The following is a 144,179-nucleotide window of genomic DNA, read 5'->3' as shown; positions in this document are numbered from 1 at the left end:
GGCATGGGGATGGAACCAATATAGAGAACTAAAAAAGGTGGCTAAAGTAGTGAGTTTTGGATAGTACTAGAGAAGGAAGTAGTGCTATATTAGATAGGAACAGACTGAGAAAGACTACAAGGAATACAAAGACAGGTTTAAAATGCATGTACGTAAATGTACAAAGTGTGGTGATTAAGATTGTTGGGCTATCAGGACAAATGTGGGAAGATGATGTATTGGCAATAAAGGAAACATGGTTTTAAAATGGTGAGGGCCGGACACTTAATATTCAAGGATACAAAGTGTTCAGAGAAGATAAGGAAGAAAAAAGGGGAGGTTGGGTGGTAGTGCAGATAAGGGAAGATATTCTAGTGTTGGAAAGAGAGGATGTCCTGCAGAGGGCAAAGACAGAATTCATTTGGTTAGAATTGAGGAGCCAAAAGGGGATGATCACACTACCCGGAGTATTCTATAGACCTCCAAAATATTGAAAGCGAGATAGAGGAGCAAATCTGCAGGGAAATCAGAGGTGTGTAACTATAGAGTGGTGATACTGGAGGATCTGCATTACCCAAAAATCGACTGGGATATTTTTCAAGAAAAGGGCAAGGAGGAGGAATTTCTGAAATGTGTTCAGGAGAACTTCCTTAACCAGTATGTTCTCAGTCCAAATAGGAGGGAGGCATTGCTGAATCTGTTATTGGGGAATGAATTGAGTCAAGTGGACCAAATGTCTGTGGGAGAACTCTTGGGTAAGAGTGATCATTGTATCATTGGAAAATAACAAGGGCCAATCTAAATATGACTTCCAAATTGGAAGAAGGTTAGCTTCAATGCAATAAGTGTGTGAGATGTGTTGCAGCTGTAGTATGTGGGTGCTGGGGGACACCTGTGCCATCCACGGTGACCACATCTGCAGCAAGTGTTGGTTGCTCGAGGAACTTCAGCTTAAGAGTTGGTGAGCTGGAGTCCGAGCTATGGACACTGTGGCACATTAGGGAGGGGGAGAGTTACCTGGACACTGTGTTTCAGGAGATAGTCACACCCCTTAGATTAATTACTTCAAATTTGGACTGTGTTCAGGAACAGGAGGGTGTGACTGTGTGTGAGGCAGGTATAGGTATCCAGAACTTATCTTTGGTGGCACCTCAGCCAGTGCCCTTGTCCAATAGGTATAGGCTCTTGCTCCCAGTGTGGACAAGGACACAGATTGCAGGGAGGATGACCAAACTGACCACAGCATCATTTAAAGGGGGGGGTGAAAAGAAATCTAGAAGTAATAGGGGATAGCATAGTTAGGGAAATAGATACTGTTCTCTGCAGCAAAGACAGAGTCCCGAAGGCAGTGTTGCCTACCTGGTGTCAAGGTTAAGGACATCTCTTCTGGGCTGGAAGGGAACTTGGAGCGGGAGGGGTTGGATCCAGTTGTCATGGTCCATATAGGTACCAACGACATAGGTAGGACTAGGAAAGAGGTTCTGCTGAGGGACCACGAGCAACTCCGGGCAAAATTAAAAAGCAGAACCACAAAGGTAATAATCTCCAGATTACTACCTGAGCCAAGTGCAAATTAGCGTAGGGTAAATAACATGAGAGAGGTAAATGCGTGGCTCAAAAATTGGTGTGAGAGAAATGGGTTCCAACTCATGGGGCACTGGCACCAATACTGGGGAAGGAGAGCGCTGTTCCAATTGGACGGGCTTCATTTGAACTCCTGGTGAAACGTATAACTAAGGTTATACATAGAACTTTAAACTAATTAGCGAGGGGGAGGGTTCAACTGAAGGGAAATTTTAAAAATCAAAAAGACACGAGAGAGCAGAGGTGCAGCATAGTGAAGAGGCGAACGATAATCAAAGCGTGACAGGAAGGGGCAGAAAATATAAGCAGAATAGTGCAGCAGGAATAGCACCAGAATGAGTAATAATGGTAAAAAGTCAAAGTTTAAGGCTCATTATCTGAACGTACGCAGCATTTGTAACAAGATAAATAAATTGACAGCACAAATAGAAATAAATGAATATGACTTGACAGCATTACAGAGATGTGGTTGCAAGGTGACCAAGACAGGGAACTCAATATTCAAGGGTATTCGACGTTCCGAAAAAGTAGGCAAAAAGGAAAAGGAGGTGGGGTAGACTTGATAATAAAGGAAGCTATCAGTGTGGTGGTGAGTAGTGATATAGGTGCAATAGGTCGTGATGTGGAATCAATTTGGGTGGAAATAAGGAATAGCAAGGGAAAGAAGTCATGGGTGGTAGTTGTCTATAAGCCCCTGAAGAGCTGCCTCACTATAGGACAAATCAGGAAATTATGGAGGCCTATAAGAAGGGTGCCACAATTGTCATGGGTGATTTTAATCTGCATTATTGACTGGACAAATCAAATTGGCAGGGGTAACATGGAAGATGAATTTGTAGAGTACTTCAGGGATTGTTCTCAGAGCAATACGTTGCAGAACCTACCTGGAAACAGGCTATTTTAGATCTAGTAATGTGTAAGGAGATAGGATTAATAAGGAGTCTCGTAGTTAAGGATCCTCAAAGGGGTAGTGATCACAATATGGTAGAATTTCAAATTGAGGGCGAGCAACTCGGGTCTCAAACCAGTGTCCTCAACTTAAATAAGGGCAATACAGAGGTATGAAGAAAGAGTTGTCTAAAGCGGACTGGGAAAATAGACTAAGAGGAAGGTCAGTGAATGAGCAGTGGCAGACATTTAAGCAGATATTTCATAAAACTCAGCAAAAATTTATCCCGGTCAAAAAGAAGGACTCGATGAGAAGGATGAACCACCCGTGGTTAATGAAGGTGGTCAAGGAGAGTATCCAATCAAAAACTAAGGCATACAAAGTGGCAAAAACTAATGGTAGGCCAGAAGATTAGGAATTTTTTTTTTAGGAATCAGCAGCGAATGACTAAAAAGCAAAAAAGAGGGAGAAAATTGATTATGAAAGTAAATTGGCAAGGAATGTAAAAAGAAACAGGAAGAGCTTCTATGGGTAGGTAAAACAAGAGTGGCTAAAATGAGCATGAGACCCTTGGAGGATGCAACTGGAGAACTGATAAAGGGGAACAGGGAAATGGCAATTAACTTAAACCAATATTTTGCATCAGACTTCACTGTGGAGGACACTACAAACATCCCAAAGATATCAGATAAGCAAGGAGCTAATGGGAGGAAAGATCTTGTGACAGTCTCCATCACAAGGGACAAAGTATTTGACAAACTAATGAGACTAAAAGCAGACAAGTCACCAGGGCCTGATGGCCTGCATCCAAGGGTTCTAAAGGAAGTGGCTACAGAGATAGTGGAGGCATTGGTTGAAATATTCCAGAACTCACTGGATTCCGGGCGGGGGTGTCCCAGCGGATTGGAAAACCATTAATGTGACGCCCCTGTTCAAGAAGGGAGGGAGACAACAAGAATCTATAGGCCAGTCAGCTTAACATCTGTTATTGGGAAAATGCTAGAGTCCATTATTAAGGAAGAAATAGCAGGACATTAGAAAAGTTTAACGCAATCAAACAGAGTCAACATAGTTTTGTGAAAGGGAAATCATGTTTGACAAATTTGCTAGAGCTCTTTGAGGATATAACAAGCAGAGTTGATAAAGGGGAACCGGTAGATGTAGTGCATTTGGATTTCCATAAGTACTTTGATAAGGTGCCACATAAAAAGTTAATGCACAAAACAGGAGCTCACAGTATTGGAGGTAATGTATTAGCATGGACTGAGGATTGGGTAACACACACAAGATAGATTAATGGGTCTTTTTCAGGTTGGAAAAACATAACTAGTAGAGTGCCACAAGGATCAGTCCTAGGGCCTCAATTATTTACTATCTATATTAATGACTTAGAGGAAGGGGTAGAGTGTGATATATCCAAATTTGCTGACAATACAAAAATAGGCAGGAAGGCATGTTGTGATAAGGACATGAGGAATCTGCTAGGAGATATAGACAGGTTGAGTGAGTGGGCAAAAACTTGACTGATGGAGTTTAATGTAGCAAAGTGTGAGGTCATGCACTTTGGTAGGAAAATTCAAAAGGCAGGCGATTATTTAAACGGAAGAGACTCCAAAAAAGTGCAGCACAGAGGGATCTGGGTGCTCTTGTACATGAAACACAAAAAGTTAGCATGCAGGTGCAGCAAATAATTAAGAAAGCAAATGGAATTTTGGCCTGTATTGCTAGGGGGTTGGAGTTTAAAAATAGGGAAGGCTTGTTACAACTGTACAGGGTGTTGTTGAGGCCACACCTGGAGTACTGTGTACATTTTTGGTCCCTGTTTTAAGAAAGGATATACCGGCATCAGAGGCACTTCTAAAGAGATTCACTGGGCTGATTCCTGGGATGAGAGGGTTGACAACTAAACAGGTTAGGCACTTATTTATTAGAGTTTAGAATAATGAGAGGTAATCTTATTGAAACGTACAAGATTCTGAGGGGGCTTAACAGGGTAGATGTTGAGAAGACGTTTCCACTAGAGGGGGAATCTCGAACTAGGGGACATAGTTACAGAATAAGGGGACACTCATTTAAAACTGAGATGCAAAGTAATTTCTTGTCTCAGAAGGTAGTGAATGTCTGGAATTCTCTACCCCAGAGAGTTGTGGAAGCTAGATCACTGAAAGTATTTGAAGAGCAGATAGATAGATTTTTGAAATATCGGAGAGTTTTGAGGACTATGAGGAGCTGGCACGAAAGGGGAGTTGAAGCCTGGAGCAGATCAGCCATGATCTTATTGAATGGCAGGGCAGGCTTGAGGGGCCGAATGGCCTACTACTGCTCCTATTTCTTATGTTATGTTCTTTAAAAAAATGGCAACATTAGGATCTACCAAGTCAAGTTTCACTCCGGAACCTGACTTGTCCAGTACTAACATCAGCTGGAATCAGAACAATAAGTTGGGCAGTAAAGAGGAAAGCTTGACTGGCAAAAAGAGAATATGAGAACAGAATGGCAGTTAACATAAAAGGATACCAAAAAATCTTCTAATAGTGTATAAATAGTAAACAGATAGTAAGAGGTGAGCTGGGTCTATTAGGGCCAAAGAGGATGATATATGTTTAAAGACGCAGTGCAAGGCTAGGATACTTAATGAGTATTCTATATCAGTGGTTACTAAGAAAGAAAACGATAACATAATATCGGTAGAAATGGAGATGGTAAAGGTAATGGATGAGATGAAAATTGATAGGAAGGATGTATTGGAAAGGTTTGCTATGCTGAGATAAGTCACCTGGGTCCAGACTTACATCTCTGGTTGTGAAAGAAAGCGGGGATAGAGATAACGGGAGGGCTGCCGTAATCTTCCAATCTTCCCTGGACTGGGGTAGGTGCCAGAGGATTGGAGAGTGGCAAATATGACATCCTTATTGAAGAAAGTATAAACAAGGATAAAAATGATTACTTAGTTCTGCTATATCTAAGGTTGCAAGTTTCAAATCATACAGGATTTATGTCCAATTCTGGAAACAATATATTATGAATAAGAAATGAGCAGATAAAGAAAAATCTTGAATTTTTTTTATTCATTCATGCAATAAGGGTATCACTGACAAGGCCAGTATTTATTGTTCATTCTTAATTGCCCTCGAGAAGGTGGTGTTGAACCTTCTGAACCACTAATGTAAGTACTACCTGGTCTCCTCTACATTGGAGAGACCAAACGTAAACCGGGCGACCGCTTTGCAGAACACCTGCAGTCTGTCCGCAAGAATGACCCAAACCTCCCTGTCGCTTGCCATTTTAACACTCCACCCTGCTCTCTTGCCCACACGTCTGTCCTTGGCTTGCTGTATTGTTCCAGTGAAGCCCAACGCAAACTGGAGGAACAGCACCTCATCTTCCGACTAGGCACTTTATAGCCTTCCGGACTGAATATTGAATTCAACAACTTTGGGTCTTGAACTCCCTCCTCCATCCCCACCCCCTTTCTGTTTCTTCCCTCTTCCTTTTGTTTTTTCCAATAATTTATATAGATTTTTCTTTTCCCACCTATTTCCATTATTTTTAAATCTTTTATGCTCCCCCCACCCCCACTAGAGCTATACCTTGAGTGCCCTACCATCATTCTTAATTAGCACATTTGTTTAGATAATATCACCAACTTCAACACCTCTGTGTTCTTTTGTTCTTTTGTCTGTGACATATTTTGATGATCTGCTCCTATCACTGCTTGCTTGTCCCTACAACCACACCACCCCCCTCCACTTCTCTCTCTCTCTCTCTCTCTTCACCCCCTCCCCCCCACCAACACCTTAAACCAGCTTATATTTCACCCCTCTCCTTGGATTCACATAGTTCTGTTGAAAGGTCATGAGGACTCGAAACGTCAACTCTTTTCTTCTCCGCCGATGCTGCCAGACCTGCTGAGTTTTTCCAGGTAATTCTGTTTTTGTCACTATGTCAGTGTTGTGTAGGTTCACCTAGGATGCTGTTGGAGGAGTTCCAGGATTTGACCTAGTGACAGTGGCAGGAATGGCAATATATTTCCAAGTCAGGATTGTGTGTGACTTGGAGAGGAACTAGCAAGTGATGCTGATAGCATTGCCTGCAGCCCATTAGGGTTTTAGGATTAGAAGGTGTTGTAGAAAAAGTCTTGGCAAGTTGCTGCAACTGTGCTACTACACTGTTGCCTCTGTGCACTAGTGGCAGAGGGAGTGAATGTTTAAGGTGGTGGATGGGTGTCAATGCAGCAAGCTGTTCTGCCCTGGATGTTGTCAAGCTGCTCAAGTGTTGTTAGAGCTGCAATAGAGAGTAATCCATCACGCTCCTAACTTGTGCCTTGTAGATTGTGGCAAGCTTTGTGGAGTCAAGAGGTTCAATGGTCTGCCACATCTTTAGTGATTGACAAGGTATCAGGATTGCTAGCATTTGAAAAACAGATCAGGCAAAAAATATGTACCACAAATTTTAACAGCATTGGAAGCTCTTATTTCTTCCTTTTCAGCAAGCAGCTTTCCTGAAGACTTCCTGCATTCCTGTTGTGAAGGTACAATGGATTACATTTTGAATTTGTAGCTCAAGATAAAAAAGCCTCTCATAGGAACTTGAATCCCCTCTTTTATACATTTTAAATTCCATCCAGTAAGAATCATAAACTGATACTGAATAAAAGGTGATTGTGCGGTCCATCATAATGGCACAGAAAGATGCCGATTGACCCATCGATCCATGCATGCTCTTTGTAGAGTAATCCAATCAGTCTCATTCTCCCGCTTTAAACTTGTAGCGCTGCAAGTTAATTTCAAGTGCCAATCCAATTAGCTTTTGAAATCAATCATCATCTCCACTTCCAATTGCTTTGTAGGTAGCAAGTAGTAGGTCATTCCCACTTGCTGTGTATAAAGGTTCTTCCTCACATCACCCCTGCATCTCTTCCCCAAAACCTTAAACCTGTGTCCCCTAGTCCCTGTACCATCAGCTGATGGGAAGTTTTTTTTTTCCTCTGTGTTATTACCTTAGTCTTGTACATCGTTATCAAATCTCCTTTGCTCCATGGAGAACAACCCAAGCTTCTCCAACCTAACCCTGAAGCTAAAATCCCTCATACCTGGAACCATTCTGGTAAATCTCCTCTGTCCTTCTCATCTTTCCTAAAGTGTGATTACCAAGACTGGGCTTAATGCTCTAGTTGTGGCATAACCCAGAGCTTTATAAAAAGGCTCAACATGACTTTCCTGCTTTTGTACTTAATACCTTATCAAGCCTACAATCCCAAATGATTTGCTAACTATTCTATCAATATGTCCTTTCCATTCTGGAAAGACTGATCCAATTATTCCCACTCCCCAACTCTTGCCCCATAGCCCAGTAATTTTTCCCCTTTAAATATTTATTTTGAAAGTTGTTATTGAATATGTTCTCACCATCCTTTCAGGCTACGCATTCCAGAAATTTGCTGCGTAAAAGAATTCTTCACGTCACCACTGGTTCTTATGTCTGTTACTTTAAATCTGTGTCCTCTGGTTAACAACACTTTAACTGGAAATAATCTCTTATTTATTCTATGAAAACCCATCAAGACTGTAAATACCTCTATCAAATCTTCCTGTAAACTTCTCTGCTGTAAGCAGAATAATTACAGCTTCTCAAATCTCTACAAATAACCATTCTAGTAAGTCTCCTCTGCACCATTTCCAAGGGCATGATATCCTTTCATAAAGTGTACTGCCCAGAAATGAACACAAACAAGTACTTGACTTGTGTTTTATAAAGGTTTAGCATGTTCTATTTCCCTACATATAAAACCAAGGATTCCATACGCCCCTTTAAACAACTGGTTCTGCCACTTTAAATACAAAAAGTATGGCGAGAACAGGAAAAGGAAATGAGGGGCAAAGACAATGTATGGCGATGTATTGGCAAGTAACATAAAAAGGGAACCCACAAGTCTTTCACTGTAACTCCTGCCACCAACCAGAAAAGATGCACAAGAACAGTTGCGCATGTGCACTCAGCCCACACCGCAGCTGCCGGTGCATGCGCAACTGATCCTGTCACCTTTCCAGTCAGCAAAGAGGCGTCATTGTTAAGCAAGTCCAAATTACAGCCCAGCTCATTTTATAGATAATGGGGCTCTTAATCCCAGTGTGTTTGATTTGAGCACCACATTGGGCGATGATTTTTAAATTTATTTTTTTATGTATTTTTATTCAAAACACTGAACAATTGTGATGAATAAAGGTCTTTGTCGCAGGTATAATAATCATAAAGAGTAAACAGGGGTTTCTCAGGAGAGCCCAGCTACCAAAGGATACATTGTAGAAAATAGTAAACATTAGTAAATAAAGCAACATGAAGTAAGCCCATATCTGTTGAATGCTTCTCAAAGCCTTTTTGATAGCATCTGCAAAAAGTTCAATTAAAAAAACAATATTTCTGATGAGAATTCTAATGATGACTGACAAATGAACAGATATGATTCTGGTTTAATTTACTCCCTAATAACATGCTTCTGTTTGCATCTCAAAACTTAATTCAGGTTGTCTGATTATTTGCAACTGATAAAAAAATGGGTTACAAGACACCAGTTGCGATGTATTGGCAAGTAACATAAAAAGGGAACCCACAAGTCTTTCACTGTAACTCCTGCCACCGACCAGAAAAGATGCACAAGAACAGTTGCGCATGTGCACTCAGCCCACACCGCAGCTGCCACTGACATCTCTGCACATGTGCAAGAAGTGCTCCCCCTTGTGTTGCAGCACAAAGAAGCACAGCTGAAGTCTTTTATGGGCAAATATATAGTAAAAGGGTAGCCAAAGGAGGGATGAGGCTGATTAGGGACCAAAGAGGAGATCCTTTTGTGGAGGATGAGGGCATGGCTGAGGTATTTAATAAGTACCTTGCAGCCATTTTCACTAAAGAGGATGCTACTGGTGTCACAGTAAAGGAATTGGATAAAGTATAGAAATTGGATTGGATAAAAAAAGGAGGTACTTTGTTCTCCTTCCCCATCTTTCGAAATACATTCAAATACCCGTTCAGCCCTTTTTTTGAGCCAGGTCTCTGAGTTTGCACCCATTTCATTATCTCATGTGACTACCTACTTGTGCTGGCAGCTCACTAACCTTATTTACCATACTCTAAGCATTACACACATGCAGTCTAAATCCACCTTTGTCTGCCTTGCATTACCATGTCTGATCTCCCTATTTCTGAACTCTCTTTATCCCATTGCAGCTTGTCTCCCAGTCCTCTTGTGCACCTTGTATCTCTTCTCCAATGTTTCATCCTAATTTCCCACTCCTGTCAAACTAGTTTATACTCTCCACTACAGTCTTGTTGAGGTCTCACTCATCCATCTTATACAGGTCTCTCCTGCCTCTATGGTTCTAATGCCCCAGGAATCTGAAATAAAAACAGAAAATGCAGGGAAAACTCAGCAGGTCTGACAGCATCTGTGAGAGTGTATGACCCTTCTTCAGTGCTAAAGAGTAGAAATGTGATGAAATTTGTACGGTTTGGCGGCGGTGGCGGTGGTGGTGGTGGTGGTGGTGGTGGTGGTGGTGGGGGGGGGGGGGGGAGAATGGTGGTGGTGGTGGAGCAGGAGATGCTGGATAAAAGGCCAGCGAAAGGTGGAGGCTAAAGAAAGATTGACAAAGATGTCATGGACAAAAAGACAAAGGGAATGTTAATGGTAGTGGTAAGGGCTAAAGGAGGTGCTGATAGCAGCATAAAGGTAAGAAAGAATGTGTTAATAGTAGAACAAGGGTGAGCACTCTGCAAAAGAACAACCTGGAATAAGTAACAGGTGGCCGTTTTGGGGGTGGGGTGGGGGTAGGTGCAGTGATTAGGGAGAAAGGATGGAAAAAGGGATCAAAAAGGAGATAAAACTGAATAGGTATGAAAATAAGTGGATAAAAACAAAAATAAATTTTTCAAAAAGGGGTGAAGATAGGAGAGTTCATGGTCTGAAGTTGTTGAACTCAGTGTTAAGTCTGGAAGGCTGTAGAGTATCTAATCGGAAGATCTGAAACCTTCCTGCTGTACCATTTCTGCATCTCACTGCTTCCATACTTACTAGCACATGGCACTGGGAGTACTTTCCTGCAACCCCTCCTTTCCACTACATAATTCAATTGTTCCTCTAACTTCAACTACTTGTGCATCCCCACCACCCTTACATCACTCATCATTGGTGGCTGTGCCTTCAGCCAGCTAAGTCTATTATCCTGAAATTCTCTTCCTAAATTACAGAACTATAGAGTAGTGATAATGGCAGACTTTAATTATCCTCATGCAGGCTGGGATAGTAATAGCGTAAAAAGGAGAGACAGAGAAGAGTTTAAGTGTGTTCAGGAGAATTTTCTTGATCAATATGTTTCCAGCCCAACAAGGAAGGAGGCATTGCTGGATCTGGTTCTAGGGAAGGGGATGGGTCAAATGGATCAAGTGTTAGTTGGAGAACATTTCTGGAACAGTGATCATAATGTTATATGGGTTAGATTAACCATGGAAAAGGACAAGAAGCAATATAGAGTAAAAATCATTAATTGGAGGAGGGTCACAGGGCACAATTTCAAAATTTACATAAATGAAATTAAACTTGGAAGCCTTGTGAATTGTGAGAAGGATAGTGTAGAACTTCAAAAGGACATTGACAAGTTGGTGGAATAGATGGATAGGCAGCAGATGAAGTTCAATGCAAAGACGTGGGATGATTCATTTTGGTGGGAAGAACATGGAGAGACAATATAAAATAAATGGTACTAGTCTAAAGGGGGTGCAGGAGCACAGGGACCTGGGTGTATATGGGCATAAGTCATTAAAGGTGGCAGGACAGGTTGAGAGCGCAGTTAATAAAACATACAGTATCTTAGGCTTTATTAATAGGGGCATAAAGTACAAGAGCAAGGAAATTATGTTGAACTTGAATAAGACACTAGTCCAGTTCTTGGCATCACACTAGGCACTAGGTAAATTGCTGATTTAGGAAGCCAGTACAAACACAACAGGCCGAATGGCCTTCCTCTGTGCTGTAACAATTCTGTGAATTTGTGGGTCAATTCATGAAGTTCAGAATAGAACTGTCAAGTAAATTGAAATCAAAGGTGGGCAAGAAATGCTGCAATCGAACAGAAAAGGTTGCTCAGGTATAGTTGAGGAACGTTCCCACAACTATACCTTTACAGATGTGTACAGCTTAATAAGGATAACACAAGTTACAAAAGCTATCTTATACACTAATGTTCACAATAAGTACACAGTCCATGTAAACCAATAAGCACCCCATGGTCAGAACACAACACTCTGAAACCAAGTGACAGATTCCACCTCAACCAGATGCTGTGGATTACTCAACTCCCCCCAGACGCTTGTCACACCGTGAGCCAATTAGTCTCACTGAACTCCGTCTTTCACACAAGGGTTTCCAATCTCAACTCTCCAAGAATTGGCCTCGGAATCTTCTCCCAAACCGACGCTTTCTCTCAGATGCCTTCCGCAAGGGCTTACCTCCAGGGTTTCGAACTCTCCTTCTGATGTTCCTCTCCCCTGGGTCACCACATGCATTCAAACTGTCTTGCACATGCTCTCCCTCTCTCTCCATGACTCTGCCGTCAACAGTATACCACTGCTCCACATGCCCATAGCAAAGAGTAACAGACCTTAAGCCATCTCTTTGGAACTTCTGGCCTCTCACTTCCTTTAAGCTCGGAGCCTTCCTTTCTGCTCCTTTCACTTCCACAAAACAGGACCTCTTCCCTGTTCCTGTCCTTTATTTGACTAGAACGTCTGCTTGGGATTTTCTCCTGCTCCACTCCCCTGGATTTTGGGGCTTTTCTTTAACTTGGGGCTTGCTATCTATCCTGTTTGCTCCAGTCACTCCAGTCAGTTACTTTCAAAACCAACTGAACTCAAACAACTTCCAAATCAAACTGTTTCTGGTTTATTCTGTGTCTATGGGAGGGACCTGCCTCTCTGGACCCCTGCTGCTCAGGAACAGCCCAGTTTCTCCTTTCTTACTTGTTTAGCTTAGCTGCAACAGCCGTAAAAATGCAGGCACCTTTTAAAGTGAAACTAAAACGCAATTTGACCTTTTCCTAACACAGAAACAGAAATACAAATCAAACGTAAACATTAAAGCTAAAACTCATTCCTAACACATACAAATGCAAAAGTAACTTAAACTATTTCCCAACACAGGCAATGACCATCTTCAACAAGAGAATCTCACCATCGCCCCTTAACATTCAATGGCATTACCATCAATGAATCCCCCCCTATCAAAATCCTGGGGGTTACCACTGACCAGAAACTGGACTAGCCATATAAATACTATGGCTACATGGGCAGGTCAGAGGCTAGGAATCCTGTGGTGAGTAGCTCACTTCCTGACTCCCCAAAGCTTGTCCACCATCGACAAGGCACAAGTCAGGAGTATGTTGGAATACTCCCCACTTCCCTGGATGAGTGCAACTCCAACAACACTTAAGAAGCTTGACACCATCCAGGACAAAGCAGCCCGCTTGATTGGAACCCTTTCCACAAACATTCACTCCCTCCACCACCGACGCACAGTAGCAGCAGTGTGTATCAGCTACAAGATGCACTGCAGGAACTCACCAAGATTCCTTAGGCAGCACCTTCCAAAGCCACGACTACTACCATCTAGAAGGACAAGGGCAGCAAAGACAATGGGAACACTACCACCTGTAAGCAATCCACTCACCTGCCTGGAAATATATTACCATTCCTTCAGTGCCACTGGGTCAAAATCCTGGAACTCGCTCCCTAACAGCACTGTGGGTGTAGTTGTGCCACATGGACTGCGGCGTTTCACGAAGGCAGCTCACCACCACCTTCTCAAGGGCAGTTAGAGATGCGCATTAAATGCTGGCCTAGCCAGCGATGCCCACATCCCATGAATGAATGTAAAACAAAAATCAGATCGTCTGTTTTTTGTGATATTGATTGAAGGATAAATATTGGCCAGGGCAGCAGAGATAACTCCCCTGCTCTTCTTCAAAATAGCGCCATGAGATCTTTGAAATCTACCCAGCAGGCAGTAGGTGGCCTCAGTTAAATGTTTCATCCCAAAGATGAAACCTCTAACAGTGCAGTGCTCCCTCAGTACTGCACCAGAGTGTCAGCGTTGATTTTTGTGCTCAAGCCCTGGAACCTGGGTTTTATAAGAGAGGCATAAAATACAAAAAAGTAAGTTATGATGACTTTCATAAAACATATGTTTCACCTCAACAGGAGTAGTGTATCCAAATCAGGTCACCATATTTTAGGAAGGATGTAAAGGCTTTAGAGAGGGTGCAGAAAATATGTTTGAGAATAATTTCAGGAATGAAGGACTTCAGTTAACTGGACAGATTGTTGAGAATTTTCTCCTTTGATGAGGTTCAGAGGAGATTTGATAAAGGTTTTCAAAATCATGAGAGGTCTAGACAGACTAAAGAGAAACTAGGACACAGATGTCAAGTGATTGGTAAAAGGACCTAAAGCAACATGAGGATAAACTTTTTTTTACATTGTGAGCTGTTGGGATCTGAATCATAATCATTGGTTAATGTACTGCCTGAAAGGGTAACAAAGGCAGATTCAATCATGGCTTTCCAAAAGAAATTGGATAAGCAATTTAAGGGGAAAAATTTGAAGGGCCACAGGGAAAGGGCAGAGAGTGGGGCTGGCTAAATTGCTCTTTCAGAGTACTGGCGTGGGATCAATGGGCTGTACTGTAGCCAATGTTCTACTCTGTGATTGAGGTTTCCATTCCTGTTCTCCATTTGAATAACCAATTACATTTATATAGCATCTTTCGCAGTTAAGTACCAAAAGACATTTCACTTGTGGAGTCAGATCATGCAGGAACTGGAGGAGGAGAGGGGGTGGAATCATCAGGGGTGGAGCAGGTAGTTTGAAATAAGATTTTTGAAGATAGGTTAAGAGACATAGCAAAGTAAAGGGGTTTAATGGAAGGAATTTCACAGTGTGAGGTCAAAATTGGAGAAAACATTGCCATGAATGGGGCAGTGTGGAATAGATAGAAACAGAACAGAATTGACTAGAGTACAAAGAGCAGAGGATGTGGAAAGAGACGTTGGGCTAAAGTGGTACAAAGATAGGGCAAGGAAAGTTTAGGCCATGGAGGGGTTTGAAGTTAATTTGTGGACAGATGGAAAGTCAATGGGGGTTAGGAATGATCAGAATGATAGGTGGGCAGAATAGGATGTAGATGATAAAGTTCTGAACAAGTTTGGAGTTTATGTAGGGTGCAACTCAGTGCTAGGGAAAAGGAAGAAAGGCGTTGGGAAAGTTGAGTCTGGAGATGACAGTTGTGAATTAGGGCATCAGTTACAATAGCAAAAGTTAGATGCAAATGCAGCAAATGTTTTGGTGAATTCAACTGTGACATCAAAATAAAAAAAGAGTTGCTATATGTTCCAGGTTGTATTTGCCTGAATTTTTTTTCATACAAATAATGTACTACTTTTGTTCTGATATGCTGGATTATTTGAGTTGTCACTTCTATCTTTGAAAATTTTTACAAATACATTCAATAGTCTGGATAATAATCTCTATGCACACCAGTTACAAGAACTTTCCACTCAGGAACTGCCTCCATACTGTAATCAATAAACAAAGCTAGAAAGCTATAAATGCAGCTTCTAATGTTACAACATTAATTTAGATCCCAGTGAACTGAAGCAACATTACACCCACACCATTTTTGACAGAATTTTAAACTGGTCTTCAACTAACTATATTGGTTCTTACGAAAGATGATTCATGTTATTCAAAAGGTAAATAAAGAAGTCTAAACAGTCTGGGTAACTTCAAATCACAAAAGTGGTAATCATGATTTTTGGTGAATAGTGGTAGTTATGAATGATATGCAGAGACAAGTACGGTCTTCTTATAACTAGTTCTGCCTCTAGAACAAGTGCTGTTATTCCACAGCAGAATAAAAAAAGGAAACTCAATCGTGAACGTCAACTCAAATATGACTTTGGTGAAAATGGTAATGTGCATCTAACACTTGAGTTGCAATGGGGTTAGTGGAATTTTTACAGCAATAAATTATTCAATTAACTATACTCTAGGGGCCCATGTTGTTTTCTACAACAGTTCAACCCTTATCAGTCCTCAATGACATTTGGCCTTACCGCTTTTTCTATTAAAAAAATTCACAGAAACTATTCAACTTAGTTCACTAATTTATTAACCAGATTTCCCAGCACAACATTTTATGTTTTTCAGCAGAACTGTACTCCTATGCCTCCCAAAGGGACCCTTACAAAAGAGGGCTAGATGTACAGTAAAGGCAATTTTCAGTTTGGCTCGTTTGCAAACCTTAAATATACAAATCCTTATTAAGCTCATGCAGGAAACGACTGTGGTGTAAGTGTGCAGTGAAAGCCAACATCTCAATGCTTAAAATTAAGCCGCAAATTCTGCAAATCCCAGGAGTTCCACCAGAGACGAGTAAATTTGTTAACCTAATAGCTCAATCTGTGTCATCATTTTGGCTTCCTTTAAAAGGAAGAAGAAACCTGAGCTTTTAGAACATTAAAATAAATGAAAGCCAAGCATGAATACAAACCAACACGTCACATCATGGTTAAAGCATGTGCATCTACAAAGACAGGTAATATTAAAGCACTTCGATAATTCCACACATGTAAGGAGCAAAGTCCATTTACATGACTACTGGAACAAAAAAAATTCAAGAGATGCTATCCTGATGAATTCCAGTTGGAGTTCCAAGAGAGGAAAAGAGCTTTATTACAGAAAAGGATATCATTACAAATTTATGTATAAAGCTTTCCTAAAACAAATCCAGTAATGTAGCACAATAAGTTCTTCATGCTTTTGTCAGTGTTCAGTGTATCACTACCAGGATCCACAAAACAAAATTATTCACTAAACAGTAGCTTTAATCTACTTTGAACACTAACTTTCACAATGATAAATCATTAAAACCTCATGTGTGACACTGTAACAGAAATCCACTCAGGCTTACTTATTATTTTCAGCTACTGTTGGCATCAGCAAGCTCTGCAGCACTCAGCCAAAATCTCGAATGAATTTCGAACTCCGAACAGAACAGATTTCTCAAACTGGCACTCATGTCCCAAAGACATGTCTGCCCACTTACCGAGAAGAGAGTGAACTATTAAAAAAAACTATAAGTGGAAGGAAACACCAAATACTCTACATATTAATTTTAGCTGAGATAATTTTCTCAGACAACTTTGTAGTTTGTAATGATAAAGCCTAATTAGAAAAATGTTTGGAAACAGAAATCATGTGCAATGGGGGGAAAAAAGACAGTGGGATGTAACTAAGTGGATAGGAGGCAGACAGCAGTGATGAATGAATGTTTTTTCTGACTAAAAAGTGTGCCTCGAGGTTTCCCTTAGGGTCTGTGTTAGGATCAGTGCTTTACTTTTATATAAATGACCTGGGCTTAACTATAAGTAGTATAATTTCAAAGTTTTTCAAATAACACACAACCTGGTAATGTGGTAAATATTGGGCAGGATAGTAGCAGATTACAGGAGGAGAGAGAGAGTGGGGAATGGGCAGACCAATGGCAGATGCGCTTGAGAAGCAACAAGAAGAGCAGCAATATAATTTAAACGGAGCTATTTTGAAGGGGGATCCAAAAGTAAAGTGTAATTCACAAATCCTTGAAAGTGGTAGGGCAAGTTGATAACTCAGATAAAAATGCAATTGGGATATGTCTTTTGTGAATACCTTTAGAGGCACTGAATACAAAAACAAGGGACTCATGCAAAACCCATACAAATCACAGGTTTATCCTCAGCTTTTTTTTTCCAATCTGTTCCGGGGGGGTGTGAGCATCTCAGGGAACATGAGGATTTATTACCCATCCCAAAGTCCCTTCAGCAAGTTATCAGTAATCAATTGCTGTAGTCCATGTAATGTAGGTGCACCCACAGTGTTGTTAGGGAGGGATTGCTAGGATTTTGGCCCACCAAGGGAGCAGCAACTTAGCTCTACATCAGGATGGTGTGACATAGGGGGTCACATGAAGATGGTGGTGTCCCCATTTGCTTGCTACCCTCATCCTTCTAGGTGGTAGAGGTCACAGGTCTAGAAAGTTCTGTCAAAGGAGCCTTGGCGAGTTGCTGCAGTGCTTGTAGATGGTACACACTGATGCCACTATGCGTTGGTGGTGAAGGAGTGAATGTTTAAGGCAGCTGAAGGGGTGCTGATCAAAAGGCTGCCTTGTCTTGGATGTTAAGCTTTTTGAGGTGTTAAAAAGTAGGTATCCAAATTTTAACACCAATCAGAAACCACTTACATTTCATTCTCGAGATTAAGGTCAGCGAAATTCTTTGGCTAGACTACAGGAGTCCATTTGGTAAAAGCCATACATTTTCATTTGTGGCAACAGAGTCCAAATATGCTTAAGAGTTGCACAATATGAACACAAATATAAGCACATGTAAATTATAAAATATTTCAACTGATCAGTAATACTGCCACATGCAAAATCTGCTCACTACAAGCCATAAAGGGCACACTAACTGAGCTGTTGAATTTTCTGCAGCTAGTATCAACAACATACCATTGCCTGGGACATGGCACAAATCAAGCATCAAAAATTGGCTATGGCACCAAGGTACGAAGTCACAGTGTTCAGAGAGGACTTGTTGCTCCCACCTCAGCTGGGTCAGGCTCTTGACCAGAAATGACAAGGGGAAATGAGACCATGAGAATGACTCAATCCAGTTCACTTCATCAAGCTAACAGACTGTTGAAACAAATTCTCTAAGCAGGTTTCCTATCTGCGCCCTTGTTGGAAATTGCTGCACTAATAATAAATATGTATAGAAATAAAAATCACAAAAAAGTCAAAACTAAGGTAGCAGGACCATTCACTCAAGTCCCCATTTTAAGTTGCCTCTCCTTGCACTTGAAGTAACAACAATTTTTTCTTGAACCTCTACAATACAGTTTTGTGAGAATATCTAAGCCAGCAGCATTCACCATGTGGTCTGCACTTGTCTTTCCTGCAGCCCATTAGATGACCCCCTTCTCTCCCAAGCCCTCGCTCAGTGAGGGTTCGGGGGAAGGGAGCAGCAGGTTTCAGGGAGAGGGAGGGTCCTATTTCAACTTACAGAGTATAATGTATAGTGTCTTCTGAGAAAAATCCTACAGAACCTAACCCACTCCCCAAACTCTCCTGCTCCCCAAACCCTCTGACAGAATCTAACTACAGCTTTTACAGTGGTTTTAATGGGAAAATCTGATTCTCTAGCATTGTTGCACTTTTCAGGAATGCAACTACAATAGTGAGGAATTACTGCACCTGTTTTTTTTAAACTGCTGTACTCCATCTAGTGGCCTGCCTGGCTCGGAACTAATCAAACTCACTCAAATGAGGCAAGCTACTATACGTCAGCCATGATAATAAATTTATGACCTTCTGAAAATCAAGCATTCAAATGTTTAAACCACCACAGCTGTCATAAAATTTCTACACATTTTTAACCGTTGTTTTTGAATAGTAAATGCAATATAAACACTGATCATATTACTCAAATTTGTTCAAATTGGTGTTAACTAGTTTCAGGTAGATGCTGCAGATAGTAAAGAACGCTCAACATTACATGCAATGTCAATGCTTAATGAAATACTTTATAAAATTGCACTTAACACATTTATACCAGAGATTACATTTATACTATATTTTCTGTAGATACCTGTGAGATCAATTTCTGATTTTAGAGTGATACAACTGGCCCACTGTCAATTCTGACTGGTGGAAAGCAAACAAAAAAGCCCTTTTAACTCTTAACGAATAGCTCAAGTTCCCTTTCTAAATAATATCAGTTTTTAAAACCATTACAAATAACATGTAAATAAGAGCTATATTTGCAACAAATCCATAATACATTGCATAGTTTGGACACAAAGGGTAAGGATATATCATTTTTTTTCCCATATGTTATAATTTCATGGAGAAAGGATGCTCAAAATCCTCTCTTCATACTAAGAAAATAAAGCCATCACACATTGAAGAATTTTAGGAATTCCAATTATGAAGAACACAATTTCCAAATGGAATACTGCATCTGCCAAAATAAGCAGACCCAGGCTAGCCTACGACAACACAGCCTAATATCATACTGAAATCATACAATGTTAGCTAGCACACTCTAGAAAATGCAAGTTTCACTTGGCTGGACAAAATGAAACTCCCATTACAAACAATGACTGGGATCAAATTAAATATTAATGTTTGCTCGCAGCACTTTTGGACTAACAGCTATGGCGAGTAAAGTTTTTTTTAAAAATCAACTTATTCCTATATTGCTGTGCTACTCCAACCGCCATTCCAGAATTTCACAAAGTAGCTGAAATTGTTTATAAACCAGTCAGGAAACAAATAGTTGAACTACAAAACAGATGTTGCAAAATAGCAATTACTACAACAGAATAAAGTAGAGGTGCTGTTCTGTGGCCCATTTTTGAAGCAGCTTTAAAGAAAATAACATACAGCACAAAAAGAATTTATTTTAATAAGCTGCATAAGTAAAATTCCTGGTGTACAATGACCATCATATAATACACTTGAATTGTACATTACCTGTAATTTTATACCCATAAACAGCCAGTTGGCCTGCCATGTATTCTCCATCTGAATTGTTATGTGAACAGCCCCAGGTCTTCACCCAGATCTTCTGTGTACCAGGGATAACACTACAATGAATAAATACAAACAAACAACAATTAAAAAATCAGTGGAAACAAGACCAAAATTTCAAACCATTTCACTAAGTCAGAGGGGAAGACAATCTCCAAGAATTTGCTAAGGTTTCAATATTTGGTCACATTACTACAATGCAAAATACAGTAGCAACAGTAAACCAATAGTTCATTACAAACATATTCTGTATGTTATGACTTACAGACGTAAGATTGGGACCAGCACTTTCTAAGTCAGATGATATCGCCAAATGCAATTTACAGTTCTGATACCGAAAAGTCAATCTACTTGCATTAAGTCATTTACAAATCTCCACCACCCCCCACCTCCCACCCCCGTTTTATACCCAGTGTCAGTGGTTTCAGAAACACTTATCTCCATGGACCACGGAGCTTATTTTTAGCTCAATGTCAAATTCAGAATGGTCAGAGATGAATCTACTTAAATATGAGTAACAGTTTACATTGTAGTCTGTGTTCATCTCACTATGTTTTCCTCTCTCCTACACTGTTATTTTACCTTTTCACTTCTTACTGATTTTTATTAAATCCATCCCAATCCTGCTCCCAGTGCCCTTAAGAGTTGGGAGTAACTCTATAAGCGTTGTTTGACAGGCTAAAAAGATGCCAGATGTCTATTTTCAGCCAATCAAATAAGACCCGACTGACAATATCATCTTGTCCACCAGTCTTTGAAGCATTTAAGTATAAAAAACCCAGAAAAGGGATTGATGAGTAAACTTCTATGCAGTGTGTTTCTCATTATTATATGGCAAAGAGATAGTCAATAGTCTCTCCAAATATTTATTTCTGAACCAAGTCATAGGATCAAAGACAAAATTTTACCTCAATGTTTATAATTAATAATTAATTGCATGATTTGTTTACTTTTCTTCTTGATTATTTTTTAATCCTCACCCCATCACAACCTACCAATGCACGATGCTAATTATTCCATGACTATGAGGAAAGGAAGGCTTCCTGACTTCAGCCAATGTCACTTGAGCAAACTAACATGAGGTTTTTGGAAAGAATATCAAGGTGAAATGATATCATTTTTCCTTAACTGGGGATTCCCCTTCAGACTGGTTGGCAAAGCTGTCGACTGTCCCATTTCCAGCACTCCAGCTCTCATCCCTTCCCCTCTCTCCCAGAATCACACGTGGGTTCCCTGTGCCATCAATCGTCACCCCACCAGTCTCCACATTCAACATTCTTTGCCATTTCTACCATCTCCAGCACAATGCCATCTTTAGACACATCGTCCCCTCCCCTTTCAGCATTCCAAAGGGACCATTCCCTTCATGATACCCTGGTCCACTCCTCAATAACTCCCAACACCCACTTCCCTTCCCAAAGCACCACTCCATGCAAGCACAGGAGATACAACACCTGTCCCTTTGTCTTCTCCCTTCCCGTTGTCCAAGGCTTCAAATTATTCTTCCAGGTGAAACAGCAATTTACTTCTACTTTCAATTTAGAACAATATTTTCACTGTACATGAAGTGGTCTCTGCTATAATGGGGAGACGAAATGCACATTGAGCAATCTCTTTGTGTGACACCTCTTGAAGACCACGACAAAACCTACTACTGCGCAACTTTTGGCATACAATGGTTCACTTATTCCAGGTGCAGGATCTATAGTTCTGGACTGCAAGCACAGTCAATCCTCCTGGGTGCCACAGATGTTCTATATCATGGAGTCTAAAGGCCCGGTGGTGATCACAGGTCGACTGGCATGCCAGTCTAATGTCACATGGCAGATACTGCTACCACCTCAGTTCATGACCTAACATCAAAATATCCTGAATGTTTTGACAAAATTGGTGGTTTCAAGGGAGCTGAAGCGTTACACTTGCAGGAAAATGCAAGTCCCTCAATTGATCCACCATGCAAATGCAACATCCAATTACAAGATAAATTAAAATTCAAACTAGACAAAATGGAGAAAGATGGAATCATTAGAATAGTGCAAGAACAAACCAATTGTGCAGTTCAATTATGTGTGTCATAAAGAAGGTCGGATCATTAAATATATGCCTCGATCTACGATGTTTTAAATGCAGCTCAGAAATGCTGTCCTTAGAAAATTCCCATTTAAAAAGAGTTAAATCCAAGATTTGCAGGTACAAAATTCTTCTCCAAGCTTGATACTGAGCATAACTACGTGTCAGTATAGGTTGCAGTGAAGTCCCAAGAGCTTATTACATTTCATACTCCATTTAGACGATGCAGTTTTCAATTCCTTCCTTTCAGGCTATAAGCCAGGACCTCTTTCAAGCTCACATGGACCACATTATATGTGCTGTGCCACAATGCACCTGTATTGCCATTGATATTGCTGTTGTGGGAAGAACTAAGCAAGAACAATCTGCACTTATTGATGCAAAAGGCACGTAATGATGGATTGTCGTTCAGTGATAGTCAAACAGGGTGGCAGCATGATTAAATACAGGTACATGATGAACAGTCTTTGATCATGCTACATGGCATAAGACAACCTTCAACGTTTTGGTCAGGCCACAACAAGTTTACAGGGTGGGATGGTGTTGAAATTGCAGTGTGGTGACTCCACAGAAAAGCTTTGAAGACACAGTGCTGGGATAGTGCTCAAATAAAGTGCTGGTAAGCTGACAGATCCCTCAAGGTGAGATTGCAGCGCATGGCCTGTTATTTCCATGAGTGGGACAGCGTGTCAAGAGGACCAGCACCATGTTAGCTCAGTCGGAAAGGCATGACCAGGGTGGGAGTGAATGTTTGTGGATGTGGTGCCAATCAAGCGGGCTGCTTTGTCCTGGACAGTGTCAAGCTTTTTGAGTGTTACACTCATCCAGGCAAGTGGAGAGTATTCCATCACATGCCTGACTTGTGCCTTGTAGTTGGTGGATAAGCTTTAGGGAGTCAGTGGGGTGAGTTACTCATCGCAGGATTCCTAGCATCTGACCTGCTCTTGTAGCCACAGTACTTATATGGCTAGTCCAGCTCAGTTTCTGGTAAATGGTAACCTCCAGGATGTTGATAGCGGGGTATGTTGACAGTGATGATAATGCCATTGAACGTCAAGGGGTGATGGTTAGATTCTCTCTTGTTGGAGATGGTTAATACCTGGCACTTGTGTGGCACGAATGTTATTTGCCACTTGTCAGCCTAAGCCTGGATATTGCCCAGGTCTTGCTGCATTTGGACATGGACTGCTTCTGCTCCAATGGGCCTCTGATGAGGAACAAGAAAAGCAGCTAAACCAACACCAGCAGGAGCAGCAACACCATTGCAGCTGCCTTCTCTACAACCACATGCCACTCCCCAGAAGAGTGGGGATGGACACAGATCCAGCTTCAGGGATGCAACACACCTCAGCACAGGGTATAGATAGAGGGTTAGCTTCCACAACATGATGGAGCAACAGCGCCTCAGGAGGTATGTCACTGCTGACATCTGCAGCCTCCAAGACATCTTTCCAAGAGGGCCATGATGGACACACATCCCCAATGAATAGCACAACTTTGATGTGCTGCCCATAAGGGTATCCCCCAGGAAACTGATGCCATGTATGCCAAGTCCACTTTGACACCAATGAGGCCAATCAGACATAGAGGGCCCATGGATATCTTGCAGCGGTATGATTCCCACAGGTACAGGGAGTCACTGACGGCATACAGCCAAAATCAAGACAGAGCTATTCTTTATTGAGGGGGCGTATTGACTTGTTCAGTCTCACAGCTTCCCTCCCATACATACTTTAAGTCAATGGCTAGTTCCACCCCACATTGTCAGTTAGGAATTTAGCTCTCAGTCCAGTTCCTATTCATTTTTCAATTATCTTGTCCACAATTACCTTTTTGTTTATACTATATATTGCTGTTGCCAGACTGAAGCTAGTTGCCATCTCTATGAAGTGTAACAGAAAAATGTTTTTGTCCTTATCCTATACCTTCAAGTCCATTGTTACAAGTTGATTAAAGTCTCTTGCTAATGTGCTCACTACGTGCCATGTTGGTGTCCTTCGTTTTTCACATATATCGTATTTCTCACTGATCTCTTCTATAAGTTTAACCTTGCGTCCTTTAGTAGGATTTTTAACCTATGACAAGGTGGACGGGCAAACTGCTAATGTAGTTTTAAAACAAATTGCCTTTTTTCCTTTAAACTTCTATCCCCTGATGCCATTAACAGTTCTTGAACATTTTTATTAGAGACGTGAGGTCTTGTTAAAGGGATATAATAATGACCTAATTGTGTAAACTGTAAATCTACAGATTTCCCAAATGCCTTATGATGTGCCATATCTAATTTCATTCGAGCTTTTCTCATATATGGCTTACAGTAAGGGCATGTCACTGATATTACATCCATACTAATAGTGATTTACCTCAGCTATTTTACATAGAATCACCACTCTTTTTTTGTGACTTTAATGTGCTGTTATCCCTGAACCCAAGTAGAACTTGCATATTTCTTAATCTTACTTCGGTCTTTACTATTTAGAGAATTCAGGTAACATTTTAATCAATCCACAGTGTCTAACAGCTCAAATGAAGATTCTGCAACGAGAACAACTATTAGAGGACTAAAGCTTCTTGTGACCAGTACAATTCCCTCTGACTGATCAGTATTGTTCTCTTCCCTTTGCGAACCTTCGAAGTCATGTGTCATTTCAAAAACCCTGTTGTTCTGTTTCAGACAATTCATCAAAATGACATTTTGAGTCACATCCAAAACACCTTCTGACCAATCCTCAGTTATTCCTGGGGATCATTCTTCTGCTATAGTTACCCAATTCTTGTCATCTGTTAGAGCTGCCAAAAGGATCTCTATTTTCATTCCTTTTGCTGTAGCTCTTCTTTCATATTGACGCTTGTGCTCCATATCTGAACAGTCTCAAAATTCCACTAAAATTGAATCCTCCATCTTTTGCACTACCACTGCAGGTCCCATTTGTGCCATGGAAGTGGCTGGAAATAAATGTCTCCCCAGGAATGTTTTTAAAGCTTCAGGGATCTGTTCTAAAAGTGTATTTCTTTCTGAGAACCTAGTTAAGACCAGGAGCTATCCATGTTTGATATTTTAGCACAATCCAACAATTCGAAAGTAAGCACTGAATTCGGAATCTCCAAATAGAATTTCTGCAACCTCACATGTAATCTGTCTAATTCCATGATATATTCTATGGAATAATTGTCCAGCTTTCCACATTTATCAAAGTCTGACAATGCCTCAGATGGATTTAATCAATGATCTTTCTTATAAATTTTGCCCATAAATTTTAAGAGATTATCCAAACTTTCCTCAATGCCCAATTTATGAGCCTCTATCTCAGAAAATGCTTCACACCTGATCCCGCTTCCGGTGGGAAGTGAAAGTGCCAAGGCCATACCTTGCTATTTCTTCGGTAAGGATTTAACCCATGCCCATATATCCACTTCATTCTTCCATTGGTTATAAGGTTCAGCTTCATAGAACAATAGTGGAAAATCATACCCTAATACTTTACACTTGGTTTCACCCATTCAGCTCCAAAGTAACTCCAATTATAATCTTCTGTCTGAAAAATCTTAGTTTCCAATCTTCACCTTTAGACAACCATCCTCTGTTACCAATGTCGATACGATCCAAGCTGTTGGTGAAGCCGAAACCAAGACATAGGGCTTGAGTTCAGACTCACAGGTCTCCTCCCACATACTTTTAAATTTGATGTTACCAACACGTAGCCATCAGGGTGCCTTCAGATCAACCCAGAGTATTTATCAATCAGAAGAGATTCCAAACCTTCAATGTTCAGCTGTTCAGCCTGTATATGGCTAACAGAAGGTTATCAAGCATGTCTGTGCAATATATTCTGGAAGTTGCCATGACTCCTTTATGCTGCAACAGTCAAATCTCCCACATGTTTCACATCTCTACCTAGAGTGAGAATAAGTGATTCCTTAGCAATGAGGGCTACTCCTCCAAGGACCAGCCCTTCAAGGACTTAGCTGATGAAACCTATGAGGAACCCTTACACTGAAGCAGAGGAGAGGTACAACAAGAATCAAACAACCACAAAGATAATCATTGAATAAGCTATTGGGTTGAAGAAGATGTGATTCAGGTGCCTGGACTGTTTAGGAGGCATCATTCAGTATTCACCAGAAAAGGTCTCCAGAATATCATGGTCTGCATCATCCTCCTCCTGCAACAGACTCAAACAAGTACATAACAACATGAACATTTTTATACGCACCTAAGTGAATCCTCTTAAGCAACTAGTAAGGCCTTCTCATCCACTTCTTACGTAGCTTCAACAGATTTGGAGGCAGGCTACTTGTTCCAATGCTCTAACAGCCAAGATGCCCATGCATTGCGCCTTCTGGGTTTTGGGCCCATGAATTCTCCACCAACTGCCCACCTGTGCCTGTCATTGGGGCAGGTGGCAGCATGTGGGGCTCTGCCTGGGGAAGCAAGGGTGAGAAGTGGGAATGTTTTAAGAAGAGTTCCAACTAATGTTGCCCTTTCTCCATCTTTCCTCTCGTGGCCTACCTGCACTTCCCTAAGAACTGGAGGGCACTTTCCTGCATTTTAGTGAGGCATTCAGCCACCAAAGCAAGTTTCCTCCATTCTATATAAAGTGGCAGACAAGTGTGCAGGCCATTGGTCTGAACCAGGATGCACACCTGATTCTCTGTGCAGGTGGCCACTCTTTCCACAGAGCTATACATCACAGCAAGTGTCCAAGATATCATGGCACTAATGTTAGGATGCAGACCCCTTCAATCTCTCTCTCTAAGGCTGCACACTGCCTCTAGAATTTTTAAAAATTCTTTCATGGAATGGGCGCTGCTAACAAGGCCAGCGATTGTCGCCCATCCCTAATTGCCCTCGAGAAGGTGGTGGAGAGCTGCCTTCTTGAACCTTCCTGTAGCAGTTTAATAGGTCCTTTCAGAGGGCAGTTAAGAGTCAACTATATTTCTGTGGGTCTGGTGAATCTGATGAGTTTTTACGATAATCGATGATAGTTTCATGGCACAATTACAGAGATTAGCATTCAATTCCAGGCTTTTTTAAAAATTAATTGAATTTAAATTCCACTGGCTGCCACAGCAGGATTTGAACCTGTGTCCCCATAGCATTAGCCTGAAACTCTGGATTACTAGTCCAGTAATATTACGACACCATCTCCTCACAAATGCTAACAGAAGCAAAAATTGCTGATCCAGTAGGACCCTTTTCATGGGTGAACCCCAAGGCTCAACAATTTTGTCCAGCTGAGTATTGCTTGACGAATCCTGTGCCCTTTGACAGGGATTCCCCACTGCTGTCCCTGTCTCCAGCACCTGCCACTGCTCACGTGATGTGCATCTCACCATGTGACAACGTAGAGCTCTCCAAATTTTCTCAGAGACTTTACTTTAATGAATGCCCTGCCCTCTGCATATAGAGCATTCAAGTGTGCAGAAAAAAAGGGTGAACAAATTGTAGTCCCATCTAGGGCCAGGGGGTTCTCACAAAGCACAGAAAGCATTTTGGGGTTTCTCCAATTGACAAGGGCTAAAGCCCCTAACCATTTGAAGCAAATTCTCTGCATGGACTGCCCATTCCAGGACAGTTGTTAGCTTACAGTTTTGTTGATGGGCTAAGATCTTATGTAGCATCTCATCAATCACCTTGTGATTTCTTTCACAGAGTCCACTGCCGAAAGGATTCTCAGCTGCGGTGTTCATGACCACAATATTCATACCTACCCATGTCTCCAGACTCATTGGCAAATTCTTCCCCATTGTCAGGCAGAAACTTAGCCGGTGCTCCCAGTCTGGTCCCTATCCATTTTCCCATGATTTTATGTATAATCACTCTTCTATCCATATAAAATGCAAAATGAAAATGTTTCTGTCCTTGTCCCACACCATTAAATCCAGATTACTACTTCATTAAAGTCTGATGCCAGTGGGAGACATGCAATTAACCATGACAGCAACCTCCGATACTTTTTATTATATATTTTTCTCTAATCTCTTTGATTAGCCTGATGTATTCATCATCAGACACACCTGCATCTTTTAGTGGAATTTTTAATCTGCGACAAGAAGGATGAGCAAATTGTCTGTGTAATTTAAAGATCAGTTGTTTTTTTTTCCCCTCAAGTTCTCATCACCTAATGCCATTAACACTTCTTTAATATTCTGATTAGAAATGTCAGATGTTATGGGAATGCAATACCTGATTGGTCAAACTGCAGATCCACTGACTTTCCAAAACAACTGCTTTATCATGTTCCGTGTCCAGTTCCATTTGTGCCTATTTCATGGAAGGCTTGCTCAGCAGCAAGGGTTTCTCACTAGAAACATCTGTGCTAACAAAATGGCTTACTCCAGCTCTTTTGCATGGATTCACCACTCTATTCAGTGACCTCAATGTGTTGTCATCCCAAACCTGACCTTACTTTAATCCTTCCTGAGTGAATCTAACTAAGATTTTAACCAATTTTGATAGTGTCAAGGTGCAACCACTATCCAAAACAGCACAATAAAAAGAATCTGCAACGAATATACGCATTACTGGACTAAAGCTTCTTGTGACTAGTCCAATTCCTTCAGGCTGATCATTACCATCTTTAAATTCCAAATCCTCTGTGTCATGCACGTTATGAAACTCACACATACCTTGTTGACCTTGAAGACCAGGAACTTTCGTTCCCGACAGATGTTGGACTTGCTGTGCATGAGCAGGCCGGGAACGGACTGCATGTGCACACTGATATTTTTACATTCTTCAGGCCGCGGACAGGCCCTGAGTGCCTGCAAAGAGAGAAGAAAAGGGTGCAAAATCCAAGTCAGGTGACTGGGTGCAAAGCGCCATAGCGAGCAAATGTCCCAGGGAGAGGGACCAAAAGGAAGTCAAGTTAGAGAGAGGAGTAGAGAAATAGGCTCCAATTAGAAAAAAGGGCTGTGGGGAGCAGACTTTAAGTGAACTGAGCTCAGGAGAAACCCTGGTAATCGAAGAAGGCTAAGAAGCAGCCCTGATGATCCAAGAAGGCAGCAAAGGTTGCCGTGCTGCAGGCCACTGGGGCAAAGGTGCCCCTGTGGAGCAGTAGTGTTCTGCTTGATGCAGCCAAAGAACTGAAATTGTGCTTGTAAGTCGATGCTTGAGTGTACTTGGGAATTCAGGGGAATGGAATCTCAGAAAGCAAGACTGAAACCCTGCAAGGTGGGTTGTCATTGAAGCTGTCCGAGTTGGAGTGACTTTTGGGAGAGGTCCAAGGTAAAATCTTCAAAGGTGAGGCTGGAAACCCCCGTGAGAGACAGAATTTCAGTGAGATTGGTTGATGCAGTGAGTGTAATGTCTGGGTGGGTTGCTGAGAAATTGATGGAATCTACTTTAGTCACATGTGTCATTTATTGTGCTGTGGTGTGTCAGACCACAATTTGCCAGTTTCTTTGCATATACCTCATTCTTACCTTAAACAGAGTATAAGACAGATATCGTAAATTGCTTTATCTTTCTGACCTTGCATCGTAAAGCTTATTTATGTTTGTTCTAAATCCGTGGAATCTTGTGGCTTTATTCTATTAGTCAGTGCGTTGAATCTCAAACTTTATCTACTTTAAACAAAACATTATCAACCCCTAACTGGATCCTACCAACAACTTGGAGTCTGGCCAAGGATCATACCATACGTTGCTTCGAAAACCCTGTTCCACTTTGGACAGTTCATCGCATAATGATTTGTCATGATTTGAAGCACATGGCAACAATTCCTTGGCCATTCCTCGGCTTCAGGAATTATTACTTCAATCCTGCCTGCCAAATCTGCCAAAAATGCCTTCAACGTCACTCCTTTTGGCTGTAACTGCTCCAATGCACTGATGCCTGTGCTGCCCCATATCTGAATGATCACGAAAGATTGCATTCACTGAGTCCTCCATTCTATGTGACACCACAGAATGTCCCATTTGTGCCATTAAAGGTGATGGAAATGACTGTTTTCACAGGAAATTTTTTAAAGCAGCAAACATTTGATCCAAAGGGTGCATTTTTCTGAGAACCGAACGGCAGGAGCCTATCCATATGAGACAGTTTAGCACAATCCAGCAACTTAAATATGAGTACTGAATAAGGAATCTTCAAATTGAATTCTTTAATCTATTATAAAGTCTGTCAAAGTCCATAATATATTCCTCTAGGGTATGACTGTCCTTTAGAAATCCATCAGTTTGACCATGCTTGTAAGCATCTAATAGATCATCTTTCTTGTAAATTTCATCCATGAAACCTAAGATCATCCAAACCTTCCTTCGTATCTAATGCAGCTCACAAAATACTTTGCTTCTAATTTTACTTCTGTTAGGGAGTGACAATGCCAAGCCATAGCTTGTTCTTCAGTAAGAATGTAACCTGTGCCCACATATCCACTACATTTTTCCACTGGTTATAAGGTTTGGATTCAGATTACCCACATTGGTGGGTAATCATACCCTGACAACATAGGCTTGCTTTCAGCTGTTCTTCACAGAAGTAACTCAGGTTATAATCTTCAGTCTGAAATTCTTTTTCTTAGTTTCCAATCTTCACCTTGAGGCAATTATCCTCCCTACCATGCTAATTCATTCAGAAGTGAGATGGTAAAGTAGGAAATCAGGCGCCAATCTTTTTACTTAATACTAGATTTATTGACAGAATGCAATACTACATATGTCTAACCAACATCCTGTGTCCCAGAAGTTTCTCTTCATACTCTTTAGGATATACAAATAAAATGAACAAATGAACTAAATTAAATTAACTAATTAACAGTGCCTGCTCAAGATACTTGACCAATGTCCTCCATCAGTACATCCTCAACATTAACAATACAGGTGGCAGTGGCATAGTGGCATTGTCACTGACTAGTATTCCAGAGACCCAGGGTAATGCTCTGAGGGGGGGGGAGTTCAAATTCCACCACAGCAGATGGTGGAATTTGAATTCAATAAAAATCTGAAATTCAAAGTCTGATGACAACCATGAAACCATTGTCAATTGTTGTAAAAATCCACCAGGAAAGGAAGTCTGCAATCCTTAATTGGTCTGGCTTACATGTGATTCCAGACCCAGAGCTGACTCTTAAATGCCCTCTGAACAAGGACAATGAATGCTGGCCCATATCCCACGAACGAACAAAAAAAATTAACAGAAAGTAGCAAGGTGGAGAACTTTAGGGAGGGATTACCATAGCTTTGGGCCTAGGCACCGAAAGACATGGTAGATAAGCGTATGTGAGAGTTAAATGAGAAGGGATGGGAGGAGGCTCAAGTGAATCATAAATGCCAGCATGGACTGGTTGCGTCAAATGGCCTCTTTCCATACATTGTACATTGGCCTTGTAGAATGACACATTCAATGAAGCTATAAAAGGAATTGAAAACAAAGAATAAGAATGTTAAAATAGAGGTGTTGCTGAACCAGGAGCTAGCTTAGGTCAGTGGGCACCAGGCTGATGGATAAGGAGGATCCTACAGGCAGGATGATTTTGGCCAAACTCAAGTTTACAGATGGTGCAAGATGGAAGGTTGGCCAGGAGAGTGTTGGAATAGTTGAGTCCAGAGACGATAAAGACATGGTTGAGGGGTTTCAGCAGCTGATAAGCTGAGGTTGTGATGAACACGGTGATGATAGAGGTGGAAGACAGCATTCTTGGTGAAGGCGAGAATATGGGAGCCAAAAGGTCAGATCAGGGTAAAATAGGGCACCCAGCTTGCGAGCAGTTTGGTTCAGTCTAAAACTGTGACCAAGGGAACAGAGTTTGTGGCAATTACCGAAGACAGAGGCTTCTGTTTTGCCAATATTAAATTGGAAGAAATTTCTGCACATCCAATACTGGGATGTCGGGCAAGCAGCATCACAAATCAGAGGCAGTAGAGGGGTCAAGAGAGCTGATGGTGAGGTAGAGCTGCAGTTCGTCAGCATACACGTGGAACCTGACATCATTATTTTGGATGATGTCCCCTACAGGCAACATGCTGATGAAAAATAGAAGTGGGAGGGCAAGGATAGATCCTTGTGGAAATCCAGAAGTAACATGTAGGAGCAGGAAGAGAAAGTACAGGAGATGATTCTCTGGCAATGACTGGTTGCAGGAATAGTCCCACCAAGTCCAAGGCCTGTTTCAGTGCTGTGGGAGGAGTGAAATCCTTCCAATCCAGTTGTGCAATGGAATTGCAATCAAAGTACTGCAACTTTTGTTAAAATGATAATAATGGAACTCACCTATCAGCATGTAAATCTTCTGTCTCCTCATCCTGTTTGTGCTTCTTTCTCTTTCTAACATGTGGGACAATGCTCCTTCTTGCAAGCAGTTGATCATGAGGTGTTGGATCTTGTGCTGAAACAATATCTTCAATGTCTTCCACTAACGAATCACAAGCAGCTGGCATAATCTATAAAAAAGAAAGAGTCCTGAACAAATCCATTATAAATTTTAAAGACTGAACTCTAATTTTCTTGGAGATTACTTTTATACAGATGTGTAAGCACTAGTTAGTAAACAAAATGGATACTACTCCCCTCCTTCCACTCCCCCTCTCCTTCCTCACCCCCTCTTCCACCCTCCATATCCCCCCATCCCCCCTCCTTCCCAACCCCGCCATCTCCTCCATTCCTCCCTCCAAGTTTCCCTCCCCACCCCCTCTCCCTACCCCTCTCCCTATCCTCCTCCCTCCAAGCCCCCCCTCCCCCTCCAAGCCCCCTTCCCCCTCTCTCTCCAAGCCCCCTTCTCCCATCCCGTCCCCCGGGCCCCCCTTCCCCTCTCTCCCTGCGCCTCCCTCCCATCCGTCCCCTAACGGCAACCACCAAATCATCTCTCTCCTCGGCCACAACCCCTGCACACCCGTGCCTGTTTGATGATCAATATTAGAAGGTGGTCAATTACTCCTGCAGTGCGGCCCAAGGTTTGCAAAGTAACGGACGGCCTAAGCTCTCCGCTCGTGCCCTGGATCCCGCTTGCAGCTCGCGCTTCACTCTCCCTGTCTCGAACTCTGACAGCGCTGCGCCATCACTCGCCGAACTCTCACCCCTGGTTTTTTTCTCTCTCACTCTATGTTGGACGGCAACCCGCTCGGCACACGATTAACCTTGTGAGAGAATCCAAACGCGACCGACCACGTGCTGCTCTCCCGGAATCCAATCCTCTTCTCTCTCGCTCTCTCTCCACCACCACCCCCCTTACTGGAGAGCGCAGGCAGAACGGCCAAGCGCACACGATTAGTGTGTTCTAATCATGAAATATTATCTAGTATTACCACAGTCCCCTATTTCAGTACCAAAATTAGTTCTGGGCAAAATCTGCCATCCACAATTCCACTAATGATTATTGAGTGATCCTGCCCCAAACATTTGCCATTTTTAAACCTACAATTAGTTCCTAATCTATTGCATATTTCCAGCATTTTTTGTTTCACATTTCCAGTTTTTCTTTCATTAATTAAAAGTCAATTTAAGTTAAAAATTAAATATAATTTGCAAACAAAATTTGTATATAGCCACACTTTTACTTAAATACCATGCTTTAAAACAAAACCCAAGCTTATTTATACGTGCAGCGAACTTAAACCCACCTTGGAACATTCTGTGTATATTTTCTACCCTAATTCACGTGTTCTGAGGTACGGGGTTGGTGGAGAGTTAATTGTTTTGATTTCTTTTGTTTGCAAATGCTTATTCCGCTGCAATATTTATAAATTGTTCACTCAGGTTGCTTCACCCTTTCATTTGCTGTGTGGTTTCCAAGGTTTATTTCTCCTGTCGTTCTGTTTACTTTTTATTATTTCGACTGCAACAGTTGTCTTCAGTGCCTTCTCTGTAACCTCGAGTGTACGTCTTCTGGACAGATTTTCACTTCCATGAAGTGAGTCAAAGACAACTAAGACAGTAATAAATTCTTGCACAACAAAAACAGAATTACCTGGAAAAACTCAGCAGGTCTGGCAGCATCGGCGGAGAAGAAAAGAGTTGACGTTTCGAGTCCTCATGACCCTTCGACAGAACTTGAGTTCGAGTCCAAGAGAAAGTCTTGCACTAATCTTACTTCGTCCGGAGAACTCTATACTGATGGATGATTGAACACTGTCGTTCTCCCAAGTGAAATCGCATTTGATTTGATATGAAGTGAAAGGTCAAACACCTCCATTGTTCTACACAAACATAGGAATAGGTTACTGTCAATCACTGGAAATGACAGTTGTTTTGTTTCAAATATATATCTTAAATGCACACATTAACAGATAAAGGAAGCTCCATACACTTAAATAAGGCCATGATTTGTTTCATAATCGTTAGACGGATAACTGGTCCCCAATGCACATAGTTCCAAAGTGCACACCTTTTTTTCTGTGAAATGGGGCTTCAATGCTTCTAGGACATTGAAGCAGGTTTGGTAGGGAAGGCAGCGAATGAGTCATGGCAACACAGCAGTTGTGGCATGGAACCTTCAATTGCCACCAAGATAAAAGCAAAATACTGCAGATGCTGGAAATCTGGAACAGAAACAGAAAATGCTGGAAAAACTCAGCAGGTCTAGTAGCATCTGTGGAGAGAGAAACAGAGTTAACATTTCGAGTCAGTATGACCCTTTTTTAAGAGCTACAAAGAAGTGAAAATTTATACTGTTTAAGAGGGGTGGGGCAGGTGGAGCTGAATGGAAGACCAGCAATAGGTAGGGACAAAGGAGGGATTGACAAAGATGTCATGAACTAAGGGACAAAGGGAGTGTTAATGGTAGTGGTTAGTGCTAAATAAAAGGTGCTGATAGTGGCATAAAGGTGAGAAAGCAAAATGTGATAATAGCACAACAAGGGTAGCATTGTGTGAAATAACATCATGGAACAAGTAACAGATGGCCCTGTAGGGGATGGGGTGGGGGAGGGAGAAAAGGGATAGAAAATAGGATGGAAGGGGGGGATAACACCACAGATAAATGAAAAATAAGTGATTTTTTTAAAATGAATGTAGAGAAAGGGAATTTTAAAAAGCAGATGAGGATGGAGGAGAAAGTTCATGGTCTGAAATTGTTGAACCCAGTGTTAAGTCCGGAAGGCTGTAAAGTGCCTAATCAGAAAATGAGGTGCTGTTCCTCCACTTTGCGCTGGGCTTCACTGGAACATTGCAGCAGGCCAAGGATGGACATGTGGGCACGAGAGCAGGATGGAGTGTTGAAATGGCAAGCGACAGGAAGGCCTGGGTCATGCTTAAGGACAGACCAGAGATGTTTACAAAGCGGTCAACCAGTCTGCGTTTGGTCTCCCCAATGTAGAGGAGAGCACATTGGGAGCAGCAGATGCAGTAGGCCAAATTGAAGGAGATGCAAGTGAAGCACTGCTTTACCTGAAAGGAGTATTTAGGCCTTTGGGAGGTGAGGAGCTAGGAGGTAAAGGGGCAGGTGTTGCACCTTCTGTGATTGCATGGGAAGGTGCCATGGGAAGGGGATGAGGTGTTGGAGGTGATGGAGGAGTGAACCAAGGTGTCTCAGAGGGAACACACCCTAGCAAATGCTGACAGGAGTGAGGGGAAGATGTGTTTGGTGGTGGCATCATGCTGGAGTTGGCGGAAATGGTGGAGGATGATCCTTTGAATGCGGAGGCTGGTGGGGTGAAAAGTGAGGTTCTGGAAGGGAGGGGAAGGTGAGAGGGCAGAGGCACAGGAGATGGGTCAGTCACGGCTGAGGGCCCTGTCGACAACAGTGTGGGGCAGAAACCTCAGTTAAGGAAGAAGGAAGACAAGTCAGGAGCACCATTTTGGAAAGTGGCATCATCGGAACAGATGCGATAGAGGTGAAGTAACTGACATAATGGGTTGGAGTCCTTACAGGAAGCAGGGTGTGAAGTACTGTAGTCAAGGTAACTGTGGGAGTCAGTGGGCTTGTAATGAATATTGGTGGACTGTCTAATGCCATAAATTGAGACAGAAACGTCCAGGAAGGGAAGGGAAGTGTTGGAGATGGACCATGTGGAGGTGATAGAGGTGTGGAAATTGGAAGCAAAATTGATATATTTTTCCACATGAGAACATGAAGTGGCACTGAAACTGTCATCGATGTACCAAGAAAAGAGTTCTGGGAGGGGGCCTGAGTATGTGGGGTATACATACCCCATAAAGACACGGGTATAACTGGGAACCATGTGGGTACCCATAGCCAGAGCTTCTATTTGGAAGAAGAGAGACAAGTTTAAGGAGAAATCATTCAATGAGAGAACAAGTTCAGCCAGGTGGTGGAGAGTGGTGGTGGGTGGTGATTGTTCTGGCCTTTGTTCAAGGAAGAAGCAGAGAGCCCTCAGACTATCCTAGTGGGGGATGTAGAGGTAGAGGAATTGGACGTCTATGGTGAAGAGGAGCCAGTTAGGACCAGGGAACTGGAAATTGTTAATATTATGTAGGGGACAGTTAGGGCCAGGGAACTGGAAATTGTTAATATTATGTGGGGGACAGTTAGGGCCAGGCCCCCTCCCACAATTCTTTCATTTGGTACATCGATGACTGTTTTGGTGCAGCTTCATGCTGTCATCTGGACCTGGAAAAATTTATCAATTTTGCTTCCAATTTTCACCCCTCTATCACCTTCACATGGTCCACCTCCAACACTTCACTTTTCTTCCTTGACCTCTCTGTCTCCATTTCTGGTGATAGATTATCCACAAATGTTCATTATAAGCCCACCAAACCCCCATAGCTACCTCAACGATAGCTCCTCATACCCTGCTTCCTGTAAGGGTTCCATCCATTCTCTCAGTTCCTTCATCTCCATCTCATCTGTCCCGCTGATGCCACTTTCCAAACATGTCTTCCTTCTTCCTTAACCGAGATATCCCCCCCAATGTTGTCGACAGGGTCCTCAGCTGTGTCCAACCCATCTCCACACTTCTGCCCTCACACCTTCCCCTCCTTCCCAGAAACATGACAGGTTCATGATAGGACCAGAGCCCATGTCCCCACTTTTCATCCCACCAGCCTCTGCATTCAAAGAATCACCTTCCACCATTTCTGCCAACTCCAGCACGATGCTGCCACCAAACACATCTTCACCTCGCCACCCCCCCTGTCAGCATTCTGTAGGGACTGTCCCCCCGCGACATCCTGGTCCACTCCTCCATCATCCCCTACACCTCATCCCCTTCCCATGGCACCTTCCCATGCAATCGTAGAAGATGCAGCACCTGTCCCTTTACCTCCCTCCACACCGTCCAAGGTCCCAAATACTCCTTTCTTGCACCTCCTTCAATTTGGTCTACTGCATCCATTGCTCCCAATGTGGTCTCACCCACATCGGGGAGACCAAACGCAGACTGGGTGACCCTTTGCGGAAGCATGACCCAGATCTTCCAGTAACTTGCCATTTCAACACACCATCCTGCTCTTATGCCGACATGTCCATCCTTGGCCTGCCGCAATGTCCCAGTGAAGAAGCCCAACCCAAACTGGAGGAACAGCACCTCATCTTCCATTTAGGTACTTTACAGCCTTCTGGACTTAACATTGAGTTCAACAACTTCAGACCATGAACTCTCTCCTCCATCCTCACCCCTTTTTTAAATCCCCTTTTTTCTACATTCATTCTTATTTTTCATCCACTTATTTTTATATTTTTTCATTTATCCATGGTTTTATCCCCTTTTTTATCCCCTTCTATCCCATTTTCTATCCTTTCTTTTCCCACTACTGCCCCCACCTCCCGCCCCATCCCCTACAGGGCTATCTGTTACCTGTTCCATGATGTTCTTTCACACAATGCTACCCTTGTTCTGCAATTATCACATTCTGCTTTCTTACCTTTATGCCACTATCAGCACCTTTTTTAGCACTAAACACTACCATTAACACTCCTTTTGTCCTTTAATTGATGACATCTTTGTCAATCCTTCCTTTGTCCCCACCTATTGCTCGCCTTCTGTCCAGCTCCACCTGCCCCACCCCCCTCAAACAGTATAAATTTCATCACATTTCCACTTCACTTCAGTTCTGAGGAAGGGTTATACAGACTCAAAACATTAACCCTGTTTCTCTCTCCACAGATGCTGCTAGACCTGCTGGGTTTTTCCAGCATTTCTGTTTTTGTTTTCTTTCAATTGCCGTATTTGTAAGGCTTCTGTATATCGCTGTATATCACACCAATATCTCTGGTGTGTCTAGGTTGGGTGCAGACTCCTGCAACTCCATAGTAGTTTGTTAAGAAAACTTTGATACTTTACAACCCATGGTCGTGACTGGTCTCTAATAAATTGCAACACATGGTAGCAGCAGTGGTAATGATTTTTTAAAACAACTCTCACTTTTGGTAGGCATATTGATGGTTTATGGTTCATGTTGTCACCAAGCTTTGGTGAGGTTTTAGCTTTACCATGTCTTGTTCTTTTACCATACTTTGATGAAGCTTTGCTTAATCTACGATTGACTTGAGAAAGTTGGTGTATCATTTTTCTACTAACTATTCATTTACATTATTTACAAGACTTTATACTAAGTACATGGTTTCTAAGACAGATGACCAAGAGACTCCAAGAGAGCTAGGTGCAGAACGGTCTGACTTCTGATATCGCGCTTACATCATTAATATTATGGTCTCATTAACATAACCATCAACCCATTATTCTACAGTTTACTTAAAACCATTACTCAATAATTAAACTTGTTCAAGATGGTGTTAGGGAGTGCTCAATTAAAACCTCCAGCTCTTGACATCCACAGGCTAATGCCTCTGAAAAGTTGAAGAAATTCAAGTGAGCCTGGAAAAACTACATCTTTGTGACAAATTTCGATTAGGACTGGAATGAATACAAGGAATTTATATGCATGTACTTACGTGTACACATAATTTAGACAATTTATAATAGAAATTGGTCATTTACAGCACCAATAGATGTAACTGAGAATGGACTGTATGTACATAATCAACTTTTTCTCATTTACCGTAATTTTGAACACATTTGGAAAAGGGAATGTTGCAATCCATTCATTTTTAATATGCAGTAGTCTGTATCACATCTATGTTCTTTAGGTTAATGATCAAGCAAGAGGACAAACATTTTTCACAATAAATTTTATGCAGTTGCCCTCTTTATTGGTTTCCTGACTATCTACATGCAAGTGACAGTTTTCATTTCTATTTATTAATTGATATATTCTGTAACTGTTCCCTTAGAATTGATTGGGGTTTTATGGAAATATTTCAGCAAACCAGATGTCAAGTATACAGCTTTGAGGTCTGACATGATAAACACTAGTTGAGTTCCTGTGGCATTGTACACACCTGCACTGGAGTACAATTGTGATGATCAGCTGCTGATCTGACCTGTGCCTTTGAAGTCACTGTGCAGGTGCTCTCCTACTCCTTTGACATCTTCCCGTCTTGAGAATCTCACCTTGTTCCACTGCTCTCATCTCTCCTTTCAAATATAAGTGCCACACCAAATTTCTCATAGAGATATCTTCACCGTTTTCCTCCCTGAGTCTTTACAATGAGCAACTTCTCACCTTGAGTGATTTCAACTTCAATCTCATCATGCCCGCTTTCCTGAGCTGTCTCTTATCCTTCCTTAATCTTTCCCTCGGTTAGCTCCTGGTCACCAGTTTATTGGATCATGTTCGCACGCTTGTTGTAATGGGTGACCAATTTATTAATGATAGATAAAAACAAAAAAACTGCGGATGCTGGAAATCCAAAACAAAAACAGAATTACCTGGAAAAACTCAGCAGGTCTGGCAGCATCGGCGGAGAAGAAAAGAGTTGACGTTTCGAGTCCTCATGACCCTTCGACAGAACTTGAGTTCGAGTCCAGGAAAGAGCTGAAATATAAGCTGGTTTAAGGTGTGTGTGTGGGGGGCGGAGAGATAGAGAGACAGAGAGGTGGAGGGGGTTGGTGTGGTTGTAGCGACAAACAAGCAGTGATAGAAGCAGATCATCAAAAGATGTCAACAACAATAGTACAATAGAACACATAGGTGTTAAAGTTAAAGTTGGTGATATTATCTAAACGAATGTGCTAATTAAGAATGGATGGTAGGGCACTCAAGGTATAGCTCTAGTGGGTTTTTTTTTTTATTTTATATAATGGAAATAGGTGGGAAAAGGAAAATCTTTATAATTTATTGGGAAAAAAAAAAGAGAAGGGGGAAACAGAAAGGGGGTGGGGATGGGGGAGGGGACTCACGACCTAAAGTTGTTGAATTCAATATTCAGTCCGGCTAGGGACTGAATCATCTTCCGACTAGGGACTTTACAGCCTTCCGGACTGAATATTGAATTCAACAACTTTAGGTCGTGAGTCCCCTCCCCCATCCCCACCCCCTTTCTGTTTCCCCCTTCTCTTTTTTTTTTCCCAATAAATTATAAAGATTTTCCTTTTCCCACCTATTTCCATTATATAAAATAAAAAAAAACCCACTAGAGCTATACCTTGAGTGCCCTACCATCCATTCTTAATTAGCACATTCGTTTAGATAATATCACCAACTTTAACTTTAACACCTATGTGTTCTATTGTACTATTGTTGTTGACATCTTTTGATGATCTGCTTCTATCACTGCTTGTTTGTCGCTACAACCACACCAACCCCCTCCACCTCTCTGTCTCTCTATCTCTCCGCCCCCCCACACACACACCTTAAACCAGCTTATATTTCAGCTCTTTCCTGGACTCGAACTCAAGTTCTGTCGAAGGGTCATGAGGACTCGAAACGTCAACTCTTTTCTTCTCCGCCGATGCTGCCAGACCTGCTGAGTTTTTCCAGGTAATTCTGTTTTTGTTATTAATGATAGAGTTGAGTAGCAGACACTTCATAGGCAGAAACCCTGTGTTTATTTACAAAGATACTCAGCAGTAACTAAACATGTGCTAACGCTTCAAATTCTTTCTCTACACTCTTGCTGTTACTGACTACAGACTACTAACTGCAGAGGTAGCCCAAACTACTCTGCTATTGGATACTAAGATAATGCGATCTTCCATGATAACATTCTTCTTAAAGGTATATTACATATCAGATTGCCACATCCCTCCCCATTTACTCAGAAATACATTTTATATTTAAATTTACAATCTTCTCAAAATAGCAAAATATTTACACTGATAAGTGATTTACAAATTCAGTCTTTCTGGGGGTTTCCTTATGCGTCTTATGTGTAGAATGTCTCAGCTCTACAGCCTCAGATGCCTTTTCAGGAACCTCCTTTTCAGGAGTTACCTGAACATCAGGTGCTTCGGTCTGCAGGTCTGTATTCTCCACTGTTGAAGGAACAACAGATATGGCTATACTGGGTTGAGTTCTCTCAACAGGAAATGCTGACCTGGTCACGAACACTGGTGGAATAATTTCTTGATGCATAGTTTCTCTCTTCCTTAGATGATCCGCATGTCTAAGTATGACTCAGTCTTCCACCTCCACATGGTAAGATAGGGGTCCAGTCACCACCTATTTCACCCAGCAACCACTTTGATCCTTCTCCAAAGTTCTTCATGTAACCATTTCTCCAACGGTAAATTTCCTCTGGCGACTATGCCAGTTGTGTCTAGATTTCTGATTTCCCTGACTCCTTTCCACCTTACCCCCTAAATTCAACATAATTATGCTCAATCTCATCATGAGATGGCATTTCATCAATAATTCCACAGATGTGACGCCTTTTGTTATGTGAGGGTGGTCCTATAGTGGAAAAGAAAGCACGCTAGCTTGGTTGTTAACAAATCTCCAGTTAATTTCTTCATGCCAACCTTGAATGCTTGAACCACCCTTTCAGCCAGTCCATTTGAGGAAGGGTGGTATTGTGGAGTTTTTACATAAGTGATACCTTTGAGGCTGATAAACCATTGAAACCCAACACTTATAAATGCTGTGCCGTTATCAGAAATGATTACTTCTGGTAGTTCATTAATGGCAAAACTTTGACATAACTTCTCAATTGTACCTGTTAGGAAGAGATATTAATGTGTTTAATGTTATTGGAAATTATTTTTTTTAAATAGAGGTTTAGTCTGTGTTTGAAAATTAGGTTAAAGTCGGCTAGTCTGGGTGCTTTGATGTATTCTAATTTTGAGATGTAAATATTAAGGTAGAGGGTACATTTGCATTTTGTTGAATAGAGCATTCAAGAGTGGGAGTGAAATCTTGCACCTAGCTAGGAGACGCCGAGCAATGTCTATATTACTAATAAAATTGGTACTACGAAAGGGGTTCAAAGGGCCTGGTGATACAATGAGAATTTACATTCAAAGGGGAAGGCTGGGTTTAACAGAAAGGAGTTTGTGTGTGCAGTCAGAGGCATGTACTATATCAGTAGCTGTAAGCCTACAACTGTCTGCAAAGGAACCAAATTGAAAGGAACCTCATTTTGAATTCATAAGGTGAAAAATGCTTTGCCTGGTGTCTGTTTAGGTCTATTGATTATTGTTGCCTTAGAGGGGATTAATTTGGGAATTTGTTAAAAGTTATGATAGTAGTAATTGGTAGACATGTGTATGTGTTTAATATCTTGTTGTAAATTAATAAATGTTTCATTTAGTTTGATATAAAAACCTCTGGAGGCTTGGTGGGTTCATTTCTGAATTCTGAATTGCATCTCAAACATACCAATAGAAAAAATAGGTTATGATATTTGTTTAAAGTTTCTCTCTGGGATTTTAAATAACAGCCTTTACCAACTGCTGTGTCATTAAATAGCAGAAGACATTGGTGATTTCACCTCATATATGTCCATCAATTTTGAGTGGGCATCAACAATGAGCAGAAACATTGTTCCCATGAAAGGTCCAACATAGTCAATGTGTAACCACACCCATGGCCTTCCTGGCCATTCCCAAGGGTTTAATAGAGCTGTGAAGGTAATTTTTGCAGTTGCTGAAATTGCGCACAATTCTTCACTAAACTCTTTATTTCACCATCCATCCCAGGCCACCATTGGTAAGCTGTGTGCTATCATCTTCATTTGGAATATTCCTGGATGTGAGCTGTGTAGTTCAATTAGCAATGTCTCTCTACCCTTTGGAGGTACTATCACTTGTGCTCCCCACAATAAGATACCATCCTGGCTGGTTATTTCATGCCTTCTGTTAAAGTACAGTTTTGTTTCATCAGATACAGGCTCTTGTGACCAACCATGATGCACTTGTTCTCGTATTTGTGATAGGACTGGGTCACTACTTGTCCAGTCTCTGACCAGTCAAGCCGGTGATGAATCTAAGAAATGTAACAACAATATAAGTTCTTGTGGAACTGGAACTTACACATTCTTTTCTTGTAAAGGCAAACGACTAAATGCATCGGCCTTTGCAATTTGACCACCAGGCCTATGTACGAAAGTATACTTATATGCTGCCAGGATTAAAGCCCACTGTTGTATTCTTGCCGAGGCTATGGGTGGTATAGCCCTGTCTTCGCTGAATAATCCTAGCAATGTCTTGTGGTCTGAAATGATAGTAAAATGGCGGCCATGTATGTACTGGTGAAATTTCTTAACACCAAAGATGATTGACAGGCCTTTTTCTGCCTGCTAGTAACCCTTTTCCGCTTTGGTGAGTGTCCTTGATGCATAACCAATAGGCCATTCCGTGCCATCGTCCATTCGATGAGAAAGCAGTGCTCACACTCCGTAGGGGTATGTGTCACAAGTCAACACTAATTCTTTTCTCTGGTCATAATGTACTAATAGGTTGGATGAGTGCAACAATTGTTTCACCTTTGTGAAAGCTTCTTTCTGGGGCACCTTCCAAGACCAACATTTGTTCTTCTTGAGTAGATAATGCAGGGGTGCTAGTTCTGTAGACAAATTTGGTAAGAACCACACATAACAATTGTTCATTCCTAGGAATGATTTGAGTTTTGAGGTGTTCTTTGGTGCAGGTGCATTTCTTATGGCTCCCACTTTCTCCTCAACCGGGTGGAGGCCCTGTGAATCCACCTGGCGACCCAAAGAGATTACCTCCCTTGTTTGGAACATGTACTTATCTTTTTTTAAATGCACTCCAGCCTGCAAGAAACATTTTAAGACATCTTCTAAGTTTGCCATGTGCTCTTTTTCAGTGAACCCTGTCACCAAAACATCATCTAAATAGACTACAACCAAGGGCAGTCTCTTCAGTAAACTTTCCATTGTTCTCTGAAAGATGGCACAAGCTGAGGAGATGTTGAAAGGCAATCGAGTGTACTGGTACAACCCTTTGTGGGTATTAATTGTGACAAATTCCCCGGAGGCATTATCTAACTCTAACTGTTGATAAGCATGACTCATATCAAGCTCCGTGGAGGTGGTTCCACCTGCCAGCTTGGCATACAGGTCTTCGATTTTTGGTATGGGTTGTCTGTCTAGCTTAGCTACTTTATTAACCATCAATTTGTAATCTCCACAAATTTGGACACTTTGGTTGGGTTTAAGGATGGGGACTATGGGTGCTGCCCATTCTGAGAGCTGTACACACTGTATAACACCCAGTTTTTCTAGTCTGTCCAATCTGGTGTCAATCTTTTCTCTCAATGCATAAGGTACTGGTCTGGCCTTCATGAATTGTGTCCACATGAATTTTTGCCTGCTGCCCTGGATCTTCCCAAGTTTGTCCCTGAAGACTGTGGTGTACTTTTGTAGTAGCTGTGGTAACTCAGTTGCTCTCAATTGGAAAATTTCATCCCATTCCAACTTAATCTCTTTTAGCCAGTTTTGTCCTAGGGGTCTTGGCCCCTTGCCTGCTACTACTATCAAGGGTAGCTTTACCAGTTGGCTCCCATAATGGACAGTTATGTTACTTATGCCTTTGACTTGGATGTCTTCACCCGTGTAAGTTTTTAATTGGGCAGTTGTTTCTTCTAAATTTATTTGATGTTTGTCATTACTCAGATATTTGAAGGTATGTTCCCCAATTACTGTAGTGGAAGGTCCTGTGTCCACTTCTATTTGAACAGATCTACCATTCACTTTCACTGCCACATAGATTGGTTCTGTTCTTCCAACCTTCAAGTTATACAATGAATAAGTATCTGAATCTGTTGTTTCAGGCTCTTCTATATTGTAGATCTCACTGTTTTTTTTCTTTTGTTTAAAAGTCTGCTTCACTCTTTCCTTTGTCTCATTATGTGACCGGTTTTATGACAATAAAAACATTATATTTTTTTAAAGTGCTACTCGTTAAAAGATTGTTTGTTTCCACCTGTATTGCTATTACTCCTTGTTTTTGCTGCTAAGTTGTTTTTTCTCATTTTCCTGCTGGGGGGCTGTTTCCCGCCTCTCAGTAGAGTATTGTATTTTCACGCCCTTTTTGGCTGGGGCTTCCTGCACGATGTAGAGGCTGGCACCATTTTGTGCACCCTGTATGGCTTTTGAATTTCTAACTGCACATTCTATTGCCAATGCAATCTCTAGTGCCTTCTTAAAATCCAAATTTTATCGCTTCTGAATTGTGTCCATATTTACACCACACACTTAACGATCTGTAAGCAAATAATTTAAGGATGTTCTTGGAAAAAGAATGAGAGACGCTCATGTAGTGGAACCAATCATCCATTAAAAACAAAAAAACTGCGGATGCTGGAAATCCAAAACAAAAACAGAATTACCTGGAAAAACTCAGCAGGTCTGGCAGCATCGGCGGAGAAGAAAAGAGTTGACGTTTTGAGTCTTCATGACCCTTCGACAGAACTTGCAAGTTCTGTCGAAGGGTCATGAGGACTCGAAACGTCAACTCTTTTCTTCTCCGCCGATGCTGCCAGACCTGCTGAGTTTTTCCAGGTAATTCTGTTTTTGTTTCCAATCATCCATTGTTGGATCAATTCTTCTGAATTGCGGCATTCTGTGGGGGAGTTACTTTGACAATTTCTTCGGAACTTCTACTTACAATTGCTGTGCGAGGTGCAGTACTGCTTTTGTTTCTCTTATTTGCTTCTGTTTAATCCTCATCACCAGTTTGTTAGTTCCTAGTCACCTGTTTGTTCGATCCTGTTCACACACTTGTTGTAAGGGATGGCCGATTTGGTACTAATGATAGAGTTGAGTAGCAGACACTTCATAGGTAGAAACACTGTGTTTATTTACAAAGGTACTCAGCAGTAACTAAACATATGCTAACACTTCAAACTCTTTCTCTACACTCCTGCTGCTGCTAACTACTGACTACAGCTACTCTGCTATTAGATAATAAGATAATGTGATCTTCCATTATAACATTCTTCTTAAAGGTATATTACACACCAGATTACCACACCCTCCATAAAATTCACCTACCCATATTCACAGCCGTCTATCTCATGCAATCTCTCCAATCACATCATGTCAATCACAAAGAATGCCATCTCTGATCACTTCCTTGTATCCATCTCCACTCATTCTCCTTCCCTCTCACAATCCTACTTTTTGTGAATGCCTTTGGAAAAATCTTTCCAAGTCACTTACAACAGCATTTTTGAATTCCCAAATATCTTATCGTCAGCCATGCATGGACCATGACATTTCTGCCATTTGTGCAATCACATCTTTACGTCCATCTTTCATGATCTTATTCTCACTAAAGCCCTGGTCATTTTCTTTGGTACAGTCCTCATTCCCATTCCCTCAAGCCCAAGGGATGCAGACTTGAGTGTTTAAGATAGATAACTGATTTCACCACTCATCATCAGATCTGGCTGGTGTTACTACCACAGCTGATGTTAATGTTGAACAAGCCAGATCTCAGGTTGAAACCTGCCTCGCATGATCATAAATGTTTTTGTATTGTAGGAATGAGGAGGGAAAGTTACTGAACACAAAAGCAAGAACTCCAGTGGTAACTTCTAGAATCAAAAATGTGTATTAAAAGACAGAAAAAAATGTAAACATAAGATAAAAAATAAACAGAAAAATCTTACTAAACAACCCCCAACGTGCTTTATCAAAGCTATGCAACAAAACTATCTTTTTGGAAACAGCCCTTATAGATTCTTCACCATAAAATCCAGGAAATATTAACCAAACGGAGAAATTACTTTCACTTTAAACAGAAGTACATTTCACAACTTCCCAGAACAACTCCACGCTGATGTGGTTTTTCCAAAGGGAGATTTGAAACAAATTGTTTCTCAGGACAAATATTCTTCTGGCTCAAAACTTGAGTTGCTTTTCTTCAATTAAAAGACTTTCACAGCTTTTCCAACACACCACACACACACAGGGATTGGCATTCAGTGGGACTTCCCCCACAGCAACTCACTACAGCTGAAGCCCTGTTGTCATAAATATCCTTTTCACCCCTTTCATTTTAGTCCTCCATTGTCTTCAAATATTTCTTCGAAAACTCAGTTTCCCAAATATTAAAACCCTTCATGTTCCTATTTCAACACTATCTTTGGTTCAATAAAATTGTAAAACATCTGCTCCTGTTTACTCACAAATCTCGCATAAAATGCAAATGTTTTTGTTACCTTTGAAACTCCTTTGGAATGCAATTGCTGCACATGAGCCCCAAATGCAAATTTCAAATCTACTTTGTTTACTTGCAAGTTAAAAGCCAGCCATAAAGCCTCATTACAAAATGCAAGAAGGTAACACTTCTACTCTTTTATCCCTTACTTTCTTCAGGCAATCTGGCTCCAGCAACCTCGCCTTTGACCAACTCTGGACACACACAAACACAGTTTACCCTTAATCTACACAGAATAGATACATAAACTCAGAAATATAAAAATATACACATCAGCAAAGTACCATTAAGTCCTGCTTTCTGTGTAAAATGTTCACTATTCTGGGATTATGGAATGCAAAAATAATCCCTGGTTACTCTTCTCTACCTCAAACCCCTCTCCCTGGTGTCATACACCCTCACTTCCAACAAGAACAAGGAGATCATGGATTCAACATAAAACTTGTGACCATCCATTCAACTACCTTTGCCACTTCCCTCCTTGCACCTAGCCTACTGGAACAAACCTCCCCTAAGGTTGGTTAATCTCCCCGATACCCTACCACCAACCCCCACCCCCTCCCTGCCTTCCCAGCCTAGCCCTGAACGTGCCTCCTTGTCTAGTTTGTCTTCTATCTCCCCTCATGCCTTTTCAGAGCTCATATTCACCATGAGACCAACCTCTTACTCCTTTGATCCTATTCCCACCAAACTGCTGACCACTCAATTTTGTCTCCTGGACCTACGTTAGCTGATATCGATAGTGGTTCTCCCTAATAATGTACTGTCCCCTTCCCTTCTAAATATACCATTATCATCTTTCTCCTCAAGAAACCCACCCTTGAACCCGCTATCCTTTCAAATGATCATGTTTGCCACCTGCCTTTCCTCCCAAAAGTTCTTGAACATATAGTCACCTCCCAAGTTTGTGCCCATCTTTCCCCTCAACTCCATGTTTGAACCTCTTCATTCAGGTTTCCACATCTGTCACAGCACTGATGCAGCTCTTTTCAAATTCACAAATAACATCCTATGTTATAGTGACCGTGGTAAGCTATTCCCCTTCATCTTTTTTACTTGTCTGGGCTTTGCCACAGTTGACCACACAAACCTCCTCCAAAAGGTATTTTTGTCTAGCTGGGTGGAACTGCCTCATCCAATTCCACTCCTATCTTTCCAGTCATAGCTTGATTCCCCCCAGTTCCATACAGTTATCTCTGGTGTCCAATAGCCTGTCCTCCTTCCATTTCTAATCTACATTCTGCGGTTCAGTGACATTATCTGAAAACATGTCAGGTTCCACATGTACACTGACTATATGCAGCTCTGCCTCACCTCTCTCGAAACCTTCACTGTCTACAATGTCATATTGCTTTTTTGACATCCAGTATTAGATGAGCAGAAATTTCTCCCAATTAAACATTGGCAAGACCAAAGTCACTGCCTTCAGTTCTTGCCACAAACTTAATTCCCTAACCATCGACTTCACCTCTCCCCCTGGCCATTGTCGGAGGTTAAACCAAATTGTTCACAAGTTCTTCCTTAACCGAGGTTTCCCACCCATGTTGGTTGACAGGGCCCTCAAACTCACACCTTCCTCTCACTCCCAGAGCCATGATAGGGTCCCCCTTGTCCTCACTTTTCACCCCACCAGCCACCGTATTCAAAGGATCATCCTCTGCCATTTCCGCCAAATCCAGCATGATGCCACCACCAAACACATCTTCCCTTCACCCCCCCTCTGTTGGCATTACGTGGGGACCGTTCCCTCCATCAGCCCCAACACTTCAACCCCCTCCCACAGCACCTTACCATGCAATCACAGAAGGTGCAATGCCTGCCCCTTTACTTCCCCCCTCCTCACTATCCATGGGCCCAAGCACTCCTTTCAGGTGAAGCAGCACTTCACTTTGCACCTCTTTCAATTTGGTCTACTGCATTCGCTGCTCCCAATATGATCTCCTCTACATTGGAGGACCAAATGCAAACTGGGTGACCGCTTTGCGGAACACCTTCGGTCTGTCTACAAGCATGACCCAGACCTTCCGGTTGCTTACCATTTCAACACATCATCCTGCTCTCATGCCCACATGTCCATCCTTGGCCTGCTACAATGTTCCAGTGAAGCTCAACTCAAACTGGAGGAACAGCACCTCACCTTCCAATTAGGCACTTTGCAGCCTTCTGGACTTAACATTGAGTTCAACAACTTCAGACCATGAGCTCTCTCCTCTATCCCCACCCCTTTTTTGAAACCCTCCTTTCTCTTATTTATTTTTATTATTTATTTTTTCCCCCACTTATTTTCATTATCGTTATTTTAAAAATTCATTTCTATTTTTATTCATTGTTTTATCTTTTTTGATCTTTATTTCCAACCATCATCCCTCCTCCCCCCCCACCCCCCCAACATTTTCCAGAGTGCTTACCCTGCTCCAGCCATTATCACATTCTGTTTTCCACTCTTAATTCCATTAGCACCTCCGTTAGCTAGTACCACCACTATTAACAACCCTTTGACCTTTTGTTTATGACATGTTTTGCAATTTATCCTTTGCCTCTGCCTATCGCTGGCCTTCTATCCAGCTTCACCTGTTCCACCCCCCCTTAAACAGTATATATATTCACCACATTTCTACTGCCCTTTAGCTCTGAAGAGGAGTCATACTGACTCGAAACGTTAACTCTGTCTTTCTCTCCACAGATGCTGTCAGACCTACTGAGCTTTTCCAGCATTTTTTTGTTTTTGTTTCAGATTTCCAGCATCCATAGTATTTTGCCTTTATCTTTTTGTTCACAAGTTTGGTATCCTATTTGAAATTGTGGAGCAAATATGTGCATAATTTGCAGAGGTGTGTAAAAGCAATAACAATCGGGTAATTATATTAGATGATTTCAACTTTCCCACCATTAATTGAGATAGACATAGTGTTAAGAGCTTGGACTGAGTGGATTTCTTGAAATGTGTACAGGGGAACTTTTTAGGTCAACATGTCCAGGGACGGCGCAGTGCTGAACCTAATTCTGGGGAATGAAGCTGGACAGGTGGCTGAGGTGGTGGTGGGGAAGCATTTTAGTGATAGCGACCACAACATGGTACAGTTTAAGTTTGTTCTGGACAAAAAAATAGACAAGTTGCAAAAAATGGTTTTGGATTGGGGGAGAGTGGATTTTGGTAAAATAAGGCAGGAGCTGGCCAAGGTAGACTGGGAACAGCTACTTGTGGGGAAATCGACATAGGAGCAGTGGGGAGGGGGGGGCATTCAAAAAGGAAATGGGGAGGTTACAGGCTTAGCATGTTCCTGCTAGGGTGATAGGAAGGAGTAACAAGCCCAGAGAACCATGAATAACCAGAGATATTCAGGATATGATGAGAAGGAAAAGAGAGGCTTTTTGCAGGTACAAGGGAAGCAAATCAGTGGAGGCGTCAGGGAGAAAGTGCAGGGTGGAGCTTAAGAAAGCAATTAGGAGAGCAAAGAGGTGATATGAGAAAGCTCTGGCTGGTAAAAGTAGGGAAAATCCAAAGATATTCAATAAGTATATCAATGGGAAGAGGAGAACCAATAAGGGACCAAGGGGGCAATCTATGGGTGGAGCCAGACGACATCGCTAGAGTGTTGAACGAATACTTCACAACCGTCTTCACCCAAGAGAATGAGGATGAAGATATCAAACTCGGAGAGAGAGACTGCGAGGTTCTTGAGCAAATTGATATAGGGAGAGACAAGGTATTGGAGGTGTTGGCAGGCTTAAAAGTGGACAAATCTCCAAATCCGGATGATTCGTGTCCCAGACTGATGAGGGAGGCAAGAGAGGAGATCACAGGAGCTCTGACCCAAATTTTTAATTCCTCTCTGGCCACGGGGGAGGTGCCAGAGGACTGGAGAACAGCTAATGTGATTTCACTATTTAAGAAGGTTGTAGAGATAAGGCAGGGAACTACAGGCCAGAGAGTCACACATCAGTGGTAGGGAAACTATTGGAACAAATTCTGAAGGAGAAAATCTATCTCCACTTGGAGAGGCAAGGTTTGATCAGAGATAGTCAGCATGGCTTTGTCAGAGGAAGGTCATGCCTAACAAATTTGATTGAATTTTTTGAGGAGGTGACCAGATTCGTGGATGAGGGTAGTGTATTTGAAGTAATTTATATGGATTTCAGCAAAGCCTTTGACGAGGTCTCACATAGGAGACTTATAAAGAAGGCAAATGCACATGTGATACAGGGTAATTTGATAAGATGAATTCAAAATTGGCTTAGTTGTAGGAGACAGAGAGTGATGACAGGAGCTTGCTTTATTACTGGAAGCCAGTGTCCAGTGGCGTACCACAGGGATCTGTGCTCGGTTCCCTATTATTTGTCATTTATATAAACGACATAGATGACTATGTGGGGGGTAGGATTAGTACGTTTGCGGATGACACAAAGATTGGCCGGTGGTTAATAGTGCGTTTGAGTGTCTTGGGCTACAGGAAGATATAGACGGTATGGTCAAATGGGCAGATAAGTGGCAGATGGAATTTAACCCTGAAAAGTGTGAGGTGATACACTTTGGAAGGAGTAATTTGACAAGGAAGTATTCAATGAATGGCATGACACTAGCAAGTTCTGAGGAACAAAGGGAACTTGGCGTGTGTGTCCATAGACCTCTGAAGGCGGAGGGGCATGTTAGTGAGGTGTTGAAAAAGGCATACGGGACACTTGCCTTTATCAATCGAGGCATAGATTACAAAAGTAGGGAGGTCATGTTGGAGTTGTATAGAACCTTGGTGAGGCCACAGCTGGAGTACTGAGCGCAGTTCTGGTCGCCACACTATAAGAAGTATGTGATTGCACTGGAGGGGGTGCAGCGGAGATTCACCAGGATGTTGCCTGGGATGAAACATTTAAGTTATGAAGAGAGGTTGGATAGACTTAGGTTGTTTTCGTTGGAGCAGAGAAGACTGAGGGGCCACCTGATCGAGGTTTACAAGATTATGAGGGGCGTGTACAGGGTGGATAGAGAGCTGCTGTTCCCCTTAGTTGAAGGGCCAGTTACAAGGGGACACAAGTTCAAGGTGAGGGGCAGGAGGTTTAGGGGGGATGTGAGGAAAAACATTTTTATCTAGAGGGTGGTGATGGTTTGGAATGCACTGCCTGGCAGGGTGGTGGAGGCGGGTTGCCTCACATCCTTTAAAAAGTACCTGGATGAGCACTTGGCACGTCATAACATTCAAGGCTATGGGCCAAGTGCTGGTAAATGGGATTAGGTAGGTAGGTCAGGTGTTTTTCATGTGTCGGTGCAGCCTCGATGGGCCTCTTCTGCACTGTGTGATTCTGTGATTTGTCCCTAAGCTTCTGACCTCATACCCTGTCCATACCAAATCAGCCTCATCTCAGTAACATGGCCTGGCTTCGTCATGACATATTATTTTGGGCAGTAAGTATGCCAATTTAAAAGGCACTGCTGCTTTCAGGCACAGTCAGGTCCTCAAGGAGTTTCAATCAGCAGCTTATGCCTTGTTCAAATGCAAGTTAGCTTTGTGGTGAGGTTATGGATGCAGCTGTTAACAATTAGGCGTTGCACTTGTGGTGATTAATTTTGGATACTTGGGTTTTGTGTTACTGTCGACCTCATTATAGAGGACAAATCAATACCAACATGCCTGCTTTAAGTGGTGGGACTTGCAATTATATAGAAATGGCTGAAAATGCAACATCCTGCACCATAATATATTGATTTAAAAAATTTTTTTTCATGGGATGTTGACATTGCTGACAAAGCCAACATTTGTTGTCCATCCCTAATTGCTCGAGAAGTCAACAGTGAGCCACCTTCTTGAACTGCTGCAGGTACATCCACAGTGCTGGCAGTCTGGTACAACTGAGTGGCTTGCAGCCCATTTCAGAGGGAACTGAAGAGTTAACCTATATTGCTGTGGGTCTGGAGTTACACGTAGGCCAGATTAAATAAAAACAGCAGATTTCCTTTCCTCAGCGACAGAGAACCAGTTGGGTTTTTACAACAATGATAGCTTCATGGCACTATTACAGAGACTAGCTTTCAGTGCTAGATGAAAACACAAAATGCTGGAAACACTCAGCAGGTCTGGCAGTATCTGTGGAGAGAGCATCTGTGACAAGGAGTCATACGGACTCAAAACATTAACCCTGTGTCTCTCTTCACAGATGTTGCCAGACCAGTGTTTTTTCAGTATTTTATGTTTTCATCACAGGTTTCCAGCATCCACAGTATTTTGCTTTTATCTTTTTTCAATTCCAGATTTTTTATAAATTAATTACATTTAAATTCCACCAGCTGCTGCAGTGGAATTTGAACCCGCGTCCCCATGAATTACTAGTCCAGTGACATTACCACTACATCAGTCTCCCCAAATACAAATAGCTCAGGTGTTAACAACATAAAATGACTGACTACCTTCAGTCAGTGGAAGGTCTGCACTTTCTACCACCTAGGACAAGAGCAGCAGATGCATGGGAGCACTACCATCTGCAAGTTCCCCTCCAAGCCGCACATCATCCTGACTTGGAATTATATTGCCATTCCTTCACTGTTGCTAGGTCAGAATCCTGGAACACCCTCCCAAACAGCAGTGTGGAGTGCAGAGGTTCAAGAAAAACAGTTCACCACCACCTTCTCAAGGGCAGTAAGGGATGGGCAATAAATGCTGGCCTAGCTAGTGACTCGCACATTCAATTAAAGCATTAAAAGTATCCAGCTGGATTATGGCAAAGTTTAAAAGCACCCAATCATACTGGGCTTGCAACTCTTTAGTTCCCAGCATGCTACCAGCTTTGGATCAATTGGTAGTGCCCTTGGGAGTCAGAAAGTTATAGGTTTATGCTTCACTCCAGAGATTTGAGCACAAAAATCTTAGCTGATACTCCACTGCATGTCGAAGGGAATGCTGGACTGTGGGAAGATGTCATCTTTGAGATGGGACTTTAAACAGCTCTTTCAGGTTGAAATTGTGGCACCATTTCTGGTGTTCTGGCTAATTTCTCTCAAATGGACACATTATATTTTATTATTATCACGTCGTTGTTTGTGGGAGCTTACTACACAATTTTTATGCCATGCTTCCTACAAGTGACTATACTTCAAAAGTGCTTCATTGATTGCAAAGCAATTTGGGATATCCTAAAGCCCTGAAACACAAGTCTTCTTTTAAAACATTGTGGAGTATTTAGCAAAGCATCAGATTTCGGGTGAGATAAAATATAACCCAAAGAATGCTGTTCAGTGTATGCTTGGCTTTATATAATGTGCAACCAGTGTAATTTGGGTCTACACACTGAACCATGTACTCTACTATTCTCAGTATGGAGGTAGAAATAAAATACAATGTGTCAGGTATAACCTATATTTTCTTAGTTAAATTTTATTCATCAATGAAAGGCTAGGGCCAATAAGAGAACTTTGCAGTCAACAGTCCAACAAAAGGTGAACCATGTAGCTGAGAAAGAGAAGCATTTAAGACTACATTGCCTGGGCTCCAAGTAGCTGAACTGCTGTGACTTCATAGTATTGAAGCCCTTGTCGATATGCCTGCTATAAATGTCCCTAATTCCTGGGCTCATTTTTGCCGAGTGTGATGAGTGGATGAAAAATATTTAATCCAAGATTAAATACAGAAAGGTACATTATTTAAATTCAAATATTTTATTTACACTCAAAAGTTTAAACATTACAAATTCAAGGAAAGCTTTTCCCACAAAGCTTGAAAGTTTAACCTTTAAGGTACCATCACAATTTAGAACTGTGCTGGCACTTTGCAAGTTTAACGTGTTTTGCACACTTCTCTCATATACACTATGTACATTTTTTAACAGGCATCCAGCTCTAGGGTTAAATAGTATCTTTAAAAAAAAACTAGTTACAAATGCAGGTGATAAAACCTTTACAAGTCTTTACAAAGTTTGATGGCAGTGTCCATTTAAGTTTGGAAAAGCCAAGAAAATGCACTGGTGCATAAACATGTTATACAAAAAGGCAGAACAATGAACAAAGTCAAAGATTGCAAAGTCTCTTTAAATAGATTCTCGATTATTATTTTTCATAATTTAACAAGAGCCAGCACAATGCTAAACAGTACCATATGTATTGTTTAATTCCTTTAAACACAGTCCTAGTCCTACACTCTGATCTTTCAGTACATATTTATACAGCTGGGAAAAAAAGCGTGGATTCTGAACATACAACTTCAAGAGCAGCAACGGACTGAAAAGTAAGCCAACAGTACCCAAGGGTCTGAATGCTTCTCTATTGAAATGGGGCATTTCATAACTCCAAAATTGTGTTAGAATCCAAAATGTTTTGGTACAGAAATGGGAGCTTAATTTTTGCTGAAGTTGATGTGTAAATAGGCCTATTGTGGGTTGCAATTCACAGATAAAAGGGAACCAAACCAGCATTGGTATCCAGCACCCAAGTACATTGTCTTACAAGCTACAACAACAAAATTGATGTACAAAATGCACAGGACTCTAGTACCTCTGGTCATTGTGACAGCAGAGTGGTGCAGCAGAATTCATCTGTATTGAGCAGGTTCAAAAGACGCCACACAGAAGTGCTCATGGCTGCAGAACTGACAGATTACAAGCAATCAAAGGCTTTCCTCCCTAAAGCATGGGCACTAGTGGAGTGAAATAATTAAATGAGAGTAGCTTTAGTGCTGAAGCACTGGGTAACAATTCGAAAGTGTGGACTGAAGTCTCAGCTAAGAGATCAATGATGCCTACTTGTTTGGGGTTGGGAGGATTGAGCATGGCGACAAGGAGGAATTTAAATATTGGCAGATTAAGATTGCACTTGTGTGCTATACAGTAAAAATGGAGCCTTTTGTGTCCTTCAAACGGCTGTGTGGCAATGTGTGAGTGCGTGCGTGCACCTGGGCTAACATGGTTTTAGGTGAACAGAATATATCTATTTCACAGTGCAGAATAGTTTGGGGGGGGCGGGGGGAGGAAAGAGTATGTGATAGATGTTGAAGTTGTATAAAGCCCAGTAGTCACAAGAAAGCAGTCCATGTATTCACTGTCTAACAGGTGGTCATTATTGAAGTATAAAGACATATGAGTGCTTTCACCTGTGGGAATCTATATATGCTTCAAATTGACAAATACTTCCATTCTGCATCCAGTCATAGCCATGACACACCATCCTTCTTCAGTCACTGCATTTAACCGTAGCCTCAAAGCCAATGACAACTTGAGATTACCAAACAATTGTTCTTCAACATCTCAATGTTAAAAATTAGTAACCTAACTATTGGTTACGCTTCTCTCTTTGTTCTCAGCCTTTTTGGGCAATCCATTGTGAAGTTGTGATCCTTCAGAATTTTGAACACCTAGTTAAGTGAGGAATTTACAAAAGGAAAATGCTGAGTTCACGGAGATATTTTAGAGAGACAGAGAGAAAGATCACAGGGAACAGGGAACAGACTTACTGAGACTGGTTCCCTGAACAAATGTCATGCTGATACCATACTACCAATTCTAACGTTCTTTGCAACCAATTCTAAAGCTTGCTATAAACTTACCAAAATTAATTTTTAAAAAATGAAAGCCAAGCCCCAGGGAAAAAAAATCAGCTCCTGCAGGAAGGGCAGGTATCAGGATCAAGGGCTTAAGTAATTTGGCTCAGTCTCATCACATAAGTGCACATAAATGCACTTTCCGGAATTGGAGAGTGATCAGACACAAGGACCCTGGTAGATTCCCCCACTCACCAAACCAGCAGCATGGGACTCTTGCAGCATTTGCCAAGAGGATGTGACCAAGACAAAATTTCAAAGATAAAAGGAGCACATACTCACTCACTACATCAGCTTCCATCTCCTCTTTCAATCAACTTACATAAACAAAGGATTCCACATATGAAGCACATTTCAAAATGCGGCAAAAATCCACAGATGTCTTATTTGACTTTAAGGTCTCCTTTCCTGAAGGCATCGGCTCACATGAAGATTAATTGTTACATTGTCGTCAGCCAGGCTCCAACATCTCATTCAACTTGCTATTAAACACCTTGAGTTCAAGCAAATGATCTATTGGACCACAAAGGGACATCAAAATGGAATTCAATCCTACACTTGCATTGACTTTACATCAACAGGTATTGGCTGGTGTTTAGGAGAAATCTCAGGCAATTTATCTCTTCCCTAACCAAAGATGTTACAGCCAACTTTACTGCTGCCCTAGCGATGATAGCTAAGGCACCTAATTCATCTTGATGGCTCAATTGTATATCAGGCAGTGCACTTTATAAGCAAGATATCAAGGAATTTGTTTTCTTGTGCTATCACCACCTCTAACCCACCTGACCTATTTAACAGGAATTTAATGCATGTATCTGCATTAATTGCATTGATCTTTAATAAGAATTATAGCACTAGAAAACATAGCATTTTCAACCACTGTTGCTTGGGTCAACTCAACACCAGCTCTGTCAAGACATTTCAGGGAATTATTGTGCTGTGAACTCCTGTTCAACAGAAGGTGGTGCTAATTACACAACCTCATTTAATGCACAATGTTGGTGGTAATGGTTAAATAAATCAAACACATCTCTGGTCCAAATTAATCCAAGGATACAAGAGCAAAGAATTATGCAGCACAAAGTGTACTAGCTGATCCGCAGCATCATACACAATAGGTAGGGTGTTGTCAGACTGTGCATTGGGTCAGTTGCCCCTCACCACACAATCTGAGATACATTAACAGCAAAATCTTAAATAATACCCCACAAGCCAAGTGTTAGCAATAAGCAGCAGGAGGAACACTGTCCCATAGCAGCAACTAGAATTAACTAGCATCTAATTAATTCACAATAATAGGAGAAAGGGGCAGAAAGGAAAATACATGGAAAAGTCCAGCTTCAGTAACTAACTTGGTTATTGTTGCAAAGACTCTGGATTTGGTTTGTTTTTTTTTAAATTAATGTCTTTATTGCAAACGAGAAACCTTATTTGCAATTAATTTTTAAACTTAGATTTGCACCCTTCATAAGATTATTTTTCCCTCCACTCACACAACATAAACTAAACTAAACTAATCAACACATAGTGAAACCTGCTACATTCAACTCAACCATAGGACAAAACAATGTTTGTCAATATAGCCACAGCCTATTCTCAGGCAAGACCAAATGCAGCACTATTACATATCTCAACCAATCAAGAGAATTTCCACAGCTGATCAATTCACCTTGGAAGACTATGGTCAGTAAGGTCTCCAGGCCTTGAAATAATTTGCAGAGTGAATACTTACAGTATGCATGCCAAAAACCAACACAACAAATTCCATTATTAGCTGGGTACAGTAATCAATAGTGAAGTTTCATTTCATGCTAATACATAATTTATATAAAATACCAGCATAAAACACCACAGTTGCCGGTAGCCGATATAGACGATTAGAGTCAACACAACTGGCTGTGGTTTTACTGGCAAAAAGTTCCATTACTATTCCTGTAATTGGTACAGACTTCCCTCATCACTCTCCAGCTTCCAAATTTGCACTCTGTTTCTAGGTCCATCACAGACAGCTTAATTGGTCATGTAAAAATCTTCCAGTGGGAAAAGCCCATCAACATCACAATCAAACAGATCACTGATTCCTGCTTTATCACCAATGCTCAGTATGTACTCTTCCTGAGCAACCGACGGAGACAGATTTACAAACAGTCCTTCCTCTTCCATGGGCAATGAAATCTGATCTTCAGTTTGTTGCAGGAGATTGTTCAGTGAGGTTAAAGGTGAAAAGTGTGAACCTGAACTGTCACCATGCTGAATACTATTAGAAATGTCAAAATCTGTCAAAAGAAAATAAGAAATGAGTTAGTAAACAACATGTCTCATCTCCTAGCCACCGCACATTAGGGTTGGAAAGCAGTCCATGGCTGGCTCCTTTTCAAAGAAAGGGATCCCATTTCATAGAATCAACTTGTTACAGCACAGGAAGCCATTTGGCCCATCTTGCCCATACTGACTCTCTGCAAGTGCGATTCAGCTAGTATCACTCCCCTGCCTTTTCCCCGTAGCCCAAAGATTTTTTCATTTTCAGACAATCGTCCTTTTCCATTTGGAACGCCATGATTTATTCTGCTAAACTTTCAGACAGTGCATTCTAAACCCATACCACTCGCTGCATTTAACAAACAGCTTCCCCCATGTTTCCGTAGTTTCTTTGGCCAATTACCTTAAATCTGCACCCTCTAGTTCTCGATCCTTCCACAAATGGGAACAATTTCTCTTTCCTTGTGTCCAAAAAAATCTCCTCTCAATTTTACCTTCTCCAAGGAGAACAGTCTCTGGTTCGCCAATCTATCTACCTAACTGAATTTTCTCATTTCTTAAGCATTCTCCTGAATCTTTCCTGCACACTCCAATGACTAAGAAATTAACTAATGGTTAAGAAGGCATATGGGATACTTGCTCTTATTAGCTGAGGCATAGAATATAAGAGCAGGGAGGTTATGCTGGAACTGTATAAAACGCTGGTAAGCCACAGCTAGAGTACTGTGTGCAGTTCTGGAATCCACATTATAGGAAGGATGTGATTGTACTAGAGAGTGTGCAGGGGAGAGTTACCAGGATGTTGCCTGGGCTGGAGAGTTTTAGATCTGAGGAGGGATTGGATAGACTGGGCTTATTTTCCCTGGGGCAGAGGAGATTGAGGGGGAACATGATTGAGGTGTACAAAATTATGAGGGGCATAGATTGGGTAGACAGGAAGGAAGGTGGAGGGATCAGTAACCAGGGGGCATAGATTTAAGCTAAGGGGCAGGAGGTTTAGAGGGGATGAGAGGAAGAATTTTTTCACCCAGATGGCGATGGGAATCTGGAACTCACTGCCTGCAAGGGTGGTAGAGGCAGAAATCCTCATAACAGTTAAGAAGTATTTGGATGTGCACTTGCGATACCATGGCGTACAAGGCTGTGGGTCTAGTGCTGGAAAATGGGATTAGAATAGTTAGGTACTTGTCTGACCAGCGCAGACGCGAAAGGCCGAAGGGCCTTTTTCTGCGCTTTAGGCTCTCTATGACAACGACTTCGTACCCTTCCTAAAGTGTGGTGCCCAAAACTGGATGCAATACTCCTGTTGAGACCAAACCAGTGTTTATACATGTTTCTCAAAACTTCCTTGCTTTTGTGCTTTACGCCACAATTTGTAAATTCCAGGATCCTGCATGCTTCATTAACTGATAAGCAAGAGCAGGGATCCCATGGGGAATGCCACTATAAACCTTCCTCCAGTCTGGAAAAACAACCTCTCATCACTACTTTGCTTCCTATCATTCAGCCACTTCCGTATCCACGTTGCTGCTGTCCCTATCAATCCATGAACTCTAACTTTGCTCAAGTCTGTGGTCCTGCACTTCGTCAAATGCATTTTGGAAATACATGTACACCACATCAACAGCATTACCCTCATCAAACCTCTGTTACCTCATCAAAAAACTCCAGTTAGTTAAGCATGATTTTCCCATAACAAATCCATGCTGGTTTTCCTTAATTAATCCACATTTTCCCAAGTAACTATTAATTTTGTCCCGAATCATGTTTTTTAAAAGCTTTCCCACCACAAACATTAAACTGACTGGCCTGCAGTTGCAAGGCTTGCCTTTACACATTTTTTTTTAAAAAAGGGTGTAACATTTGCAATTCTCCAGTCCTCTGGCACCACCCCTGTGTCTAAGGAGAATTGAAAAATTATGGCCAGTGCCTCTGAAATTTCCACCTTTACTTCCCTCAGTAACCTTGGATGCATCACATCCAGTCCTGATGTCTTATCAAATTTAGCTGCACAGTCAGTCTATCCAATACCTTCTCCAGCCAATCAAGTGTCTGAACTACCACCTCTTTTTGGTCCCTAATCAGCTCCACTCCTCCTTTTACTATTTATTTGCCTATAAAAGACTTCTGGGTTCTCTTTTGTGTTCACTGCCAGTCTCTGCTCATACTTTCTTGGATTCCCTTATTTGCTTTTTCAATTCCTCTCTGTACCTTCTATATGGAGCCTGATTCTCTAATGTATTATTCACCCTACATGTCACATGCACCCCTTTTCTGTTTACTCTTACTCTCTTCCTCTTTCACCATCCAAAGAACTCTGTATTTGTTTGCCCCCCCTTTCCCCTTCCTTGACTGTACCCTGAACAACTTCTATTTTAAAAGGCAGTCCATTATTCAGTTACAGTTTTGCCTGTCAATCTTTGCTTCCTTTGGGAGAGAACAGCTATGGCTTCCTCGCCCCGCCAAAACACACCAACCAAACAAAAAAAAAAGCCCCATGTAACCGCAATCATCAAATCACCAAATGGACCTTTTACATCAAACACAGAATTTGTGCCCTTCTTTCATAATCTGAAGGTAATGTCTCAGGTTCCAAACTATGTGGACCAATGAAGTTCCAGGTTCCACCTCTGATCTGTATTACATGCTTTGTTTTGAAGACACAACAGTGGTAGAAGCATCTAGGGCTATGCAAAGGTGGGAGAACAAGGGAGAAACTCAGTCAATGTCACCAGCTCTGAAAAGTTAAGCACACAGAAGTGGGAGGGTTTGGAACTGGGCTCAACAGTGATTCCACTGTGTTTGAACAGCCTGACTATAGGGTCAAACACACCTGAATAATGGAGACATGTGTGCATTTACATTCTCCCAACAACTGAGTTTTTCTCTTCATGACAGGAAAACAAAAGGAAGAAAGAAAATTGAAGGGAAAGGTGAACTACTTCCTGCTCTCCTAAAAACACTAACTTACACTTGGGATACAGTTTCATAGGCAACATTAGTCTACAGACACTTTGCTAATTTCACAGTAGTTCATTTATGTGCCTCAGCAAAATTCTGGTTCTCTTCTCATCAGACTGACCAAGTGTACATATAACAAGGGTCACTGCACTTCAAAATTTTCATGTGCTTGTTGGATGTGGACCTAAAGTGCTCAAGCCTCATGATGAAATATCAATGTGCAAATGCAATGGAAACTAATTTAAGAAGGATGAGAATTAATTTCGTAGAAACTGTTCCTGCCATCAAAGGGGATCAGTACTGTACACTATATTGTAGCTCTCTCTAGTGGTTAAAAGCACAATAGAAGCGTTATGCTAGGGAATTTATTGGTCAAGCAGCTTGGTACTCAAGTCTGATACAAAAATGTATGTAGGGTTACAATTAAAGCTGCATTAAGGAAAGGTAAGAGTTCTCGCTTCTTTTTTAAAAAAAGAAACTTAAATAATTTTCTTCCCTTCAGCTCTGAAGGGTTATATGGACTCAAAACATTATTTCCCTCTCCACAGATGCTGCCAGACCTACTGAGCTTCCCCAGCATTTTCTGTTTTGGTTTCAGATTTCCAGCATCTGCAGTATTTTGCTTTTATCTTAAATAATTTTCTACTTAGTTTAAATTCAAGGTAAAAGTCTTTTAACTGAAGTTATGGCAGGAGAGCTCAGTCCCATGTGCCACAAGCCCTGCAGTGGGAAGTCTTAGATGCTGCTGGCAGCCTGGATGACCACATCTACAGGAAGTGCCACCGGTTTGACCAGCTAGAGCATCAGCCAGAGGCACAGCAGTACACCTCAGAGGCTGAGAGTTACGCGGATAGCACATTTTTAGACATGGTCACTCTGCAGCTTAAGGAAGTGCAGTCAGAGAAGGAATGGGTGACCACCAGTCAGAAGGAGGGAGGCTGTCAGGTAGCCAGGAAAGCCCCAGAGTGCACCTCACTCAAGAACAGTTTTTCTGTGTTGGAAAACGGCGAGCGTAAAGTTCCTCTGGGGAGTGCAGCCAGAGCCCAGCTGCACACGAGGGGAGGAAAAAGAGAAGAGGAGCAATAGTGGTAGGGAGACTCAATAGTGAGGGGTATAGACAGGCATTTCTGCAGCCGCAGACGAGTGTCCAGGGTGGTGTATTGCCTCCCTGGGGCCGAGGTCAAGGGTGTCACTGAACGGCTGGGCATTCTGAAGGGGGAGGGTGAACAGTCAGAGGTCGTGGTTCACATTGGTACCAACGACATAGGTTGAAAGAGGGATGAGGTCCAGCAACAAGAATTTAGGGAGCTAGGTAGCAGATTGAAAAGCAGGAGCTCAAAAGGTTATAACCTCTGGATTACTCCTGGTGCCACATGCTAGTGAGTATAGGAATAGGTGAATAAAGCAGATGAATGTGTGGCTGAAGAGTTGGTGCAGGAGAGAAGGCTTTAGATTCCTGGATCACTGGGTCCATTTTTGGAGAAGATGGGGCCTGTACAAGTTGGACAGGTTGCACCTGAACAGGAACAGGACCAAAATCCTCACGGGGTGGTTTGCTAGAGCTGATGGTGGGGGCTTAAACTAATTTGGCCAGGGGATGGGATACAGAATGGAGCTATAGTAGGGGATGATGCACAGGCAAGTATAGAGGAAAACCCAAGTCAGTCTGGAAGGCAGAGCATATACATCAAGTTAAGGCACAAGGGAGCATGGCAAGGCTGGATGGCATTTATTTTAATGCAAGGAGTCTTGTAAGGCAGATGAGTTGAGGGTGTTGATTAACACATGGAGATATGATATCATTGCTATCACAGAGACACGGTTGAGGGAGAGGCAGGACTGGCAGCTCAATATTCTAGGGTATAGCATCTTCAGACAAGACGGGGAGGTGATGGTGGTGTTGCTATATTGATCAAGGAGTCAATTGCTGCAAGGAGGAGGGATGATATCTTAGAAGATTCCACAAATGAGGCCATATGGGTAGAACCTAAACAAAAAGGGGCCAATCACATTGCTGAGAGTGTACTATAGACCCCCAAACAATGAAGGAGAGATGGAAGGACAGATATGTAGGCAAATCACAGAGAAGTGTAAAAATAATAGGGTAATAATAGTAGGAGATTTCAACTTCCCCAATATTAACTGGAATAGACAAAGTACGAAAGGCTTAGAGGGGGTGGAATTCTTAAATTGTATCCAGGAGAGCTTTTTAAGCCAACACGTAGAAAGTCCTACAAGAGAGGGAGTGCTGCTAGACCTAATTTTAGGGAAGGAAACTAGGCAAGTGTTAGAATGTCAGTGGATGAGCATTTCGGTGATATTGACCATAACTGAGTAAGATTTAAGGTAGTCATGGAAAAGGACAAAGATGGACTGGAAATAAAGGTTCTGAATAGAGTGAAGGCCGATTTCAATATGATAAGATAGGATCTGGCCAAAGCGGACTAAGCAGTTACTTGTGGGAAAATCTACATCAGGGTAGTGGGAGTCATTCAAAAAAGGAAAGAATGAGTGTGCAAGGCCAACGTGTTTCATAAAGGTGAAAAGTGGGATCAACAAGTCTAGAGAACCCTGGATGTCAAGGCACGTACAGGATTGGATAAGGTTAAAAAAAAAAAGCTTATGGCTGATACCAAGGGCTCAAAACAGCGAAAGCCCTAGGAGTAGAAAGTGCAGGGGGGTTACTTAAAAAAAATAAATTAGGGGAGTGAAGAGGGGGCATGAAAAAACACTGGCGGGTAAAATAAAGGAAAATCAAAATGTGGTTTATAAGTACATTAGGACAAGAGGATAACCAGGGAAAGAGTAGGGCCCATTAAGCACCAATGTGGCAATCTGTGTGTGGAGCCAGAAGATGTAGGTGAAGTTTTAAATGAGCACTTTGCACCTGTATTTGCTATAGAGAAGGATGATGTAGGTATAGAAATTAGGGAACGGGACTTTGATATACTAGAACAAATTAGCATTGAAAGGGAGAAGGTAATAGCAGTTTTAGCAGGCTTAAAGTGGATAAAACCCCAGGCCCACATAAGGAGATATATCCCAGGCTGCTGTGGGAGGCAAGGGAGGACATTGCAGGGGCTCTGACATTAACTTTCAAATCCTCTCTGGTCACAGGAGAGGTGCCAGAGGTCTGGAGGGCAGCGAATGTGGTTCTATAATTCAAGAAGGGTGGTTGGGATAAACCAGGAAACTACAGGCCACTGAATGACAGAATTAATCTCCATTTGGAGAGGCAAGGATTGATCAAGGATATTCAGCATGGCTTTGTCAAACAAATTTGATTGAATTTTTTGAGGCGGTGACTTGGTGTGTAGATTTGGGTGCAGTTGATGTAGTCTACATGAACTTCAGTAAGGCTTTTGACAAGGTCCGGCATGGGAGACTGGTCAAGAGTGAGAGCCCATGGGGTCCAGGGCAATTTGGCAAATTGCATCCAAAATTGGCTTAGTGGCAGGAGGCATAGGGTGATGGTCAAAGGTTGTTTTTGTGACTGGAAGCCTGTGTCCAGTGGCATACCACAGGGTTCGGTGCTGGTCTCTTGCTGTTTGTAGTGTACATTAATGATCTAGACATGAGTGTAGGAGGTATGATCAGTAGGTGGGGGGTATCCTGGAACTCACTGCCTGAAAGAGTGGTAAAGGTGGGAACCCTCAACATTTAAGATGTAATAAGATGAACATGTGAAATGCCATAACACACAAGGCTACGGGCCAAGTGCTGGAAAATGGGATTAGAGTAGATAGGTGCTTGATGGCTGGTGTGGACAGGATGGGCTGAAGGGCCTCTTTCCAAGCTGTGGAACTCTAGGACTATGAATATGACTAATTCAGTATACAAATATTTACAAATGCTCATGCTATTTAAAAGAAACTCTTGCAAAAACATTAAGAGTTGAAGTGTCAAAGCAGTTAATATTGGAACAGTTTGACTTTGCTTTTTTTGGAAAAGGGAGATGAGATTGATTGGTGGTTTAAGCGTTACAGAAAACAAAGCATTAGAAAACAACAAACTGTTCCAAGATTTCTGTAGGCCTGAATGTTTCAGTGACATCTTAAAAGGCAATAATGTGGAGTGACCTATTTAATAGAAAATATAACACACCCAGACCATTTGGGCCAACCAGTTCATGCCAGTATTTATGTCCCACTTGAGCCTCCTTCCATCCTTCCTCATCCAGCAGAAGAACTCTCTATGTCCTTCTCCCTATGATCATCTACCTTCCAGCAAAATGCACCTATGTAAATCACCTCAAACTCACCCTGTGGCAGCAAGTTCCACATTCTCACCACTCTCTGGGTAAAGGAGATTCTTTTTGTGGTGACTATCTTATGCTGACAGTCACTAGTTTTGCTTTTCCCCACAAGTGGAAATAGTGTCTACTCCATATTCTATTAAACGTTTCATAATTGTAAAGAACTTATTAGCTCATCCCTCAATCTTTTCAAGAGAAGAGCCCCAGCCTGTTCATCCTTCCTTGATGGGTATAGCCTTGCATTTCTGGCATCATGGTAGAAATTAATTTTGCACCTTCTCCAGTGCCTCTATTTACTTTTTAATAATATGGCAACCAGAACTTTAGGTAATATGTCCAAGAGTGGCCAAACCAAGATTTGATACAAATTTAGCATAACTTGTCTACTTTTCAAATCCATTCTGAGAAATAAGTCCTAGTTCTGTGTTTGCCTTTTTCAACAGTGACCTTATTAAGCTATCATATATAACCAAAGCTTGCAAGAGACAGACAGAAACATAAAATATACATAGATCAAAAATAATCACTGCCTCGGGCTTACCCCGGATTCGTGACTGGGATATACTTCTAGAATGTTCCTGACTGGCAGCCTTCAATGGACTACTGGATGTTCCAGTGTCATCTGGACACAAGTAAACCTCAACAGGCCCTCTCGAGCTTAATAAGTGTATCTGGAAATTCTAAAAGAAATGAAAAAGGCAAAAGATGGCACGTCAGATAAAATTAGCAAGTTGTTTGGAGAACACAAGCTATTGTACGCAATTACAAGAACAGGTTAAATAATCAGTTTTGCAGAACTAAAACTCCCCTCTTCAAATTTGTTTCAGTGAATGCCTGTCTGTACATGGGTCAGTTCCACCCAGATCAAGGCAAGAAAGGGCAATCAGGTACGCAAAGAAGAGAGAAAAAAAATCAGGCAGTGTTAAACACAATTGCTGATTACATGCTACTAGCTATCTCCAATGAGCCTCAACTTACATCATAGGGATCAGATACTTCCAGCCTCGTTTCAGGAGGAGCTTTCACAGCTATTATCACCTGACCTTTGAAACTTTGGATCTTTCGGATGTCCTGATAAGTCACATAATTTAACGTGTTGCATGTTAAGGAGAGTAAACGAGGCATTGAACAACAATTAAACTGACCCAAATTCTCGATCAGCAGAGAACAAAAAATGCATTAGCCACGGTTTCTTAGTCAGCAGCGAGTGACAAAGTGAACTAATGGTCTCTGTGGTATGCAGTTCCTCTTTCCTTACGTCAGTTTGAATCTAGTATCAAGTCAAGAGAATCTCCAGGCATTCAGAGCAGTGATGTCATTAAGCAGGGTAAGCATCTAATCACATTGAAATATTATTAGACAGAGAATCAGATAAATCTCACAAAGTAAAATCAGTGATTGGGCCTTACACATGGGATTATGGTAGAAGGTACAATATTAAAAATTTTAAAAAAGTGAAATCATAATTGAGAAATTTGACATTCCACAAATGCATATTCAACTTTCCAGGGGCAGAGGGGTTTTTCAGCAGTAACTGTGAACCTACTACACCATAAAAAACGCACTAACCTCTCATTCAACAAGGTGTAACTTTTTCTAAGGTTTTTACAGCAAGACTAAAAGTAAACAAGCAACTCGTCAGTTCAGTGATCTCTGCTCGATTGCGGTCTGAAGGTACTTTAAACAGTGTGCACCCTATGGGGAGCCACAGAATCACTGACAACAACTTCTGGACTTCCACATTTAACCGTATATGTGCATACTCCAGTAGTTGCTATCAGCTTTAGGATAATGGTGGCAAATGCTTTGAAATGGCTGACAATGAGATATAATACAAAAATAATGAAAGCATTACCCAAACATTTAACTTTACAAATTAGACTTTGAAGGAAAGCTCTGTGGATTAAATACAAGTTGCTCTGAAGTTGGTTTTCTTCAATAAACATAGTCATGTTTGGTCCCCACCTGGCTTGATGTTTTCAGAAACATGGCATTAGAAGCTGTCTACAAGTTTATTACTACCATGTTACTTGTCTTCACAAATCATCAAGTACATTCAAACCCATCATGCCAGTTCTAGTAAAACTCTTTAAAAACTTTGAACAGCAAACTAGAAAGGATATCTTTGGTTTTCAGAGTCCTCCGTTAGCTTTTTGAGATCCAAGGTGCAGCTCTGGATCAAGTCATCCAACCTCTTCTCTTTCAGGCTAAGTTCAGCCACCTCCCTGTTCAGACCCTGGCATCGTTTCAGCATACCATCATTGTCTGTCAGGCTGCAACCCCTGCAGGAAGACAGCATCACTAATGGTGCTCAGCAACTCAGACAAACTTCAAAAATTCCATAATTAAGAGACACTCTTCAGCTCCTATTGTTGGAAGTTGATGTGAAACAAACATGGCAAAAGTTAGCTGTTGAAAGATCACATTTCATTTTTACCCAACCAAAGGACAGCAACTTTCTCATACAGTCCTTTTAATACTACATGTTACACAAACACAAGATGCAACCATAATGTTTCAGAATGAAGAGCCATCTTCAAAGTGGGATGGCCTTCTCTCTTCCAATTCTTTCATCAGACTCTGGAACAGGTCAAGAAATATCTCCATTCAGACAATCCCATCTATTTTGAAGACTCTTAACCCATCACCCTATAGGGAAAAATCTCTGGATAAAGTCCATTTGTTATAAATGGTATAGCTTGCCTCAAAGCAGAGAGCCCTTCAGCAGACTGGGCCTTATATTTGCTCAGCAGAACCACCACAGTGTTTGAGTGAAAAGAATCATAGTCCAAATATTCTGAGCTGAATTCGAAGTGGTGTTGCAGTTGGAGGTCACAGGCTTATGTTGCTGTTCAACAGTCATATTGACAGTCATTTTGTTCCCATCAGTGTCTTGGGTGATGGTTTGTGCTTCCTGATCAACTGAACTGTGCAGAGTCCAAATCTATTTACATGCTAGAACTTGAAGGCAGAAACCCACATAGACAGAAATACCCAGAAAGGGTAAAGTGGGAGAGCTGCAGTGAGCTGGAAGCCCAGATCCAGCAATACAGGGCATTCATGAAGATCAAGGCTCATAGCTTGGGCAACTGAGACCAAGCAAAGAACTTTGGCGTCGTTCAGTTCACCTAGAGCAGCATAGTGGAAAAAGCACGTACACAGCACAACAATCCCCAGTGCTGACCACATGACTGCAAATGGCACCACTGTTGAGTAGAGGGAAGCCATCTAGTCTAGAACAGATTCCATGTACTGCTCAACCCTGGGTTTCAGGTATAGAAGCAAGTACTTGACAAATAACAAGGCTAAGATTCTTACAACTTCGCTCCAAATTACATTGAAAAGCTACAGATGCACCTAGCCTTTACTGATATACATTGAACAAGGAAAAAAGCCTATCACTGGCCCCCTGTCGAGCTCTACCTGTCCCTCCCACCCCCCTCTACCAGCTTATATTTCATCTAATTTCTATATTGTTTAGTTCTGAAGAAGGATCATACGGACTCAAAACGTCAACTGTATTCCTCTCCGCGGATGATGTCAGACCTGCTGAGTTTTTCCAGGTATTTTTGTTTTTGTTTTAAAACAAGATAGGTTGTCACAGCCCAAGTGTTAACACTCTGAGATATTCACATTACTTTACTGTTAAGTGGAGTGCCCCTTAAAAGATAGAATGGATATCCAAGGCGAATGGCAAATTAAGGAATGGGAATTGCAAAAAAAAAACTTACATCCATTGAACATTATTTTTGGATTTCTTCTCAATGAGATGAATACCCTCCAACACATTTGTGATGTCATAGATCCTTCGCTTCGGCACATTTAAGACTTCTGCAGCTCGGTTTAAGTCCAACACTCCATCTGGAGACTGGCTCAAGAGCTGAACAACATTCTTTGTGAGGGGAACCAGTGAGGTGTTGTAGCGAGTCTTCTCTGATGGCGACCTGGGAGCTATATTGTGGAAGGAATAAAAGAATATTCACTGACATGGTTCATCTTGAAATTCAAGCTTACTCACAGCTCATGAAACATTTCGAATAAAAGGTGCAGATCCAACAGTAACCAACTCAGCAGCATCAAAATTGGGTGTGGGCAACTTCCTGTTGCACATCCAATCTGCATCTACTAACTTGCACAGTGACCAACTTTAAGAACATTCCAACATAATCTGCCCAGACTGGAAGCAAAGGTTTCCAAATAGCAGCAAAGAAAACGTTCAGCTAGAAAATACTCTTAACCAAGATGTTTCAGGTGATTGTATGGCAAGATGTATTTGGTCCTGGGGTGAAGGTGGGAGAAAGATGACTCCTTATGAGGATGCTATTCACAAAAGGGACCAAACCTGAAAAATGTCAGATCAATACTGGAAAATATTGGAAGCATTTCATACATGCTCTGGATCACTTCTCCACAGGCAAAAAAAATACAACTTCATCCTACTTCAAATTTGCTTATCTTTGCATAATTCACACTTAAATTGTCCAATTTTTGCCAATTGAGCATTCACGAGCAGACAGTATTAAGAAATGGAAGCCTTTCTACTGTACTTTTGGTAATAATCCAGCTCAAATAGCTTGGAAGAAAAGTCGAGCTCTGACAATATCGCAACTTATCTCTAAGCCAGTATATTTGAGACAATTCTATTTTCCAATACCATCCACCCTCCATGGCAATTTCTTTGTTGGCTTCAGCCCACTGAAAACTGGACGAGGCCAAACTCAATGCAATCGTCATGAGGATTTTAGTAGAGGACTGATCTCAAAATATGCTCATACAACTCTGGTCCAAAATATAGACAAATGCTGGCACAGCCACACCAAAAAAAAATCCTAGACATGCTGTTCAGCATATCTCATTTGAGAAACAAAATGGCCATTGCAACTTTTTCAAACATGCAAACAAAACCAACTTTCCCTTTAACCTCTAAAGCACAAAGAATCTTTTAACTACTCATAGCTAAAATGAAATGGGGATAGAGAGTATGGAGAAAGAGCATACTCCCCTTAAATCCCCTGTGGACAGTTTAAATGGAGAAGTCACCAAGGCTGACTACTGCTGCAGCGGGTGGGTGAATGGTGAAGGACAGCAATCCATTTAACAAGCATCTGGCCCAAACAAAAATTGCAGACATTTCTCGAATAAATATTTCCATTCCACTCAGCTAAATGCCTTCTCAGTATCTGAATGTAATGTGATGGGAGAGGTATGTCTCACTTCCAGAAGGAAGGCACATATCAGCCAGGCACAATCAAATGTAAGAATAACACATTCAGCTGGAAGGGAGCTAGCTTCAATTCATTAACAAGAGATTGGTCTCTGGTGAATTGAAATTAAAGATTGGCAGGCAAAATTGTGAATGAGCAATGGGAAGCATTCAGAGAGGTGGTGGTTCAGGTGATTCAGGAACAGACTAGATACATTTCCAGAATAGGGCAAGCGAGTGCATCCAAAGCTAGAGGTCTTAAAATGACAAAAGATATTGCTGTGAAGGTATAAGGCATGGCTGAGATACTAAATGAATACTTGGCATTTAACTTTGTTAAAATTCATGTTATCAATGTTAATAGTAAAGAGGGAGTTGGTAGAAAAATTGGACGGGATAGAAATAGAAGAGGTGGTCCTGGAAAGGTTGGCAGCAGATGTCACCCACCCAAAGAGGATGCACCCTCAATTGCTGAGCCACAATCTTCCAATCCTCCTTAAATATCAGAGTGGTACCAGAGAGCTGGAGGATTGCAAACGATAGACCCCTGATAAATGGGAGAAGATAAACTCAGCAATTACAGGTAAATCAGTCCAACGTCTGTGATGGAAAAAATTTGACACACAAGAATGCAGAATAACAACTGTCAAATGAAAAAATATGGGTTAATAAATTACACTCAAATTTGTTAAAAGCAGTGTTCGACTAATTTGATCGAATTCTTCGATGAAGTAATGGAGAAGGTTGTTGAGGATAGTGCAGTTGATATATATATATATATATATATATATATATATATGGACTTTGAAAAGACATTTAACAGGTGGCACAAAATAGACCCATCAGCAAAATTAAAGCCAATGGAATTAAGTGATGGTGGCTGCATGGATACAACATTGTCAAAGAGACAGAAAGCAGAGAGCAGTAATGACATTTGCAATGAGGGTCTCTGCATGTCCATGTTAGTACCAGTCCCTTTCAACAAAAATTAATGACTTGGACAGGGCATAATTTCAAAGTTTAGAGATGACACGAAGCTTGGAAATGTAGTAAGCTGAGAGAGGAATAGTAGCAGACTTAGAACCAAGGAAGAGGCATATAAATTGGCTAAAAAACAGCAACAGACCTGAGGATTGGGAGCAGTTTAGAATTCAGCAAGGGATTGATTAAGAAGGGGAAAGTAGAGTACAAGAGTAAGCTTGCGGGGAACATAAAAAAAGACTGAAAAAGTTGCTATAGGTGTGTGAAGAGAAAAAGATTGGTGAAGATAAATGAAGTTACAGTCTGAAACAGGGGAATTTATAATGGGGAACAAAGAAATGGCTGACCAACTAATTACATACTCTGATTCTGTCTTCACAAAGGAGGACACAAATAACATACCAGAAATGTTGGGGAACACAGGGTTTACTGAGAGGGAGGAGCTGAAAGAAATCAGTATTACTAGGGAAATTATGTTGGGGAAATTGATGGGTTGAAGGCTGATAAATCCCCAGGGCCTGATCATTTACATCCCAGAGTACTTAAGGAAGTGGCCCTAGAAATAGTGGATGCATTGGTGGTCATCTTCCGAGATTCTATAGACTCTGGAACAGTTCCTACAGAACAGAGGGTAGCTAATGTAACCCCACTATTTAAAAAGGGAGGTAGAGAGAAAACAGGAAATTATAGACCAGTCAGCCTGACGTCAGTAGTGGGGAAAATTCTAGAGACCATTAAAAAAGATTTAATAGCTGAGCACTTGGAAAACAGTGGCAGAATCGGACAGAGTCAGCATGGATTTACGAAAGGGAAATCATGCTTGATAAATCTTCTGGAATTTTTCGAGGATATGACCAGTGGAGTTGATGAGGGGGAGCCAGTGAATGTGGTTTATTTGGACTTTCAGAAAGCTTTCGACAAAATCCCACATAAGAGATTAGCGTGTAAAATTAAAGCGCATGGGATTGGGGGTAGTGTATTGAGATGGGTTGAAAACTGGTTGGCAGACATGAAACAAAGAGTAGGAATAAACGGGTCTTTTTCTGAGTGGCAGGCAGTGACTAGTGGGGTACCGCAGGGATCAGTGCTGGGACCCCAGTTATTCACAATATATATTAATGATTTAGATGAGGGAACTAAACGTAATATCTCCAAATTTGCAGATGACATAAAGCTGGGTGGTAGGGTGAGTTGTGAGGAGGATGCAGAAATGCTTCAGTGCGATTTGGACAAGCTGAGTGAGTGGGCAAATGCATGGCAGATGCAGTATGTGGATAAATCTGATGTTATCCACTTTGGTAGCAAAAACAGGAAGGCAGATTATCTGAATGGCTATAAATTGAGAGAGGGGAATGTGCAACGAGACCTGGGTGTCCTCATACACCAGTCGCTGAAGGTAAGCATGCAGGTGCAGTAAAGGCGGCAAACGGTATGTTGGCCTTCATAGCCAGGGGATTCGAGTACAGGAGCAGGGGTGTCTTGCTGAAATTATACATGGCCTTGGTGAGACCACACCTGGAATATTGTGTGCAGTTTTGGTCTCTTTATCTGAAGGGAAATGTCCTCGCTACAGAGGGAGTGCAGCGAAGGTTTACCCGACTGACTCCTGGGGTGGCGCGACTGACATATGAGGAGAGATTGAGTCGGTTAGGATTATATTCGCTGGAGTTCATAAGAATGAGGGGGGAATCTCATAGAAACCTATAAAATTCGAACAGGACTAGATAGGGTAGATGCAGGAAGGATGTTCCCGATGGTGGGAGAGTCCAGAACCAGGGGTCACAGTCTGAGGATACGGGGTAGGCCATTTAGGACTGAGATGAGGAAAAATTTCTTCACCCAGAGAGTGGTGAGCCTGTGGAATTCACTACCACAGAAAGTAGTGAGGCCAAAACATTGTATGTTTTCAAGAAGAAGGAGTTAGATATAGCTCTTGGGGCAAAAGGGATCAAAAGATTTGGGGAGAAAGCAGGAGCAGGCTATTGAGTTTGATGATCAGCCATGATAATGATGAGTGGCGGAGCAGGCTCCAACAGCCTACTCCTGCTTCTATTTTCTACGTTTCTATGTTTCACAGACTGGTGAAATAAGCAGACACATGGCAGGTAAAATTTCATGCAGAGAAGTGTAAAGTAATGCATTTTGAAAGGAAGAATACAGGAAAGCAATGAACTAAATGGTACAATTTTAAAAGGCTGTGTGTACAGAATTATTGCAGGGCAAAATGATAAGGCTGCTGAAAAAAAGGCACATGGCATCATTGGCTTTAGAGGAAGAGATTGGGGAAAATAATTATGCTAAAACTTTGTAAGTCACTGGTTAGGTCTCAACTGGAGTGATGTTAATTCTGGGCTTCACAATTTACGAAGAATGTCATGGCCTTGGGAGAGGTTGCAGAGATTTGCTAGAATGCTACACTTGGATTATGTGAAGAGATGAGAGAAGCTGAGATTCTTTTCAGCACAGAGAAGGTTAGTGGTAGATGTAATAGTTGTTCAAAATTGATGATTGATTGAGTTTGAATTTGATATAGTAAATATTGAGAAACTGGTTCCGTTGATTGAAAGGTCAGTAACCAAAGGACATAGCCTTTAAGGTAATTGGTAAAAGAGAGGCAAGATGAGGGAAAATAGTTTTTTTTTACACAGTGAGATATGATGATTTGAATTGCCCCATCTGAAAGGGTGATGGAAGCAGATTCAGTAGTGATGTTGAAATGTGAATTTCACAAATACTTGAAGGGAGAAATATTCAGGGCTGAATTGGTTAACTCTTTCAAACAGCCAGGGTGAGCATTTTAGGCCAAACAGTCTCCTTCTGTGCTGCAAGATTCTATGATCAAATCAAATCGTAGAATGGCCTACTCCCATTTCTGGGAGAGTTCAAGCATTAAACATTACTTTTGCCAAAAGCATTCAGGTGTACCAGTTTCATTGCCCACCAGTACTAAATCTATCATTTTAACACTGACTTTGTTATGACTGCCCAAGCAAAATTAGTAGTCAAATGGTGGGTATAGGCAGTTTATATTTCTGCCATCTGACATTGCTAGAAAAAAAAAAATCACAATACTGACCAATATCAGGAAATCCATTTCTAGCAAACTGAGGTTCTAAGCTAGAGCTTGTTTGTTGGTTCAAATCTGTCTGAAGACCACCAGAACATTCCATTCGTGCACTATCTTAACTAGAGATATTACGAGAGGGGCAAGTTTCCCAAATTAATTTCTCAAATCAAACAATCAAGAATATTCTCCACAGGTCAACTGTTTCGAAGATAAGTTGCTGAAAGTTATTTCAAAGAAAATGGCTGTGATTTTCTTCTCAGGGTGCACTTAAAACATGTGTGAACCCAAACTTTAGCAAAGCAGCCCCAAACAATGCTAGTACATTTCCAATTAATAATCAGAACATTTAGATGAAGAAGTTAATTTGATGGATACCAGCAACCTGAACTGTTTGTTTCATCGAATATGCATGGGTGCAAGGCAATGTTTGAACACTTGCTAAATTCCATGAAATTGAATATGGATAACCAAGAGCATAGTGGACATTAAAAAAAACAACTACAGTTTCAAGCTATTCATGGCTTACTGAGAAAGTTAAGAATAGTATTAATTTAAAAGAAGAGGCTTATAATGTTGCAAAGAATAGTAGTATGTCTGAGGATTGGGAATATTTTAGAAACCAGCAAGGGGCAACCAAAAAGTAGATCAAAAGGGAAAAAAAATAGAAATGGGAGTAAGCAAGAAATATATATGCAGATTGTAAGCACTTTCAAAAGTAAATAAAAGGGAGAGCAGTGAAAGTGAACATTGATTCCTTACAGGCAGCGACAACAGACATTATCACGGGGAATGAGGAAATAGCAGAAATACTGAATAAATATTATGTTTGTTTTCACAGCAGAAGACACAAATTACATACCAAGAACAGAGGGTAACCTAGGGGCTAATAAGAGTGAGGAACTTAAGGTCCTTAATATTAGTAGAGAAGAAGTATTGGATGAACTTAAGGGACTAAAATCCGACAAATCCTCAGGGAAAGATCACCTAGGATTCTAAAAAAGGGAGTTGCAGAGATAGTGGACAAACTGGTTATATTTTCAAAATTTTTCTAGATTCTAGAATAGTCTCTGTAGATTGGAAGCTAGCAAATGTAACATCACTGTACAATAAAGGAAGGAGAGAGAAAACAGAGAAGCACAGGCCGGTCAGTCGTCAGGAAAGTTTTGGAATCTATTATTGATGAGGTCTTAAAAGATACATAGAAAATCACAGTATGACTCGGCAAAGTCAACATGGTTTTACAAAAGGGAAATAATGCTTGAAAATTTTATTCAAGTACTTTGAGAATTTAACTAGTAGGGTAGATAAAGGGAAAGCAGTAGATGCAGTATACTTGGATTTCCAAAAGACAGTTCGATAAAGGTGCCATCGGAGCAGATTTGCAATGGAACACACGATGCCATGGCATAGGGTCCCCAAACAACAGGGCGGGGACCCCAAAACAAATGAGTTTCAAAACATTCAAACTGGGTGCGCGAACTGATGCTGCATTTGCAAAGTTAAAAAGGGAAGCACAGAACGAATTAGTTACTTTCAGCACCCAGGGTGGTTCCGGCAACACCTCTGCCTCTGATCAGCTACAAAAACATACCCAAGAAAACATCTTTCAGATGCACTCGCTTTACTGACAAATGATCATTTTGCAAAGCGGGTGTGTCTCAGTCTCTGTCAAATCTTCACAAAATAAATAGCAAGATTCTGCTATTCTACCAGGAAAGTGATGCTAAGAAAGTAAGTTTGAAAGGAGATTGAATTGTTCAGAAATTATATCAACAGATAGCTACGAATTGCTTCTTTTCCAACCAGGTTGCCACAGCAATTATATTTCCCCTGTTTTTGATAAATCCCTCTCCTCCCACATACACTCTCTCCGATATTAGGTGTGCCACTTGCTAACAAGCCTAGAGAAGACTGCTAGGGGCACACAGTGAGCCAACTCACGCCACCCAACAATAGTGAAGTTTGTCTGCTCCCCTCAGTCCATAATCACCAATGCAACTAGGGAGCTCACTCACTGGTTGTTTAAATGAATAGTCAAGGCCACAGGTTAAAGATGTCAGCAGTGGCTCCAGTGCTAGCAGTCTGGCCTCTGGATCAGATGATGGTTGTGAGTTCAAGTTCCATACCTGTCCCAACAGACATTCCAGGGAAGTGCTGACCTGTCAGAGATGCCAGCTTTGAATGTAAAAGATACCATGAGGCTATTTTGAAGAGGAGCAGATGAACTAATCTCAGTGTCCTGGCCAATATTTATCCCTCAATCAACATCACACAAAACAGATTCTGGTCACTATTGCATTGTCTGTGGGAGCTTACTGGGTGCAAACTGACTGTGGACTTTCCCACATTCCCACTTCACAAGTACTTTGCTGGCTGTACAACTCTGGGTCTTCTGATGGTCATGAAAGGCACTATATAATTGCACATCTTTAAATTTTGGCATGGCTATGAGGTGGTTTTAAAAGTACCAGCCCACCATGCTGGGACAGGAGGAATTGTAGTCCTCACACATGTTTATGGCTAGCTTCTTACCTCAATAATGCCAAGTTATTCTCAATGACAGGAAATAGAGACAAATTTGCCTGCTTTGGGCTACATCCTATCAGCTGGTTTTATAGTCACATCTTTAGAATCATTCCTTGGCTCTCACTCCAGGCATCATGTCCAGTGCAGAGAGACACCAGAAACAGGATTGGAAAACGGATCATGGTCAGACGTTAGAGGGAAGATGCTGGGCAGTCCCAGAGCCTCACTCCACACATTCCCATTTTCTCAATGATCAGCAAGCTTTGATCCAGCGGGGAGTTTCAGTTTGGTCAGACGTTGAAACATTGATCTCAAGCCAAGTTTTAATTTGACTTTAGTTTAAAGGATTGTAACACAGGCCAGCCTGAAACCACAACAGCAGCTCACACTCTTCCACTGAGCGACACTGTTATGAGCTTTTCCAGTGAGTGATGAGATCTCAGTAAAGTAAAATGCTTCTCAGGTCTCCTACATAACAGATGCATTGTCAGTGCGGTTTTGCCTCAGTAAACTGTTGGCACCAGAGCAGGACTCCAGTCTGCTGTCTCAGTCCCTGAACAAAATTATACCAACAGGCTGACATATCGATGTTTGAGTGGGCATCTAGTCAACTTCCCACTCCTACCTTCAGATACACTTCCTCCCTCCCTCAATGTATAATCTGTTCTTGGTTTTTAGCTTTTCTCATCAGCAAGTTCCATGCTTGTTCGCCTCACGTCACAATATTTACCATCATTTAGACGAGAGGTAAGCTTGGATTTCAGCAAGGCAATTATTCAGGCAAGCATGTTTTTACAAGTGAAGAAGCACTGATCAATTAGTGTATTTTCTTGGCTTTGCCTTTCGGGTCGTGGGTGGAGGTGGGGGGCAGGACCAAGAATGAAGATGAACACAGGGCCCCACTAACTACAAATCTGCCATTGGGTGCTGTACAAAAAAAGGTTAATACGCAAGATAAGGGCTCATTCTATAATTGAGGATTTTTCTCCAATGCATCGTGTCCTCCCTAAGCAAAATGAGCAAGACAATGACAGTCCACCTACCACAACTGTCAGTGCATTACATTCCACCTGTGAAATAAGATCAGCTAATGGGCACTCAGCTCATACATTTGATCCAACAGGTGATTGGTGTGAGAACTAACTGTGATTATAATAATTAGTTCACAACATCGTGAATTGCATTTTTGCTCATTCTAGGTGCAACGAAAAGATTTAACAACAAATTCTGCCAATTTTACCTCCTTTTAACAATTCAATATATTTCTTGAAATTCATGGAAATTTTGGATGAAGGATGCCGTTCTGGAAGTAGAATACTGATATACTGTCAGTAGTAAGACCTCCCAAGTCAGCTGTAACAACAGTAGTCCACAAATTTCCACAGCCATTAACCCTGAAAATGCCATCCTATTGAAGTACATAGTTTAACATCACCTCTGCAAAACAAAGGTGCCACTTACTTGTTCAGGTGGAATCAAAGTCCTATAACACGATTCGAAGGGAGTTAAGTTTTCTTTGTCCTGGCCAATCATCATGTGACCAGGTTAACTTTCATTCATCTAATTTGCTGTTTGCAGAACTGTGCAATGCAATTTTTTTGTATCACCCCTCATCCTAATTAATCTACTTTACATAGAATTTAGAGCAGAGTGTTACAAAACTATAATAATTTTCATAATGTTATTGTGGGTTATTGTAAAGTAGGTTTATAGGGGTGAGTTTGGATGATTGTGTGTGTGTGAGATTTAATTGAGTTGGCGTCAGCTAAACTGTAAGCAAGAAATTATCAAAAGGAAAAAGGTGTAGGAGGGTACTTGAAATGCTACTTAGTAAACACGGATGAGGTCTTAGCATATAAGGTGTGAAGGAAATTTGCATTTTTAGATAATTTTCAGCTAATTTGTTTGGATTTCAAAGGGATGATAGGATGTTTACAACTGGTAAAATGAGCAAGGCCAAGCAGTGTGTTTATTTTTCCCCAAAAGGAAAGAGGTCATATTGGCAACATGAAAGATTTTTATATTATGGGAAATGCGAATTTGTAAAGACATATGGAACAATGGAATTTACAGGCTAAAGAGAGAGAAACATTTATAAAGAGGAATGAAAGGCTATGTTGGAGGGCCATGTAAGGTCTACTAGGTGTGTGAGAATGACTTTGAAGAAGCCTCCACTCATTTTAGCAAAAGTCTGCTGTGTCCAGTAACTAAAGTTGGAGAAAAGCTTTTGGAAATCCTCTGTCAAGTGGGGGCTGTGGTAACTTGCTGGCTCGCTTTTTAAATTTAAAATCTATTTTGGACTGTTACCTTAAACGGGCTGTGATGTTGAGAGTTAGGTTAATTAAGAATTTTAGGATTTCTTATAGTATTAAGTACTTATATTCTTACGTATGTGCATGTATTCTTCTTTTGCTAATAAATGTTTTAATTTAACTTTTAAAATCTCTAAGGGTCTTAGTGGACTCATTACTTCTGAATTCAATGTACACGTCTTCACATAATAAATGCAAAACTGTTATGATAGCGTGGTCAAGTCTCCCTTGTGGATTTGGTCCACCTGGCATACATCGCTTGCGAGGTCCTAACAACAGAATCAGTCCATTTGGTACAGCTGGTGTGTATCAGTTTCTATGCTCCACACGAGGCTCCTCTCCATTACTTCAGCTAACAGTATTACATATCTTTCTCTTCCTTTCTCCCTCATGTACTTATCTAGCATTAAATCGTTGATGTAGATTGCGAACAGCAGTACTCCTGGCACACAGCCACTGTGGATTCTATTTTGGATCTTATAATTTCTAACACAAGAGAACCTTACAAATCAAACTCAGATCACCACCTAGTTTCCAGAAATTAAATGGTGGCATTCCAGTTGTACACTGGACAATGAGATGTACATAGTTCCAACCTATATTTTCCCACTCAAGTACAAATTTCACCAAGATAGAGTTTTTAAAAATGCAGCTGCATTTAACCAAATCAACAGCTCAATTTTTCAGTTTCCAAAAATAAATACAAAAAATTATTTGTTGCATCCAAATTGTAAGTCACTGTCCAAGATAAAAAAATTAATCTTGAACCCTAGCCAAAGCAATAATGATTTTCTGTAGCTCAAAAAAAATGATAAACTACATGACAGCAAGCAACCTCATAACAATAGAGGTTTAGATTTCAACTGATTAAACTCTGGATATGCCATTATTACAAACTATCACTTGAATCAGTTCTGGGAGCTTCTTACTTCTTAATGTTGTCTGACAGAAAACAACCATGAGATGAAGTCTGAAATTTGTTTGACGGAAAAACATTGGGAACAAATCAGGGGGAAATAAGTAGAACAGCAAGTATATTAGTGCCCTGCTCACAGGTGAAATCAAATTCAAAGCAATTACAGGACCAACTAGTCAATTTATTACTGTATTACACTTTTTAAAAAACTGAGTAAGTTGCTGCCGCCACTGGAAACTCAATCACCACACCAGAAGCAAGCTCTAACTTCAACGTGACCGATATTCCGTTAGCCTTGATGTGAATACTCAAGGTACATCAGATCACACTTACTTTTTGGGCTATTTGGACTTCTCATCGTACCTCTTCCTTTTCCTTTCGGAGTACAAACATCAGCAGCTAGGTACTGATGGTCACTTTCTTCCAACTCCAGTCTCCTCTTTGCCTGTGCAATAAAAAGTAAACCATGATGCTTCCAATCAAATCATTTACTATCAATTCCCTTTGAAGGCAACACATAATAAGGCATTTTGACACAGGTTCATTAGCTCTGTGCATTAGACCAGTTGGAAAGCAAATATTGAGAAGTACTGATACGCAAAGGAGATTTTTTTAAAAATAGTAGGATGAATTAACCCATAACTGTCACCTAGCATCTGAATCAGTAACAATCCTGACACAGGCTTCCTGCTACATCAGATGTAGAATAAATATGAAACACAAGGTAAACACGAGATGGAAAATGACTTTATAAAATGGAGCTTGAAAGAATTTTCCATCATACACCTTCAAGGAGTTAGTTTCAAAAAGCAGGAGGATAAAGCTTAAGCTGAATGGTGATGGGTCCTCAAATTCAAATAATTCCCCACTCAACAAATTACCACACAGCTGTACTTTGCCAGAATTTTTCCTGCTACCTAAAACTCAATGGTGTCAATTGTCAGTAACTGGGCTACTGGATGATACCATTTATTAGAATTTAGGAATCCAAACAATAGACCAATGAGCATGAATCAAGGTAGAATTGCAACTGCAGTTTCTAGGGGTGCACTGAAAATTCCAATTTGTGTATGCATTGTAACTCACATACAGGCCAACCTGGTTACTGTACAACATTGCAATCTCATGTGAAATGAGAAGGTAATTCAATTTTGCATTCCTTCGCAGACATATGAAAATTCAGCTAAGCCCAGATTTATTACAACTAGGTTCAACTGCAATAACAATAGACATCTTAACCCACAAGTTCAATTTTGAATAAGAATAATCACTGATTAAAGCACAAGATGCTATATCTTCTACCAGAAGGCTCTGGAGTCAGCCACAGGGGCCAATATTAAACTAGCAGATTTTTCTAACATGAGAATGATATTGCAAAATGTACACACTCAATATCAATATTGAAATAACTACAACTTCCCAAAAAAGCTTCAAATGCCATTTTGGGAGCAGCAGGAAAAGATATCAAGGGCAAGTAATTGAGAGAGACATACAGCAGGAGAGAACATTAACTTCTCATTTGAAGTGATTTTGACTTTGTTTTAAACAAAGCATTTACTTCTCTAGGTGTAGATAACAACCTGAAGCTGAATACTTCTAAGCTTGTACTTGTTCTCGTGATCACATGGATAACATCTCTCATTGTTAACAAACAACAATGTTGAACATCTTAACTGAGAATTCAATATTTGCTTAATACAATATATGATGGGTAGAAGACTTACAGCAACATGCACACATCTGTAATACAAACAATAATCATTCATCTCTCTGTAGCTTAACCCCTTCCATCTCTTATTCTTTTCCAGCCCTACAATCCTCCAAAAACTCTGCAATTCACCAATTCTGGACTCTTATGTATCCCCAATTTTCATCACTCCACCATTGGTGACAATGCTTTCAGCTGCTTAGGCCCTAAGCTCTGGAATCCCCCATCTAAATCTCTCTGCCTCTGTACCCACCTCCTTTCAGGTGCTCCTTAAAGTATTTCTATTCAAACAAAGAGGTATGTTTTAATCCCAAGAACAGCAGCTGTTGCATTTCAGAATCTAGTTCGTCTTCAAAGCATACTGCAGTTTCAGTGAATTTCCACAAGCGTTATAACCAAGAATCAACATTCAGCAGCATTTAGGAGCTTTTAACTGCAATATTTCACACCCAAAATTGCACATCATACACATTTGCTTGCTTTGAAAGGTGAAAAACATATGGTCAAACTATTATTCAAGCTAAAACTTCAAGCTATTTCTTTACACACCCTATACAGAAGCAAAGGTAATAGAGCAGAAAATCAGCAGCAAGTGCTCAAGCTGCAGATACAATATATTAAAGTTTTTGCATGTATCTGATACTTCCTGTGTGCACCATACAACCCACTACACTTCAGCATCCTCTGACTCATCCTAAGCAATGCCAGAGGGATCCGCAAAGAATATTTCAAATACTCTGAAAATTGATTTAAAATGTGCCCAACGTTTACAAAACCTAGAGACCAAGATGAAAGTAGTAAAAGTGCTTCATCATTATTGCAAAGTTGAAGCAGGGGAACTCAAGGTAGGGAATACCAACAGCACTTCTCCTACCAAACATGCAGAAACATCTAAGATGAATGCAGTTCTTCCCACTTGGCAGACTATGAAGTTATTAATTTTACTACTCAGATATCAAAGCTTCTATCCTTCAAAAAGGTTCGAGAACTTCTAATAAATTTAAATTATACAGTTGCTTACCTCCTCTCAAACAGATAGCTTAGCAACTCCAAGTCTCTAATATTTTATAAAAAGGGGAGAATTGCAGATGCATTTACTAAGTTTAGACAACTGGCAGTGCTGTGGCAGCATTAAGTCAATATGACATGAAAAGAAATCCAAAATTTGATTCTTTTGCTAATCTTTAAAAAAAATTGATTTCCGGCTGAACAAAAAAATGGCTGCTACAAGTCACATGACTGCTGAATTGACCTTTGTTCTGGGAGTTACCACCGGGAGTTACAAGAACAAAAGGATTCTTTACACAGTCTGTGGAATCTCACCGCATTGTACAGACCCCTTGTAATCAATGAAAGCAGAGAAAGTGCATACGAACTGGCTCCCCAACCTGAGCCATCACAAAAGGGAGAGATCGAAACTCATTATACCAGAAGAGATACTGATAGCCACCTCATCTCTCCCCTAAGGGGGAACAATGGATTCTGGCCAGAAGCACAGAAACCTATTATTAAGCTGCAATTAACCCATTAATGGGCCATGTCACATGGCCTAAGCCTCTGGTCTTATGGACAGTTTTAATATAATATTTTTGGCCTCACATGCAATCTGCTGTTTAACATCCAACCAGCAAACACTAAGAAGCAAAGCTCCAAGCTAACAACAGTCTGCTCCTTGAAGCTCATCTCTGCTGGAAGATTTCCTAGCATCGCCTGCAGAACTGACCCAGGCTCTGTGTACCAACTTCATCTTGCAATATCAGCACCAACTGTAAACAGAACTCTACAACTTCGGTCTTCAGCCAGCTGAACTCGAGCTTCTATGTGAAATAACTCCTCACTGTAGACTTTGACTTGGACTCTGGATATCAGTGAACTAATATTCATTCCTGTGGTTCTTGTACTGTTACTATCCATAGTTGTAAAGCTCTTTTCTATTCCGCCCCCCCCCCCACCCCACTTACTGTGTGTGCATGTAGAGTGTAGTGGAGTGGGAAGTTGTGAACACTCCTCCCCATGGTTTTGATTATGAAATAAACTAACCCTTTAAGTTAATCAAAACACAAATTTGCTGCAAGTTATTGGTAAATTGAATTACATAAACTGAGGTTTTAGGAAACACGCCACAGCATTTAAAAAAGATAATTCAAAACACCTTCTGCTTATGGACAGTTGATGAGAGAAAAGAAGTGCAGTTTGTCTAACACAACCTAACTGGCCACTTCTTCCAAAACTCATGGTCATTTCTAAGTAGAGATGTGCTTTATCTTGTCTCTGCCACACCAAGATCAGAATTCCTTTCACAAGTTGCATCGCTCTGTTGCCCCCTACATAATGATGCTTTCCTGTGTTCATGTTTCGAAATAAATCCAGTGTTGATTTAAGTTTGAAATATCTTGGCCTGTTATTACACTACATTGCTCATTTAGAGATGCTCCATTTCAAGACTACATGGGAAAGTTGATAATTGTTGCAGCTATAGCTCCGTAAGATATTATTTCAGCTTTCAACTGCTCCTTATAGGGTATCACCCTTGGCTCAGTGATAACAATTGACTGACTTTAAACTCAGGCAAATATAAAACAATTCCATGGCGCTATTTGAATAAAAGCAGACAGTTCTGCAAAATCTGACTAAAATTTCTCTCAAATATCATAATTTGATGTATGTGGGAAACAAACAAGAAGAATTATGGGTAGGAAAAGACTTATCGGTCCATGTTCCACAGCTCTACTGTTCTCTGGAACAAGAACCACTTCCCAACATCTAACATCGGTCTGCCTTTATACAGATTAAGACTCCAATCCTGGTCCAACTTAACTTATTTAACTGGTACAAACTGTTTACACAAACACAATCTTGTGCCTTCATCATCTTACAAATCACTCCAAAGTATGCATTTTTCTAGACTGCAGAAACAAGCTCTTTAAGACTATATTGGTAAGGAAGATGTTTTAAACTGTACATTCATCTTGCATCATTCCGTTGTACTCTTTCCAAAACCTCAACAATACCCACTAAGAATGATGATTGAAAATGGACATCGTATTCTAATGGAATATAATATGCTTTGTTTTAGTGCATTGTCCTGTGAATATAGATCTTGCAGTGCACAAATTGATGGCTACATTTCCCTACAACAGTGAGCACACTTTGCAAGCATTTACCAGTCAATGAAACACTTTTGAGGCATCCAGAATTCATGAAACTTGCACCTTAAATGCAAGTCTTTTTTTTCTTTGTCTCTTGGTTCCAGCAATCAAAGGAACATTACTTAACAGAATCCCATAGGGATACAATTTAAGGGCCCCTGAGATGCAAGCAATGCAAATTTGACCAAAGACTCGTCGGCTATTTAAGTAAGCCTCTTGATGCTTTTTTCTATAATTGACAAAAAAGCTTGCAAATAGGCTTCCAGTTTTTCCACTTGGACAGATGGGGTGAATGGCAACCAGGAGAAAGAAGAATGTGCACGTGTTTTGGGTGAGAAGAAAGAAAACGAGAGTACACGTATAGTGAGTCAAATCCAGCTGTTCAAAAGCTGGAGTTGCCTGAAAACCATACGCTTTTACAATGTTCCATACATCAATATTAATTAATATAAAAAAAACCTTACCTGGACAATTTCGCTAGGTACTGCATTGATGCAGAGCGACTCCCGACTATTTAACGGCTTTGCGCGCTGTTCTATCCTGTGCTTCAAGCGACCCTTGATCCCCACCCGACACGGCTTGACCCAAGTTGCCTATGGCTTGAACTGCCCAACCTGAAATCCAACACGGCCTCAATCCAGAGGTTCATGGATTTGAGGTACTGTACTTGTACCACAAAAAAAGTAGTGTGTGCAGGTAGCCCAGAAAGCTTGGATATAAAGCACAACTTACATACTTGATTACCAAGCCTGAATGTTCTTATATAGTTTGGTTTGCTTTCAGCAATCCGACATTCCCATATATGAACTAAGAACAGTGAGCAGTTCTGGATACGGTACCTTAGGAAGGATATACCGGCCTTAGAAGGAATGCAGTGAAGGTTTACAAGAACAATAACTGGCCTCCAAAAGGTTAAACGATGAGGATAGATTACACAAACTAGCATTGTATTCTCTGGAATTTGGAAAGTTAAGGGGTAATTTTTTTTAAAGAGGAACAGATATGGCAGGTCGAGGAAACTACTTCTGCTGACTGGGTAGTCTAGGACCAGGAGGCACAGCCTAAAAGTTAGAGCCAGACATTTTAAGGAGTGAAATTTTAAGGAGTGAAATTCGGAAACACTTACATATGCAAAGGATGGCTGAAGTGGAACTTACATCTGCAAACAAAAATTAATGCTTGATCAATTGTTAATTAATTTTTTGTCATCCAAAGCTTTTAAGATATGGGGCAAAAGTGGCTGTATGGAGTTTGGACAAAGATCGTTAATGATCTGATTGAACAGTAAAACAAACTCAAGGGGCTGAATGGTCTATTCCTATTCCTATTCCAGTTTATGCAGTTTTACAAAACTTGCACCCTAGTACACATAGATCTAAAATTCTCACCCTGCAACTTTATTATGAGAAACTTCAACATTCCAAAAAGAAAATAAAAAGTTCATTGTGACCAGCAGTAAATCCAGCACCAAAAAGCGGCTGAAAATTACCCACCCAGCAAAAAAAGTGTTTGATTCAATCATAGTTACAACACAATGCGACCCGAACAAATATCCAGCAATAGAAATCCCAGGTTATGTATCGCACAACCAGCCATTTATTTTCAAATGGATTCGTTGCACACTATGAAAGTTATAATTATTTCCAACAAATCAATATTATACTGCTTCTGGTGAAAAAGATGCAAACCAAGGGTGCCATATGTAATTTCCTTAGAAAGAAAGTATGAGACATTCATGAGCTTTGGTTGTCAACTATACTATTAGTGCCCAATGCAGCATTGTTGAAGAGATCTGTGTATAGCATCAAGTCCACGTGAAGAATTAGTTTCAATATCAGAGACAAAGGCTGTTAAACCATTGGCAGGTCAGGGCAGTAGGGTCTAAATTTCTGCTTGTACTTTTTCTCACATAACCAGCTCTCAAACACATCACTTGGGATGCTTCCCCACAGGGAGTGGGGAGAAATTGTAAAAATAGAACAACCTCCTCTGGCTGCTCCGAGGATTCGAGATTAGCCTAAAACCATCTCCTTTCAAAGTGAGAGTATATGAACTCTACAAGAGGGAATGGAGAAGAAAACATGTATTTAAAGGAGCTTAAAAACTTACTTCAGGTTAAAAACATACAAACATGATTAATAGGAGTTAAGCTGAAGGGTGAATTGGGTATACGGTGTGAATAATGTAAAAATGAAATTGCTGGACAAATGTAAAGCACTGCACATGGGAAGGAAAATGAGCATTTCATGGCATATGAATGGTGTTGAAATTAATAAGAAAGAAATTCAAAGACTCTAAATGGGATCGACACACATCAGTTGATCCAATGAATAGCAATTCACAAAGCAATATAATGCTTAACCGTAATATCAAAACATCAGGAAATCAGACGAAGTCATGAAGCAGAGCTCTGCTTATATTCCTATTGCATCCAGTCAACCAGACCCAAAGCCAACTACTGGAGGCAGTGCAAGTAGCCAATAAGGCTGAGGAAAGGTGGGGAGAAACTGGATTTTTCATTTCTAACTCGAGGCGGCCCTGGTCTGCACAAATCGGCCATGACAATTGCCCATGTAAGTAGTCATTGCACTTCAAAAATATCCCAAAGATGTAAAGGCACCACACAAGTTCCTCACCTAACCCAACAGCTTAAATCTCAATCACTAGCTAAGAGTATAGTTACATTGCAACTTCCAACTTCCGCTTGAATGCAAATTAGCTACGAATGTAACTTGGGAGTCCCACTGCCCATACTTTAGCTATGAAGCACAAAGAGATCTCATGCTGGTTTGAATTCACAGATTGCAATATAACTGAGTACCAAGATCAATGCAGCCCTTACATCACTTTCACAGGCATTTAAATTCACTTGTGTGACCTTGCATAAAGCTAGCTTGCTTCCAGTCCTGGCCAATCCCAACACGCGGGTAACCAAGACTGCTTTGTGATCCATTTGACAAAAATGAACAAAATAAAATAGGTTGTTAAACTTGGAGAAAAAAACAAACAAAAAAACTGCGGATGCTGGAAATCCAAAACAAAAACAGAATTACCTGGAAAAACTCAGCAGGTCTGGCAGCATCGGCGGAGAAGAAAAGAGTTGACGTTTCGAGTCCTCATGACCCTTCGACAGAACTTGAGTTCGAGTCCAGGAAAGAGCTGAAATATAAGCTGGTTTAAGGTGTGTGTGTGGGGGGCGGAGAGATAGAGAGACAGAGAGGTGGAGGGGGTTGGTGTGGTTGTAGCGACAAACAAGCAGTGATAGAAGCAGATCATCAAAAGATGTCAACAACAATAGTACAATAGAACACATAGGTGTTAAAGTTAAAGTTGGTGATATTATCTAAACGAATGTGCTAATTAAGAATGGATGGTAGGGCACTCAAGGTATAGCTCTAGTGGGTTTTTTTTTATTTTATATAATGGAAATAGGTGGGAAAAGGAAAATCTTTATAATTTATTGGGGAAAAAAAAAGGGGGGAAACAGAAAGGGGGTTTGCCTCTGGAATCAGTCCTAGAGGAATGCTGGAGATGCAGCGACAGGCAGGGGAACATCAGGCAGAGTTGCCAGAGGCCGTCACCAGACTGGAACGAAGGATGAAGGAGTCCTTCCACGTTCTGTGTGATGTTGTGGCTCCGACATGCGAGCCCATCCCCACCCCCTTTCTGTTTCCCCCCTTTTTTTTTTCCCAATAAATTATAAAGATTTTCCTTTTCCCACCTATTTCCATTATATAAAATAAAAAAAAACCCACTAGAGCTATACCTTGAGTGCCCTACCATCCATTCTTAATTAGCACATTCGTTTAGATAATATCACCAACTTTAACTTTAACACCTATGTGTTCTATTGTACTATTGTTGTTGACATCTTTTGATGATCTGCTTCTATCACTGCTTGTTTGTCGCTACAACCACACCAACCCCCTCCACCTCTCTGTCTCTCTATCTCTCCGCCCCCCACACACACACCTTAAACCAGCTTATATTTCAGCTCTTTCCTGGACTCGAACTCAAGTTCTGTCGAAGGGTCATGAGGACTCGAAACGTCAACTCTTTTCTTCTCCGCCGATGCTGCCAGACCTGCTGAGTTTTTCCAGGTAATTCTGTTTTTGTTAAACTTGGAGGTTGTCTGTTTAAATCCACTATTATGTATTATTGCTACATGGGTCACAGCTGGCCTCAGTGACACAGGCTCATATCGCAAATTTGACTGAGGTATAAATACTGGCCAGGACACAGAACTACCTTGTTCTTCAAAATAAAGTCATGGCAACTTTTAGGTCCACTCAAGAGGGCAGATGGAGCTTTGGTTTGACATCTCATCCAAAAAGCAGCACCTCCATGCAAGCAGAGACATTGCATTGAATCTGGAGCTGTTCCAGAATTCATGGCTTTCTGATGCTGAACTGAAGTGATATCAATTGACACATGATCAACATCTGCACACACTTGCCACCCAGGCCCACCATGTCAAACAGACAGGTATTTCCCTGCACTCAGCCACCCCAGTGCACCTCTCCTCTCTGCCCCAAAGTGTCCGTGTGCGCCCATGTTCCGCAACATACACCTGACCACTCCTTGCACACCTGCCCATACATCCCCCAACTGCCAAATCCGTGCGGCCATTACACACATCACACCCACACTTGTTCATGCGCAACAGTTCTCTCACACACATGCATGCTCCATGTGCACCCGACATTCCCTCAACATATGCCTGCAGGTGCCCATTTCTCATATTCACACGAGTCTATGGGCACCTATTTCAGAGTAACTTACCACTTGATCCCTAAAAGCCTTTCCACCATCTACAAGGCACAAGTCAGAAGTGTGATGGAATACTCTCCACTTAGCTGGATGAATGCCGTTCCAACATTCCAACAACACTCAAGAAGCTTGACACCATCCAGGACAAAGCAGCCCTCTTGATTGGCACCCTCCCCCACCACCTGAAACATTAATTCCCTCCAACACAGTGGTGGCAGTGTGTATCATCTACAAGATGCACTGCAGCAACTCCACAATGCTCCTTCGACAGCACCTTCCAAACCCGCAACCTCTACCACATAGAAGGACAAGGGTAGCAGGCACAGGGGAACACCACCACCTGCAAGTTCCCCTCCAAGCCACACACCATCCTGACTTGGAAATATATCACCATCCCTTCACTATCAGTGGGTCAAAATCCTGGAACTCCCTTCCTAACATCCCTGTGGGTGTACCTACACCACATGGACTGCAGTGGTTCAAGGAGGGAGGACACAACCATCTTTTGACAGGCAATCAGGGGGATGGACAATAAATACTGGCCCATCCAGTGATGTCCACATTTCATGAAGGAATTTTAAAAAGTTACACTACGATTCAGTGCAAAGGGGTTTTAGAATCTACACACAGGCCATAGAATTTTAAAACTTCTGTGCAGCACTGACAGCACAATCATTAATCGTACAATGTGATCACATCGCAAATACCCAACACAATCTGCACCAATTTCCAACAAAGAAAACAAAGCCATCCCATAAAATAGACAACACAAGTTGTTAAAGGCACTTAAGTGATTCTAAGACAGCCATTTGAATCAAGATTAGTTGCTAATTACAAACTATTTGGAGGTCTATATTGAAGATTTAGGATACCATTAGAATCTCTCAATGCGATTGCTACATGTAATTGCTCCTAGGTGCCCATCTCTCCTATACAATCTGCAGAAAATAAACATGATTGATTATATAATGATTTGGCTCAGGGACTTGCATCAATTATCAATACCAACAACATGCATTGCACAGTGTGTGTACTGTGCGATGTGCTATTGTCACTGGACTACCATTCCAGAGATCCAGGGTAATGCTCTGGGGAGCCAGGTTTGAACCCCGCCATGGCAGATGGTGGAATTTGAATTCAATAAAAATCTGGAATTAAAAGCCTAATGATGACCATGAAACCATTGTCAATTAATGTCATGAATGTAATTTAGGGAAGAAAATCTGCCATGCTTTTCTGGTCTGACCTGCATGTGACTCAGCAATGTGAACAAGGGCAATAAGGGATGAGCAATAAATGCTGGCCTAGCCAGCAGCGCCCGCATCCCATGAATAAATTTTTAAAAATGGATTGGAAATAGATTGGAAAATAAAATTAGTGTAATGGACAGTGATTGCTTGCCAAACAGTGCAAAGGCACAGGTGAACAATTTTAGTGCAAACGGTTACTGAAATGTTAAGGAATCGGCTGGTGGTCAGAACCAGCTCACATATAATCAACAGCCTTATCAATTTTATTGTCCTTCTGAAAACAGCACCGGGAACTGCCAAGTCCTGACACTTAAAAACAGTCCTTTGAGAATCAGAATCTATTGACCTTATACAACATTCTGGGGAACAGAAGAAACACCATCACTCTGCATTATAATAACTCCTCTACTGTAGAACATATCCCTCAGCACTTCACTAATGCCTAAAGAGAAAAAAATGGGTGAGAAGTCCAAGTAGTGAATCTTAGGAAGGTGACCAGAAGCTTGCTTAATGTTTTATTTCCTGAAAAATATGTAGGAGAAATGAACACCCAGAATCAATTACAAGGCAACAATCTGATTCTAATGGTACCCTAAATCTTGAGCTTGGAATTCAAACAGGCAATGCAACACAGAGGTGGAAGTGAGCAATCTTTATGGTGAAGAGAATATGAGGATACAAGTTCTGTTTGTACTTGTAAAGAACACCAAAGCTGCAAACAATCTGGTTCAGCCTGTGATATGGCATTCCAGTCTTTGGCCAATCAGTGGCAAGGTTTGATGTTTGAGATGGAGGCATAGGACAACAGCATTAGTCTTCCCATTGTTTAGCTTAAGGAAATTGCAGCTCACCCAAGGCTGGAAGTTGAACAAGCACAGGGGTGAAGAAGGGGCTCAAAAGAGGGTGATGCAGAGCCGGATGCCATCAGCGTACGTATGGAAGCTGACTGACTTCATGCCTGCAGATAAATGTCACCAAGAGGCAACATGTACTGAGGAAGACAAAGCAGGCAAGGATAGGAATTCCTGAGTTAATGGTGCAGGGGTGGGAAGAAAAGCTAGAGCAAGTTACTACATATGCTAGAACTCTAAAGTAAAAACAGAAAATGCTGGAAAGGTCATCGACCTGAAATGTTAATTCTGTTTCTCTCTCCAAAGATGCTGCCCGATCTGCTAAGTATCACAGCATATTGTGCTTTCATTTAAGTTGTTAGTGGAGATGAGTTATTAGTGGAGATGATCTGTTTACAACCAGGTAGTCAAGAGTAGAACTAAGCAGGCCGCCTTATCAAGTTGAACAGTGGAGAAAAGACACTGGACAAGAAAGGTGAAGCTGTGGAAAAGACTGCAGACATCAAGGAAAAAGAGGAGAGGTTATCCACCAGTCAGTCACAGAAATGCTACTCATGACTTTAGTTAGGGCCACTTAGAGCCTGACAGGCATGCTCACTGATCATACCTTACAGCCAAAGTCCTAGGTACCTCCATCACCATTCCTGGATACGTCCTGTCCCTCTGACAGGACAGACTCACCAGAGATGACAGCACAATGGTATACAGTCAAAAGGAAGTTGCCTCAGAGGTCTTCAAAATTGACTCCAGAAACCATTAAGTTTCATGGCATCACGTCAAACATGTGCAAGGAAACCTTCTGCTGATTACCACCTACCAATGATGAACAAGTACTCCTCTATGCTGAACACCACTTGAAAGAAGCACTGAGGGTAGCAAGGACACAGAACGTACTCTAGGTGAGGGGCTTCAATGTCCATCATCAAGAGTGCCTCAGTAGCCTCACTGCTAACAAGAGTCCTGAAGGTCATGTCTGCCAGACTGGGCCTGCGGCAGGTGGTGAGGGAATCAGCAAGAAGGGAAAACCTACTTGACCTCACCCTCAACAATCCACATGTCACAGATGCACCAATATTGGAAGGAGTGACCACTGTACCTTGTGGAGATGCAATCCAGTCTTCACACTGAGGATACCATTAATCATGTTGTGTGGAACCAACACCTTGCTAAATTGGATAGACACATACAAAGAAAATAGGAGTAGGCCATTCAGCCCTTCAAGCCTGCTCCGCTATTCGTTATGATCATGGCTGATCACCCAACTCAATAGCCTGCTCCCACTTTCTCCCCATATCCTTTGATCCCTTTTGCCCCAAGAGATATATCTAACTCCTTCTTGAAAACATACAAGTTTTGGCCTCAACTATTTTCTGTGGTAGTAAATTCCACAGGCTCACCACTCTCTGGGTGAAGAAATTTCTTCTCATCCCAGTCCTAAATGATCTTCCCTGTATCCTCAGACTGTGACCCCTGGCTCTGGACTCTCCCACCATTTGGAACATCCTTCCTGCATCTACCCTGTCTAGTCCTGTTAGAATTTTATAGGTTTCTATGCGATCCCCCCTCATTCTTCTGAACTCCAGCGAATATAATCCTAACCGACTCAATCTCTCCTCATATGTCAGTCCCACTATCCCAGGAATCAGTCTGGTAAACCTTCGCTGCACTCCCTCTATAGCAAGAACATCCTTCCTCAGATAAGGAGGCCAAAACTGCATACAATATTCCAGGTGTGGTCTCACCAAGGCCCTGTTCCTGTACTCGAATCCTCTCGCTATGAAGGTCAACATACCATTTGCCTTCTTTACCGCCTGCATGCTTACCTTCAGCGACTGGTGTACGAGGACACCCAGGTCTCGTTGTACATTCTCCTCTCTCAATTTATAGCCATTCAGATAATAATCTGCCTTCCTGTTTTTGCTACCAAAGTGGATAACCTCACATTTATCTACATTATACTGCATCTGCCATGCATTTGCCCACTCAGCTTGTTTAAAATCACACTGAAGCATCTCTGCATCCTCCTTGCAACTCACTCTCCCACCCAGCTTTGTGTCATCTACAAATTTGGAGATATTACATTTAGTTCCCTCATCTAAATCATTAATATATACTGTGAATAGCTGGGGTCCCAGCACCGACCCCTGCAGTACCTCACTAGTCACTGCCTGTCTTTTGGAAAAAAAAAGCTTATTCCTACTCTTCATTTCCTGCCTGCCAATCAGTTTTCTATCCATCTCAATACACTACCTCCAATCCCATGCACTTTAATTTTACATGCCAATCTCTTATGTGGGACTTTATCGAAAGCCTTCTGAAAGTCCAAATAAACCACATTCACTGGCTCCCCCTCATCAACTCTACTAGGTACATCCTCGAAAAACTCCAGTAGATTTGTCAAACATGATTTTCCTTTCATAAATCCATGCTGACTGTCCGATTCTGCCACTGTTTTCCAAGTGCCCAGCTATTAAATTTTTTATAATGGGCTCTAGAATTTTCCCTACTACTGATGTCAGGCTGACTGATAGATTCAGAACAGATCAAGCAGCTCAAAACTTGGTCCACAGTGCCTCAAGGGTGCCATCAGCTGTAGCAGAATTGCATTCAAAGGCAATGTGTGACCAGTATGTCCTTCAGTTTACCATTACCATTATGATGATCCTAGACCAGATCCCCAAAGTTTTGCTAAAACCTGGTTAAGGACCAATAATGTTTAGATTCAAGCAGACAAAGTTAGAGATTCAAGACGCTTGCTAATAGAATAAAGCCACAAGATTCCACAGGTTTTGAATAAAAAAAGCTTTATTACACAAGGTCAGAAAGACAAAACAACTTACAAAATCTATCTTATACTCTAGCATTCAGGGTTAATGAGGCACATGTGAATTAAGAGAGAAACTGTGGTCAAACATACCACTGCACAACAAATGGCAGATGCGATCAAGACAGAGTCCAAGGGCAGCATTTTCCCCAACCGTTTGGTGGGGACTGGGGGGAACAGGTTGTGCGGGTGGGGGCAGATTTCCGATTGGCGCCCCCAGTCAGGGGTGCACTGTCAATTCAGTGGGCGGGTGCCCGGAAGCGCTGTGTGCTCCCTGTGCGTGCATTCCCTAAGCCAGGAGTGCACTCTTTCACGCATGTGCGTGAAAGGGCATACGGATCTCCCTGAGGCAAAGTGCTGCCTCAGGGAGCTCGGCTCAAGCTTGAAAACTTTATTAAAAGGGAGGAAAAAAAAATTCCTGACATGTCCCCTCATGTGACATGAGCAGGGACATGCCAATTACTTTTCTTAAAAGATCTTATACACATTTTAAATCCCTCATGAAACCTCATCCCAGCCGTGGATGAGGTTTCATGATTTTTCTGAAGGCCGCCTGGGCTCTTCGCCTGTCCACCAACCTTAAGGTTGGACGGGCAGGACCATTAATTGGTTTAATTACTTTTTTTTTTAAGGGCCTTAAGTGGCTGTTGACAGTTTGGCAGGCATGTAGCCGAGTCGGTTGCGCACCCGCTGAAATGAAAATCTAAATGACATGCCCGACGACACCGAGCATCATTTTATGTGTCGGTGAGCAGGCCCCACTCGCCGCAGGGGAAATGCGGCCCCATGAATTTCTCAACACCCACCCAGAAGTCAGCAACACTGAGTCAACCAATCTCACAAATTGTCACCCTCACGAGGGATTCCAGTCTTCACCTTTGAAGATCTAACCTCGAAATTCTATCCAAAAGTCTCTCCACCTCAAAGGCATCAACAATATCCACCTCATAGGGTTTCAGTCTCATCTCTTGAGATTCTACTCCCCTGGATTCCTGGGTACACACTCAAACGCCAACACGCATGCACAAATTCAGCTCTTTGGCTCCGCCAAGCAGAGCACAACTGCTCCAATTGGGTACCTTTGCCTCAGCAGCCTGCAACAAGGAGTCATCAACCTTCAGCTGCCTTCAAGAATCTTCGAGCCCTCTTCAATTACCAGATTTGGATGACATCATAAACGGCCCACCTTGCAGGGTTTCAATCTCACCTCCAGAGATTCCATCCTCCTGGATTTCCAAGTATGCACCCACGCACAACTTCAGATCTTCAGTCATGCCAAGCAGAATGCAACTGCTCCAAAGGGATACCTTTGTCCCAATGGCCTGCAGCAGAGTCACCAAACTTTAGCTGCCTTCTGCACTTAAAATCTGAACCCTGCAGCCTTTTTCCTGTTTGGAGCCTGTTTCCCTGCGCCTCTCTTTTTAACTGAACTGGGACCTTTTCCTGTCCCTCTGGTGCTCTTCTTTTGGGACCTCTCCCTATTCCCTACCTGGGGCTCTTGTCTTACATGGCACTCCGCTCCCGGTCACCTGGCCCAAGTTTTCACTCCACTTTCCTCCTTGCACACAGGCATGCTGGGCCCACAGAATGTGAAAATGTAGAACTGCAATGTGCATCCCGCTCCCAGGCTGCACATGTGCAAAAGCTCAGGAGGTCTGTCAGGAGTTGAAGTTCCCTACCTCTGTTCTTAACACCAAGTAAATTTGGTTTTCATAACACCATCAAGCCAGAGGATCCACTTTGGTTCATCCAGTGGATAAGAGCATGCCAGGAGCAGCATGAAGCATGTTTAAACATGGGTCAACCTACAATAGGATTACATGCACGCCAAACAGCAGAAGCAGCATGCAAAATGCAGAGCTAAGCAATCGCACAAGCAGTGGATCAGATAAAAGCTCTGCAGTCCTGGTACATCCAGTTGTGAATAATGGTAGACAATTAGACACCTAACTGGAAAAGGAGGCTCCAAAAATATCCCCATCCTCAATGACGGGGGAGCCCAGAAATTCCGTGCAAAAGATAAGGCTAAAGCATTTTGCAACAATCTTCAGACAGAAGTGCTGAGTGGATGATCCATCTCAGTCCTCTCCTGAGGGCTCCAGTATCTCAGGTGCAGTCTTCAACCTATTTGATTCAATCCAGATGATATTGAGAAATGGCTGAAGGCATTGGATACTGCAAAGGTTATGGGCCCCAACAACATTCCAAGCAATAGTACTGAAGACTTGTGCTCCAGAACTAGCTGTAACGCTAGCCAAGCTGTTCCGATACAGCTACAACACTGGCATCTACCAAACAAAGTGGAAATTGCCAAGGTATGTCCTATCCACAAAAAGCAGAAGAAATCCAATCTGGCCAATTAACCACACATCAGTGTGCTCTCAATCATCAGCAAAGTGAAGGAATGTGTCATCAAGTGGCACTTACACAACCTGCACTTGGAAGCTTTGTTGTTCACCAAGGCACAGTTTGGGTTTTGCCACAGTCACTTGGCTCCTGACCTCAGCCTTGGTCCAAACATGGACAGAAGAACTGAATTCCAGAGGCAAGGAAAGAGTGACTACCCTTCACATCAAGGCAGCAGTTGACCGAAAGTGGCATCAAGAAGCCCTGGCAAAACTGAAGTCAGCAGGAATCAAGGGGAAGATTCCATGCTGTTTAGAGTAATAACTAGCACAAAAGAAAATGGTAATAAAAACAAAAAAACTGCGGATGCTGGAAATCCAAAACAAAAACAAAAACAAAAACAGAATTACCTGGAAAAACTCAGCAGGTCTGGCAGCATCGGCGGAGAAGAAAAGAGTTGATGTTTCGAGTCCTCATGACCCTTCGACAGAACTTGAGTTCGAGTCCAAGAAAGAGTTGAAATATAAGCTGGTTTAAGGTGTGTGTGTGTGGGGGGCGGAGAGAGAGAGAGAGAGAGGTGGGGGGGGGTGTGGTTGTAGGGACAAACAAGCAGTGATAGAAGCAGATCATCAAAAGATGTCAACAACAATAGTACAAAAGAACACATAGGTGTTAAAGTTAAAGTTGGTGATATTATCTAAATGAATGTGCTAATTAAGAATGGATGGTAGGGCACTCAAGGTATAGCTCTAGTGGGGGTGTTTTTTTAAAAAAAAATGGAAATACGTGGGAAAAGGAAAATCTTTATAATTTATTGGAAAAAAAAGGAAGGGGGAAACAGAAAGGGGGTGGGGATGGGGGAGGGAGCTCACGACCTAAAGTTGTTGAATTCAATATTCAGTCCAGAAGGCTGTAAAGTGCCTAGTTGGAAGATGAGGTGTTGTTCCTCCAGTTTGCGTTGGGCTTCACTGGAACAATGCAGCAAGCCAAGGACAGACATGTGGGCAAGAGAGCAGGGTGGAGTGTTAAAATGGCAAGCGACAGGGAGGTTTGGGTCATTCTTGCGGACAGACCGCAGGTGTTCTGCAAAGCGGTCGCCCAGTTTACGTTTGGTCTCTCCGATGTAGAGGAGACCAAAAGAAAATGGGTTTGATTATTGCAGGCCCATCATCTCAGCCCAGGACACTGCTGCAGAATTTCTTCGGCCCAACATATCTTTAGTTTTTACATCAATGATCGTCCCTCCATCATAATGTCAGAAGTGGGGATGTTAGCTCAAGGTTGCAGCGTTCAGTAACAATTGGGACTCCTCAGATACTGAAGCAGTCCATGTCCATGTGCAGCAAGACCCAACAACATTCAAGTTTGGGCTGATAAGTGGTAAATAACATTCACATCATACAAGTGCCAGGCAGTGATCAATCTCCAACAAGAGAAAATCTAACCATCTCATCTTGACATTCAATTACACTACCACTGCTGAATCCTCCACTATCAACATCCTGAGGGTTACCATTGACCAGAAACTGAACCAAACCAGCTATATAAATACTGTGGCTACAAGAGCAGGTCAGAGGCTGGGAATTCTGCAGAGAGTAACTCACCTCCTGACTCCCCAAAGCCTGGTTACCATCTACAAGGCACAAGTTAGAAGTGTGATGGAATACTTTCCACTTGCCTGGCTGAGTGCAGCTGCAACAACACAGTCCAAGACAAAGCACCCCACTTGATCAGCACTCCACCCACCACCTTTAAACATTCATTCCCTCCACTACTGGCACAATGGTAGCAGTGTGTACTATATACAAGATACACTGCTGCAACTCACCAAATGTTCCTCTGACAGAATCTTCCAAACCCACAACCTCTACCACCTCGAAGGACAAGGGCAGCAGACACATGGGACCACCACCACCATCCTGACTTGGAACTATATTGCAGTTCCTTCACTGTTGCTGGGTCAAAATCCTGGAACTCCCTAACAGCACTGTGGATGCTCCCACACCAGATGGACTGCAGCTGTTCAAAAAGACAGCTCACCACCACCTCCTCAAGGAAATTAGGGATGGGCAACAAATGCTGGCCAACCAGCAACGCTCATATCCCACGAAAGAATAAAATAAAAATTCTAGTGCTGCAATAAGGATGGAAACCTGATTGGAGAGATTTAAAAAGCAATTTTCTGGTGTGATGAGCACAGGTCTGGCAGGCACCACTCCAAAAACAAAGCAGAAGCATTGAATCAGAACATGGTCATTTCAGAGCATGTTCCAACTTGAAAAACTATAAAGAGAAGAGAATTTGAATAGTCAAACCTGTCCCCAACCACATCACTATTAACATTCAAGATAGCAGACACTGCCTTCCAAAACTGCAGCACAATTCCAATCTGTGTCGTGAGATAATGAGTTTCATACTTTTCCTCTCCTGGATAGTTACAGTAACAGCACTGGGGATTTCGAAAAGACCTGCTCAGTCTATTGCACTTCCCCATAACGGAACTCACCAGCAACACAAAAACAAGTCTAGATATGCAGCTTAGGTTGTTATTACTCCTTTAATAAATTTCTAATGGGTCAGATTATTTCAACAATAAATGAAAAGCATTGATTTTCAACAGATGTAGTATTGAAGCACAATGGAACCAAGAAATAGAGGTTGCAATAAAAATGTCTATTTAGATATCTAGGTCACATTGGGCTTTTTCAGTCCAAGCCTGAATTTCACAAAGTAGTAACAGAAAGTAGACAAAAGTAATTCAGTCGATTTAATATTCTTGGACTTTCAGAAGGCCCGTGATAAGGTGCCACATAAAAAAGACTCGTGACAAAATGAAGAGAGTCATTATAAAACAGAAAACAACAGGCTACAAGTTCAGCAAAGTTTCACAGACAGGGAGAAAGTAGGAAGTGGTATCCCACAGGGATCCATGCACTCCGTGCAAGGATCTGTTATTTACCATATACACAAACTACCTAGGTTAAGGATATTGAAATTTGCAGATGATACCAATTGATGAAGCAGAGGAATGCACCAAATACAGAATGGTGTAAAAAGAGACAGCCAAGGCAAATTAGGGCTGTTCATATTGGTAGGAGAAATAAGAAGGCCACTTAGTCATTCGAAGTTAAGAAACTAAATGGAGTAGAAAAATCCATATCATTAAATGTAGCAATGCACATGGAGTAGTTAAAGCAGATGGCATATCAGGGAGAGGGGAACAGAGGAATACAGAAGAGTGGAAAAATGTCATTAGGGTTGGGAGACCCCTATGTAGAGCATAATCATAATCATGAACATCGACTGGATGTTCTGTTCCTGTGCTATAGATTTTATGTAAAAACAAACACATGAATGAGTGAAGTTGCCATTGTACTACTGGTACACAATATTTCCCAGAACTTGTAATAGCATTGCAGTTAACAGTCAAATTGCCAAAGTTAACGACCATGCAGGAGCAGTAACTGTATAAGTATATAAGCCTTATCAAACTTCTGAATGCAAGACATGTAGAAAAAGGGCTTGAAGATCTTCACTGAAAAGGCCTTATACTCAGCCATCTGGCATCGAGAAAAGGTGGAGATCATCATAGATCGCCATATGTGGAGCCAACATGAGCATCCAATTCCTGCAATGAGCAGCACCACCGAGTTAACTGGGCCAATATTTCTCTGCCCCCCGCCCCTCGCCCCCATAAGTTGGGACACGCCTCAAACAGTTCTTTTAAAGACTGGAAACTTTATGTCTGCCGGCATGATGTTGTACTAATCAGGGGAACAAATCACATTTCTGATAAAAAATTTGGTTCGACATGAGTGTAGCCTTCATAAGGTCATGATTTGGTTTCAGAGCAGAAGCTTGTAACATAGGTCATAGGTTATAAGTAAAAGAACATGAGTGTCCAGAAAATTTTAACCTCAAAAATGCAGATAATCTAAAAAAGGGACATCTCCTTCCCCAAACATGCAACTTTTGTCTTAGAGGACATTGTGTGCCAACTGGAATTGATCCTTCTCCAAAATATTAACACAAGGACATTAAACATCAAAGGAATGAACCTATCTTGAGGGTTAAAAATACCGTCAGCTGCTTTGGTATTTAACAATAGAATCTAAAACTTGAACTTAATTTCTCACATCATGCTCCAAGGCAGTATGAAGATCAGGCATTTCCTCTATACAGTAGCTGTGGTTTTATATACCCAGCCCTCCTCCCTTTCCCTGGCAGCATATAGATTTAATGCAATAACCACACTACCCTGTCAAATATGTGGTTTCTATTATTCTCCAATTAGCCCAGAGGTAACATTATAAATAGTTATCAGAACCCCTATCCAAGCAACAAATTTCAGGAATGCCAACATTATATGCTAATGCAGTAAGTTCTTTTAAATTCAATACCCAGTGTCCAAATTTACTTCATGGCCTCACCCATCCTTATCACTGTAACCTCCTCCAGCCCTACGGCCTTCCAAGATCTCCATACTCCTCCAATTCCGACCTCTTGCGCTGCCCATTTCCATCACCCATTGCCAAGCTTAAGCCCAAAGCTCAAAAATTCCCTAAATCACTCCGTCTCTCTCTCTCCCTCCACTTCTTGAGTCACTCCATGAAAACAACATCACTGACCAAACTTTTGGTCACTTGTCTCAATATCTGTACATATCATTGCCAAATCTAATCTAGTAACGCTCTTCTGAAGTGCCTTGAGATGTTTTGCAGAGTTAAAAATGCATAATAAATGTAAGTTTTGCTGCTGTTGCTATTATGTCACATTTAAAAATGTATGCTAAAGTGTGCTTCTACCCATAATGGGGTATCAACTCAATACATGTTGCTCAATGAAGACTAATTTACTATCAACTTTAAAGTCTTTTTCTGATCAGAAAATGCCATGTCCAAAACACACACATCCTTCTGATGTGAAAAGGTCACTCCATGTTTACAAGCTTAAGTGCACAATGCACATACAAGCTCTGCCGATCAGAAAGCCAAAGATTTGCCCAAAAATTGGATTTAATATGAGATTTCAGTAGACTTTGAGAACATAACATTACAGGGGATTGGAAAGAAAGGTTCAGCTGGAAACTTCTGAATTCTTGAGGCCCAAGATTGAATGTACCCAGGGGAAAGCAGAAACACCAGTGGCCACCATCAGAGCAGAGACAAGAAAACTCAAGAAGTACACCTCATGGGGTCTTCACTTTACAATTAAACACCAACCAGCAAAATGAGATAACTTGAACAAAATCAGGTGCACATCAGAGCACCAAAGGCCATGTAGCTTTTTAAAAAATAATTACAGATGAAATAATATTGAATAACCAAAGAATATTGCAAAGATAAGTACCTCAAAATTGTAGCTGAGAGCATAGTAAGGACTTTAAAATCATTGGGGCAATTCATCCATTTTCCAAACCTCAATATCTAACCTAGGAATCTGTTTCCATCTAATAATGGTTAAATTGATAATTACGTTTCTACAAAGGGCAATGTCAAACTAATGAGAAAACCCCAGAAGCAGTATGTAAAACGTTGCTTAGCACCCCTGCCACCACCACCCCCCCCGCCCCCCCAAACGGATGGGTGTGGTATGTAGGGTGTGCAGCAGCTCTTATAAGAGTCTGGCTTAAAATCTAGCAGCGAGATATTTCTGCCTCAGTCATAGAACAGGTGTAGAAAGGACTGATATACTGTGTCATGCAGCAAACCAAGTTCATCAAGTCTTCTCACTTGCATTCTGATCCAGGTCCCTGGCAGATTGTAGGTCTAAGTAAATTGTCTTTTTGGAGACCATATGCAAGTTTGGGGTTAAGCAATTGCTTCCATGCACAATGAAAGATTAGGGATATATTTAGGGCTTGTAGCACTGTTAGAAGTGGCCCTAGCCTGTCTACTGGTTCAGACAAATTTTAAACATTATAGTGAACTATTCAAAGATGTGAAAGTCAATAGCCTTCTTTCAAAATAACCTCACCAAAACAGATCAATGCCTGTGGACTTTTGCGGTGTGCAAAAGTGGCTGCCCCATTTACCTGCACAATAGTACATGGATAAATTAAATAACAGGCTTGCATTGATACACTAAATCATTCCATTCTGTCAATAATATGAAAAAGGGTCAGCAAATGTTGTAAATGTAATTGGTTTTTATTCTTTCATGGGATGTGGACATCACTGTCGAGGCCAGCTTTTATTGCCAATCCCTCATTTCCCCTGAGAAAGTGGTGGTGAGCTGATGAAGGAGCCCTTGATCAGTTGCTGCAGTGCATGTTGTAGATGGTATACACAGCTGCCAGTGCGTGTCAGTGGAAGGGAGTGGATGTTGAAGATGGTGGATGGGGTGCCAATCAAGCGGACTGCTTTGCCCTGGATGGTGTCAAGTTTGAGTGTTGGAGCAGCACTCATCCAAGCAAGTGGAGAGTTCGATCACACTGCTGACTTCTGCCTTGTAGATGGAGGATGGGCTTTGGGGAGTCAGGAGATAAGTTACTCTCCGGAGAATTCCCAGCCTCTGATCTGCTTGTGTAGCCACAATTTTTATATGGGTAACCCAGTTCAATTTCTGGTCAATTGCAACCCCCCTCAGGATGTTGATAGTGGGGGATTCAGTGCCGATAATGCTATTGAATGTCAAGGGGAGATGGTTGGATTCTCTTGTTGAAGATGGTCATTGCCTGGCATTTGTGTGGCACAAATGTTACTTGCCACTTATCAACCCAAGCCTGAATGTTGCCCAGGTCTTGCTGCATATGGGCACGGGTTACTTAACTATCTGAGTTGTCGCAAATGGTGAACGTTGTGCAATCAGCAGCGAATATTTCCATTTCCAACCTTATGACGGAGGGAAGGTCATTGAAGCAACAGCTAAAGATGGTTGGGCCAAGAACACTACCCTGAGGAACTCCTGCAGTGATGCCCTGAGACTGAGATGATTGACATCCAACAGCCACAATCATTTCCTTTGTGATAGGTCTGATTCCAACCAGTGGAGAGTTTCCACCACCCACCCTCATCCCTGTAATTCCCTATGACTCTAGTTTTGCTCAGGATCCTTGACGCCATACTCGGTCAAATGCAACCTTGATGTCAAGGGCAGTCACTGTCACCTCACGTCTGGAGTTCAGCTCTTTTATGTATGTGTAGACCAATGCTGAAATGAAGTCAGGAACTGAGAGGTCCTGGCGGAACCAAAACTGAGCATTAGCGAGCAGCTCATTGCTGAGTAAGTGCTGCTTGATAGTGCTGTTGATGACCCCTTCCATCACTTTACTGATGATTGAGAGCAGACTGATGAGGCAGTAATTGGCCAGGTTGGATTTGTTTCAGTACAGTTGGTGCAGCTAGTTCTGGAGCACAAGTTTTCAGAACTATTACCTGATGTTGTCAGGATTCAAAGCCTTTGCAGTATCCAGTGCCTTCAGCCGTTTCTTGATATCATGTGGAGTGAATCAAATTGGCTGAAAACTATGATGCTGATGATCTCCAGAGGAGGCCGACATGGATCATCCACTCAGAACTTCTGGTTGAAGATGGCTGCAAATACTTCAGCCTGATCTTTTGCACTGATGTGCTGGGCACCGCCATCATGGAGGGTGGGGATATTTCTGAAGCCTCCTCCTCCAGTTAGTTGGTTAATTGTCCATCACCATTCATGACTGGATGTGGCAGGACTGCAGAGCTTAGTTCTGATCCATTGGTTGTGGGATTGCTTAGCATTGTCTATTGTATATTACCTTCGCTGTTTGGCTCCTGGCATGCTCTCCTAAACTCCTCATTGAATCAGGGTTGATCCCTTGCTTATATGGTAATGGGTGAGTGGGGGATATGCCAGGCCATTAAGTTACAGATTGTGGTTGAGTACAGTTCTGCCTCTGCTGATAACCCACAGCATCTCATGGATGACCAGTTTTGAGCTGCTAGATCTGTTCACAGTCTATCACATTATGCACAGTGGTACTGCCACACAACACAATGGAGGGTATCCTCAATGTGAAGATGGGACTTCGTCTCCACAAGGACCGTGTAATGGTCACCCCTAACAATATTTTCATGAACAGATGCATCTGCTACAGGGAGATTGGCAAGGATGACATCAAGTAGCTCACTCGCTCTTGTCCGTTCCCTCACCACCTGCTGCTGACCTAGTCTAGGAACTATGTCCTTTAGGTATCAGCCAGCTCAGTCAGTGTTGATGCGACCAAGCCATTCTTGGTTATGGACATTCAAGTCTCGCACCCAGAGTGCCCTCTGTGCCCTTGCCACCCTCAGCACTTCCTCCAAATGGTGTTCAACATGGAGGAGTACTGATTCATCGACTGAGGGAGGGCATTGGATGGTAACCAGCATGTGAACAAGAAGCATGAGTAGAAGAAGGCCATTCAGCCCCTTGAGCCTGCTCCATGATTTAAAAAAAAAAATCATGGCTGTTCTGATAGTAACCGGAAATCTGCATCTCAACTACTCCCAATAACCTATTACCCCCTTGCCTACCAAGAATCTATCCACCCCTTCCTTAAAAATATTCAAAGACTGCTTCCATCACTTTTTCAGGAAGAGAGTTCCAAAGACTCATGACCCTCTGAGTGAAAAAATTTCACCTCATCAGATGTTTTAAATGAGTGACCCCTTATTTTAAACAGTGACCCCTAGTTCTAGATTTTCCCACAAGAGGAAACATCCTCTCCACATCCAACCTGTCAAGGCCCCTCAGGATCTTATATGTTTCAATGAAGTCACCTCTTACTCTTCTAAACTCCAGTGGATACAATCTTATTCTGTCCAATCTTTCCCCATAAGCCAACCCACCCATTATAGGCATTAGTCTGGTAAGCCTTCTCTGAACTGCTTCCAATGCATTTATATCCTTCCTTAAATAAGTTGACCAATACGTGACACACTACTCCAAATGTGGTCTCACTGGTGTCCTATACAAATGAAGTATAACCTCCCTACTTTTGTATTCAATTCTCCTCACAATAAATGATAACATTCTATTAGCTTTCCTAATACATGCTGTACTTGCTTACTAACCTTTTGTGATTCATGCACCAGGACACCCAGATCTCATTGCGCCTGAGCTCTTCAATCTCTCACCATTTAGGTAATATGCTTCTCTTTTATTCTTCCTGCCAAAATGGACAATTTCACATTTTCCCACATTATACTCCATTTGCCAGATCCTTGCCCACTAACTAGACCTATCTATATCATTTTGTAGCCTTCTTATGTCCTCTTCACAAGTTACTTTCCTACCTGTCTGTGTCATCAACAAATTTGGCAACCATCCCTTCATCCAAGTCATTTATATAAATTGTAAACAATTGAGGTGGATCCCAGCACTGATCCCTGAGGTACACCCTCATTACATCTTGCCAAAAAGACCCATTTATGCCTACTCTCTGCTTCCTGTCAGTCAGCCAATCTTCTATCCATGCCAATATCTGTTCTATGCATTCTGAAATACGCCCTTAAATATTAGCCACTGCATCTCTATTGACCTATCTTTTAACATAATTTGCCAATTCACGTCAGCCAACTCAGCTTTCATGCCCTCATAATTGCCTTTATTTAAAAGCTTAGTCTCAGAGCCACTCCTCTCACCCTCAAACTAACGTAAAATTCAATCATATTATGGCCACTGCTACCTAGGGGCAACTTCACTATGAGATCATTAATTAATCCCATCTCATTGCACAATACCAGGTCTAGTATAGCCTGCTTTCTGGATGGCTCCAGAACATGCTGTTCTACGAAACTCTCCCAAAAACATTCAACATGCTCCTCATCTAGGCTATCTTTTCCAGTCTATATGTAAATTAAAATCTCCCATGATTATTGCCTCGTCTTTCTGACAAGCTCCAATTATTTCTTTCCTTATGCTCAACCCTGCCATGTGGTCACTGTCAGGGGGCCTGTACACAAATCCCACAAGTGACTTCTTGCCATTACCATTTCTCATCTCTACCCAAACAATTTCCACATCCTGTTTCCTGAATTTAGGTCATCCCTGTTTTGCGTTAATACTATCATTAACTTACAGAGCCACCCCTCCGCCTTTTTCTCAATTCCTGTCCTTCCTAAATGTTTTATATCCTCTAATATTCAGGTCCAATCCATGTCCTCCTGCAGCCACATCTCTGTAACAGCTATCAAATCGTACTTACTTACTTCTATGTGCGCTTTCAGTTCATCTGTTTTGTTTTGAATGCTACATGCATTCAGATACAGAGCCTTTAGTTTTATCCTTTTATCCTCTTTATAGCCTCTAGTTTCATTTGTTGATTTACTGTTAGATATATACCCTCTATCCCATCTGTCACAGTCTGTTTTTCATTTCCCGTAATAACACTTTTCTCTTTTGCTTTGTCTCTACTCTTTGACTTACCAATTCTTCCCAAATTTGATCCCTTGCTCCCACTACTTAGTATAAACCCCTCTCTACTTCCCTAGTTATGTGCCGCGCAAGGACACTGGGCCCTGCATGGTTAAGGTGTAAACTGTCCAAAAGGTACAGATCCCACTTTCCCCAACACTAGTCTTTGCAGCCACACATTCATCTCCCTAATGTGATTTGTTCTATGTCAATTTGCATGTGGCTCAGGTAATAATCCAGAGATTATGACTTTTGAGGCTCTGTTTCTTAATTTTGTGCCTAGGGCCTCATACTGACTCTGCAGGACCACCTTCTTTGCCCTGACTATGTCATTGATACCTACATGGACCATGACAACTGTGTCCTCCCCCTCCCGCTGCAAATTCCTCTCCAACCCCAAGCAGATGTCCTGCACCCTGGCCTGCTTGATGTCATGAAACTTCATGGGGTTCAAAGTTATGTTGAGGACTTCCAGGACAACTCCGTGACTGTATACCATTGGACTGCCACCTCTGATGGGTTTCTCCTGTCAGTGGGACAGGACAAATCCAGAGATGATGATGGCAGTGTCTGAGGCATTGTAAGGTAAGATTCCATGAGTATGACTATGTCAGGCTGTTGCCTAGACTAGTCTGTGGGACAGTTCTAGAACAAGCCCCTTGATGTTAATAAGGAGAACTTTGCAAGGTCAACAGGATTGGATACACCGTTGTTTCCGATGCCTAGGTCAATGCTGGGCGGTCTGTCCAGTTTTATTGCTTTTAGTCTTTGTAGCAGCTTGATATAACTGAGTGGCTTGCTAGGCCTATTTTGGAGTCAACCACATTGCTGTGGGTCTGGAGTCACATATGGACCAGACAAGGCCACCAGATGGGTTTTTCGGGAAAAAAAAATTAATGATCACCATTGCCAAGCCTAGCTTTTAATTCCAGGTTTATTGATTGAATCTAAATTCCATTAGCTGCCATTATGGGATTTGAACCAGTGCCTCTGGAGCAATAACCTGGGCTTTTCTGGAATGTAATCTGGATTACTATTCCAGTGACATTACCACCATGCTACCACTTTCCCCTAATTAGTATGGGCTTTTATAAGCATTCTGAAAGCAAAAGAACAATCAAAGAGTAGAACTCCAAAGAGATGACAGGGATCTGGTTTGGAGATTGATGGCATGGCAAATAAAATATTAAATACTTCGCGGCAGTTTTGATAAATGACTGTGAAATTGAGGACATATAAAAAAGCAGAGGGTCTGAACACTTGTTCAATCCTCTTTACATTTGCAAATTCCATCCAGAACTGGAGAGCAATCAATGTAACACCCTGTTCAAGAGGGAGGAAAGGATAAGCCAAGTAACTATGAACCCACCCAGAGTTAGTTGTCAGCAAATTCTCAGTAATTTGATTCTCAATTATGAATTCTAAGTATAAGGGATGCACAGGATGACAAGATGATCTAGATTAGTTAAAGACAGGCAACATTTGACAAGTTTAGGTTTTTCTTTCATTCAGCTGATTAATGCAGTAGATGTAGCACATGTTAAAAAGAATATAAGTAGGAGCAACAGGAAGTCATACAGATCTGTGAGCCTGCTTCACCACGTAACTTTCCTGTCTGTGGTCCCTTAATCCTTGACTCTTCTTTAGTTCAAGGATCTGTCCATCAGCTTTCATATTTCATAACCTAGCCTTCACAGCTCACTGGGGTCTGGGAGAGAGAATTTCAAAGATTCACAGCCATCAGAAAGAAGAAATTTCTCATCTGTCTTAAATGGGCAACCCTTTATTCTGAAACTATGCCTCTTAGTTCTATATTCCATGAGGAGAACATGTACTCAGCTTCAACCCTGTCAAGGCCCTCAGAATCTTACATGTTTCAATAAGATCATCTCTCATTCTTCTAAACAACGAGTACAGGCACAACTTTTTTCATAAGAGAAGCCCTTCATCCCAGGAATCAACCTAGTAAACCTTCTCTGAACTGCCTCCAATGCAAGTATATTCCTTCTTAAATAAGGAGGCTAAAACTGTACACAGTACAGTACTCTGGGTGTGGCCTCACCAACACAATACAGTTGTAACAAGAGTTCCCAACTTTCATACACCATCTCCAGGGCCATAAGGCCAATATTCATTTGCCTTCCTAATTACTTGCTGTGCCTGCATGTTCACGTTTTGTGATTCTGTACAGGGACATCCAGATCCCTCTGTACCGTAGCTTTCCGCAGTATCTCTCCACTTAAATTATATTTTGATTTTCTATTCTTACCAAAGTGAACAACCTCATTATACTCCATTTGCCAAAGTTTTGCCCACTTATTATTTATATCCCTTTGCAGATTCTGTGTCCCCCTCAACTTGGTTTCCCACCCAACTTTGAATCATCAGCAAGTTTGGCTACATTACATTTGGTCCCTTCATCCAAGTCATTAATTTAGATTGTAAATAATTGAGGCCGCAAAAGTTACAGTTTGCCACCCTGAAAACGGCCAATTCATCTCAACTGTTCCCTGTTCACTTACCAATCCTTCATCCATCCTAATATGCCCCCCCCCAACACCATGAGCACTTATCCTGTCGTAACCTTTTACGTGCACTTTATTGAAAGCCTTTTGGAAATCCAAGTACACCATTTGACTGGTTCCCTCTATCCTTTCCGTTCGTTACATCCACAAAGAACTAAGAAATTAATTGAACACTATTTTCCTTTCATAAAACTATGTTGACTCTGTTTGATTGTATTATGATTTCCTAAATATCCTGCTATTACTTCCTTAATAATGGATCTCTGCAGTCACATCTTTTCGAACACCAGGATGCAAACCATCAAGTCCAAGGGACTTATCAGCCCTTAATCTCATTAGTTTCCTAGTAATTTTTCTCTAGTGATCATGATTGTTTTAAGTTCTTCCCTCTGTTTGCCCCCTGCTTTTCCAATATTCTTGGGATTTTTTTTAAAGTCTACTACTGTGAAGACAGATACAAAATACTTGCTCAAACTCTCTGCCATTTCCTTATTTCCCATTAATTCCCCAGTCTCACCCACTAAAATTTTTCCGATCTTCTGGTCTGCCACTAATCTTCACAGCCTTATTGACATTTTCTTTCAATTTGATTCCATCTTTACCTTCCTTAGTTAGCGACCAATGGTACATCTTTCTTGTACCATCTTTTACCGTCTTTGTTTCTCAATGGATTGCATCTTTGTTAGGAGTTATGGACAATCTCCTTTAAGGTCTGCACTGCTTATGTACAGTCTTAGTTTTTAACCTATTTTCCCAGTAGGCCATTCCTACTCCTTTCATTTTGATCCTACTCTGATCCTATTTGCTGGTGCACTCATTTGTTTGCACACTGTTCCTTCCTGTCACACTCTGGTTATCAGTGTCCATATTGCTGTCCTGCACTATTGCCATGTCTGTTCTCATTAACTTTCCAAATCTCCCCTCACATGCATCCTTCCCTCCACTGTTAAATATGAAGCTCTCTCTGCATCTCAAGTTGTATGTTTCACCAGGACCCTGGTCCCAGCACAGTTCCAGTGAAGGCCTTCCCAGCAGTACAACTTCCTCTTTCCCCAGTACTGGTGCCATGAATCAAAACTAATTTCTCCCACACCAATCTTTCAGCCATGCATTTCAACATTGATCTTATTTACCCTATACCAATTTATTTATGCCTTATATATAGATTACTACCTTTTAGGCTCTGCTTTTTAATTTAGTCCCTTGCTACTCATACTCCCTTAATAGAACCACTTTCTTAGTTCCACCTATGTTGTTGCTACCTACATGGGCCTCAACAACTGGATCTTTTCCCTCCAACTCCTAGTTTCTCTCCAGTCTGGAGGAATGTCCTTGACCCTGGCAGTAGGCAGGCAACATCGTCCTCAAGACGCATGATCTCAGCTGTAGAGAACAGTATCTAACCCCCCAACTATACTGCCCCCTACTAAAACTACATTCCTTTTATTCCCCCAAATCGAATGGCCCCCTGGACCACAGTGCTGTGGTCAGTGCACTCAGCCCCGGCTTTCATTCACACAGGCTGAAACAACTTCAAACCTCTGACACGCACAAGGGCTGAGGCTCTTTCAACGCTACCTTGCTGATCCCCAAAGCTGCCTCAATCACAGCCACACTCACCTATCCCTGACCACATAATAAATCTGATTTAACTGACCCAAGGGATCTGACAGCCCCCTAGAACAAATCTCAGCTGGCTTTCTCCCTCCCTGATCCATCACAGTGACCGAAGCTTGGACTCTAGCTCATCAACTCTGAGCCCAAGTTCATCAAGCAGCACTTTGTACAGAGATAAAAGCGAAAAAACTGCGGATGCTGGAAATCCAAAACAAAAACAGAATTACGTGGAAAAACTCAGCAGGTCTGGCAGCATCGGCGGAGAAGAAAAGAGTTGACGTTTCGAGTCCTCATGACCCTTCGACAGAACTTGAGTGAATCCAAGAAAGGGGTGACACTTTGTACAGATGTGGTTGCAGCTCCCACATGCTATAGTCGCAAAACATCACCTGCCTTCCCACCTTAACTGTACATAAGTCTCCATATAGAGGCATCTGCATGTTTTATGACTTTTCATGATTACCATGAGTGATGGTAAAAAGCTCAACATTTGTGGGCTTACCATACACTTTGTCCAGGAGTGACTGAATCGGCACATAAAATCCTACAGTGTTACTCATTTAAAATACCACTCATTGAAAGGCTGCAATTAAAAGTGCTGGGTAGAGATTCAAAGGGATTGAATGATGTAACATATAAATTTGAGTTACTTCCAATTAAACAAAGTTTGACAGTAGGGCTGGTTATTGAAAAGAAACAATCCCTAACCTAAAAAGACTGCTAGCAGTGCAAAATATAGGCGGTTATTCAGGAATTAATATAATCAGTCACCCAAACTTAAACCTAGACAAAAACTAGTCAGCTATAAGATAGGCAAATAAATATTTAAATTTTGAAATTGCAATAAACATCAGAATGATGCCTTAACATAGTGTTAGTAGCCTTAGTTAAAACACCATTTTGCATCCTATACTTCAAAACCAAGTTTTGAAGGGGTAGTGAGTACACATTTTGGATGCTTATTTTAAGTTTTTTTTAAATGGGTTACAATTAACATAAAAATTTCTAATTGATTTAAACTTCACCAAAATCAATCCCCCAACCCCCCACCCCCCAAAAGGCTTTTCAGATTATCTAGGCCTCAGCTATTTTACTTCATTTTTTGGAAGATTTGTATGTAATATTAAGTTGATTAATCACAACATTTCGACAGACAATTTCATATGAAATGCAATAATTGCATTTCCCCACAATAATATACCAAGATTTAAAGTAAAGGACAATTCAAGTATTGCAGAAACTTGTCTTCCACAACAATTGATATAGAAGTACAGTTGTGCAGCAACAGGAGTGTTTAATATTGACCTCAATTATATGTTGGTAAATTTACTATTTTGAAATTCTTACGTTATGCATTGTTGGGAGATACCTGGTTTTGCTCGAGTTGGCTGGCGGCCGGGGGCGGGGGTGGGGGGGAAAGAAATAAAATTAACGTGGCGTTGCTTTACTTCCAAAAAATATTGGTGAACGCTTTAACCCTACATGGCCCGAATTTTTCATTTTTTACGTTATCTTTCCACCACGTCTTCTTTGCTCTTATAAACTCATAAAAGGCAACAACAAAACCCCACAATAATGTCAGTGTGCAAACCTGGAAAGGGTTGAAAAACCAATCTCTGGGCTGCACAGGCAGGATTCGAGCTGCTGCAGCAAATGGCAAACTCCAGCCCGGTGCAAACCCAGCACCGGGGCCAGCGAACGAAAGAAAGAAAAACCCAGGCCTCTATTTAAAGTGACACGGACCTGGTTCACAGGCACTAGGCCCTTTGGAGACACGCGGCTGCTTTCTCCACAGCACTGGGCCAGCGGCATGTTTATTTAAACCCCCTAAAACTGGATGGGCGGATGAAAGGGGGACATATATGTTAATAGAGACTACCCTGGAGGTGTCCTCCGCCAAATCCGGGTGTAACCCCCACCCCCCGCAAAAGACCAGAAGAAAATAAAATCGGCCACCAGGATGAATCTGGACGCCGAGGTTAGTCACTGCCCTGACCCACACGCTCCCTGAATTGATACATTCGGAAAGTATCCAGTCCGCGGCCACAGCTTCAACTGGTGACAGCCAAAAAGGAGCAATAATGTGCCCCCCCTCCCCCCTCTCTCTTATCCTGTTCCCATCTCCTGCCCATGAGGCGGAATAAATGGCCCGGGGCTGGGGCTGGAATTAGCCTCATTTACCGGAGTCCTTCCCGGAGTAGACGGCGCCAGTCCCGTCCTGCTCGCCGCACCGCGAGGAGTTGTGTAGCCGTCGGCTGCCGCTTGCGACAAGACCCGGACCCCGAGGCCGCCGGCACCGACACTCTTCCCCGCCGCCCGCTCCTGTCGACTGCCGTGCCCAGGGAACACGGCAAACAGCCCCGTCGCTGCCGGTGAACCCCCAACTCCGGCCGAGGCTCTCCCCGGAGCTGCTTGGATTCCTTTCCGCATATTTTGCAACTTTGGAACGGTCTCTCCGCTCAGACTTCTCCCCTTCTCTGGTCCCGGTGAATTATTTTTAATCTTACTCGTTTGCCCTCCCTGGAAAAGAATAAAATATCTCCCGATCACGGGAGGAGACAGACCCGGGTCGCCGTTAGGTTCGGTCACCACAGGATATTGAACGCGGGGAGGGGCAGATGCGAAGGATTTAAAAGTCCTTAAAACAGCCCAAGCTCTGAAAATGGCTCCAGGAAGCTGACGATGAATGAAGGGAGACACTTTACGCGCGTAATGCCTCCCGCGAAACTCAGATTTCCCGCGGCTTTTTCAAAACTCATTTGCATGCCCACCCTTCCCCCATTGGTCAAACGTGCACGGCTTCGCCGCGGCTCCTCGGCTTCCCATTGGCTCACAGAAAGCGGCGCTCGAGGGCTGTTTGAACGGGGAATCCTGTTGGTTGCGGAGTTCTCGGTTGCCATGACGCCGCGGAACGCTTCACGTTCCAGGAGATTCCCTTTTCCCCGGCGTGACCTTTTTCTCCGGGTTTCCCCTTCAGCCTGGGACACGTGCTCGCTCTGCCGCACACAAGAGGAGCAACACACTGACCTCTCTCCGCTCCGGGGTTAATTACTTTTTTTCATTTAATCACAACTGTGGATGTACATAACTGAAAAAAAAGTGTCTCTTTTCTGTCACAGTTTATTGACAACAGTTTGACCGAGCCACTAGATGGCGGACTACATTGCAGGAAATAAATGCAACAGCATCACCTCCAGAATCGCACATTTTGCAAATTTCAGATATCCTTAACTTCAACATTGAATGACTTATGTATAGAAGTCAACCGCCACGAAAACGTCTCAGGATGAAGCAGCAGCAGGCAATGAGCCAAAGATCTGCAATCCGATAGAGCACAATGAATAAATGAACACATAATTCATGTTTTAAAAATAATTTATACCTAAAATTCATGTTTTAATAATTGCGACCTAAAGGAGTAATTTTTATAAATCTATTTAAAATTCACAATTTTAGTAACTTATAGCCAAGATCCATATTTTGAATAATTTACATCTACTGTTGACTTCTATTTTTATATTTATATTTAACTTATTTCAAATAATTTACATTTATATCATGTCATTTTAATTCATATTGTCATTTCTATAATTAATAGAATTTTAAATAATTTCAACCTAAATTTCATGATTTCTTTCTAATATCTAGTTACAATTCACATAATTTTTAATTTCTACCACGATGGCAGGATTGTCCGATGGGGAGAGATTAAAGAGACTGGGCCTGTATTTTCATTGAAACACACAAAATTCTTACAGGGCTCAATGGAGTAGATGCAGGAAGGATGTTTCCCCTGGCTGGTGTGTCTAGAACCAGGGGATGCAGTCTCAGAATAAAGGATAGGCATTTAGGACTGAGATGAGGGGGAATTTCCTCACTGAGAGGGTGGCAAATCTTTGGAATTCTCTACCCCATTGGGCTGTGGAGGCTCAGCAGTCATTTAGTATGTTCAAAGCAGAGATCAATAGATTTCTAGATATTAACGATAACGTGGGATATGGGGAGAATGTGGGAAAATGACATTGAGGTAGAAGAGTTGTGCTGATAATAAGGGATGAGATCAGTACACTACTATGGGAAGATTTCACATCATAAGGACAAAATGTGGAATCTGTTTGGGTGAAGCTAAGGGGCAGCAAACATTGGTAGGAGTTGTTTAAGGCCGCCAAACAGTAGTCGTAGTGTTGGACATGGTGTTAATCAGGAGATTAAAGAAGCATGTCGTATGGGTAGTACAATAATCATGAGTGACTTCAATCTGCATATAGACTGGGTAAACCTAATGAGTACTAATGCTGTGGAAGACGAGTTTCTGGAGTATGTTAGGAGTGATTTTCTAAAGGAGTATGTTGAGGAATTGACTAGAGAACAGTCTATTTTAGATCTAGTATTATGTAATGAAAAAGGCCTAATTAGTAATCTTGTTGTAAAAGAACCTTTAGGGATGAGCAATCTGATAGAATCTTACATTATGTTTGAAAGTGAGGTAGTTGAATCTGAAGCCAGGGTGTTAAATTTAAACAAAGGAAATTATGAAGGTATGAGGGGCAAATTGGTTGAAGTGGATTGGGAAAATACATTAAAAGGTATGCAATGGATGGTCTTTAAAGAATTATTACATAGTTTACAGCAATTATACATTCCTTTAGGACACAAAAATCCAAAAATAAAAGCCATTCAACCATGGTTAACAAAGGAAGTTAAGGATTGTATAAGATTAAAAGAAATGGCTTATAATGTTGCCAGAAGTAGCAGTAAACCTGTGGATTTTACGATACAGCAAAGGAGGACCAGGAAACTGATAAACAAAGGGAGAATAGAATATGAATGTAAACTAGCAAAAAAAACCAAAAATGGACTGTAAAAGCTTCTATAGGTACATAAAAAGGAAACATTTGGTCAACACAAATGTGGGTCTATTACGGGCAGATTCAGGGGAATTTGAAATGGGGAATAGAGAAATGGCAGAAAAATTAAATGTTACTTTGTGTCTGTTCTCACTGAAGAAGATACAAGAAATCTCCCAGAATTAGAGATCCAAGGGACTAGGGAGAATAAGGAATAGAAAGACATTTGTATTAGTAAGAAGGTTGTATTGGAGAAATTAATGGGACTGAAGGTTGATGAGTCCCCAGAACCTGATGACCTACATCCTAGAGTATTGAAAGAGGTAGCGATGGAGATAGTAGATGCATTGGTGATCATCTTCCAAAATTCTATAGAATCTGGAATGGTTCCTGCAGCTTGGAAGATAGCAAATGTCACTCCACTGTTTAAGAAGGGAGGGAGAGAGAAAACAGGAAACCACAGATCTGTTAGCCTTACATCAGTAGTTGGGAAAATGTCAGAATGTATTATAAGTATGTGACAAATGGACACTTGGATAATAATGATTGATTGGAAATAGTCAGCATGGATTTATGATTGAGAAATCATGTTTGACAAACTTGTTGGAATTTTTTGAGGATGTTACTAACATAATTGATAAAGGGGAGTCAATGGATGTAGTATACTTGGATTTTCACCCAAAAGGAAAAGTCAGTCAACTGTGGCTAACAAAGGAAGTTAAGGATTGTATAAGATTAAGATCAGAATAAGATAAAGTCACCCACATGAGGTTGGTTAGCAAAATTAAAGCACATGGGATAGGAGGTAATATACTGACATGGGTTAAGGATTGGTTAACAGGCAGAAAATAGAGTAGGAATAAATTCGTCATTCTCACGTTGGCAAGCTATAACTAGTGAGGTACCACAGGGATCAGTACTTGGGCCCCAATTCACGGATGACACAAAGCTAGGTGGGAATGTGCGTTGTGAAGAAGATGCAAAGTGGCTTCAAGAGGATTTTTACAGACTTAGTGAGTGGGCAAGAACTTGGCAGATGGACTATAATGTGGGAAAATGAGTTTATCCAGTTTGGTAAGAGGAACACATGTGCAGAATATTTCTTAAATGGTAAGAGATTAAGAAGTGTAAGAAAGACCTGCATATTCTTGTCAATAAACCACTGAAGGCTAACATGCAGGTGCAGCAGGCAATTAGGAAGACTGATGGTATGTTGGCCTTTACTGCAAGAGTGTTTGAGTACAGGACTAGCAAAATCTTGCTTCAATTGCATCGAACCTTGGTCAGACTGCATCTGGGAGTAGTGTGTGCAGTTTTGGTTCCCTTACCTTAAGAAGGATATAGTTGCCATAGAGGGGGTGCAACAAAGGTTTGCCAGACATGTTCCCAGGATGGCAGGACTGTCCTATGAAGAGAGATTGGGGAAACTGGGACTGTATTCTCTAGAGTTTTGAAGAATGAGAGGTCTCATTGAAACCTACAAAATACTTAAAGGCATGCAGCCAAGATGTTTCCCCTGGTTGACGAGTCTAGAACCAGGGGACACAATTTCAGAATAAGGGGGAAGCCACTTAATGTCCAACATACTATTAGGCTTCCTAACTGCCTGCTGCACCTGCGTGTTAGCCTTCAATGATTTATTGACAAGGACACACAGGTCCTTTTTACACTTCTTAATCTCTTCCCATTTAAGAAATACTCTGCACATCTGTTTCTCTTACCAAACACCACATGGACTGCAGCAGCTCAAGAAGGCAGCTCACCACCTTCTCAAGGGCAACTAAGAATGGGCAATGTATACTGGCTAGCCAGTGAAGCTCACATCCCGGGAATGAATAATAAAAAAATAAAAGCCATCAGTGCCAAGTGAAATGTATCCAAGCATATTGCTGGAAGCAAGGGTGGTAATTGCAGAGGCACTGGCCATAATTTTTCAATCATCCTTAGAGAGGTGGTGGCAGAAGATTGGACTGGAGAATTGCAAACGTTGCTCAAAAAAGTGTGCAATGACACACCGAGTAACTACAGGCTAGTCAATTTAACAAAGGCTGAATTGCCTACTTCTGTTCCAATGTTATCCTGGACTTGTAAAGAAAGATTAACAAAACATTCTCAGGAAGAGAATAGTGCTTAATACCGATGTGTGTCCTCTATTATTTAAATAAGAAAATCGAGAAGTGCAGCAATTATTTCTAATATGAATTCATGTTGCTAAAGTTGAATTTCATGGAATTGGAGGCAAATTATTGATTTGGTTAATACATTTACTGAGTGGCAGGACGAAGAGAGGAGGAATAATGGACAGGTACTTTAATTGACAGGCTGTGACTAAAGGTTTCCTGCCAGGATCTATGTTGGGGCCTTCACTATATTTCATAGTAACTTAGAGGATGGAAGAGAAAGCAGCAAACAAAATTTGCTAATAAGTGCCATTGTATGCAGTGTAGATGGAAGCATAAAGTTACAAAGAGATATTGATACATCAAGTGAATGGGCAGAACTGTGATATTGATTTCAATGTAAGCAAATATTAGGCCATCCACTTTGGATCTAAAAAGGACAGGATAGAGTACTTCCTTAATGGTGAAAATCCAGAAACAATGGAAGTCCAAAGGGACTTAAGGGTTCCAGGTACATAGATAATTACAATGTTTTATGATCTTTGGCCAGACCCCAGGATGTGGGGGGAGATCCAGTTAGGGACCAATAACATTTTGTTTAAAGTAGATAAAGGTTGAGATTCAAAACATCTGCTTTTGGAATAAAGCCACGAGATTCCATAAGTTTTGAACAAACAAAAACAAAATTTATTATACATGTTCAGAAAAGTAAAACTATTTACAATATGTATCTTATACTCTAACATTCAGGGTAAGTATGAGGTATATGTGAATTGACAGACAAACTGTGGTTGAACACATCACACTAATGACAGATTCAACCAAGACAGTCCATGGATTTCTCAAGAACCCACCCAAATGTTAGCAAACACCAAGTCAAACAATCTCGTTGAATCTCTGTGTCACAGTGAATTCCCAACTTTACCTTTGAAGATCTCCCCTTGGAGTTTTCTCCAAAAGTTGCTCCAACTTAAACAGCTTTAACAATGGCCTATCTGGCAGGGTTTCAATCTTGCCTTCCAAGATTCCTTCTCCCTGGATTACAGAGAACACTCAAACATTAGCTTACAAGCACACTTTCAGATCCAAGGCTGTACCAAGCAGAACACCACTGCTCCAAAGGGGCACATTACTTAAAGTCTGCTCCCCACAGCTCTTTCATTAACTTAACTCAACTGGGACCTTTCCTGTCTCTGTGACACTTGCCAAAGCTGACTGCCTCAATAACAGTTGTTCACTGACCCTCGGACTGTTCTGGTGACCTATTAAAACACTCCCAGAGCATCATCCCTTTGTTAATTGGCAGGAGCCAATGTAACAAGCATTGGAACATCCTGTCCCTTAAATGTTACAACCTCCACAGGCTACTCATTTACCACATAGGGATACAAAGATCAATGATTTCATGACAAGTGTGATGAGCAGAAAATAATCAAAAAGGCTGATAGAATGCTGGCCTTTATATCTAGAACGAGAATACAAAGGGGTAGAGATCATGCCTCAGCTATACAAAGCCCTGGTTAGAGCACACCTGGAGTACTGTTAACAGTTTTGGGCACCAAACCAAAGGAATGATATATAAGCCTTGGCGGGAGAATGTAAATTTACCGGAATGATACTTATACTTCAAAAGTGAATTATGAGGCAAAATTATGCAAACAAGAGTTTTATTTCATGGAATATAGAAAGTTAAGAGGTGATTTCATCGAAGTGTTCAAGATATTGAGGGAACAGATACGTCAGATGGAGAAAAACTATTTCTGCTAGTTGGGGAGTTTAGAACTAGGTGGTATAGTCTAAAAATTAGAGCCAGACGTTTCAGAAGTGAAGTTAGGAAACACTTCTACATACAATGGGCAAAAGACATTTGGAACTCTCTTCTGCACATGCCATTTGCTAGTGGATCAATTGTTAATTTTAAAGTGAGACTTGATAGATTTCTGTTCACCACAAGTATTAAGGGAAAAGGTAGGTATACAGAGTTAGATCGCACATCAGACATAAACTCAATGAACGACAGAACCAGCTCAGGGAGGTCGTATGTCCCTATGCATTTCAAATTGTTCTTATTTAATTATCTTCTTTATTTCCAACACAATTAGAAGTTGGATATTTTTCTCTGGAAAACCTCACTCACTCCATATTTGAGATGGTGCACCAAACTGCTTTTCAGTTTTTAAAACATTTTTTATGTTTATACAGTTGTATTTATACAATTGTGGTGGTGCTTTACACTATGGCCTGAATTTTATGCTCCCCCACTGGCGGGATTTTAGGCGAGGAGACAGTGTGAAATTGCAGGGACGGGATTCCCTCTGGGTTCCCGCCTGCCCTGACCATGCAGCGATTTTATGCTGGGGTGGGCAAGGCCTCAGGTGGGAAACCTGCCCGTGCCCCAATTGAGGCCCTTAAGTAGCCAATTAAAGGCCACTTCAGGGCCATTTCCTGCCCACCTCAATTTTTAGGCTGGCGGGAACATTGAACCTTCATGGAGGAAGGTTGGAAAGAATCCAAGTTAGATCTCAGGTGGGAATTGAGGTTAGCTCCTCCATCAGAAACCCCCTTCTGACTGCGGGCATCCTCCCCTTAAGGCCCAACAAGTTTCAGACCTCTCTCACCCCCACTGGCCTCTCTCCCGAGACCCCAAATGCCCCCCCACGACCCCCAAGGCCTTCCCTACCCTCCTCACCTTGGGATCCCTTACACTTACCCTGTCGTTCGGCTCTGGCACTTAGGCTCAGACAGGTTGGTGTAGTTCCTCTTCTGTCCACTGCAGCACTGTCACTGCAAGGACCGGAGAGCTGCCGCCAATTGGATTGGCTGGCAGCTCTCCAAAGCAGGACTTCCGCCCAAGTGAGGGGTGGAAGTATCGCCTGCAACCAATCAATGCTTATTGGATCGTAAATTGGTCCTGGGACAGTCGGAGCCCCACCATCCAGAAAATTCAGACCTATAATTCAAAGGTGGAGATGGCAGAATAGTGGTACAATGTTGCACAATATTGCCATTGGAAAGTAGAGACCTTTTTAAAAGGATTTGAAGGAAGAGGCGGAGGCAAAATATGAACCCTGGCAGTATGAGTTCAAGTCCCTCTCCAGGATCTGAATCCAGCTGGCACTTCATTGTAGTACTGCTATGAAGAAGTGCTGCTTTGTCAGAGTCACCATTTCTTGGATGGCATGTTATACCATGTCTTCCTCTTCCATGGCACTATCTATCTGTAGAAGAATAAGAGATGGGAATTTTGTCAGTGTCCTGGCCAACAACTAGTGCCCAATACACACTGATTAACAATTTCTCTCCTGCAGCTTGCACATGCCCCTTTCTGCGAACAGAAAATTTGGACATTGCACTTTAATCACATCTACCTGGCTGTTCTCTATATTTCTTGGCACAAGAATGAAGGCTTTTTCCTGAAAGCAAGAAAATCTTCATCATATATAACAAAATTCCACAAGCCCAAACACAATCTTCATGATGAATGAGTGCATGTGTACAATATATTAAAAATATCGCACCACTGTGTATCATGCCAATTCATCTGTGTGCTACTTCTAAGTTATATCTTATTTGAGGATTTCTGAGTGCTCTCCTGAGAACTTGTTTGCAATCTCACTGGCCATGTCTGTCTGTTCAGAAGATCCTGACAATCTAGGCTATGGTCCAGGATTAGTCAGTGCTATTCTTGCTGTGGGAGTCTGCAGTGTTTTGAGGGGGCATCCTATTAATTTACCCGATACAGCTATTACTTATAGTACTTCTGAGTCTATTATAATGAGTAGCGAGAGGTTGAACTTCATTATTGTAGGATTGTTCACACTGAAGAAGTGCACCATATAGCACCTTTCATATTCTCAGGATGCCATAAAGCACATCACAGCCAATGGATTACTTTTGAAGACTGGTCACTGTTGTTATATCAGCAAACACAACAGCCAATTAATGCATAGAAAGATCCCACAATCTGTGATGAGATAAATGACAAATTAATCTATTTTAGGTGCTGTTGGCTGAGGGACAAATGTTGGTCAGGGGACTGAGATGATTCCACGGGTCTTGTTCTTCTACATAAGGTGCCATGGAATCTTTTAAAGAGGAAGACATGGTATAACCTGTCATCCAAAAAAAATGGTAACTCTGACAAAGCAGCACTTCCTCAAGTACTACAACAAAGTGCCAGCCTGGATTAGGACTTGAACTCATAACTTTCTGATTTAGATGCAACATTGCTACCACTGAGACAAATTAGTTAATTTTATATTTAAGTGTAATACACAGGACCTCAAAGAAAGCACACAGATTAAATTTATGTCTCCCTGTAATTGCACTAATAGGGGAAAAATGAAATCTAATGCATTATGTATTACAAGAAAATTAAACCCCTAGAAAGAAAAATTACCAGTTGGCTCACATTTCCCCTCCCACTTTTAATCTAAATGATTGTGGCAAACTACTTCACTTCCATTGCTCCATTCTGTTCTACTGCTGTAACATACTGCAGGTTTCATCCACCTCAATGTGTTGGAACCTCCACTCTTTGGCTTGTGAGCCTGACAATATTTTTCCTATTGCTTTTTAAAGTAGGTACCTCCCAATGCCCCTGTCCTGTGATGTAATTTCATCCTCTCCTCTTTCCAGAGTATGGCAGGGACAGGGAGTACAGACTCAAGAGTGCACCAGCGATAAGGTCAGAGAATGCAAAAATGGTAAAGAGAGAGTTAAAGGTGCTGTACCTGAATGCACACAGCATTCATAACAAAATGGATGAATTGTTAGCACAAATAGAAGTAAATATGTACGATCTGATATTCTTTACAGAGACATGGGGCAGGATATTCCGCTCCAGAGGCTAAGTGTGGAGGTGAGTGGCAAAAGTGGCACATTTTCCACTGGCTGCAACGGCAGATTTCTGTGCCAGATCTGCTTTTCAGCTTATTATATATACATGAACAGAAAGCATGTTGGGTTCCATGGCAGGGTGGGCTGCGATTCGTTGTGACCTCATCGGACATCTTCCCGTACACTATATTTAAACAGCATCTGCGCATACTCTCTCTGCAGCCCAGGTTAGGTGCATGAGAATGATGGTTCTCAAAGGCAAGAAGTCGATTGACCCCAAATTCAGTGACAAGAGCGTTGGGGGTTCTTCTGGGCACCAGAGAGAAACACCAGGACATCTTCTACCCTTGTGATGGGAGGAGGAGGTCCACCAACCATGTCACTCTGGCTTGCGAGGAGGCGACCAGCATGGTCAGCGCCAATTCTGCGCACAGGAGATCCATCATCCAGTGCAGAAAAAGGATGAATGATCTCATCCATTCCGCCAGGGTAAGTCAACCTCATGCTCAGCTCACACTCCCCGAAGCCCATTAGAGATTCATGAGGTGACAGTCCACAGGGATCTCACACATTACCATCACAAGGGGCATCACCAATGACTTTCTCACACAACTTGATATCTTCATTTCCTCATCCCTTACACAGATCCAATCAGCACACACACAAGGCAGGCATTCATATCATCTGCCTCAGCATCCGCCCTGCTCAGTCTGTCCATCTGTCTTTATGCAGAACAAGCTCTGCACACAAGAAGAAGGAGAGATCCCTGACTGACGGGGGTGATGCCTGAGCTCAGGCTCCTTACTAGGTTTGAAGGGTGTGCGGCAGAGCTGGCTGGAGAGGACTGGGATCGTTTTTGCACCAACAGTGAGATCGACATCTCTTAACCAAGTGAGTACTCAGCACCAGCTCAATGTTCACCCAATGATACTACAAGTGCTTTGTAGTGTTGTTGACTGTACAGCCAATCACTAATAATCTGTTGTCTCTTTGACAGGGAACAGTGAGAAATACAAGAGGGACAGTGGCAGCCAGCCCCTCAGTCCCAGTCCCCACAACACCTTGGATGATGATCCTGAGGACACACTAGATGAAGATCTATCACAGTATTTACCCGAACCCTCCACCAGCGCAGAGACACACACCTCAGTGGGACCAATTTCTAGAGCAGGCTTGGGATCACAATCTGCTGAGCACAGCACAGATTCTGGTCCACAGCAAAGGCAGGGATATCTGAGGTCATCGACACTTGGAGGACTGCTGGAGGCAAGTATTCTGTTGAGTCCCAGTCAGACGACGAGCCTCTGGACTCTGCCTGAACAGCGATGTTGGAACTGCAATGACAGACACGGGAATATCAGGCAGGGTTGTCAGAGGCAGTCAACAGGTTGCAATGTACGATGGAGTAGCCCATCAACATTCAGTCTGATGTCATGGTGCCGACATGCCAACGCACAGCCTGGCATGGAGTTGGAGTAGCTATGAGTGCAGCTCAATGAAAGGTAGGCAAATGTACCTTGAAGACACGAGTGAAGTGCAGGGCGCCAGGCGCACATCACTTATATCTGATTGTGAATCACACTGGTCTAATTAGATACTGGCATGGCCTTCTAATCAGGAGTGTGCACATAATTCTGGCAGACTAGCTTCATAAGGAGCATTCATCATATTTGATTCCATGCAAATGCTGTTCTTATCAAGGCGTGATGGAACATCCAAGCTTCCACTGAAGTTAGGAGTGGACAATTGTGTTTTGTTTTAATGCCGGCGGAAAACAGACCTTTCAATTTCCTCCACATTTTTCGGACCCGCCCACCATTATGCCTGCCGCTGGCGGGACCAGAAAACCCCACCCATGGTTGCAGGGTGACCAAGGCTGGGACCTAAATATTGAAGGCTATTTGACATTTTGAAAAGATAGGAAGCTATGAAAAAGTGGTGGGTAGCTCTGTTAATTAAGGATACAGTTAGTACAGTAGCCAGAGGTGACATTGGCTTGAAGAGCGAGACGTAGAATCAGTCTGGGTAGATAAGAAAAAGTAAAGTCACTTGTGGGAGTAGTTAGAGGCCCCCTAACTGTAGTTACATGGTCGGACAGGATGTCCTGGAAGAAATAAATGGGCAATAATCATGGTTGACTTTAATCGACACATAGATTAGGCTAATCAGATTGGCAAACGTAGTCATGTTCATAGAGTGTATTTGGGATAATTTCTTACAGCAGTACATTCAAGAGCGAACCAGGGAGCAAGCTATTCTGGTCCTGGTAATGAGTAACGAGACAGGATTAACCAATAAATTCATAGCAAAGGAGCCTCTAGGTGACAGCGATCATAACATGATAGAATTTCATGTTTAGTTTGAAGGGGAGAAGTGAGAGTCTAACACTAGTGTTTTAAATAAATAGATAAAAACAAAAAACTGCGGATGCTGGAAATCCAAAACAAAAACAGAATTACCTGGAAAAACTCAGCAGGACTGGCAGCGTCGGCGGAGAAGGAAAGAGGTGACGTTTCAAGTCCTCATGACCCTTCAACAGAACTGAGTGAATCGAAGGAGAGGGGTGAAATGTAAGCTGGTTTAAGCGGGGGGGGGGGGAGGGGGCGGTTTGGGTGGGGGGAGACAAGTGGAGGGGGTGGTGTGGATGTAGGGATAAGCAAGCAGTGATAGGAGCAGATAATCAAAAGATGTCACAGACAAAAGAACAAAAGAACACAGAGGCATTGAAGGTGGTGATATTATCTAAACGAATGTGCTAATTAAGAATGGATGGTAGGGCACTCAAGGTACAGCTCTAGTAGGAGTGGGGTGGAAAGGCTAGCAGGGCATAAAAGATATAAAAATAATGGAAATAGGTGGGAAAAGAAAAATCTATATAAATTATTGGAAAAAACAAAAGGAAGTGGGAAGAAACAGAAAGGGGGTGGGGATGGAGGAGCGGGTTCGCTATCTAAAGTTGTTGAATTTAATATTCAGTCCGGAAGGCTGTAAAGTGCCTAGTCGGAAGATGAGGTGCTGTTCCAACAGTTTGCGTTGGGCTTCACTGGAACAATGCAGCAAGCCAAGGACAGACATGTGGGCAAGAGAGCAGGGTGGAGTGTTAAAATGGCAAGCGACAGGGAGGTTTGGGTCATTTTTGCGGACAGACTGCTAAACCTCGGTTAAGGAAGAAGGAGAACATGTCAGAGGAACTGTTTTTGAAGGTAGCATCATCGGAACAGATGCGACAGAGGCGAAGGAACTGAGAGAATGGGATGGAGTCCTTACAGGAAGTGGGGTGTGAGGAGCTGTAGTCGAGGTAGCTGTGGGAGTCGGTAGGCTTGTAATGGATATTGGTGGACAGTCTATCACCAGAGATTGAGACAGAGAGGTCAAGGAAGGGAAGGGAAGTGTCAGAGAAGGACCATGTGAAAATGATGGAGGGGTGGAGATTGGAAGCAAAATTAATAAATTTTTCCAAGTCCCGACTAGAGCATGAAGCAGCACCGAAATAATCATCGATGTACTGGAGAAAGAGTTGTGGAAGGGGGTCAGAGTAGGACTGGAACAAGGAATGTTCCACATACCCCATAAAGAGACAGGCATAGCTGGGGCTCATGCGGGTACCCATAGCTACACCTTTTATTTGAAGGAAGTGAGAGGAGTTGAAGGAGAAATTGTTCAGTGTGAGAACAAGTTCAGCCAGACGGAGGAGAGTAGTGGTGGATGGGGATTGTTCGGGGCTCTGTTCGAGGAAGAAGCTAAGGGCCCTCAGACCATCCTGGTGGGAGATGGAGGTGCAGAGGGATTGGATGTCCATGGTGAAGAGGAAGCGGTTGGGGCCAGGGAACTGGAAATTGTTGATGTGACGTAATGTGTCAGAGGAATCACGGATGTAGGTGGCAAGGGACTGGATAAGGGGAGAGAGAAGGGAGTCAAAATAATGAGAAATGAGTTCCGTGGAGCAGGAGCAAGCTGACACGATTGGTCTACCGGGACAGTTCTGTTTGTGGATTTTGGGTAGAAGGTAGAAGCGGGCCGTCCGAGGTTGGGTGACTATTAGGTTGGAAGATCTCCAGAGGAGATGAGGTCAGTGACAGTCCTGGAAACAATGGCTTGATGTTCAGTGGTGGGGTCATGGTCCAGGGTGAGGTAGGAGGAAGTGTCTGTGAGTTGACGCTCAGCCTCCGCGAGGTAGAGGTCAGTGCGCCAGACAACAGCACCACCCTTGTCAGCAGGTTTGATGACAAGGTTGGGGTTAGACCTGTGAGAACGGAATGCAGTAAGTTCAGAGAGAGACAGTTTAGAATGGGTGAGAGGAGCAGAGAAATTAAGACGACTAATGTCACGCCGACAGTTCTCAATGAAAAGATCAAGAGAAGGTAAGAATCCAGAGGGAGGGGTCCAGGTGGAGGGAGAATATTGGAGGTTGAACAGGGAGAGGAACCCTGCCCAAAAAAGTGAGCACAGAGATGAAGACGGCGGAAGAAGAGTTCAGCATCGTGCCGAGCCCGAAATTCATTAAGATGAGGGCGTAAGGGTATGAAACTAAGTCCTTTGCTGAGCACTGAACGTTCAGTGTCGGCGAGGGGAAGGTCAGGGGGTATAGTGAATACACGGCTGGGGCTGGGATTGGAAGATGGGGTGGGGATGGAGGGACAGGCAGGGGTGGAGGGTCCTAGATGGTTGTTGGTGTCGATGAGTTGTTGGAGCTTGTGTTCCTTAGCACTTGAGAGAAAGAGAAAAAGTTTCTTGTTGAGGCGTCGGATGAGACAAAGAATAAAATGAAACTGGGGGCACGTGCACCTTTGACAAAGGCAGTGCTGCTGGAGGGAGAGGTCGAGTGTGTTCTTATGGTGGCGCATGGCACTGAGTGTGGATTTCAGAATGTGACGGGAACAGCAGTCAGAGAAACGTTTTATGTCCTGGAGATACCTGTAATTCTGGGTGGGTTTGAAACAAGAGGGATGGAATTTCAGTTGAAATCCACGTGGGGTAAGTCGGAGATGAAGACAGTCACTGAGAAAGGAGAAATGGCTGTGAAAGCGGCTTTTAGTAAACACCTTGTCAAACACCAGAAGAGAAATGGAAAGCAATGAAGGTGAGCAAGCAAAAAGAGAGATACGGAAATCTTGTCGCAGAGAGGAACAAAACTTCTTCAAGGTAGGCATTCCTTGAAGAATCAATTAAACAAAGAGATAAAAACAAAAAACTGCAGATGCTGGAAATCCAGAACAAAAATAGAATTACCTGGAAAAACTCAGCAGGTCTGGCAGCATCGGCGGAGAAGAAGAGAGTTGTCTTTTCAAGTCCTCATGACCCTTCAACAGAACTGAGTGAATCGAAGGAGAGGGGTGAAATATAAGCTGGTTTAAGGTGGTGGTGGTGGTGGGGCGGGGGGGGGGGGGGGGGTGGTGCGGGGTTGGGTGGGGGGAGAGAAGTGGTGCGGTGGTGTGGTTGTAGGGATAAGCAAGCAGTGATAGGAGCAGATAATCAAAAGATGTCACAGACAAAAGAACAAAAGAACACAGAGGCGTTGAAGGTGGTGATATTAGCTAAATGAATGTGCTAATTAAGAATGGATGGTAGGGCACTCAAGGTACCACTCTAGTGGGGGTGGGGTGGAAAGGCTAGCAGGGCATAAAAGATTTACAAATAATGGAAATAGGTGGGAAAAGAAAAATCTATATAAATTATTGGAAAAAACAAAAGGAAGTGGGAAGAAACAGAAAGGGGGTGGGGATGGAGGAGGGAGATCAAGATCTAAAGTTGTTGAATTCAATATTCAGTCCAGAAGGCTGTAAAGTGCCTAGTCGGAAGATGAGATGCTGTTCCAACAGTTTGCGTTGGACTTCACTGGAACAATGCAGCAAGCCAAGGACAGACATGTGGGCAAGAAAGCAGGGTGGAGTGTTAAAATGGCAAGCGACAGGGAGGTTTGGGTCATTCTTGCGGACAGACTGCAGGTGTTCTGCAAAGCGGTCGCCCAGTTTACGTTTGGTCTTTCCAACGTAGAGGAGACCGCATTGGGAGCAACGAATGCAGTAGACTAAGTTGGGGGAAATGCAAGTGAAATGCTGCTTCACTTCAAAAGAAATGTTTGGGCCCTTGGACGGTGAGGAGAGAGGAAGTGAAGGGGCAGGTGTTGCATCTTTTGATGGGCATGGGGAGGTGCCATAGGTGGGGGTTGAGGAGTACGGGGTGATGGAGGAGTGGACCAGGGTGTCCCGAAGGGAACAATCCCTATGGAATGCTGCCGGGTGGGGGTGAAGGGAAGATGTGTTTGGTACCTCCTACACAAAATACACAAACAGAACTGTCCCGGTAGACCGATCGTGTCAGCCTGCTCCTGCCCCATGGAACTCATTTCTCGTTATCTTGACACCCTTCTCTCTCCCCTTGTCCAGTCCCTTCCCACCTACATCCGTGATTCCTCTGACACTTTACGTCACTTCAACAATTTCCAGTTCCCTGGCCCCAACCGCTTCCTCTTCACCATGGACGTCCAATCCCTCTACACCTCCATCCCCCACCAGGATGGTCTGAGGGCCCTTAGCTTCTTCCTCAAACAGAGGCCCGAACAATCCCCATCCACCACTACTCCCCTCCGTCTGGCTGAACTTGTTCTCACACTGAACAATTTCTCCTTCAACTCCTCTCACTTCCTCCAAATAAAAGGTGTGGCTATGGGTACCTGCATGGGCCCCAGCATTTTCACATGGTCCATCTCTGACACTTCCCTTCCCTTCCTTGACCTCTCTGTCTCAATCTCTGGTGATAGACTGTCCACCAATATCCATTACAAGCCTACCGATTCCCACAGCTACCTCGACTACAGCTCCTCACTTCCTGTAAGGACTCCATCCCGTTCTCTCAGTTCCTTCGCCTCTGTCGCATCTGTTCTGATGATGCTACCTTCAAAAACAGTTCCTCTGACATGTCCTCCTTCTTCCTTAACCGAGGTTTTCCACCCATGGTGGTTGACAGGGCCCTCAACCGTGTCCGACCCATCTCCCGCGCATCCACCCTCACGCCTTCTCCTCCCTCCCAAAAACATGATAGGGTCCCCCTTGCCCTCACTTATCAACCCACCAGCCTCCGCATTCAAAGGATCATCCTCCACCATTTCCGCCAACTCCAGCATGATGCCACCACCAAACACATCTTCCCTTCACCCCCCCGGCGGCATTCCGTAGGGATTGTTCCCTCCGGGACGCCCTGGTCCACTCCTCCATCACCCCCTACTCCTCAACCCCCACCAATGGCACCTCCCCATGCCCACGCAAAAGATGCAACACCTGCCGCTTCACTTCCTCTCTCCTCACCGTCCAAGGACCCAAACACTCCTTTCAAGTGAAGCAGCATTTCACTTGCATTTCCCCCAACTTAGTCTACTGCATTCGTTGCTCCCAATGCGGTCTCCTCTACATTGGAGAGACCAAACGTAAACTGGGCGACCGCTTTGCAGAACACCTGCGGTCTGTCCGCAAGAATGACCAAAACCTCCCTGTCGCTTGCCATTTTAACACTCCACCCTGCTCTCTTGCCCACATGTCTGTCCTTGGCTTGCTGCAATGTTCCAGAGAAGCCCAACGCAAACTGGAGGAGCAGCACCTCATCTTCCGACTAGGCACTTTACAGCCTTCTGGACTGAATATTGAATTCAACAACTTTAGATCTTGATCTCCCTCCTCCATCCCCACCCCCTTTCTGTTTCCTCCTCCTTCCTTTTGTTTTTTCCAATAATTTATATAGATTTTTCTTTTCCCACCTATTTCCATTATTTGTAAATCTTTTATGCCCTGCTAGCCTTTCCACCCCACTCCCACTAGAGCTGTACCTTGAGTGCCCTACCATCCATTCTTAATTAGCACATTTGTTTAGATAATATCACCATCTTCAATGCCTGTGTTCTTTTGTTCTTCTGTCTGTGACATCTTTTGATTGTCTACTCCTATCACTGCTTGCTTGTCTCTACAACCACACCACGCTCCCCCCCCGCCTCAACTTCTCTCCCCCCACCTTAAACCAGCGTATATTTCACCACTCTCCTTCGATTCACTCAGTTCTGTTGAAGGGTCATGAGGACTTGAAATGGCAACTAGTGTTTTAAACTTAGATAAAGGTAATTACAAAGGTATGAAAGCGGATCTAGCTAAAGTGGATTGGGAAACCACGATAAAAGATAAGACAGCAGAGTTGCAGTGGCAGACTTCTAAAGACATATTTAATAACTCTTAGCAAAGATTTATCCCAGTGAGAAAGAAAGACGCTTTGAGAAGGATGCATTACACATGACTGAAAAATAAAGTTAAGGATAGTATCAAATTGAAAGAAACACTGTACAAACCTGTAAAAACTAGTAGTAGGTCAGAAGATTGGTCAAATTTTAAGAACCAGCAAGGAATGACTAAAAAGTAATTAAGAGGGACAAATATGAGAGAATGGTAGCTAGTAATATAACAGCAGATAGTAAGTGTTTCTACAAGTATTTAAATAGGAAAGGAGTAACTAAGGTTAGTGTTAGTCTTCTAGAGAGTGAGTATGGGGAATTGATAATGAAAAACAAGGAAATGGCAGAGGCATTGAACAGGAATTTTGTGGCTGTCTTCACTGTAGAAGACTTCGGAAACTTCCCAAAAGATACTTGAAAATCAAGAGGTGAACAGGAGGGAGGGAGGCTGACAAGTTCCCAGGATTTGATGGACTACATCCTAGGGTCTTAAAAGAAGTGCCTGCAGAAATACTAGATTCATTGGTTATAATCTTCCAAAATTCCTTAGATCCTGAAGGGGTCCCAGTGGATTGAAAAATGGCTAATGTAACACCTTTATTCAAGAAAGGAGGGAGATAGAAAGCAGGAAGCTACAAGGCAGTTAACCTAACATCTGTCATGGGGAAATTGTTAGAATCCATTATCAAGGAGGTTTCAGCAGGATACTTAGAAAATTATAATTTGATGAGGCAGACTCAACGTGGGTTTATGAAAGGGAAATTGTATTTAACTAACTTATTGGAGCTTTTTGAGGAAGTAACAAGTCAGGATGGATAAAAGAGAACCTGTAGATGTGATGTACTTGGATTTTCAGAAGGAATTTGATAAGGTGCCACATCAAAGGTTCCTACACAAGATAAGATTACATTGTGTAGGGGGCAACATATTAGCATGGGTAAAGGATTGGTTAACTAATGGTAAACACAGATTAGGGATAAATATGTCTTTTTTGGGTTGGCAAGCTGTAACAAGTGGAATGCCACAGGGATCAGTGCTGGGGCCTCAACTATTTACAATCTGCATCAATGATTTAGGTGATGGGACTGAATGTATGGCAGCTAAATTTGCCGATGACACCAAAGTTGGTAGGAAAGTAAGGTGTCAAGAGGAAGTAGAGTGTCTGCAAAAAGATATAGATAGGTTAAGTAAGTGGGCAAAAATTTGGCAAATGGGCTATAATATGGAAAAATATGAACTTGTCCATGTTGGCAGGAAGAACAGAAAAGTAGTAAAATATTTAAATGGAAAGAGATTGCACAACCTGGTGGTACAAAGGGATTTGGGTGTCACGGTACATGGATCACAAAATGTTAATATGCGGGTACAGCAAGTGTTTAGGAAGACCAATGGAATGTTGGCATCTATTGCAAGGGGAATTGAATATAAAGGTAGGGCAGTTTTACTGCAGCTGTACAGGGCCTAGGTTAGAGCACATCTGGAATACTGTGTACAATTCTGATCTCCTTATTTGAAAAAAAAAATGTAATTGCATTAGAAGTAGTTCAGAGAAGGTTCACTCATCTCATTCATGGGATGAGAGGCTTATGTTATGAAAAAAGGTTGAACAGGTTGATCCTATATGCATTGGAGCTTAGAAGAATGAGAGGTGATCTTATTGAAACATAAGATCCTGAGAGGATTTGATAGGGTGGTTACCAAAAGGATGCTTCCACTTGTGGGAGAGACATGAATCAGGGGACACAATTTAAGCATAAGAGCTCTACCATTTAAGACAGAGATTAGGAGAATTGTTTTTCTCTCAAAGGATTGTTAATATGTGGAATTCTCTTCCCTAGAAAGCAGTGGAGGCTGGGTTATTGAATTTATTCAATGAGAGATGGACAGATTTTTGATAGACAAGGGAGTCAAGGGTTATGGGGGTGTGGGTGGGGGGCGGCAGATGGCAATGAAAAGTTGAGACCACAACCAAATCAGCCATGATCTTACTGAATGGCGGACCAGGCTCGAAGGGCTGAATGGCCTACTCTTGCACCTAAGATCTATGTTCCTATGTCCCATTCACCTGGCTTTGGAAATTTTCTCCTGTCCACTAATCTCAAAGAAAGTGATCCCTCCTTACCTTTCCAAATATTGCTCTTTTGCTCATACATCTGAGTTTTCTAAGAAGTTTTAGGAAAAGGAAAAAGGTATTAATGCAAGAAAGTTGTTGTATTTATATAGTACCTATCATAAGATCAGGATCTCAAAGTGCTTTACAGCCAGTTAAGTGAAATTTAGTCATTCTTGTAATGTTGCAAACTAATGGCAGCTAATTTGCATACAGTAAATGAGATAATGACAAGATAATCTATTTTTAGTGATGATGGTAGAAGAAAAATATTGGCCAGTACACTGGGGAGAACTCCTCTGCTCTTGTTTGAAATATTGCCATGAGAACTTTTATGTTTACCTGCAAAGACAGATGCAGCCTTGGTTTAAAGTCTGATCAAATACACAGCACCTCCAAAAGTGCAGAACTCCCTCAGTACTGTGCTGACATGTCAGCTTACATTTTGTGCTTAAGTCTCTGAAGTGGGGCTTGAATCCTTAACTTTTTGACTTGCAGCTAAGAAACCACTAAAGCAATATAATTATGGAAAACTTCATTCTTCTAACATTTGTATTAAACAGCTGAGTGAAATCTGAGAATATCCTGAATTGTACACAAAGCCATGTGTTCACTTAGGTCAAAAGAGGAGTCCTGACTTCCATGTTCCAGAATGGCTTAAATTCCACTGCTATAGTGTTAAGTTTTAACACCATTAAAAAGATTCCTTTATGTATTAGCACATCCACTTTTTCCTTATTGAAAATAATCCAAATCTGTACTAGAGTTTCTGTATGCAGTGGTTTATATTGCCAGATTGCCTATGTGAATAAAATTTCCATTTCAAAAACAAAATGTAGAGGCACATTTATGCAAAACACTGCATACTTTCCGTTGCTATGATAGCTTTCCCAAAGAAAAGGCATTTGTTTAAAATGTAAAGCACTCAGGAGCAGGATTGAGTCTGTGAATCTCCTCAGAAAGAGAGTAAAACTGCTCAAATATAACCAGCTCAAAAACATTTATTCAAAAGGGAAACTTTTTTTTTTAAACCAATATGTGTACTGTTCTGATCCCATGAATCAGATGTTATGTAATCTTAAAAATCAGTGCTTAATATTTTACAAAGCTACAAGATCTAAAAGTTAGACATGCAAAATATTGTTGTCCAAATCTTTCAAATGAAACGGAGCATGCAAACATGTCAAACAATAATTTCACCTTTTATCCATTCATGACAATGCAGTGTCCGAGTCCTTTCATATCTAGCCTCTGCTGCACTGCATTGCACACCCATGGCTGCTACAACCAATTTTATTTAAACCCGTATGCACTATTGATATTGCTATGATGATGCAATATTTTGAAGCTTTCAAAATATTGTTGTTTTGTAAACTCAATGATCTGGACTGAAATGCCCTGCAGCTTCGTAATTTATTAATAAATACAGAAAGTGTTAAATATATCGCAGTGGACAGAATCTGCAAACCAAAATGACGAGTTAATGTTTCAAGTATATTTCAGCCTATTTATGCAGCCCGTTCTAATGGCCTACTCTGGTAACTTATTCCACAGCTGTTTTACTTTTGGTTGAAGAAGCTTTACGTGACTGCCCTAACTTCCACAATACTTACTCTGTTCTTTGGCATTTAAGCACATTGAACAATTGAGTAATTTCCCTGGATCAATTTTGTCACTTCTCTTAAAATCTTGAAAACTTCAGTTAAAGTACCAAAAAATCCTAAGGAAAGAAGACGAATTTTTTTTATAACTTAAATTCCTGGATATTCTCAATCACTTTTATTGTTTCTGTACTCTGCCAAGAGTAATTACTTACTTCATTTGGTGACTAGAATCTCACATAGTACTTTAGAAGGATGATTTCCTCTCTCTATTAAAGATAGTTAAATGGTAAATGCATAGGTGCCAGTGTTGGCTTAGTCCCTCTGAGTCAGAAAGTCATAGGTTCAAGCTCCACTCCAGTCACTTGAACACATTATCTTAGTCAGAACTTCAATACTGAGAGAGTAGCATATTTTATGGAGGTTGAGTCTTTCAGATAAGATGTTGAACTGCCCCTCTGATGGACAATAAACATTCCATAGCACAAATCAAAGAGGATCAGGAGATTTCTCCTGATGTCATGATCAATAATTATCTCTTAAGCATCATATTAAGTCAAACAGATTATCGGATCACTTACCTAATTGTGTTTGTAGGAACTGCTGTGGGAAAATTGATTATTTTGTTTACTTATATATCAAAGGTTCTACATTGGCTGTGAAGCACTTCTGGACAAGTTATTTATAAGCCCTCCAACATTAGCTACAACTTAGCACAGAGTATATATCAGGAGATAATTGTGGGCTTGTAAGAAAGGTACTTCAGTAGTTGTGAACTATTTTAATCTTCATATAGATTGGCAAAGGAAGCTTTGAGGATGAGTTTATAGAGTGTATTTGGGACAGTTTCTTAGAACAATACATTGTGGAACCAACTAGGGAACAGGCTATTTTAGACCAGGTAATGCAGAATAAGCTATGATTAATTAATGATCTCATGGTAAAGGATCCTCTAGGAAAGAGTGTCCTGCATCCTAGAATCTTAAAAGAAGTGACTGCAGTTATAGTGGATGCATTTGTTGTAATCTTTCAAAATTCTGGAAGGTCCCAACAGATTGGAAAACCATAAATGTAACATCCCTTTTCAAGAAGTGAGCAAAACAGAAAACAGGAAGCTATAGGCCAGTTAGTTTAACATCTGTCATTGCAGAAATGCTGGATTCCATTATAAAGGAAGTAATAGCAGGACATTTAGAAAATCATAACAGGATAGAACTTCACGTTCAGTTCGAGGATGAGCAATCTGGGTCTGAAACTAGTGTCTTAAACTTAAATAAAGGCAATTACAAAGGTGTGAAGACAGTGTAGACTGGGAAAATGGGTTAACAGATAAGATGGTGTCCAGACATTTAAGGAGTGGCAGACATTTAAGGAGATATTTTATAATTTCCTGCAAGGATATATTACATTGAGAAATAAAGACTCTATGAGAAGAATAACAATCCATGGCTAACTAAAGAAGTTCAGGATGGTCCTCAAATTGAAAGAAAAGCCTTACAATGTTGCAAAAATTAGTGGTAGGTCAGAAGATTGGGAACATTTTAAGAATGACTAAAAATAATAGAGGGAGAAATTTGAATATGAGAGTAAACTAGCAATAAATACATAAATAGGCAGTAAGCTTCTACAAGTATACAAAAAGGAAGAGTGTAGCTAAAGTAAACATTGGTCTCTTGGAGAATGAGACTGGGAATTAATAATGGGAAACAAGGAAATGGCAGAGACTTCGAACAAGTATTTCACAGTCGAAGCCACCCCAAGAATTGCAGAAAATGAAAGGTCAAAGTTGGAGGGAGAAACAGGGAGATGGTGATGGTGTGGTGATGTCACTGGACCAGTAATCCAGAGGCCCAGATTATTGCTCTGGGGACAGGGGTTCAAATCTCACCATGGCAGTTGGTGGAATTTAAATTCAAGTAATAAATCTGGAATATAAAACTAGTCTCAGTAATGGTGACCATGGAACCATTGTTGATTGTTGTAAAAATCCAGCTGGTTCACCAATGTCCTTTAGCGGAGGATATCTGTCATCCTTACCCAGTCTGGCGTGCATGTGACCCAAGACCAACAGCAATGTGGTTGACTCTTCACTGCCCTCTGAAATAGCCTAGCAAGCTATTTAGTTCAAGGACTATTAGGGATAGACAATAAATACTGGCTTTGCCAATGAAGCCCACATTCATGAAAGAATAATAAAAACTTGAAACAATCAACAATAGGGAAAAATAATAGGAAAACAAATGAAACTAAAGGTTGACAAATCCCCAGGACCTGATGTCCTGTATCCTAGAATCTTAAAAGAAGTGATTACAGTGATAGTGGATGCATTTTTTATAATCTTCCAAAATTCCCAAGATTCTGGAAGGTCCCAACAGTTTGGAAAACCATAAATGTAACACCCCTATTTAAGAAAGGAGGAAGAAAGAAAACATGGAGCTGTAGGCCAGTTAGCTTAACATCTGTCATTGCAGAAATGCTGGATTCCATTATAAAGGAAGTAATAGCAGGACATTTAGAAAATCATAACACAATCAAACAGAGTCAACATGATTTTATGAAAGGGAAATCATACTTGACAAATTTATTAGAGCTCTTTGAGAATGTAACAAGCAGGATGATAACGGGGAACCAGTAGATGTAGTGTATTTGGATTTCCATAAGGCATTCAATAAGGTGCCATATAAAAGATCACTACACAAGATAAAGGAGAATAATATTAGCAAGGGTAGAGGATTGGTTAACTAACAGCAAACAGAGAGTCAGGATAAATGGGCCATTGTCAGATAACTAACAGGGTAGCAATGTCATTTGAGACCTCAGGGGTAGCCACCCTGTACTTTTGCAAGTCACCCCGCACCTAGAAAAGGGTCTCATGCTTAGAGTTACAAACCATGGCTAACAGTGGACCCAGTGAACTTTTGGTGGTGATGGTGGTAGAGTTAGAACCTTGAGCGACAACAGGTGCATATTGGTGAAGGATACTTTGGGAAGTAGACTTATGTTTCCTTTAAGCACATGAGAGAAAGGGAACAGGAAACCATCTCAAATATTCTTTTCCCTAGTTATATTGTTCATTGAAATTGAAAATCGCAGGCTCTTACAAGCAACTGAAGAGGAAAAGGCAAGACCACAAGGCATGGAGAAATGAGCAGAGGATCTTCCCTTATGTAGATAATTACTAAACTAAACTAAATAGTGGGGTACTACAAAGATCAGTGCTGGAGCTTCAACTATTTATAATCTATATTAATGACTTGGATGAAGAGAGAGTGTATTGTAGCCAAATTTGCTAATGATTCAAAGATAGGTGGGAAAGCAAGTTGTAAGGAGGATAGTCTCCAGAGGGACATAGATTGGTTCACTGAGTGGGCAAAAATTTGGCAGATGGTATAATGTGGGAAATTGTGAGGTTATCCATTTTGGTAGGAAGAATCCAAAAGCAAAATGTTATTTAAATAGAGAGAGAGACAGAATGCTGTGGTACAGAGGGGCCTGGGTGTCCTCATACACGAATCACAAAATGTTACAGCAAGTAATTAGGAAGAAAATAGAATGTTGGCTTTTATTGCAAGGAGAATGGAGTTTAAAAGTAGGGAAGTATTCTACAACTGCACAAGGTGTTGGTGAGATCTCACCTACATTACTTTGTAGAGTTTTGGTTTCCTTATTTAAGAAGAGATATACTTTTATTGAACCCAATTCAGAGAAGGTTCATTAGGCTGATTCATCAAATGAAGCGGATTGTCTTATGGCAAAAGCTTGAGTAGATTGGTCCTATACCATATACTCATTGAAGATTGGAAGAATGAGGAGATCTTATTGAAGCATATAAGATTTAAGGTGAGCTTGACAGGCTAGTTCATGAGATGATGTTTTGTCTCATGGGGGAGTCTAGAACACAGTTCAGAATAAGGGGTCTTTCATTTAAGACAGAGATGAGGAGGAAGTTCTTCTGTCAGAAGATTGTTAATCTTTGGAATTCACTACCCCAGAGAGCAATGGAGGCTGCATCATTGAATATATTGAAGGCTGAGTTAGACAGAATTTACAAGGGAGTCAAAGATTATTGGGGGATATAGGCAAGAAAGTGAAGTTGATGCTATGATCAGATCAGCCAGGACCTTATTGAATGGTGAAGCAGGCTCAGGGAGGGTCAAATGTCCTATTCCTGCTCCTATTTTGTATGTCCTTATGTTCTTAACGCAAGTGCAGTTGGTGACCAGCAATGTGCAACCACAGCATGTATGTCAGCGAAAGAGAATGTTTTTATTCCCTGTCAAAACGCATAGTGCATTGGGGGGAGATGCCGAACAGACTAAGCTTGGTTTAGGGTTGATGTGCATCAATGTCAAGTGTGGTAAATAAGATTGATGAGTTACAGGCATGAGTAGCCATACGGGACTATGATGTTATGGCAACAATGCAGATTCGGCTCAAACAAGGGGAGGAATGGGCACTTAATACTCCTGGCTACAATTTATTCAGGAAACATAGGAAAGGGAAAAAAGCAAAATATTGCAAATGCTGAAAATCTGAAATTAAAACAGACAATTCTGGAAATACTCAGTTGGTCTGGCAGCAGCTATGGAGAGAAAAGCAGAGTTACATATAACTCTTCTACTGAACTGAAGGACGGTGATGGGTTGCTTGCCATTTTAATTCACTGCCTTGCTCTCACATTTCAGTCCTTGGCCTGCTGCTGTGATTCAGTAAAGCTCAACCAAGCCTGAGGAATAGCACCTCATCGTCCGATTAGGCACTTTACAGCTTTCTGGACTCAACATTGAGTTCAACAATTTCAGACCATGAGCTCTGTCCCCCATTCTGTTTTTTTTTGCCATGTGCTATATGTGTCTTGTTTTCATGGTTTTGCTTTCGGACAGAGTTGTTCATTATTCTGCCATTCACATTCGTTCTGGATAAATGCTTTGTTTCTTTACTACAACCATTGCCACTCCTTTTGCCTTTTTGCTCCTTGACATCTTTGCTATTTAATCTCTCCTGCCCTCAACCTTATTCTTCCTCCCTCACCCCTTTCAGTGGCATGAAACCTATGATGTTTCCACCTTCCTTCAGTTCTGTAGAAGTCATATTCGACTTGAAACGTTAACTTTGTTTCTCTCTGCAAGGATGCTGCCATACTTGCTGAGTATTTCCAGCACTTTCTGTTTTTATTAAAGGAAAAAAGGATGGGAGATTGATAGTATTGCTCAAATATACTGTCAAAGCACTCAAAAGAGGTGACATACTTGAGAGTTCAAATACAGAATCTATTTGATTGCAGTTAAGGAATAGAGAAATTATTACACGACAAGTTGTATTCTACAGACCAGTGTTGTCCAATATGCTTGCCAGTTCCCACGTATGACCAGTCATCCACAGGCATGTGGTGAATTGATAATGTTTGTTTTTAGAGCCACAGAATACTGAGTTCTCTCCAGTCCTGGTCAATATTTATCTCTCAACCAACATCGCTTTAAAAAACAGAATATCCAGTCATTATCACATTACTGTTTGTGGAAGCTTACTGAGCACAAATTAGCTTCCATGCTTCCTCTATTATGACAGTGGCTGGAATTTTCCTCTCCCTTTGGTGGTAGGCAAAACAATGAGCAGTGGGGAGGGGGGCGGGGATGGGGGGTTGGGTGATGGGCCAGAAATCTGTTTCACACGGTTGTGAAATCACACCGGGTTCATTCGATGATGTCTGTCATGGCTGGAGTTCGCACTAGGGGCTGGCGTGAACCAAATTTGTATCCCGCTAATGGGATGCAAAGTAAGGCCTGACCGGAATCGCAGCCCCCCCATGCCCGATTTACCATTATGGCAGTGGGAAAACGCGCTGGCCCAGAACATGTCTGGACAAGTGTGATGTGCAGAGGTTGGGGCTTACCTTTAAGGCCCTATACAGCTCATGGACATCCGAGTGGAAGATGATGCTGGAGCCCTCCAGCTACCATATACTGGCGGAACACATGCATTCCATACTGGGTCGGAGACAAACGCGGATCCCGGGGGTGGGAAGGAGGTTGGAGTGGGATTTTCATGCACATGGCTCTGCCACAAAGCAGTTCTTAGAAGGTGTGTGGTCTCCACGCAGCGGTTTCGACTTCACTGAGGCTTTGGAGCATCAGGACTTTGCCATGGGTTGGTACGGATGATCGGTGGGGTGGGGGTGGGGGAGCGGAAGGTCTAGGTGTGAGTGGGAGAGAAAGATGGACTGAGGGAAGGTCAGGTTGGAGAGGGGGAAAGGTGTTGGAGGCGTGAGTTTGGGAGGGGGCCCCAGGTTGGGCGGGAGAGCACGGTCTGAAGGTATCGGGGTGGGGTGAGGTGGTGATGGGGGTCCTAATGTGTTAAAGAGGGGGGATGAGGTTGGGAGGGGGGAAGGAGGGTGTTGGGGGGGGTGGGGGGGGGGATGAGGAGGGAGTAATGGGGGAGATTGGTGCAAGCGAGTACATAGGTGTAAGTGGGGAGGAAAGTGTAAGGGAGGGAGTTTGGAGGGTGGAAGGTGTCTGGGGGAAGAAGGATATTTGGAGTGGGGAAGGTATCCAGGGGAGGAGGGAGTTCAGAGTGGGGAAGGTGTCTGGGGGTGGAGGGGGAGGAGGGAGTAAGGGTGGAGGAAGGAATAATGTCGAGGATGGAGCAAGAAGTGTGGAATGTCCAGGTGAATGTGAAAGGGAGGGGTCTGTGGAGTCAATGACTGCCTCCATGGGAGCGAACTCAGGGTGGGTATGTGGATATAATGGTGAGTGAGGGGGAAGAGGGAGACAGTTGGGTAGAAGGGGCGGCAAGGGTGGTTGGTGGGCACTCGGAGGCAAACACGGATCCTGGGGGTGGGAAGGAGGTTTAGTGAGGTAAATTTGGATGGGCGTGGGATTTCAGGAAGGTAGGGAATGTGCACGTTCACCTTGACAGACTGAAATGACAAGGGTTCGCGCTGTAGGGTAACAGTGGGGAGGTTGAAGGTGATATTCGGTGTGGACTGTGATGGGGTCAAGGACATGAGTGTTTGAGGGAGGGGAAAGGATGGGGGAGCTAAACAAAAACTTAACGACTGCCACGCTATGTAAATCAAAAGTGAGCGGAGCCTCGTGTTGGATGGGCACAGGTGCTGCATGGGAGTGCAATCAGTGGGTGGGCAGAGACGCAGGTCAGTTCAGTTGGACAACTGAACGAGAACCTCAGCAGGCAGCATTGAAAATGTTTGGGACAGTGAGGGGAATCTGATGGGTGAAGGCTCTGCATGCGTTGAAAGTGCTTGCATGGGGCTCTGAAAGGCCCTGCCACATACACACACTTCTCCCTCTAGAATCACTCATGGTCTGGCTGCATGTAGCTGAACTGTTAGTTGGGGGGATGCAGGAAGAGGACTCGTGAAGCCTGTAAGTGAAGCTGAAAGACAACATTACATATTATACACGGAAAGTGAATATATTTTCAGATTATAAAGTGACAAAATGTGTTCACCCTTGCAAGCACG

At 41.9% G+C, this 144,179-nt stretch overlaps 2 protein-coding genes across 6 annotated transcripts in view; both read right to left on the bottom strand.

Moving 5' to 3' along the window:
* Nucleotides 1-33,297, bottom strand: part of cdkal1 (CDK5 regulatory subunit associated protein 1-like 1) — a 923,378-nt gene extending 890,081 nt beyond the window's left edge. For 2 of the 5 annotated variants that reach the window (XM_041184179.1, XM_041184182.1), the window contains exons 1-3: nt 33,026-33,202; nt 32,407-32,576; nt 20,067-20,179 (exon numbers count right to left, since the gene is read on the bottom strand). In XM_041184179.1, coding sequence (XP_041040113.1) covers nt 20,067-20,179; nt 32,407-32,573 — 280 coding nt within the window. In that variant the 5' untranslated portion in view covers nt 32,574-32,576; nt 33,026-33,202. Of the gene's footprint in view, nt 1-20,066; nt 20,180-28,823; nt 28,959-32,406; nt 32,577-33,025 lie in introns of all 5 variants that reach the window. The other 3 variants (XM_041184178.1, XM_041184180.1, XM_041184181.1) reach the window with 3 other exon arrangements.
* Nucleotides 33,298-58,860: 25,563 nt separating this feature from the next.
* LOC121276064 (transcription factor E2F3-like) lies at nt 58,861-115,400 on the bottom strand. Its single transcript, XM_041184005.1, has 7 exons — nt 115,152-115,400; nt 81,890-82,001; nt 70,283-70,502; nt 68,675-68,833; nt 67,530-67,644; nt 67,093-67,231; nt 58,861-59,352 (listed from the first exon to the last, which is right to left on the bottom strand). Exons 1-7 carry the CDS (start codon nt 115,398-115,400, stop codon nt 59,087-59,089), a joined length of 1,260 nt encoding a protein of 419 aa, XP_041039939.1. The 3' UTR covers nt 58,861-59,086.
* Nucleotides 115,401-144,179: the final 28,779 nt, after the last annotated feature.

The sequence above is a fragment of the Carcharodon carcharias genome, chromosome 3 (assembly GCF_017639515.1).
Source record: "Carcharodon carcharias isolate sCarCar2 chromosome 3, sCarCar2.pri, whole genome shotgun sequence".
Lineage (NCBI taxonomy): Eukaryota > Metazoa > Chordata > Chondrichthyes > Lamniformes > Lamnidae > Carcharodon > Carcharodon carcharias.
The sequence above is the reverse complement of the archived record's forward strand: the minus strand, read 5'-3'. Positions and strand labels throughout refer to the sequence as shown.

Coding starts and splice junctions, on each gene's coding strand:
- LOC121276064 (XM_041184005.1), bottom strand. CDS start 115,400: ATGCGGAAAGGAATCCAAGCAGCTCCGGGGAGAGCCTCGGCCGGAGTT. Junction 67,232..67,529: donor AAGTATCTGATCCCTATGAT/GTAAGTTGAGGC, acceptor CATTTCTTTTAG/AATTTCCAGATACACTTATT. Junction 59,353..67,092: donor ATCCCAGTCACGAATCCGGG/GTAAGCCCGAGG, acceptor TTCTTTTGACAG/ATTTTGACATTTCTAATAGT.